Below are 144,179 nucleotides of genomic sequence, written 5' to 3'. Positions count from 1 at the left end.
TAGCACATTAGTACGGCAAAAGAGGTGCATGGTGTTTACATATAACTCCTCCAACAGTAGTTTTCACTTTGCTGGCTGTCTGAACATATATTATTGAAGGTGTGTTAACAAGGGCGGATTCAGACAGGGACGTAGCGGGCATGCGCCCCTTAAAATATTCAAAGCATGAGTTGGCCTTAGCTTGATAAAAAATATTTCGATAATTTCACCTAAAAAAAGTTTTTATCTCTCCGCTCGTCGAACATTTACGTTCTCAACACCCCTTACCTACAAATCCTGTAACCGCCTCTGGTGCTTGTGGTCAGGTTTAGATTTTTATTAATATTTGCTCTTCTGGAAGATAGTTAAACTTTTCCTCCCACAGTAAAACAAAGACCAATGTGCTGCCATGCTCAACTTTGTGAATTAAAAAAAATAAAACTTTGCAATTGCGGGTGTATCATTTGTGTCTCTATGTCACATTATATTTCAAAGAAGGTTGTTATAATACAGTTACTTCAGAGTGGAGTACGAGTGCATCACTTTGCCTAGTTTATTTTAAACAGTCTGGAGAAACCCAGTGACTTTTGCAAACCTCCATGAAATGGTACGAAATTGAACGAATCATTCTATTTTTACATTTCTGTATATAACTCATAATTAGGCTTTTTTGTTTACAATTTGTCTATATCTAAAGTGTTGAAAGCATCAACAAACCTATCTAAACTTTCGCATAGCTATCAATAAAAATGGGAATGGAAATGGGGAATGTATCAAGAGAGACAACAACCCGACCATAGAACAGACAACAGCAGAAGGTCACCAACAGGTCTTTAATGCAGCGAGAAATTCCCGCACCCGGAGGCGTCATTCAGCTGGTCCCTAAACAAATATTTATACTAGTTCAGTGATAATGAACGCCATACTAAACTCCAAATTGTACACAAGAAACTAAAATTAAAAAGTATACAAGACTAACAAAGACCAGAGGCTTCTGACTTGGGACAGGCGCAAAAATGCGGCGGAGTTCAACATGTTTATGAGATCTGAACCCTCCCCCTATACCTCTAGCCAATGTGGAAAAGTAAACGCAAGTGATTGCCAATAAGACAACTATCCGCAAAAGATGTCTTCATCTTATGAATTTCAGACACAATCCTTCCCGTTAGGGGTTTAGAATTATGCCATCATAACATATATAACTTGGTTAGTGACTATATATATAGCTTTCTCAATTGAATTTACAAAGTATACTTAGGGAGAAACCTTTTATTTTATTTTACAATTTGTCATATCACAATTTACTGCACCATTATCTTTATGTCACATGTAAACATGGTAGCCAAATCTTCCGTAACAGAAATACTAACTACGGTTTTCACTCTTGATATTTTGGTAAGTGTTACGTCATCATCGGTTGGTTTCCTGGAATTAAAATCAAATAGAGTAATTAGTATACTAGCACGTGACAAGTTGTCCGAACATTGGTTTTGTGTTAACTCGAATAATTCAGCGCCCTCTATAGGTATATATGGAAGTGTTCAACGACCTTGACTGGCTTTTCAGCCCTCGCACGGTCGGCTCGGTACCCGAAGGCGTTTGGTGAGCTTTAAATATGTTGGTGCCATGGGTCAGGAACAAGTAGTGGAGGTTGCAATATGTAGGCCGCCATCTTGGTTTTGGTGAGTAGATTTTATCGGTCAGTGTCCTCTCGAGGTTAATGTAGCGATCGATAGTGAGTCGGAATATAACGACTGGATTATTCGGGTTAGTTTTGTGTTAATTACTTACACAAAAGATATCTAAAAGGATACAGGCGGGAAGATGGATTTTGCAGACGTTTAAGTTTTTAATTTGTTGATTTACTTACTGATTGTTGTTTGCTTAACATTGCGTCATGCAAAGGCAGGTTATTATTTGTACAGCCTGCTGCTCAAGGTGGCTCATCGGTATACATTTCCTTAGATATTTTCTTATAATTTGCCAACATGTAGATTTTACTTTTTTTTCTTTTAAAAATATAACAAAAAGTATCGGTCAGGTTGCTATTTTTCAAGCTACAAGTCGTGTAAATTGTCAAATTGTGCATAGATAATTAATTTAAAAACACTTTTTTTTATGTAAATAAAAGAAATCTATGAGAAGGAATTTCGAAATAAAATCATGAAAACTGATAAATAAACACTAAACATAGAAATCACAGGCACTTGTCTCAGAAACTTTTTTCCTATATACTTTATTATAACAATGTATATTTTTTTCTGAGACAAGTGCCTGTGATAGAAATAGACAGAAAATGCACCCACATGATGATATTTTTAAGAAACTTCAATAACTGTGCTTCCACTCAATGTTATCTGCACAATATTAAAAGTTCTTCACACAATGCAAGTTTGATAGTAACAAACTTTTAATTGAAAAGTTGCGCGAAATCCATTAGATGTACAGCGTATGGTCGGATAATATGAGTATATACTCGTTTGGTTATTAATGGGCCGGACCATATGCGTATTTGGACCATATAGGTATTTTTTCTATAATATGCATAATCATTAGAAAACTTTATAAAAAACACAATGATTGAACATGCAATTGTATTATTTACAATTCAAATAACATTAATTATCTTACCTCCTATACATATCTAGGAATATGATTGGTTAAAGCGACCTCGTGGAGACCTTGTATATTCAATATTAGGTTAGTAGGGAGGCGGGGCTTATTTCAATTCACGGTTAGTAGTGGATTTACGACTTAGGCACTGTTTCATTATTTAAAAGTATTGAAAGTTCTGTTTAATATTGTTATATTAAGGTTGTTGATAATAGATATTTATCTTTTACATTAGTTTTTTAGTGCAGACCAATTGAAGAAGGTTCTTAAATTTGAACACTTGAACATTTTAATACAAAATTAAGAAGATGTGTTATGATAGCAAATAAGACAACTTAAGTCTAAATTCAACAAATAAAGATAGTCGGTAAGATAAATTCGTTACATTCTGATGTGTCTACGGTGTTTTGAAAAAGTTCTAGATCTCCAATATCGTAACATGACTGAAGTGCATCATATTACCAGACAACTGTAAAAATTAAACTAGGGTCCTTGCCGGTGACGTCATTCATTTAAAAAAAATAACAAGTATATTAGTATAAAAATTCAGAATATTGCACTGCTTATGCTAATTATATAAAGTTTCAAAAGTAAGCAAATTATTAGACTCTTTATCCTGTCGACTTTTACGTCAGTTTATAGTAAAACAGTTGACTTCTTGTATAACAGTTCATCAATATATGTTAACGTTATCTTCCCATGTCGACATTTTGTCGTTCATTCGTTATATCATATCGGTAATGAAAAAAAAATGTGTTTACTATAGTTTTGACTAGTGATGAAATTTAGTGTGTGAAACTGCTTATTTTATTTTGTTAATCTTGTTATTATTAATGTTTAATAGATCTATAATAAAATGACCTTTGGTAGTGTCTTTTTTATGTCGTGACAACTAGAAGGGTTATGTATATGAAGAGTTAAGTATTATAAAAGTAAACCTGTCAATTACCCCGACCATACGCTTACGGGTCATATGAGTATAGGTGCGAATACTCATACGGTCCGGAACAAACATAAGGGACTTGTCATTTTCTTTTATTGAAAATGAAGAACGTCATTTTCTTTCATTGAACATGAAGAACCCCCTTTAATTTCATTTCACCCCTTCAGGTTGCTAATGACCGGTCCCTGATATGTTTTTATACTGTTGTCGCGTGCTTGCTGAAGAGGCAAGTGCTTAATTCAAAGTCTTGGCTTAACCCAGCCGGGGATCGAATTCATACGCTTCCAATTGACTATTTAGGTGGCCGTGAGTTTAACGAAAAGTATAATTAGGGGTATATGAATGCTTCCAAGAAGACTATAATCAGTTTCACAATTTATGTAACATAATTTTTAATTCATCGGTACATTGATCAAAATTTCTTCGAGTGCGTTTAGTTCTAAACTAGCAGCCGGCACATGGGTTTTGCTTGTTTTCACAACGTATCTTTTAGGGTCGTCTTTTATAGCTGTTATAACCAACTAAGATGACATGGGATCGTATATGAACACTTATTTGTACCAAGGAAGTTACGTCTGTACCTAGATAAACAACTATAAAAACTAAATAAAAAAACCCATTACATACTATTATATCATGAGAATACTTACGCGTTTTCAACATGTTGCCGAGAAAGCGTCTTCCCTTTTCTACTTTGATGAGTTGAACAACTCTGTACCTCAAACGTTATTTCTTGATCGTTATCCATTAATGTGATTTCATAAACATACAATTTTTGAAATGCGTAAGGATTTTCTCCAGTCTCTTTTAACTCTCTGTCGTAGAAGAAGACCACGGAGAAGTTGAAGCCTGATTTGTTATCTATAAGACAATAGAAACAACTAATGTGACACTTTGGATACTAGTACATATATTTACTATACTGTTTAACATATTTTGTTTTTCGTTCATTATTTTGTATATATTCCAGCGCACCTACATACGGGGTATATATCTCCCAATTGATACGATATTCCCGTGATTGCATGTCCTATCATGTTTTACCGACCGTGCAAGGGCTGTATAGCCAGTCAAGGTCGTTAAAAACTTCCATTTGTATCATGTTTTCCTTAATAGAGGACTCTTGCTCACAAGGAAAGTTTTAAACCAAGAGCTCCAAATGTTGAAGTTGAAATCATCCCTTCGTAAATTTTACGGACGCCATCACGAGTTGGTTGACCGTTATGGAATAACTGTTTCACAAATGATATTGGATATGTTCCTTACGTCGTAACTACAGTCCCCTTCCCTTTCATGGATGTGACATTACCGAATTAGACTATTTACCGGATTTGATATAACATAAGCTACACAACGGGTGCAACATGTAGATCAGGATTTGCTTTCCCTTCCGGAGGACCTGAGATCACTCCTAGTTATTGGTGGGGTTTGTGTTGATTATTCTTTAGTTTTCTATGTTGTGTCATATGCACTTTTGTTTGTCTGTTTGTCTTTTTACTTTTCAGCCATGGCGTTTATATTTTTTTTCGATTTATGAGTTTGACTGTCCCTCTGGTTTCTTGTGTCCCTCTTTTGTATGAACCCCGAAAGCACTTTATACTAAAAATGAGTGCATAATGACATATAGTTTTGTTATGCTTCTCGATTCTCATTAGCCAAGTAGTGGATACTTATGAAACACACATATAATGTAGTTTTAGATTCTTGAAATAGACATCCATAGAAAGTATGTTGCTATTTGTCTGCAGTAATATTCTCCACTTGTAAGACATGCTTTGACAAATAGCTTTAATCTAACAACGTTAATGAGTTGATTTACATTTACCCCGATTCCGGAGAAAACATGATATTACATGTAGTTTTTTTTTTTTATTGAAACTCTTCCTGTGATGATCTGGGTATACATATATATATATATATGCTCACTAGAAAATCGTTAGATAAAAGGGCTCAATCATTAACTGCATCCAAGGACAAAAAAGAAAGGAAAAGATGCCCATCATGACATACTGCCCTTCCACAAAAAGGACAGAAAAAAATCCACATGGACCCTCTTTACTATCTAACTTGAAATAAACGATACAACAGATACAGTATGTTTGTGAAGTTAGCAGCCGGTTCATTATTCGATATTCGATATTCAATATCCAACCGGCTGCTAGCAGTCGGTTGGATATTCAAAATAAAGTTGAAAATAAAAAAAGAATAATTAAATAACATTAAAAGCATGATTTTTATAGTTAAAAGAACTGATAAGATACTTAGGAGATAGTTTCATGACCTCTTCAAGCTGTCGCAAATTCTCGTTGTTCTCGAATATAAACCCTTTTCTAATTTGCATATTTGTCTAAATATATTAATGTAATATAGATTGTTGTCAATAAAAAAAAAATCAAAGAGGTACAGTACATTTATACAGGATTTTTCTTAAAAACAAAAACAAAAACCGATTACTCTAGAAAACAATTAGGATTATAAATAGAAATATTTATGGAAAGCAAATAAAAGAAATATAAAGTGAAAAGCTACCTGAGACCGCTTAAATGAGGGTGAGACCCCCCCCCCTAGTGTTTCAATGTCCACAAAATTTAAGTTAATCATAGACTCTGTATATATAAAGGTTGTATCAGAAGGATTGTCCAGAATAATGTCATATTCGATATCTATGGAGGGCTTATATTGTCACTTTTCAGCTAAAAATTATCAAAATTTTAGGACAAAGGGCACAGGGCAATGGTGAGAGCCCCCTTTTTGTTCAATCTTTCTAATATTATGCAGACATTTAGTCAAAAGGTAGATACACACGTGACTAAAAGGAATTTGGGTAGACATCTTGTCTTTTATGTTTAAGGAGCGCCCTAATTGGCAGTTGGATATTCAAAATAGATAGTGAAAAGCGACCTGAGACCGGTTAAATGAGGGTGAGACCCCCCTGGTCATTCAATGTCCACCAAATTTAAGTAAATCATAGACTCTGTATATATAAAGGTGGTATCAGAAGGATTGCCCAGAATAATGTCATGTTCGATAACTATGGAGGGCTTGTATTGTCACTTTTCAGCTAAAAATTATTAAAATTTTAGGACAAAGGACACAGGGCAATGGTGAGAGCCCCCTAATTTCTCACTCTTTCTAATATTTTGCAGACATTTAGTCAATAGGTAGATACACACGTGACTAAAAGGAATTTGGATTGACTTCCTGTCTTTAATGTTTACGGAGCGCCCAAAGTGCCAGTTGGATATTCTAAATAGATAGTGAAAAGCTACCTGAGACCGCTTAAATGAGGGTGAGACCCCCCTGGTCTTTCAATGTCAACAAAATTTAAGTAAATCATAGACTCTGTATATATAAAGATTGTAATAGAAGGATTGCCCAGAAAAATGTCATATTCGATATCTATGGAGGGCTTGTATTGTCACTTTTCAGCTAAAAATTATCAAAATTTTAGGACAAAGGGCACAATGAAATGGTGAGAGCCCCCTTATTGCTCAATCTTTCTAATATTATGCAGACATTTAGTCAATAGGTAGATACACACGTGACTTAAAGGAATTTGGGTAGACCTCCTGTCTTTAATGTTCACGGAGCGCCCAAAGTGCCAGTTGAATATTCAAAATAGATAGTGAAAAGCTACCTGAGACCGGTTAAATGAGGGTGAGACCCCCCTGGTCTTTCAATGTCCACAACATTTAAGTAAATCATAGATTTTGTATACATAAAGGTTGTATCAGAAGGATTGCCCAGAATAAAGTCATATTCGATATCTATGGAGGGCTTGTATTGTCATTTTTCAGCTAAAAATGATCAAAATTCTAGGACAAAAGGCACCGGGCAATGGTGAGAGCCCCGTAATTGCTCAATCTTTCTTATATTATGCAGCCATTTAGTCAATAGGTAGATACACACGTGACTAAAAGTAATTTGGATAAACTTCCTGTCTTTAATGTTTACGGAGCGCCCAAAGTGCCAGTTGGATATTCAATATAGATAGTGAAAAGCTACCTAAGACCGCTTAAATGAGGGTGAGACCCCCCTGGTCTTTCAATGTCCACAAAATTTAAGTAAATCATAGACTCTGTATATATAAAGGTTGTATCAGAAGGATTGCCCAGAATAATGTCATATTCGATATCTATGGAGGACTTGTTTTGTTACTTTTCAGCTAAAAATTATCAAAATTTTAGGACAAAGGGCACAGGACCATGTTGAGAGCCCCCTTATTGCTCAATCTTTCTAATATTATGCAGACATTTAGTCAATAGGTAGATACACACGTGACTAAAAGGAATTTAGATATACTTCCTGTCTTTAATGTTTACGGAGCGCCCAAAGTGCCAGTTGGATATTCAAAATAAATAGTGAAAAGCTACCTGAGACCGCTTAAATGAGGGTGAGACCCCCCCCCCCCCCCTGATCTTTCAATGTCCACAAAATTTAAGTAAATCATAGACTCTGTATATATAAAGGTTGTATCAGAAGGATTACCCAGAATAATGTCATATTCGATATCTATGGAGGGCTTGTATAATCACTTTTCAGCTAAAAATTATCAAAATTTTAGGACAAAGGGCACTGGGCAAAGGTGAGAGCCCCCTTATTGCTCAATCTTTCTAATATTATGCAGACATTTAGTCAATAGGTAGATACACACGTGACTAAAAGGAATTTGGATATACTTCCTGTCTTTAATGTTTACGGAGTGCCCAAAGTGCCAGTTGGATATTCAAAATAAATAGTGAAAAGCTACCTGAGACCGCTTAAATGAGGGTGAGACCCCCCCCTGATCTTTCAATGTCCACAAAATTTAAGTAAATCATAGACTCTGTATATATAAAGGTTGTATCAGAAGGACTACCCAGAATAATGTCATATTCGATATCTATGGAGGGCATGTATTGTCACTTTTCAGCTAAAAATTATCAAAATTTTAGGACAAAGGGCACAGGGCAATGGTGAGAGCCCCCTAATTGCTCAATCTTTCTAATATTATGCAGACATTTAGTCAATAGGTCGATACACACGTGACTAAAAGGAATTTGGGTAGACTTTTTGTCTTTTATGTTTACGGAGCGCCAAAAATGCCAGTTGGATATTCAAAATAGACAGTGAAAAGCTACCTGAGACCGCTTAAATGAGGGTGAGACCCCCCCTGGTCTTTCAATGTCCACAAAATTTAAGTAAATCATAGACTCTGTATATATAAAGGTTGTATCAGAAGTTTTGTCCAGAATAAAGTCATATTCCAAATCTATGGAGGGCTTGTATTGTCACTTTTCAGCTAAAAAATATCAAAATTTAAGGACAAAGGGCACAGGGCAATGGTGAGAGCCCCCTAATTGCTCAATCTTTCTAATATTATGTAGACATTTAGTCAATAGGTAGATACACACGTGACTTAAAGGAATTTGGATAGAATTCCTGTCTTTAATGTTTACGGAGCACCCACAGTGCCAATTGGATATTCAAAATAGATAGTGAAAAGCTACCTGAGACCGGTTAAATGAAGGTGAGACCCCCCTGGTTTTTCAATGTCCACAAAATTTAAGTAAATCATAGACTCTGTATATATAAAGGTTGTATCAGAAGGATTGCCCAGAATAATGCCATATTCGATATCTATGGAGGGCTTGTATTGTCACTTTTCAGCTAAAAATTATCAAAATTTTAGGACAAAGGGCACAGGGCAATGGTGAGAGCCCCCTAATTGCTGACTCTTTCTAATATTATGCAGACATTTAGTCAATAGGTAGATACACACGTGACTAAAAGGAATTTGGATATACTTCCTGTCTTTAATGTTTACGGAGCGCCCAAAGTGCCAGTTGGATATTCAAAATAAATAGTGAAAAGCTACCTGAGACCGCTTAAATGAGGGTGAGACCCCCCTGGTCTTTCAATGTCCACAAAATTTAAGTAAATCATAGACTCTGTATATATAAAGTTTATATCAGAAGGATTACCCAGAATAATGTCATATTCGATATCGATGGAGGGCTTGTATTGTCACTTTTCAGCTAAAGATTATCAAAATTTTAGGACAAAGTGCACAGGGCAATGGTGAGAGCCCCCGAATTGCTCAATCTTTCTAATATTATGCAGACATTTAGTCAATAGGTAGATACACACGTGACGAAAAGTAATTTGGATATACTTCCTGTCTTTAATGTTTACGGAGCGCCCAAAGTGCCAGTTGGATATTCAAAATAGATAGTGAAAAGCTACCTGAGACCGCTTAAATGAGGATGAGACCCCCCTGGTCTTTCAATTTCCATTAAATTCAACCAAATCATAGATTTTATATATATATAAAGATTGTACCAAAAGTGGAATGTTCTTGAACGGACTGTTTGCTGCAGATCAGATCAGACCAGAACCCTAGGCCTAGTAGAATCGATAACCTAGTTTAAAATACAAACCGTCACTATAGGTTGAAGGGAAAATATACAGACCTTTTATCACACACCTTCACACAGCTCTCACAACCACCCCTTTTTGATGTAAAATCCAGGTCCAAATGCATTGTTGATCGCTATTTCACACAGACAACTAAGGGCTCCAACACCTCATGCTGACATGAATTGTGTTCGCCAACATAGGAAAGGCTCGCATTGCCCTTTCCGCTAACATGGATAGGAATCCACTTTCTTTTTTAATGTTTTTCTTCAATTGGTTAGTGCTTTTTTCCACTAGAACCATTTTGTAGAAGCTTGGTGATCTTTTCAATCTGTCGCGGGGTAAGCAACATCTTGTGTTCACCATGCAGGTTTGTGTGGGATAAACGAATGGTGACCTGGAAACCTTTTTTGTCTGCTCTCTGTAATATTTAGATTGACCTTTTATAAAGTTCAAACCGTATTTCGATAAACTATTTATTCATGCCTCGTGAAGATGGAAGCGGATGGTGAGATGTTCTCTGCGGAGATTGTGGAGGATCGCCGTCTGGATTGGTGAGGTAGGTCTGTATGCGATTGATGGTTCTCAAGATCACGGGTAAGTACACCATATTTTTGGGGGGGTTGAATGATCTTTACCCCGGGATCGATTGTGGGGGAGAGGGGAAGCTTCAGATAGTGGACTGTTGGGAGCCGTGTATGTAGCTGCTATTGCTGATGCCACTGTTCATTAGGATGTTGTTGATGCTTTTGATGCTAACAATGTATTCACCCTCTTTGTAACATTTGTTGCCCGATCAAATGTGTAGAGCTGTCGCTTAAATCCCAATGTGGTGTTCGATTCCTTAAATTGTAGTTGGGGGAGGGGGTTGAACCGAGTAAAAATGCGACTGTCGTTTCTAGAGACAAGGATGGAAGACCCTTGTTTTTGGTCCGTGTTGTGGACGATTTGCTGCAACAGTGTGGTGTCCATTTATTTATTAAAACACGACGTTCAACTACTGACCGACCGATTCGAACTGGAGGCCTAGGACTCCTACGGAGATTGGAAGTGCAAATGCTTCGGTGTTGGCGGGAACATAACGCTCGAATTCCTCTCGAATCTGGATGTCCGCTCGGACTGATGACTTACATCGATGACCAACAGCGGCTATATGTCAATGAAATCAGAGGGGTTGACATCACCGTTACTAAGGAGGGTGTCAATGTTGTAGAATTTCTTTCTGAAGTCTACATCCTCCTTGAACACTGTGGCAACCTTGTTTTGTGAAAAAAACCGGCATTAAAGTCGACGGCTGAATAGCGTTCAGCTTTGAGGGTGACATGGTTATTTTGCAATCGACAGCGATTGAACACGGAAGAATTATGGGTTTTGTCATTATCTCTGTCGGTTTGAAAGGCAACGATAATATTTCTTGGCTTTTCGCGACCACTATTGGCAGCTAGGCGGCAGTTATACTGTGAGGCTTGGGGAACGACTATGATATCACACTGTCTCATGCGAAATCCACAGAGGATCGTAGATTTTTTCTGGATGGTTTTGTACAGTTGCATCTTGTTTTCGTCTGCAGGAGTGACGCTCCAGAGTTTGTAAATTGGGAACCGGCTTAAGGTTTGAATTCGTGAACCTAGTATTAATATGAAGACTTTCATCGAAGGTCAACCCTTCTGTGATTGTAAGAATGTCAGACATTATGTATTTATTTATAGCATTGAAGGAAGTTGGGGTGGTACCGATGCCACGACCAGAGATGAAATTGTTTAACTGGGTTTGGTTGTTGGGCTTTATGCGTTTAACACTGAGCTGTTTATTGGGCTTGCTGCGTTGGTCAATGGGTTTTCGAGTGCGGGTCACTTTGTCAACGACATGGTTGACGACTACCAACTACCACTCCTATCATGGCTGCATTATTGGCAGTGCTCATATGCCTACTTTTCAATGTCTTGGCAGCAGAGGAGGTCAACATGCGACCAGCGATTCTGGCGATAGTGTCAAAAAAACTTCTACCACCGTATGCATACTTTCAAACAAAACCTTTCTTAATTGAGGATATTACGATGGAGTTGCTTATATTCCTTGATGCTGATGTGTTCACCTTTCTTTATGGCATCGATGATCGCCATAATCGCGTTGCGCACACCATTGTTTCCAGCACGGTATGCAGTGTTGCACACATCCAAGCAATAAAGGAGCTGATCAAAGTCGGAGGGGAGAAACACGGTTTGAAGTCTGCTACAATGCTTATCTTGCTTTAGATGTGAGACACAATCTTCGTCCCCTTAGATCTTTATCGCCTTAGGGCTCTCAAGAGGGTAAATTGCCTTGATACATGGCACCGGAACTGTTCAGGATCTCTGCATAGTCGACAAGGTCTTAAAAACTTCGGACTCGAGATATTCTGATTTCTTTTTCACCATGAGTTCCCAGAGGTTAAGGGTTCCTTTGTACCTCACACCATCCACGAAAATATCATTTTTTGACTGAAAAGTGACAATCTTAGCCCTCCGTAGATATTGAAGATGACGTTTTTTTCTGGAAAATTCATCTAATACAATCTTTATATTTACAGAGTCAATGATTTGGTTGAATTTTATGGACATTGAAAGACCAGGGGGGTCTCAGCCTCATTTAAGCGGTCTCGGGTAGGTTTTCGCTATATATTTTGAATATCCAACTGGCACTTTGGGCGCTCTGTACACATAGAAGACAGGAAGTGTACACAAAGTCCTTTTAGTCACGTTTGTATCTACCTATTGACTAAATGTCTGTTAAATATTAGAAAGATTGAGAGATCAGGGGGCTCTCACCATCACCCTGTGCCCTTTGTCCTAAAATTTGGACATTTTTTGACTGAAAAGTGACAATCTTAGCCCTCCGTAGATATTGAAGATGACGTTTTATTCTGGAAAATTCATCTAATACAATCTTTATATTTACAGAGTCAATGATTTGGTTGAATTTTATGGACATTGAAAGACCAGGGGGGTCTCAGCCTCATTTAAGCGGTCTCGGGTAGGTTTTCGCTATATATTTTGAATATCCAACTGGCACTTTGGGCGCTCTGTAAACATAGAAGACAGGAAGTGTACACAAAGTCCTTTTAGTCACGTTTGTATCTACCTATTGACTAAATGTCTGTTAAATATTAGAAAGATTGAGAGATCAGGGGGCTCTCACCATCACCCTGTGCCCTTTGTCCTAAAATTTGGACATTTTTTGACTGAAAAGTGACAATCTTAGCCCTCCGTAGATATTGAAGATGACGTTTTTTTCTGGAAAATTCATCTAATACAATCTTTATATTTACAGAGTCGATGATTTGGTTGAATTTTATGGACATTGAAAGACCAGGGGGGTCTCAGCCTCATTTAAGCGGTCTCGGGTAGGTTTTCGCTATATACTTTGAATATCCAACTGGCACTTTGGGCGCTCTGTAAACATAGAAGACAGGAAGTGTACCCAAAGTCCTTTCAGTTACGTTTGTATCTACCTATTGACTAAATGTCTGTTAAATATTAGAAAGATTGAGAGATCAGGGGGCTCTCACCATCACCCTGTGCCCTTTGTCCTAAAATTTGGACATTTTTTGACTGAAAAGTGACAATCTTAGCCCTCCGTAGATATTGAAGATGACGTTTTATTCTGGAAAATTCATCTAATACAATCTTTATATTTACAGAGTCAATGATTTGGTTGAATTTTATGGACATTGAAAGACCAGGGGGGTCTCAGCCTCATTTAAGCGGTCTCGGGTAGGTTTTCGCTATATATTTTGAATATCCAACTGGCACTTTGGGCGCTCTGTAAACATAGAAGACAGGAAGTGTACACAAAGTCCTTTTAGTCACGTTTGTATCTACCTATTGACTAAATGTCTGTTAAATATTAGAAAGATTGAGAGATCAGGGGGCTCTCACCATCACCCTGTGCCCTTTGTCCTAAAATTTGGACATTTTTTGACTGAAAAGTGACAATCTTAGCCCTCCGTAGATATTGAAGATGACGTTTTTTTTCTGGAAAATTCATCTAATACAATCTTTATATTTACAGAGTCGATGATTTGGTTGAATTTTATGGACATTGAAAGACCAGGGGGGTCTCAGCCTCATTTAAGCGGTCTCGGGTAGGTTTTCGCTATATATTTTGAATATCCAACTGGCACTTTGGGCGCTCTGTAAACATAGAAGACAGGAAGTGTACCCAAAGTCCTTTTAGTTACGTTTGTATCTACCTATTGACTAAATGTCTGTTAAATATTAGAAAGATTGAGAGATCAGGGGGCTCTCACCATCACCCTGTGCCCTTTGTCCTAAAATTTGGACATTTTTTGACTGAAAAGTGACAATCTTAGCCCTCCGTAGATATTGAAGATGACGTTTTATTCTGGAAAATTCATCTAATACAATCTTTATATTTACAGAGTCAATGATTTGGTTGAATTTTATGGACATTGAAAGACCAGGGGGGTCTCAGCCTCATTTAAGCGGTCTCGGGTAGGTTTTCGCTATATATTTTGAATATCCAACTGGCACTTTGGGCGCTCTGTAAACATAGAAGACAGGAAGTGTACACAAAGTCCTTTTAGTCACGTTTGTATCTACCTATTGACTAAATGTCTGTTAAATATTAGAAAGATTGAGAGATCAGGGGGCTCTCACCATCACCCTGTGCCCTTTGTCCTAAAATTTGGACATTTTTTGACTGAAAAGTGACAATCTTAGCCCTCCGTAGATATTGAAGATGACGTTTTTTTCTGGAAAATTCATCTAATACAATCTTTATATTTACAGAGTCGATGATTTGGTTGAATTTTATGGACATTGAAAGACCAGGGGGGTCTCAGCCTCATTTAAGCGGTCTCGGGTAGGTTTTCGCTATATATTTTGAATATCCAACTGGCACTTTGGGCGCTCTGTAAACATAGAAGACAGGAAGTGTACCCAAAGTCCTTTTAGTTACGTTTGTATCTACCTATTGACTAAATGTCTGTTAAATATTAGAAAGATTGAGAGATCAGGGGGCTCTCACCATCACCCTGTGCCCTTTGTCCTAAAATTTGGACATTTTTTGACTGAAAAGTGACAATCTTAGCCCTCCGTAGATATTGAAGATGACGTTTTATTCTGGAAAATTCATCTAATACAATCTTTATATTTACAGAGTCAATGATTTGGTTGAATTTTATGGACATTGAAAGACCAGGGGGGTCTCAGCCTCATTTAAGCGGTCTCGGGTAGGTTTTCGCTATATATTTTGAATATCCAACTGGCACTTTGGGCGCTCTGTAAACATAGAAGACAGGAAGTGTACCCAAAGTCCTTTTAGTCACGTTTGTATCTACCTATTGACTAAATGTCTGTTAAATATTAGAAAGATTGAGAGATCAGGGGGCTCTAACCATCACCCCGTGCCCTTAATTTGTCCTAAAAAAAATTTGACTGAAATCTTTTTTTAGGCTTTCCATATATATTTCTATTTATAGTTAAAAATATTTCTAGAGTTATTGGTTTTTCTTTTTGTCGTAAGAAACATTATACACAAAAGTACATCTTTGAAGTCATTTTTATGACAAAACTCTTTATTACATACAGACAAATAAGTCGCATGGAAAAGGGTTTATATTCGAGGACAACGAGAAATTGCGACAGCTTGAAAAGGTCATTTAATGATTCCTACGTATCATATCAGTCCTTTTGACTATGAAAATCGTGCTTTTTATGATTTCTAGTATTTAATTTTCTTATGTTTTTTCACTAAATTTTGAATATCAAACTGGCTGCTGGCAGTCGGTTGGATATTGAATATCGAATAACGAATAACGAACCGGCTGCTAACTTCACATACATAGATACAGTTACGTTTTTTTTTTGTTACTCTAGAAATTGAAAATGTGGTCGGTTGAGAACAAAGCTTTACGACAATATAGATGATCTCAGCTTCCCGATTGGTAACTTTCCATTTCTATGTAGCAAAATTACAGCAGCTCCTGAATACGGAGTATACATCTCCCAGTTCATATAGTATTGCGGAGCTTGTATTTCCTATCAATATTTTCTTATTGGAGGATTGCTGCTTACACGGAAACTATGAAACTGAGTTTGTTGACAGTGGTGGAATATTTGTTTCATAGAGGATGACGGATATTTTCCAATTGAGGGAACCATAACCCCGCCCCCACCCTCGTATGTGACATCACCGAATTAAACTTATCACAAGTGTACACTTACATAGTTATTTCTTTTACATTTAATAAATTATTAGTAAACTATGAGGTGTACTGTCCAATAAAGTAACAAGAGTAACACACAATGGGTCATATCATATTATATATTTACTTTTTTACCAATTACTTACTTTATTTGCTTTGATATTTTATACTTATCAATTCAATCAAAATCAATCATATTATGTACTTTATGTATGTTTAACCAATTTTTAATTTACTTTACATTATCTTTGAAAATTATATTGTAATTATTCCGCTCATTTTGGGCGCCATGATTGGCAAATAAAATATTTGTTTGTTTGTTTGTTTGTTTGTTTGTGAAACACGACGGGTACAACACATAGACCAGAATCGGCTTACACTTCTTGAGCATATGAAATCACCCCATGAGTTGCTATATATAGGCACTAATATATACATTTATATACCATTCGTTTGCTCATATAAGGGTTTCATTTTCAATAGTTAAATTATGATACTTACCTAAACTTACTGCTCTTTTGTTTGAATATAAATGAAAGTTAGCGATTCTTGTTGTCCGTTGTTTCTTACACTCTAATGGCACAGTCCATTTAGTTATTCCATGGTCAAGATAAACTAATTTATTTCTATAAATGACAAAACTATTCTCAATCTGCAAAATTATATAAATTTAAATCATCATTGTTTGTTTGTAGTGCAAAACTAACACAACATTTGAAATTTACAGATACATTTCGATCAGTCGAGAAAGGCTCATATTTTTGTCAAATCATGAAAACTGTGACAACTCAACTGATAAATAACTCGATATGTCCTGTTCTGGCGTCAAAATGAAATAAGGTTTGACAACACCAAAATTTGCAGGTAAAACATATGAGTGTTTTGTATATTATTGAGGAAATCACATTTGTCCGTTACCCCAGACGTAATGTACATCGTTATAACCTTTAAAAGTCATTAATGATCTAACGATTAGCAAATGGAAATGTCGTTATATTGTCTCATAGTGCTTGAACTGCAAATCAAATTAACGCAATTTTTATATCATACTTCGTGCAGTGTGTGTGTACGGTTTGGGGTGGGGTATGATTGATAATTACTCTTTTTCATTGTTCCTGTGAAATGTAACAGTCGTAACGCGATTCTAATAGACGATATAAAACTTTCCATGTGTATATATATAGATTTTACCACTGCATCGAGTGTAAAACGATATTTATCCACAGTCGAGACAGTTAAATATTCAAATTCAAAACGCGAGGCTTGGCCGAACGTTTTAAATATTTAAAATTTAACTGTCGAGAGTGGATAAATATCGTATTACACGAGATTTAGTGGTGGAATCTGTTTCTCTAATGATTTTCTAACATTATGCAGGCAAACTTATTCCTTCTTTTCTAATGATCTGCAAAAAGATGTGTTCTTTCTATGCGACGTCATCAGACATGGTCGCCTTTTTTCATGCCGTCACAATAGGAATTTCAGAGGAAAGCAAGACAATTCGACGTCATAATCGGATTTTAACCAATGAAGTACTGAGATCACACGAACCACACGTTGATATTTTTTTTTTATACAATGGATGCAGAAAGGGATAAATTGACGAAGAATTAGAGAAATATATGTATATAAACATGTACAAAAATTGTATTATCACAAGTATTTGTTGGGGATGTTTATTTTTTTCGGACGTTGCATCTAAACGTCGCCCCATCTACAATCGTTTTGAGTCTGTGTAATTTAGCTCTACGTAATTTAGGGAATCCGATTATTGAATGTTGCCTATTTTTTATCTCCAAATTTTGCGCCAAGGCTCCGAAACCCACATTTTTGATGACATGTTTTATTCTGTTATCTGCTATGTTTACGGAACGTGTTATGGTATACCGTCCGTCCGTCGTCAACTTGTTGGACTAAAACTTCACCACTTGGAACTCTTGGTTTAATAGCGTCATAATATTTGATTGAGGCAAAGTAAAGTTAGCGAACGGAAACGAAAAAAGGGAAATAACTTTAGAAAGGTAAAAGTGACGATTAGTTGAGGCAAACTTAAGTTAGAGAACGGAAACAAAAAAATCAGCAATTTTTCCATCTGTAACGGGGCTTAACATACTATATTTTTCACAGAAGATACATTTTTATATAAACACAACATACAATGTAAAGCCATTAAAATATGATATCATGAGGTTTGCATACAACAAAGATATTTCAAAACAAAAAGTTCAGAACATTCAATATAACAACCCCATTTGAAACAGGCATGTACCTGAATATAATCATTCTAAAATGTCAGATGAGATTGATTTTTTTTTTTTTTTATTTACGGAGGTGACATATTTTGGCAAGATACACTTCTTTTTGAAAGCAATACAATATGGTGGCTTCCTTGGTAATTTATTTTTTTGGGTTAATCAAACCACTAGAATTACATGTATTATTTTTTTTTATTATCATATCTCTTAAACAAGTTGTCAAAATTATGAAAAGTCGAAGATATTTAGAAATGTTCGATAGATCAGTATAACAAGGACCTTGATGTTTGTTAACATTTTTGAGTAGACTTACCGTTCGATTAGAAGAGCATGTTGTATAGTTCTGCCTGAAAATGACCAAATCGCTAAATATGGAACCATAGCAATTTGGTAAATTTATAACAATCTTGTCCGGTTGAATTGTATCTGGATGTACGTATTTTAGTGATGTCAAATTTACTAAAGCTAACCATCCACTGCTTGCACAGGAAACTCTGACTGTATCCATTACGGTAGCAACTTTCATAATAAAGATTCATAAGTCAAAACTACACTTGCGCATTGATGAAAAGGCATGTACAAAAAAGGATTATAAAATAGTATCAAAGAATGAAAGAAAATCAAATCATTAACGATTAACGATAAGCGATACTAGTGTTTGATATTAAGAACATGTTATTTGCCTTTTTATGTATTCAAAATTTCGAATTTTTTATTTACACATTATCCATTCGGATATCCTTGACACTTTAAAAATAGAGTTAATCAGCAACTATTATCGTAATTCCAATTGTACTATTTGATATTGTGATAACAAATATATACAGATTTATGGCGATTTTAGTGTAAATGTTCGAGTAAGGACACAACTATATATGAGCACTTATATTTATTCATGTGGAGGTATCTTACAAAATCTCATACATAAGATACCAGGGTTAAAATCAAGTTCGCCAGACGCGTGTTCTGTTCACATTTTCTCAGAAGATCTCAAAATTATGACAGGTGGAAACCCGAATCATTTACGATGTTGAAACAAAAATAATGAAAAAAAAAAGAAATGACAAACCTGTCAAAGGATATCGGCTAATAATGCCAAGGAAAGACAGACTATAGTGTTTCGAATGATTTTAGAATTTTATGAGAATACTATATCAACGAGTTTTTATTCTAAACGTTTATGAAGAACCTTATAGAAATAGATATAATTGCGTATTTCCTTACTTGACCATGTTAGATTAAAGCCTTTTGATTCCTCCTGTTCGTTGGTTTTGTACCTTATGTAAAATTTATCGGAAAATAACAAGAACGACGTTCCTGAAAATCCCGAGAAATGTCCAAGAACTTGACCATTAGGTTCATCATTTACCTTTTAAAAACACACAAAGAAAAAAGAAAACAAAAAACACTAAATAAATTCATCAACAAATATTCTTACTCGAAAAAAAGAAGCCTTATGGCTTATATCATATAATTTAAACATGAAATCCGCTGCCCTCTTAATCTTGTTAACATGTGTATAGTAAAGTAAGATATCAAACATAGAACCTTTAACGGTAAAATCAAGATTATATGATAACAATACATATCAGTTTCGTGTAAAAGGAAAATTCAGGTAGACAATGTTTTTACATGAAACGTTTTAAATCTCTTTTGTTTTCTATTTTGCTGAGATTGCTGCATTTATTTTTGTCATTTGTCTGAATGATATCGTCAGTTTTAATTATCTTCGAATTATGAGTTCACTTTGAATATCCATTTGGTGCCTTGAGCCTTTCTCATATATCAAAAACCTGATAATTTACATATAGGATCATGAAAGTAGTATTTCTGATACAACCAATGCTGTTATCAACCATCCTGATTTTTCCATTATAGATATGTCTTGAGAGTCATCTCAATATAGTTATCTTTAAACCCGAGTTTTATTTACATGTGAATGTAATTGTAGAAAATAAGACCTAAGTTTGAAATACAGAATACCTGCAGAACATAGTTTTAAATAGATGTAATTGATAGGCGAGTGACTTTAACCATAAAATTAAATTTTTAATGCACCTACCTAACACACGGCTAATTTATACATCATTTGAAAGCTACACATCTGTACTATCTGTTTTGCCCGGTCGTAAAAAAATCGTACGGTGCAATTTCCGTCAAATCAAGAGCAAAGGTCAAGGACGTATAAGTGCATATTTTCTAAGATTTCAGCTTGATTGCATTATATACTAAATTCATATATGCAAACAATTTAAAAAAAAATAGCAGAGATATTAACAGTCATTAATCAAATGCATTTTTTAATATTTTTTGTTATAATAAAACATTTTGTTATAATAAAACACCCATGCAACCACGCATCCCATATTGCTGATAGGACCCGACACAAATATCAAGCGGTTTTTTTTGCTAGAAAGCACATGTTTCCAGAAATTTGAGTAAAATTTAACAAAATGTGTGAAAATCCAAATTTTTCGTTCTGATGCAAATGCTAATCACTCAAAACTAAGTAAAACCTTGTAATAATTATCAAAGAAGTTTTTGAAATCATAAATTTCCTAAAATAATGCTTACTTCTAATAAAATAGCAAAATATAACAACTCATACAGTTGCCCAAAATACCACCATCTGCGAAAGAAACAGTTTAAAAGCATTCTTTCTATTTAAACATTGTATGTGGTCAATATATGATTTAATAAACAAAGCCTAAAGAATCTGTAAACTTTAGGACAAAAATATATGTGCAAAAATTGTACTTTTCCTTGAAATAAAGGGGGAGGCGAAACTAAGAGATTACAATCTGCATTGTAACTACCAATCTGAAATAAACATCTTTCGACTTTTCTAATTGTTTGATTTGTAGCTTCATTATAAATATTGATGTAGTGAAAAGACCTTTCATTTATTTAATGTGAACAATTAAAAATCAATTGACAAAAATAAATACAAAATAAATTGACGAAAATTGAAATTTCAAAGTCTTAAAAAACCTGTTAATACATTATTAAACTTGACTTGTAATTGCTTAAATTGCGTTGTTCATTGTTTAAATGTATGATTTCATAAAAAAAGAATAACTTTGAAGAAAAAATCAATTAATACACAACGATTCTAGTTGCAACTAGACTTCCTGGATAACTTGGATGACTAGTTCCTTTTTCATTCTTGGATGACTTCATGTAAGAACAACTTTTGACGACTGAAAAAAAGCTAACATTATCTTGAAACTTCACTTCCACTATATAGATGATGTTATCTCACTGAAAGTGCCAAATTTGTGACAATGCAGGACTCGTATTTTCTTTTGAAATTGAAAAAAACTCAACAGCCTGAACAGATATTACTCCATCACGTAACTATATGGAAATCGACGATAAGCTTTTGTTAAGAACAAGTTACGACAAAAGAGATGAGAGCACAAATCAAACCATAAAACACTTTTTACTTCTCAGTTATAAACTTTTCATTACTATGTAGCAACACTATAGTCACGCCTGCATATCTATACTACTAAAGGAGGAGACCGATTTCATTTAGCCTCATCTTCTCCAAAACAATAAAAAGTCAAAAATATTTATGATATGACATATAAATGTAGGGTTTTGTATTTCCTAAATTTGTCTTTGCATTCTCAGTTGACGAACTGCCCGCAAAATTAAATAAATCTAACTATTTAAACACTTGCCCAATTGTAACGGAATTTCGCGGCATCTTCTTATTGAGTATATATCTCTAAGTTGAAACAATATTACAGAGGTTGCATTTACTTCACGATTGTCGTGGTAGTGTGTAACTGCTCACAATGAAGATATAACTTATAAGATAAAGGCATCTATAGTATACCACTTTTCAATAATCATCAATCGATTTACTAGTAACTAAAACAAATCCAGGTCACAAACAAAAACCGAGGGAAAGGCATCAACTATAAGAGGAACACAAAGGAATAACAGAAACACTGAACTGCTACAAAAACAAACGCCAACATACAAAGACACAGATTATTCAATACCAACTGCCATATGTCTGAATTGGTACAGAACATTTGAAGAACAATAACGTTTGAACATGGCTTCAAACCAGAGTTCAAATACAAAAGTTGAAATTACCATTTGAAAATTTAATTGACGTCACTACGAGTTGGTTGACAATTATGAAATATCTGTTTCACCAGATGACGACTGATAAGTTCCAATCGACGTAACCAATATACCGTCATCACACCCTTGAAATGTCACCTACCGAATAAGCCTTTGCACCGACGTAGGAATCACATGAGCCACAAGAGGGTGTCAGGTGTGGAACATGATCTTTTACCCATTGAGAGCCCCTGAGTTCACCCCAAATATTGTTTTGGGGCTTGTGTTACTCAATCTTTTTGTATACTGTTGCTTGTCTTGTTCGTTTTTTTCTGGCTTTGTCAGTTCGTTTTCAATTATGAGTTTGATGTCCCTTTGACATGTTTCGTCACTCTTCAAGTAGTAAAAGTTTTAAAAATTGAGATCATTGTAGTTAAATCTATCATTGGTTCTATATATATATATATATATAAACGCCTAAAAAAGTGTATCCCTCAATAAAATTCACATATGAAATCTGTGACTCTAAGATCACATTTCTTGACACTACAACGCAATTGAGGGATGGAAACATATTAACAGATCTGTATTGCAAGCCCACAGACAAACATCAATATCTATCTCCTTTGAGTTGTCATCCCAAACACTGCACCAAGAGCATTCCCTACAGCCAGGCCATACGAATAAAAAGGATTTGCTCCACCAACGATATTGCAAAAAAACGTCTACAAGAACTTCGCGGTCACCTTAAACATCGGGGCTACAAAAGAAAAGACATTGATAAAGGTTTTTCTCGTGCTAACAACATCAGCCGAGATGAGCTTTTACAATATAAAGAAAAAAAGGTCAACAAGAGGGTGCCTTTTGTGTTGAATTACCATCCAAAATTTGACAACTTATCTCACCTAATCCGCGAAAATTGGAAAGAGATCGAAAAACATTCAAAACTATCCAAGATCTTTCCCGAGCCACCTGTACTGGCATTCCGTAGGCCCAAAAGCCTTAAAGACTTGCTGGTGAGAGCTGATTTATCCTCTCAAGCAGGCTTATCATCTATGGGATCTTGCAAGGGTTGCGGAAACAAACGATGTCTGACTTGCAAACAAATACTGGATACCCAGACTTTTAACAGTCACTCCACTGGCACAGAATACACCATATTTTGCAATGTTAATTGCAAGACTTCAAATGTTGTGTATCTCTTACAGTGTAAATGTGGTAAACAGTATGTTGGCGAGTCAGAACAGCCGTTTCACAAACGAATGAACGGCCATCGTAGCGACTACCAATGCAAGCCAGACCTCCCTCTCAGTCGACATTTGAGATCCCCTGGCCACACTAAGGCAGATCTCAATCGACTGACCATTAAAATCATTGACCACAACTCTGCTTGGTCTAAGGAGGATAGGCTCGCTCGGGAAAGATTTTGGATACGAAAATTAACAACTTTGGCACCAAATGGGATAAATGAAAAGATGTAGTTCGACTCCGTGTAGTGCTTCACATTCAGGTTATATTACTTATTATTACAGTCTCTGTTTCTTTTTCTTAACCTTTTTCATTTGTTAAATACATTTGTTGAAGATACCAATTTAAATTGCTTAATTTTTTGAGGGATAAATAAGTACCTAGCCACGTTCTTCTAGTTATACTTAGTAAACAATATTATTACATTTTTACGGCCGTTTGTTCACGATGTTTATATATTCAGACTCTGTTGTTACTACTTTACTCTCAATTTCAAATATTTAGATCGTTCAGCAGTGCTGTCTTTTTGGTAATTTTACAGACGTTATCATGCGTATACATGTCATACCATCATAATTGTCGTTCCCGATACAGTTTTAGAATTGTGCTAGTTCAAATCGCACATTATTATTTGTATTTAAAGCATATATATGAGCTCTCTGTTGTAATAAACCATATAACCTATGTCATGTTAACATTTTTTTAGAATGGTGCAAGCGTCTTTACTGATGTTCGGTTTGACTTTTTTTATTGTATAAAATTCAAGATTTAGTAAAAGTTTAATCTAACGAGACTCAAAGATGATTCATTTCACATCAGAATCTGACTGACGAAGGATATCTGTTATCCGAAATATTTATAAATAATTACATTTATAGTTACCTTTTTTTGTATTTGGAGTTGTTGTGTACACTTTTTTAGGCGTTTATATAATTTATTTATTGTGTACATGTATCGTTACTCGTAACGATCCAGCGCCCTCGTGGGGAAAATCGTTGACTACTATACAGACGTTTTATATATATTTTTATTCTTAGTCTGTATCGAGTGATTTATTACGCGATCCGATTTTTCTTACAGCCTTAACATCAGGCAAACTATGTCATTTTTTAAAAAGCTTAGAGCTTTGAGTCTAAAAATAGTTAAAACCGAACATCATGTATCAAATTTAAAAACTTATTTGTCTCAGGGTATTGTTCCGATGGGGCTTATTTTGAAAGCTTCACCCCTTACCACCGGTGCAAAATCTATCAGATTTATGGATAGATGGAATAATATTCTCCACAGTAGTTCCGTGAAATTGATGGATCTATTACACGCTGAAGCGTCTCATAAACATTTAAATTTACAACGTAGTTATAACAACATTTACAACAAATCATGTCAAGAACTTTCCGGTCCTGAATTGCTCAACATCAACGAGCGCCTCCATGACATCTTACGCATTGAATCCCGGAAATTACACAAAAAACAAATTAATAAATTTACACGAGACGGCGTACTTTTGGACACTGTTGCAAGAGAGCAGACCACCTTAACTCTCAATCGTAACATCACAACCGGTAAAAAAACCCGGAATCGCCGATTCAAGAGAAAAAAACAAAGTTGCATGAACTCCACAAACACTGTAGTCAATTTGTCTACAGTTGTTTTGTCGGAGACTGAGACTAAGGTACTGTCAAAAGGTCTTAATTTTTGTCCCACGCCGGGCAAAATAGATTCTTTACTTTTGGAAGATGACCTAGACAAGCTAGCAAGATCCCTCAGAATCAAGGAATATTTTTATAAGAACACCACAAATGGTACCACTGAAAGTGACACAAGTGATCTCGACTCAGATGACGACCAAGCAGATGTCGATATTCCCAGATTCAGGAAAAAAAGTTCATGGATTCCGAAACCCAGTAAATGTGCAACTTTGGAACACATCATTGACAAAATTAAATCCGACGTAACACATCTGTCCACTGCCACTTCCCAAACATTCAGCAATCTATCGTCTGAAGAAAATGAAGCTGTGCGGAAACTTAAGAACAGAGACGACATTATAATTAAACCAGCTGATAAAGGTAGCGCTGTTGTCGTCATGGACAAATGTGATTACATTCAAGAGGCAGAACGTCAACTCTCTGATGAGAGATTTTATAAGAAATTAGACACTGACCCCACCCCTCAGTTCAACAAAGAGATCACAACAAACCTGAAAAAACATGTGTGAACAGGGGCATATTGATGAAGACACATTTAAATACCTAAAACCTGAAAAATCAAAGCCCGGGCGTTTCTATCTTCTGCCTAAAATTCATAAAGTTAATAATCCCGGTAGACCAATTGTTTCCGCCAATGACCACCCTACAGAGAAAATATCAGAATTTATTGACTTTCATCTGAGACCACATGTAGAAAATTTACCATCCTATATACAAGACACAACACACTATCTTAAGAAAATGGAATCTCTGAACCCTCTCCCACCTGAAACGACCCTTGTTTCGCTTGATTGTACCTCCCTCTATACTAACATCCCCCATGACGATGGTATTGAAGCCTGTAGGGGAGTCTGGAACTCTCGTAACACCTTACATCCACCAACTGAATGTCTCATCCAGCTTCTAACTTTGGTATTGAAATGCAATAACTTCGTATTTAATGGCGAACACTTCCTCCAAGTTAATGGAACAGCAATGGGAACAAAGATGGCCCCGTCTTATGCCAATATTTTTATGGGGAAATTAGAACAAAGAATTCTCAATGCATCTCTTCATCAACCCCTCTCTTGGTTCCGATTTATCGACGATATTGACATGAAGTGGGACAATACTGAACAAGAACTAAATCTGTTCATTCATCATGCCAACAATGCCCATCCCTCAATAAAATTCACATATGAAATCTCTGACTCTAAGATCACATTTCTTGACACTACAACGCAATTGAGGGATGGAAACATATTAACAGATCTGTATTGCAAGCCCACAGACAAACATCAATATCTATCTCCTTTGAGTTGTCATCCCAAACACTGCACCAAGAGCATTCCCTACAGCCAGGCCATACGAATAAAAAGGATTTGCTCCACCAACGATATTGCAAAAAAACGTCTACAAGAACTTCGCGGTCACTTTAAACATCGGGGCTACAAAAGAAAAGACATTGATAAAGGTTTTTCTCGTGCTAACAACATCAGCCGAGATGAGCTTTTACAATATAAAGAAAAAAAGGTCAACAAGAGGGTGCCTTTTGTGTTGAATTACCATCCAAAATTTGACAACTTATCTCACCTAATCCGCGAAAATTGGAAAGAGATCGAAAAACATTCAAAACTATCCAAGATCTTTCCCGAGCCACCTGTACTGGCATTCCGTAGGCCCAAAAGCCTTAAAGACTTGCTGGTGAGAGCTGATTTATCCTCTCAAGCAGGCTTATCATCTATGGGATCTTGCAAGGGTTGCGGAAACAAACGATGTCTGACTTGCAAACAAATACTGGATACCCAGACTTTTAACAGTCACTCCACTGGCACAGAATACACCATATTTTGCAATGTTAATTGCAAGACTTCAAATGTTGTGTATCTCTTACAGTGTAAATGTGGTAAACAGTATGTTGGCGAGTCAGAACAGCCGTTTCACAAACGAATGAACGGCCATCGTAGCGACTACCAATGCAAGCCAGACCTCCCTCTCAGTCGACATTTGAGATCCCCTGGCCACACTAAGGCAGATCTCAATCGACTGACCATTAAAATCATTGACCACAACTCTGCTTGGTCTAAGGAGGATAGGCTCGCTCGGGAAAGATTTTGGATACGAAAATTAACAACTTTGGCACCAAATGGGATAAATGAAAAGATGTAGTTCGACTCCGTGTAGTGCTTCACATTCAGGTTATATTACTTATTATTACAGTCTCTGTTTCTTTTTCTTAACCTTTTTCATTTGTTAAATACATTTGTTGAAGATACCAATTTAAATTGCTTAATTTTTTGAGGGATAAATAAGTACCTAGCCACGTTCTTCTAGTTATACTTAGTAAACAATATTATTACATTTTTACGGCCGTTTGTTCACGATGTTTATATATTCAGACTCTGTTGTTACTACTTTACTCTCAATTTCAAATATTTAGATCGTTCAGCAGTGCTGTCTTTTTGGTAATTTTACAGACGTTATCATGCGTATACATGTCATACCATCATAATTGTCGTTCCCGATACAGTTTTAGAATTGTGCTAGTTCAAATCGCACATTATTATTTGTATTTAAAGCATATATATGAGCTCTCTGTTGTAATAAACCATATAACCTATGTCATGTTAACATTTTTTTAGAATGGTGCAAGCGTCTTTACTGATGTTCGGTTTGACTTTTTTTATTGTATAAAATTCAAGATTTAGTAAAAGTTTAATCTAACAAGACTCAAAGATGATTCATTTCACATCAGAATCTGACTGACGAAGGATATCTGTTATCCGAAATATTTATAAATAATTACATTTATAGTTACCTTTTTTTTGTATTTGGAGTTGTTGTGTACACTTTTTTAGGCGTTTATATAATTTATTTATTGTGTACATGTATCGTTACTCGTAACGATCCAGCGCCCTCGTGGGGAAAATCGTTGACTACTATACAGACGTTTTATATATATATATATATATAAACGCCTAAAAAAGTGTACACAACAACTCCAAATACAAAAAAAGGTAACTATAAATGTAATTATTTATAAATATTTCGGATAACAGATATCCTTCGTCAGTCAGATTCTGATGTGAAATGAATCATCTTTGAGTCTCGTTAGATTAAACTTTTACTAAATCTTGAATTTTATTCAATAAAAAAAGTCAAACCGAACATCAGTAAAGACGCTTGCACCATTCTAAAAAATGTTAACATGACATAGGTTATATGGTTTATTACAACAGAGAGCTCATATATATGCTTTAAATACAAATAATAATCACAATTCTAAAACTGTATCGGGAACGACAATTATGATGGTATAACATGTATACGCATGATAACGTCTGTAAAATTACCAAATAGACAGCACTGCTGGACGATCTAAATATTTGAAATTGAGAGTAAAGTAGTTACAACAGAGTCTGAATATATAAACATCGTGAACAAACGGCCGTAAAAATGTAATAATATTTTTTACTAAGTATAACTAGAAAAACGTGGCTAGGTACTTATTTATCCCTCAAAAAATTAAGCAATTTAAATTGGTATCTTCAACAAATGTATTTAACAAATGAAAAAGGTACCTTTTTCATTTGTTAAATACATTTGTTGAAGATACCAATTTAAATTGCTTAATTTTTTGAGGGATAAATAAGTACCTAGCCACGTTTTTCTAGTTATACTTAGTAAAAAATATTATTACATTTTTACGGCCGTTTGTTCACGATGTTTATATATTCAGACTCTGTTGTAACTACTTTACTCTCAATTTCAAATATTTAGATCGTCCAGCAGTGCTGTCTATTTGGTAATTTTACAGACGTTATCATGCGTATACATGTTATACCATCATAATTGTCGTTCCCGATACAGTTTTAGAATTGTGATTATTATTTGTATTTAAAGCATATATATGAGCTCTCTGTTGTAATAAACCATATAACCTATGTCATGTTAACATTTTTTAGAATGGTGCAAGCGTCTTTACTGATGTTCGGTTTGACTTTTTTTATTGAATAAAATTCAAGATTTAGTAAAAGTTTAATCTAACGAGACTCAAAGATGATTCATTTCACATCAGAATCTGACTGACGAAGGATATCTGTTATCCGAAATATTTATAAATAATTACATTTATAGTTACCTTTTTTTGTATTTGGAGTTGTTGTGTACACTTTTTTAGGCGTTTATATAATTTATTTATTGTGTACATGTATCGTTACTCGTAACGATCCAGCGCCCACGTGGGGAAAATCGTTGACTACTATACAGACGTTTTATATATATATATATATATATATAACAAGTCAAAAAGGGTACAACATCACCATAAAATAACTATAAAATATACAAATATTAGATATTTCGGATAACAGATTTCGGATTCTGTTATCCGAAATATCTAATATTTGTATATTTTATAGTTATTTTATGGTGATGTTGTACCCTTTTTGACTTGTAATATATTATATTTTGTAGTGTACAGAATCATATTACATGATCCATCGCCTTGTAAGATTGATCGTTGACTATTTATTCAGTCATTTTATATATATATATATATATATCACCGTGAGCACATTAAGTTATGTAAAATAATACCTAAGGGACAATCAATATCCCAAACCATGAATCAAATAAACTTAATCAAAACCATGAACAAAATAAACTAAAAGTCCAAGAGACAAACAACTGTCCGTAAAACACAGCACAGCACGAAAACGATCACCATGATCACTGCCTAAAACAGCGAATGATCTTATGAGGTCAGGAAGGGTATTCAACTTTCTCATTATTTTATTTCACAACTGCTTATAGTATTGTACATACACAATGACATGCATTTGCATTTTAAAAGGATATGTTGAAAAAACTTAAAGCATCTTTTATTCAAATAATTAAAGATATTGAGCATCTAAACACATTTAACATGTCCATCACGATTTTAAACAGAATTAGAAGCAGCAGCATTATTTTTAGTTCGTTTACATCCTGCTTTCGACAACCAAGTGTTTTTATACAAGGTAACTTATTTCAAAGCTGCCTACGATTTAGTCGCATTTTGTTCAACAGACAAATATCATTCCCCCAAGATATGTTTTGCTTTTTAAACAATTTTTTATTTTTTTTAGGATTTAGGATGAATTTCAATTTTCGGGAAATATTGCGCATTTTACCTCTTATTTTTTGTTTAATTTGGAAAGAATGTATCTTGTATAAAATTCATATGATCTTTTGAAAAATTTAATGGTATAAGAAAATGGCTTTTTGTTAAGTAATCGGAAAAATTGGAATGTTTTTTCATGACCTTTGACCTTGATTTAACAGAAAAAACACCGTAGGATTTTTTTACGACCGGGCAAAACAGAAAGTACAGATTATTAGCTTTCGAATGATATATAATACAGCCGTGTGTTTGGTGGGTGCATAAAAGTCGTTAACTAAGCGTCTTTTGGAAATAAGTCACACGCCTATGCATCCTAATTAATTCTACCGGCCTTTTATTTTGGGTTTTTGGGCATCGTATGGCCATATAAAAGTCCTATCAATTGTTCACATCTTAATTGTTCACCACTGCTGTTAACGTTCACATACATGCACGAAATGAATCGAAGTAAAATAATCAACAAAAATTGACCAGAAGGTTATAAAAAAACTATTGATACATTAAGGTACCTGAATAAAGTCGCCAGCATCTGCCATCTGTAGATCCACGATTTCAATTTTATATATAGCCTTTGGAGGTTTTATTATGTATATACAGTCTATTCCAGGTTTGTAAAACTGACTTCCATAATTTTCAGAAGTTATACTACCGGACCGTTCGAAATAAAAGTGAACACAATCTGTAAAACAATGTGTAAACTATAATTATTTAATGAAGAACCATGGGAAAAGGGTGAAATCCTGACAAAAGCTGTCGAATCTTTCCTCCAATTGGAATACATAAATTTTGATATACAGCAGCAAACGACATCGACTGAATTACAAGCGTTTGACTTTGAACCGTTACAGACAGGATTTGGCGGGCTCGAACTAGTTTACTGGCGTCAAATCGGCTTCTTACTTCGGACAGTGGTTTAACAGTACAACATAAGAACAAAATATAAAAATTAGTTGAAAAGCTAAAATGCTATGATATGATCGTTTATCTTACCATAAATAGCATACAAATGCTACAAATATGTGTCTCAGACTTGTAATATTAAAATATAATCAATTTGTTTACCACTTATTAGATCATATACAATAGAATCGGTAATCATTCTTTAGGACACGATAAAAGTAGTTTGAGACACAGTTTTGGAGGATTTATACGTGCTTTTCTACAAAAACAATTTAACTACCTGGTTGCTGCAACGCGTACTCAGCTATTTTAAAAAGAAACTAGAAAATAACCATAAATATTCAAAAGACTTTAGACTGTTGGATCGTGTCTCCTTTCTCGACTGTGCTCAAATTTATAACAAATGTGTCTTCACCTTAACGCTCTGTGCGGAAAAGTTCAGAAATGCTTACCTTTAAAAGTTATAGATTATTGAATATGCAGGATTTTTGATAAATGATCTAAACTTTCTTACCAACTTTTAAAAGTATCGTATGGTAACAAACATAGCATCTGAACTTATGATTTTATAACATTCAGTTGTCATTTCTCAGGACTGACTTTGAACAGGAAATTTGAAATAAAAAATTAAAAGCCATTTTTTTAACTGGCTATCAAATATCAAATCTTTTAAACGGTAAAAACTTTTTGAAAAGAAGGAACTCGTTTGTTTAAAGCTCCTGGTCAACATTTCTAATTCCCTCGTCACAGTTGACTTTGGATGAATTAAGATAATTTTTTTATGTCACTTTTGGTCATGTAGCTCTTTATGTGTTTTGGTCTTTAAATGTATATCCATGGCTTTAAATATTTATATTTGAGCGTGCCCGATGAAGGTAAATCCAGAAAAGCGTTCTTAAACTTATTTTTCGTAGTTCAACAATTAAAGTGTTCCTTCCCTCAGTGTTTGTTGTTGTCTTGGTTTGTCCCTTCCTATTCGAGTTGCGAGCTTTGAACACATACCTTTATGATAGATAAAAACAATTCAGTGCTGGGGTCAATGAGATGAGCGCAACATTTGTTTGAGCAAATTTTCTGTTGATGTGATGTTTCATGCTAGAATAATTGATCATTAAGCGAATTGATTGGACAACACAATGTACGTGAATGACGCGCATGGCTTACTTGCCTCCAAAACATTTTACACGCGTAAACTGTACGTTACAAACACCGGAATCTATTTTGGAAAATGTACACTGTGCAATATGCTCTTCCCATCCACCGCATGTCAGCCCGTTTACTAAAAAGTCGGGTGGGTCGAAATCAAAAGGTTCATGACTAAAGACTGGTTTAGTGTCCCTACAAAAATAAATATATGTTTAGAAAAAAATAAAATTACTTTATGACGGTGCTGTTGGTTAATCCCTTAAAGTTATTTTGGGGATGAAAAGGATCACCATGGTTCTTAAAGACAGCTGTATTATTAGGTTCTACGACGTATTGTTTTCCTAATCTACAAAAAATATCTTACAAAGTTTGTAAAATGAAATGAATTTTGTGGTTTTTTTTATGAATACTCATAATAGGTGACATATATAAGTTACTTAAAACTCTCGTGATTTTATATCAATTCGCCATGCGCAAATTTATCACCGTCTTATAAGTTCGGCCTTTAAGTTTTTTGTTTTATTAAGTAATTTCCCTATAATTCAATATTAAGTTGGTATGTGTTCTCCATGTATGTGCAGGAGCTCAAATTGAGTTTACGTTTAAGTAAATCTGGCTAATTTTTTTCGCTGGTATTTATAATATTTTTATTGACATTCATACCTCTTTGTCTTGAATACTAGTATAAACAAATTGTAAATAAAGGACATAGATGTGAGACAATACAGGACATAGATTTGAGACAATAAAGGACATAGATTTGAGACAATAAAGGACATAGATTTAGAACGTCTATAAAAGGAGATAGATTTGAGGTCGGATATATATTTGAGGCTTTCATATTAGTAAGACTATGATCGACACCTGGTCCCTTAGCGACGTCAATGTCTCAAATCGACGACTGAATCTGATGTCACAATGAGATAAGATCCAAATCAATGTCCCTCTACTCGACGTCTTTCTTTTTATTGTCCTCTAATCTACGTCAAATTTTGGACTTCTTTAATAGTCCGTTTTTTTCTCAATCGATTGATGATTTTCGAACAGCGGTATACTACTGTTGCCTTTATTCATGAAATTGCCGCAATGTCGTCATAAATTTATAAAATGACTTTACGACTTTTAACATATTGGTGCCAACAAATGAAATTTTAAGTTATCTTATAAAGAAATGTTTTTCTAAATTTATTATCGATGTAAAAAGGTTGTGCTATTAATTCTAAAATTCGTGAGAATATATATATATATATACATATATAAATGAGGTGATGTATCATGGTTGACAAAGCGACAACTATCCATCACAGTTCATTTGAAGTGTATGTAAACAATTATAGGCAAATGTACGGACTTCAACAATAATATAAACTCAAACCGTAAGATTAACTATGATAGACCCCGCAATGTAAAATGTAAAACAAATCAAACTTGAAATATAACGGCTTTATTCATAACAAAACAATTCCGAAAAAGCCAAAATATTCTAGAAATAAGCAAACGACAACCACTTGTCACTTGTGAGCGCTCAAATACCGCCTTACCTCGAATAGTGGTGTAACAGCATAACATAGAACATAATTCCCATTTAATCTGTATTGTTTCACTCCATGTGTAAAACCCAAAAGTTGTTTATAAAATATCTAACAGAGTCCAAATTGTAATACTCTCACGATATTGGCTGTATATCTTTGTTTTTTCGTCTTTTGTCAAGACTGTTACGTAGATCGATTGGATTACTTCTAACAAGATAAATATTAATATGCACGTTTATATGATTTCCTCGGTTGTGGTTTGCGACCCAGATTTGTTTCAGTTAAATTGATTTATGACTATTATTGAACAGTAGTATACTACTGTTGCCTTTCGGCCTAGCCACAATCAGATGTTCATTCTGTGTTTCACATGAAGTCAAAAATGAGTGTCACCTCAGGAAAAAACTCTTTTAATATTTTGATACAAAAATGGTTTATATAATAACATGCAGGTTTTGGGAGAAATATTGATTTCTTTTGTTAAATAAATTGTGTTTAATTAGTTAGCAAAGGTACCGGGATTATAATTTAGTACGCCAGACGCTCGTTTCGTCTTCATAAGACTCACCAGTGACGCTCAAATCAAAATATTTACAAAGCCAAACAAGTACAAAGTTGAAGAGCATTGAGGATCCAAAATTCCTAAAAGTTGTGCCAAATACAGCTAAGGTAATCTATGCCTGGGATAAGAAAATCCGATTTTTTTCGAAAAATTCAAAGTTTTGTAAACAGGAAATTTATAAAAATGACCACATTATTGATATTCATGTCAACATCGAAGTGTTGACTACTGGGCTGGTGATACCCTTGGGGACGAAACGTCCACCAGCAGTGACATCTCGACCCAGTGGTGTAAGTAGTTATCAAAGGTACCAGGATTATAATTTGGTACGCCAGACGCGCGTTTCGTCTACATAAGACTCATCAGTGACGCTCAAATCAAAATATTTACAAAGCCAAACAAGTTCAAAGTTGAAGAACATTGAGGATCCAAAATTCCAAAAAGTTGTGCCGAATACGGCTAAGGTAATCTATGCCTGGGATAAGAAAATCCTTAGTTTTTCGAAAAATTCAAAGTTTTGTAAACAGGAAATTTATAAAAATGACCACATTATTGATATTCATGTCAACACCGAAGTGTTGACTACTGGGCTGGTGATACCCTTGGGGACGAAAAGTCCACCAGCTTAAAAGCTGTTTAATTTTCTTTAATGGTTGCTCTCAAGACATGGTCACCAGTTTCAGATGTTTGGTCATTGACAAAGACAATAGAATATATTTAGAATTATTGAATATCAATCATTTTAATTGGGGAAAAAATTACAAGAACATGTTTAACTCACAGTTATTTCAAACAACAGTAGCTTTCTTTGATCATTAATCTTATCTGGTAAAACTATACCTAAACTAATCTATAAATAACAAAACTTTTTTGGTGTATAGAACATTAAAATAACTTTATGCATATTCGTACAATAAACAATTAAACTTAGCAATACAATTTATATGTTTTGTCTAAGGACAAGACATTGTATTGATATTTAATTATATTCATTATCAAAACCTAATTTTGACATAGTTGAAATGTGTTCTCTTGAAAAAAAACCATACATTTTATAATTCTTATCTATCAAATGATGCTGAACTTCGAGGAAAATGGAACAAATACATTGTGATTATGTCTACGGACAAGACATTTTTTTTATATTTAATCAAATGCTTAAAAAATTGATTGTGAAAGTTAATATTTAAAGTTACCAATAAATTTTAAGCTGTGTCCTTTTAATTTTGGAAAATATAAAAATGTTACTATTTCGATATGAGCGTCACTGATGAGTCTTATGAAGACGAAACGCGCGTCTGGCGTTCTAAATTATAATCCTGGTACCTTTGATAACTATTACCATAATTCTTTACATATCTCAAGAAGTTATTGATTGGGCCAATTTGAAGACACATTCTTTTAACTGAAATCCATAAATCTGACTGTTTAAAATATTCAAACTCAATTTTGACATAGTTGAATGTGTTCTCTTGAAAAAATAACATATATTTTATCTATAAAATCAGACTGAACACGTGGAAATTGGAAACGAATACGTTTCGGTAATGTCTACGGACAAGACAATTTCAGTTGAATAAATAATTTATTAGAATTAATTGTTACTATATTTATGTTGAAAATACTGCGTCTTAATGTGTACAAATAACTCTCATCGCCTATAAATAAGATTTAAGTTGAATAGCCGACAACTAATTGAATTTAATACTTGTTATGTGCAAGTGTCTTGTCCGTAGACACTTCCTCATCTGCTGGAACTGGAAATCACTAATTTTCTACATTTATGCGTTGTTTTGTCGTACTTTAAAAGGAAGTGTTTTAAACGTTTTATCATAACTTACATTGGATCATACCTATAACACATCTTCCAAAGTTTACATCCCTTGTGAAGTTACTTGAAAGTATAAAATTTGAAATTTTTTGCCTTTTTTGCCGGCATTTTGAAATCGGAAGTCACCTTTCGTTTCATTAATGTATTGTCTAGTCGTAATTTAAGAACTGTCATTTACTTTTTATCAATTCTAACATTGGATTTTACATATAGCACACCTTTAAAGGATTAACGATTTATTGCCAATTTGTGATGACGCCATTTCCCAAATGTGTGGTGGCCATCTTGAAAAATGATTTTTTTTTCTGGCCAGCAGCGGGTTTTTTATAAGTATCATTTAGTTAACCTTTATACCAAATTGCATGCTTGTATCACGATTTGCACAATTATGTCCATAATATCTCCCACTATAATACTGAAATGCAAGAGATAAAGTCAAAGAGAGAGGAATACTTTATCTTCATTTGATTAAGTCAAACTTTTAAGGTAAGCAGCACCTGGAATAAACATATTGAAATAATGATTATATTATACCCAAAGGTTTGCTCCGGACACAAACACAAGCTCAAACCGAGTGATTCAGGTTGTGAAGATGAACGGCTAAAATCTTTACTACAACTGTTCCATCACAAAAGAAAAGTCTGAAAATTTACATTAACATTATGACTGAGTGAAATCAAAAAAACACATTCTCTGTCGAGGCATCTGATCTCTTTTCTTTGAAGTTGATGTAGAACTCTAAGGCTTGGTTTGAACAGTGATTTGTAAATTCTAATGGATCTGTTAGATTTGACAACTGGCTAGTTATTTAGCCTCTAAAAATATGTATGATAAGGTCTCTTTTTTGATTCCCTCTGAATTCGAAAATCAAAGAAAGACACAAAAAAAAAACCATACACATTGGAACAGAGAGATAAAGTTTTGTCTACACATTGCCACGAAATTCTTGTTTACAAAAATTCCAATGACGTATATTCTGCAATATAATGTTTCTTCACACTCAGGAACAGCATTTTATATTCTTTACAAAGTAAATAAAGGCAACAGTAGTATACCGCTGTTCCAAACTCATAAATCCATGGACAAAAAACAAAATCGGGGTAACAAACTAAACCTGAGGGAAACGCGTTAAATATAAGAAGAGAACAACGAAAACCAAAGTTAGGTCATTATCTTTTACAATTGGACGACAGAAAGGATTTTAAGAAGAAGAAAAAGGGAAAATAAAAAATAAATAGACAGTTTAATGAATATAAGATGGTTATACAATCCACAAATTTTATATGGAAATAGTTTAGACCTACAAAGTTGATGTTTTCGATTCATGACAAAATTGAAAAAAGAGGATGGTACCAAACAACCAAAAGAGTAATTTAAACTCACAAGTAGAATCTTTCAGCACCATTGCAAAAACCGTAAAATAAAGATTAAACAGCAGTTTACAAAATTCCCTTGCCTGGTGTGATTCAAGGTGTGACTCATCATTTGAGCATGCCAAATTTATAAATGAAACCTCGTTTTCATACTGTTATTTTGTTTCAAAATAAAAAAATAAATTAAAATTAGAAATACTATACAGTTACAAGAGAGTGAAATAGAGCAAAAACGACGAAATAATTTGCTAAAATAAAAACTGTAACATATTTTGATTTATAATTCGTTGATTCCTTCACTCATCAAAAGATAATATGTTTTTTAAATCTCGAAAAGTATTAAATGATAGACATAAAAACCTTGCCGACCTCCTATGGCATTGCAACATTTTTTTGGCCATCTTGTGTGATTTTGTGTTTTTGTTTTATACACATCTTGCACTTACAATTTCGTTAGAACATCATACCTATACCCAGTAGCTGTGCTGCAAATAACCTTTGCTGCATCTTCTGTAATTGTATTATCACACATGCTACCCCAACTATTTCCGTCACCTATATAAACTCGTCCTTCTAAAATATGTTGTCCTTTTTCCAGTTTTACTTTCCAATCACCTGAAAGTTATCATATATAATCAATTAGATCTTTGTACAGTAAACTAGTGTCGACTTAATTCATAAGTATACATGCATACAAAAAGTGCACATGCATGTATGTATGATATTAGTATTCTTAACAGTTAACTTTACCAATTCCTTACGTTTACAAACGACAGTAAACAAAAATGAACTAAACTCAAACTAAACATATACAATTGGGCGACAGAAAGGATTTTAAGAAGAAGAAAAAGGGAAAATAAAAAATATCGCGGATTCAGAAATTCATTTACCGAATCCGAAAACAAGAAATTTCTAAATACTTTTAAATCAGGTATGAATGACAGTTTTACAAATTGTCGTATCAACAATTGCGACGTCCTCTTTTCCTCGAGTGTTATATCATTTAATGAAAATTATCAGTATGTTGTCTTACTACACGGACAAAATGACGAGCGCCACTACAGTAGCAGGATCTAATTATCCTACCAAGGAGCATGAAATCACCAGCAGTGTTGCTCAGTCTTAAGTTAAAATGGGTTGTTTTGTAGCCTTATTTTCAATTTATCGTCTATATTTTTTTGACATGGCGTTATCATATTTTCATTGACGTATCTCATGTTTATGACCGATTGAATTGGTATAAATTTTTTTAATCTAAATTTGAAATAAACAGGGAAGAGAATAAACTTGGAGCAATACTTCATAGCACAAACCCGACACGCTTTTGTGGGGAAAAAACTCATTTAGGGACACTGTAATTGGCAGTTTTTCATTTTAAAGTTAACATAATGCCTTCATCAAGGAACACATAATTATTCCTAACTCCATGTGCAAACGTTACTTGCATATAACGGAATTAAAGCGCAAATATGCAAGATGATCACAGAAAATTAGTGACTTGAACAATCAAGGACATTTTAAAAAACATAATCTTTTTAGATAATTTCACAGTAAAGTAAAACACAATAAAAACAGCTCAACAACGAGAGTGCTTATATATTATGTATCTAATGTTAAAGATTACAGAAAAATAAATGTTTGGATAATGCTTATGAATGGATCGATGAAAGACATTTATTCATACCAACTTTACAACTTTTAAGTCAAAATCAGTATTTACCTGTACAATCTATACCAACTACTTTTTCTGTACACGTTGATTTATCGAGTTGTGCTTTGCAATAACCAATATCAGTTTCATGTCCGTTGCATTGCAAATCTCCAATAAGAACAGCTGATCCGTTTCTTTCTGTGAAAAATGTTTTGCTCGAAGCACTAAAAACAATAAACGAGCTTAGATATAATTTTAGAGAACATCACAACCCGAATATACACGTACACACCCACACTCTAGAAGAGACCGAGAAATAACAGATATGCCTTTGAACAATGTTTTCCGTTATTGCTTTTGCATTACCTTTATAAATTTAGACTGAATCTTGCATGACTTATGGAAATATATAACATGTATTGCTATAAAAGGGTTATTTTCATTTTTATTCGTCGATAATAATGCTATTGGATAATGAATCATCGAGCGTATCATCAGATCAGTTGACATAGCTTCGGTGTACACATGATTTATAACATACCTTTTTCTAATTGTCCGTTTATAAGTTGATCAATTTTGGAAGTTCAGATTCGAAATCTTCCAGGCAGGGTTGACTTAAAGATGGATTTTGATATCATTTTTAGATCCATTTTTTCAGTACTTATAAATACATGGTATTCCAGTATTTGGTTCTGGACGTTTGAGTTATAGGCAAAATTTTCTTCTTACGCATTAAAGTTATTTCTCATCTTTTATAATCTTAAAATATGTCTATAAGTGGTAATTAATCTGGGTCTCATTTTTAACCATTGAGTTTTTAAAATATTGCCTTTTTGAGACATTTCTAAATTTGCATATTCATGTCGGCTTGGTATGTTTGAGATTACCGACAGATGCAAAGATGTCCACCATCCTTTTGTAGAGATCGCAAAAAAGTATTTCAACAAACTATAGCTTGGTTACCATAAATAGGATTGTTTATCTGTGAGTTGTCGACATAACATTTTGATACTAAGTGCACTTTTATGTGAGGGATTTGACTTTGTTGTCATTTGTCATTTTAAAGTCAGTGCTGTTATCAATGAAACAAGTAATGAACATAATTTACTAGTTATATGATTACTTACGTATACTTAAGCATCCTGCAGACAACGCCTGTATTGTGGTCTTGCCAATGTCGATAACAAAATGAACCCCAATTGTTATTGTATTTAACCTCTACTCTCCCCTTTCCTGGTTGATCTCCATTCACAAGTCTTATGTTTTCGATACCTTGAAAACACATATTAATGACTAGGTCATTCCAGATACTTTTGATTGTCAAACCGTTTAAATTTTTCATAAAACATTTTGTTTGAGAAGAACATTGGAATCCAGCTAAAATGCAAAACAATTTTTCAATGTACGATTCAACGATGGTTATCTTTTTTTTTCATCGTCCGACGTTGTTAATCTGAAGTTATTTTTCAAGTTAGTGCGAAAGATACCAAATGGGGCATGTACACCACAATTGGAAAAATACGACAATCGCATGGCATAAGGAATAAAACGATGAGACCAAACAACAGTAAACAACTAAAGAATTATCAACACGAATCCCACAAATAAAGGCAACAGTAGTACACCACAAAAAGTGATATTATTTTTAATCTGTGTTATACTTATATGCATATTCCATTTAACAGCATTCTCGGTTTTTTGGTTCTATGAACTTATTTGATAACGGGTTCAATATAGTTTTGCTGCTTAAAATATTTCGAAATGTTTTGAATGAATGACATTGTCGGCTTTGAGGCATACAACTTCTATTCTTCGTATTTTTCGTACAAAATCCGCCATCAGTTCATTAGACTGATACTGATCTGTAGGTCTGAGGCTTTTATGTTTTATTTTTTCTCACATTCAGTGCAAAATGCCGAAATAAATTCATTTTCTGATCCTGTCATTGATCTTCAAATATGAGACGATGTTTGACCCCCCCCCCCCCAAAAAAAAAAAAGAATTTACAAAATGTAAATGTCCGTTTAATATATATGTTAGACCTGTTTTATATATATCCTGTACAAAAACCTGCTGTAAAATTACAATGTTTGTTAAAATACGGCATTGATGACATGTGTATGACGTTATAGTGACATCATAAGTGATAAAGATAATATCAATAAATGGCCCTTTTAATTATCAATAAAATAAGAATACCATATTTTTACAATGAAAGGGGACAAATAATACAGTTTTCTTATATGGCTGCTTTTGTATTGGTCCTGATATAAATTAAAGATTGCTATTGATCTCTGAGCTAGAACAGTCGCGGTTCAATCCAGCTGATCGATAATTTGAACCAGAAACTATGAAGCTATAAAGAAACAGCCAAATCATAACACTTTGATTAAATGCAACAAATGTGTCGATTAACATAAGAAAATACTGTGTACAGAAATAATATTTGAAGTTACCTTTTCCTGATCATGATACATTTTTTTGTCAATATTGATTCTGATGTCTTGTCCAAGTACCTTACCTATGCTTATGGAACTAATTATATCTTGTAAATATAAAGTAGCTTGGAAGAATACTTCAACCATTCTTATTCTTAGAAATCGTCTGCATTCTGATAATTGATCGATGAAAATAAAGTTGTGATATAAATTGAAAGTTATAACATAAGGCTGTGGAATACTTCCGCAACATAAAAAAGGCGATTGCAATTTACCAATTTCCTATCTCGTAAATCGATAGGAATAGCCAATTCATGGTAAAAACTTTAACATTGATATGGTTACTTTATCAGGAACTTAAATCTGTATTTCAAGGAAAGATGATAGATGTTTTTCGCGGTATATAATCTATAGAAGACAGAGTAGTCGTCTGATTTATTATTTGATTGAATGTTTAGTACTCTTCAATCATGTTCATTATGTACTTTTGATTGCAATGAGAAAAAATGCTACCATTTATAGAATCTAGAATAAGACATTAACAGATGTCCTTTTTCATATCGCCTGTATTATTGATCCTAGACCCATTGCAAAGTTCTTATAGCACCGCGGACTGATATTGAAGTCATCGGGTAATAATCGGATTAGCATGAGAAAAATGCCATGCATTAATGTGAATTTAAGTAGACATATCTACCAATTGGACTTGGAATGCATTGTACGCCAGCGTCTTTGTTATGGGAACAGTGCTGAACATTCCACATTCTCTCCATGGGACAAAATGCAATCTTTGTTTCTACCCCAGAACACTTTGGCTTTACATCTTGAGAGGTACCGTTGCCACTTCCGAACCAGGAATGTCCATATGCTTTGGAAGATGAACTCCTAATGTGTTTAAATGAAAAAGTGTTTGTGTATAATCGTCTATTTCATAAACAGTATTTATACAAAATTCCTAGTTCTCGACATGCAAGATGTGGTTATGAATACTCAGTGCATATTTTACATAGTTTTGAATATTTCACAGCACTGTAAGTATCATGATGAATAAAGTATCAATATAATTTAATGAATATGAATGAAACCAAAAATGTCGCTGATTTATTAAATCTTTAATCAATACCAAATATTAATCAGCTGTTCATCTAAACTTAATTTCTTATATCTTTTACGATTAAAGATTCATTTTATTTCCGGTAGAAATCTGTTTTAAATATGTATCCGAGTTGCATAAATAATATTTATACAATATATATACTTATATATAGGCCTCATTTATTAACTAAATCTGACATAAAATGGTATTTAAAATTATAGGTGTTATAAATAGGATTGACAGCTACCACTAGAAATAAAACTGAAATCATATTGAAAGTTCAAAAAATAAAACTTTATGCAGAAGACAAGCGCACCCCTTCGACAATTGGAGATAAATTCAGGTTCCATGCATATCTAATCAATTCTAACAACGCAAGTAGCATCCATTGGGTAGCTCAAAGAATTCAAAATCTAGCGATTAATCACATTCTTAACGATGTACTCAGGAAATGAAACATTTCACCTACCAATACCCAAGTTCCCTGCAAATGACTCTAGCTTCTTCCTGACCAAATTCATCCTCACATAGATTGTTCCAAATGCTGTTCACGTTGACCGAAACAGTTCCCTCAGTTGCTGACCTTGACAGCCTCACTTTTTCCTCGACTATAAATTCAGTTTGAAGGTAAAATAGAGTATGTGTGTGTATTGAGAAGGGAAAGTCATTAACAAAAAGGAATATCAAACCAAGGTTTGCATAAACTTCTAGAATTTGCATTTAGTGCATATTACCTATAAACCTCAATCTAATATTCATCATCAGTGTCAGGTTGAATATCTTGATCTGTAGAAAAGTATCTAATCTTATATAATTCAAAACTAGAAATATTATTTCTTTCATGCATTGAATTTGGATACGTCACAACGTTGCTTTATTACAAATTGTTAGAAAGTAATCAGCTGATCGATCTGTTGAATTTGATTGTGAGTGATCTTGTTTTCACAGCCGTGTTAAGAAAATTTGATTTCACAAAACTTGGGTGGAACACACTTTTTCAGCACATCCCCATTTACAATTGTTATCTTTTAACGAGCACAGAGCATAACAAAATCATATGTCCATGAATACTTTTTATAACATATTTGTTTTGTACGAAGAGTGTTGCTAATATTTTCAAAAACACATAGTTCCTTTGAAATGCATTAACATAAAGCGCTATTCCTTTAACATATACTTTTTTTAATCTAAGTAGTACATTACGATCTTTCAACAACAGCAAACATATCATCTGTGTGTAGTTATCACCACGATATCAAGCAATGTTGCAAAATGTTTTTTTATCTGAACTTATATATTTTAGAAAATATATTCATATTTGGTATAACATAGTTTTACGGATAAATGATAGCTTACATAGTCCACATTATTTTAAACAAACAAACTATCATAATATATTTTAGTCATCAGTTATTGGAAACATTCTCTCGTGTAAATATTTACTTTTTTAATAAAATGCTGCTGAGGTATGCGTTAGAAAGCCCAGTTGATAACTGTTTTGTTCAATTTTTTTTAAATTTACTATCGGTTTCCTTCTTTTGTTACAAATGAAAAGTTTGCTGCTATCGTGATTTGGATTGATATTTGTGCCGCACCTGTTACAGTTTAAATAACCATTCACTACTGGCCTCTTCTTTTCAATTTTTTGACAACGTATTTTCCAAGATCTACTTATGAATTAAGAAGGTTAATTCAAAATGGTGGTAGTCCATAAAAACAGACAGAATCAAATGTTCTAACCAAAGAAAAGAACGAGAAACCACTGTCGTATTTCTGACTTGCTACAGGCATTATCAAGAAAATAGGGGTTGAAGTCTGGTGTTATGGGTTGCGTAACCGCCCATTTTATGACAGTTATTTATAGTTCATTTATATGATAGATCGTCCTTAAAAAATAGGTTTTGATGAAGATAATTTCGGTTTAGACATAACACACTCAGCTTTGTCGAATAGTCAGTAAAAATTGCCATATCAAGCTTGTGTGCCTTTGATTCTGTTAAATAAACTCATCATAGATACCAGGACTAAATTATCCTAGTAAAACTTCATCCTACAATGCTCATCACAAAAGGTTAAATTTCGTATGCATGGAAGTTTTGACGTAGATTATTTAGTGTATTTTACCTAACATTTTAGTAGAAATTTTGTCATTTTTTATTTCATGATACCTGCCATTGACTATAAATTGGATAAAAATATTAAGGTCAAATAAATGATTCTAAAAACTATCAGTTTAATGCACATTTATTTTACATGGACACACATTAAAATGACATAAACAATAAATGAAATGTATAACAGGTATATCAGATTCAGAATTGAGAATAAGAACGCAAATTATGAACAATTTTTGCACTAAGAGTTTTATATAATCACCCCCAAAAAACTGAAACTTACATGAACATGCCACACCTGCTTCCCGTGAATGATCACATATTGGAGCTTTTATATCTTGCAGTTTACAATGCATCAGATCTATTTCAGATCCATTGCATTTTACCCGGTTATAACCAATCAACCCTCGTCCGGGTCCAAAAAAACTACCTTTCAATGCCTTCCCTCTGACTAGCCTGGAAATATATACAATATCAAAACGTGATGTCATCTAGGGTAAGTGGAGAAGTTTACCTTACATATTCTATGTATGAATAACGTAAACTTTGTATGGAACAACACAATAATGATTAAAATTAAAATGTAACATATTGAGTGAAAGATTGTTGGTAGTAGACACCACCTTTTATTATTGCTGTCAGCAAAGTTGTAAATTTACTGTTTATAAACGTTTTAAATTGAATTGTTCATGCACTATTATGAGTAAGTTGGCATTGTTAATTCCAAAGTAACATAATAGTAGGTACGTAGCTAAACTTTTCCGTAAAAAATCATCTTTAGACAAAGATTTCCACTCTTTTATTTTTGATTATTTTAGGAATATTTTTTGAGGAGAGATGTTATTTTTTTTAGCTATTTACTGCAAACATATATACATCATTGGTTATTAAGTGATCATGTTAATAATTTCGAAACTAAAAGATATAACAAGTGTTCTATATTCATGTTTTTTTCTGAAATCAATCATTTTATTTCATCAGAATCGAATCAAATATGTTTCATGATTGGTATTTATGAATCAAGCTTTAAGATGATTGGCTTTTTACATTCCTGATGAGGGTTGGTCTATACGTGTGATGTGAACGTTTGCATTTGCGTGTGTGTGTTATTTTCAATTTGTATCTTATTCTATTTGTTACTTTATTTGTACTTATTAGGAATGGGTGTATATGTCATTATGTTTTAATGACTATACTTTCAATAATTAACACTGCATTTATTTGCGTCTATGTTAGATGCCTAATTTGATTTGTCTTATCTAGACGAAACATGCATCTTGCAAACAAAACATTTTCGAAATATTCGCCTTGTATATTTGATGAGTTAACAGGTTTATTTTCATTTTTTTTATATATTGTTTTGTTATGTCAGTTATGTTGTATATCTATGACGTCTATTCACAAATCGTTGTTGCTGGACCTGTGTATCAACTGTATCAATAACGTAATTATAAACAACTGTCATACAAATGAGAGATTCAGAAAGGTCTTACCCACAATTATGTCTTCGAAAAATGCCTGTACAAAGTCGGGAACATGACAGTTGGTTGCTAATCGTTCTTCTTGGTTGATATAATTGAGTTGTCTGAATTATAGCCATCCACATTTTTGAATTTACTTTGTATATCTTTGATCATACATATTTTGAAAGTATTGTATTTTTATTTTAAATAGTTTTACAGTGAGTCGAATAATTGTGTATGTACAGGTAAGGACAAATGTTTTATGGTACCATATTCATTTTTTAATTCAGTAAAGCATATAAATAAATGCACGTTTACTTTTAAGTGGACATTTATAAATGATTTTGACGTATCTGCTGTAAACACCTGTAGTTTCTGGTAAACAATGTCAACGCGGATTGACCCGAGTTTGCATTAATAATGTCCTTTTTCGACAGTGTCAAGAACATCAGCTTTAGTGTTTGCATATTTATAGTTAGTGCACATATTAGATCGAGGTATACAATCTCTTTGGACTATTATTTGGACAACACTAACACAGGCCATTTAACTCGCTAATCGTGACATTTTTTTTTATTATGGAAGGACCCGATCGTTACCTATCGAATGGAAACGATGCGAGTGTTTTGCAAACCATGGTTGCTTCCACATCATCCCAGTCGTCATCACATACTGCCGCCCAAATACCTTTTGGCTTGATTTCGACTCTACCCTCCATATTATGACTTCCACCAGAAAGACGAAGATTTGTTTCTCCTGTGTAATATAAAATGTCATAATGCACAAAACACATAATTTTTGTTTGAACAGTTCATTATGAAAACTTTCTTTTGTTAAGATTCAACTGTATGCTTGTTAAGACTATTTAATTTTATATGTACTATGTATGTCTAAACAATTTTGGCCGCTTGGTCAACTTATTGTTACTTTTATCATTTATATCTGTTTGGGGTGTCCAACACATTGTTTTAATATAAAAGAACTATTTACTTCTGTCAAACATGTGTGAGATTTAATCTAACTTTGAAAATGTCTGTACTAAGTAAGGAATATGACAGCTGTTAGCCTGTAGTACAGTTGGTTGATATAGGCGACCATTAATTTTGTAATAGGTTGGTTATTTTCCGTGAATATACCTTCGATAGAGGTTGTTATACAATTTTATTTTCGTCACACATTTTGCATATACGGTATGAATAATCTTTTTATTATAAATATTACTGATTAAAATACTTAAAATGTTTACCTGTCTTATGTTTGAAAAAATTAACATCATAAATTATCTGAATTTTTGCCTTTATATTTGCTCGAAGTATTTTAACTCTAAGCGGTTTACTCCTCAATCTCTAATGATGTATTATTTTGATAATTCGATCAACAATTAGATGGTGCTAATAATTCTGCACTAAAGGCAAATATAAAATACCAACACAATCTACATTGATAGCATAATTACTGTGTCGTATATTTTTTTTGCTGTTTTTGGTTGCTGAGATGATTTTGGTATACACCGTCGATATTGAGTCCTAGGTTAATAAAAGTTAAGACAATAGGAAACGGGAATTCTTGAAATTGTGAAGCCAAGTATGTTATTGGTATATCAAATGAAACGCGAATAGTGATCTCTGCTTTAATTGCACATATTTAAATATTTTATCCATATGCAGGACAATTGCATGTATGTACTACACGAATGTATTTCTTCTTAGTAATGTAACAACGAGATTAATTGCAAAGACACGGATCACAGATGGACATCTCAACCAACTGCATACATTATTCTGTCTCGGAGCCGACCATGCTTTGGTAGTATCAAATATTTGTTTAAAAGCTTTTGCTTTAAACTAGGTGAATATCGAAGCTCTGATAACACGCAATGGAGAGGTTCCAATGTATTTGTTTGTCTATGTAAATATTAATCTACTTCAATGACTTCGATTTTGAAAGCAGACAAACACACGTAATTTTTCCGAGAAAGATATAGTCATAAATATCGATGTAAGTATTACTCATTTCCCAATTTTGAAAATAATGTAAATGATACATACTACAATCGACTCCAGCCTCTTGTAAATTGCTACACGTGTTCGTTCCCCAAATACCCTGAATGCAGGCGTTTACATCTAACTCGGTTCCCGAACATGAAATCATACTTAAATGCGATGGTAGGCTGCTTGGACCAAAATATGATGATTTCAATGCTTTAGGCATGGTAAATCTGTGCAATTTAAATATAAAAGTTGAATAGTGTAGTAAATATTATGCAAATAAACATGGTAACAAACCATAAGGAAAGGATGTAGAACTTGGTACCGTTCATTATTTTCAACTGACTATCCAGGCAATTTGTAAATGGCACATACAAAAGCAGAGTTTGGCGTCTGGCGTACTAAATTATAACCCTGGTACTTTTGATAACTATTTATCATATTTATTGTCTAAATCATATGTATATCTGTCAATTTCCAATTCTCAGCAGTAACAATCCTCTGTCACAACGTATGGCGTTTGTGTTATAACTACGTTAGACTCGTGTATATTCATAATATACGGACTTCACTTACAATTTACAAGGTTGTGCTTTTCCCCCTACTTTTTCCCAGGTTTTGAATCTGTATAAGTAGAATAGTCGTAGGATCTGAAATTAATTCTATTTCGGTTTATGTCTTTAAGATTTAGTGTGTATTTGCATATATGGTGATTCATGCATCGCTTACAACGCGTACCATACAACAGGTGGCACTTTTGAATTCATGTGATGCCCTCCGTTTTGATTTGAAACTTCTGAATTGACTTACGAGATTTAAACCTCCATTAACGACGCTTGACTTAATACACTCGACAGAACTTTTTAAATAAAACAACTACTCCTGTTACATCGAAGAACATGACATGGAAGCTACTGTTATTTGATATAAGAAAGCCCTGTATACTACTATAGTACATATATATATAACTGATCTGTATCGATGTGTGACCTGTATTACCTTTTGTTTTATTCTCTTAAAACTTAAATATATATATCGCCGGTTTAATTGAAACATTGATGATTTAAGATATTTAATCAAGCTTTTTAAGAACAGACTTTATCAATTATTTTATTATAATTAACTTATATTCCTTGTTCCCTTAATCTTATCTTGTCGACTTCAAAACGGGGATTTTCGAAACAACTTAAAAGAAGATATCAATAAGATTTATCCCTGAAATATAGCTACTTTCAGTTCGGTACCTTTGTTTCAACAATGTATTATTATAATTAATGTACTTACGCCTCCGTAAATCCAATCATCCGGCATATAACTGATGCTTCATTCAGTCCGAATGATAAGTCACAAATAGTGCCCCATTGTCCTTTTCTCTTGACCTCAACACGGCCCTCCCACGGTCCAGCTCCATTCACAAGTCGCACCTTTGTTTCAGCTACGATTAAAATGTGCATGGAAGATGATTTACATGCTATATGAATTTTTTCATTTTTTTTTACGCATACTTTTGAACAAGTTCTTATGAGCAGGAAACGTTTACCTCGCTTAGACTATGCACGAAACACTTAGACATTAACGACCATCATTAACAAAAAGTAAGAATGTTACCAATTGGGATCCAGATCTACTCAGAGTATAGTATTTATTAAAACGCAAATAGTTGTTAGCAATTGTTATATTTTGATGTACTGTATATGCTGTGTTTATCAACGTTCCGAAGATAATAAAAATAGATTAGAACATTTCACCAACTCTCAATTGATATATCAACATTTCGTCTCTTTTCATAATTATTACTTTAAACGCAAAACTGGTAAACAATATGGCGATTCAACGGCAATAACTAGTCAAATGAGTCTATGTCCGACCTAGGCTATGTTGACTTATTTGTAGAAATTAATTAGCTGTGCATTTATGCTGCTTGGTAATATTTTATTTAATACGGTTTTTGCCATTGATAAAGGATTGCTGCTTACAATATAGCTATGTAATCAAAATATTCAACTGATGAATAGGAAGTTATACCTTCGAGTATTTTACGGATGTCATATAGAGATTTTTAACCGTTATTGAAGATCTGTTTCACAGATTACGACAGATATATTCCAGTTATCTTAACAACAATACCGGCCTCATTTCCATGGTATTCCAACTACCAAATAAGACCTAATACCAGGTGTGTATTTACACAAGCAACATGGCGGGTGCCACATGTGGAGTTGGATCTTCAATTCCTTACAGAGCACATGAGATAATTCAAAGTGTTTTGTGGGGTCATGTATCTCAGTCTTTTTTTTTTCTTTTTTTTGTTTTGTAAACTGTTGTTTATCTTTTGATCATGTTTCGTGGCATTGCCAGTTTGATTTCTACTTTTGCCTTGGATCAATTTGAGATCATCACCCAGTTTTTGGTGGAGTTTGCGTTGCCCAGTCTTTAGTTTTCTATGTTTGTTTTTTTTTTAGTTTATTGGTCTTTGTATTTTCGAGCCATTTCGTTGTCTGTTTATTTTCAACATATGAGTTTGAGTGTCCCTCTTGTATTTTTTTACCCTCTTTTTCGAATAGTGTGAAAAAAACTCTATAAACTAAAAAAATAAGAAACAGTGTCAACAAGCATCAAACTTTTAAAATCATATATCGAAAGACATTAGCGCATTTCCGACTACAGACTTAAAAAAAATAAGGAAAATCATTCTTGGTGAGTATGTTTCATGCTAGTGCGAGTAGTTGTATACTTGTCGTAAATATTTTACAAGACAAAACATATTCAACATTTTGTTAATATACATTTTCTGATGGGAAAAATATAATTCGTTGCTTTTTATTTGGATATTTTATTACGCTTATTCAATCGGAGGAATATTATTGATATAAAGTATAATAATTACATATTTAAAGAATACTCTGAAACATTAGTAAGAAACATAAAGATACATATTTAATTTCAGTGTAATTTCTGAAAAAGAAACCCGAATATTTATAATTTTCTTGCTACCATGTGTAATTGTATGCATATTTTAAAGCGGAAAATGTGTAGAATTTCAGAATCAAAATCCTCAATTTATGGGTTAAAAGGAGTTTTAGCTTGCTATAAAACCAAACTGCCTGTACCAAGTCAGGAATATGACACTTGTTATCCATTCGTTTGATGTGTTTTGGCTTTGCCTTTATTTTGTTTGTGGACATTCCGTTTAGAATTTTCCACGGAGTTCAATATTCTTATTTTTCTAACTTTTTACATATCATTTTATGTTTAATGAACCAACAAACTGACTTTCCTTTTTTTCCTTTTATATTGTTCTGAAAAGTAATGAATTATCACAAAAACAGTGAAAACGGTATTGAAAAACGATCAATAACTAAACAACGGAAAATAGTTCATGCAAAATGAATTATATCTAGCAATCATCTTAATGAACTATTTTTTGAAGTTTTATATAGTTTATACATGGAAACTAAAGATTTGTGTGATTAAATTTTAAAAACTGAGTTTTAAGAAATCCCACTGCTGAAAAACGGGAAACAATATAAGAGCTTCAACTCAGATTGGTTTCCTATGTATTTACCACATGATACTGCAACATTCTCGTATTCACTACATGAGTCTCTTGTCCAATTCAGATGACATGATGATATGTCTTTTTCAAATCCGCTGCATAGTAGGTTGTCAATCCATGGCATATATTTCGATGTTCCAAATCTATTTCCTGTATAATATTTGGCTCCACTGCAAAAGTAATGATAAATTAAATTTTAACGATTCTTTTTTGTCTTAACATTTCAGATATGTATAATGTATATCACCTTTATTTAACTACAAACAAAACCATTGTGAAAATCTGCACAATGAAGAAGGAATAATTAACTTAGTTTGAAAGATTTTACCTTTATAAATATATATGTATCTATCAATAACTATTTCGGTGATTGCATCTTTTTTTGGATCCTTTACAGTAGATAAAATTGCTTATCTGCAATCAATTCCATCTTCATGTCTATAAAACTCTAGATTCTACTGACGAGTTAAGGTAACACTAGGCCACTTTATGATGAATATATAGTTCAGTCTAGGTGTCCAAGTGGTCTAGAGCGCTGGACATAGTACAGGCGGTGTTGTCTCGATATCTTATTGGCATGAGTTATTAATCCCGACAATTAAAGAACATAAAACTGTCATCCAGAGTTTAAATTATGTGTTTTAAAAACACTGATAAACCTTTAAATTTATATGCTCTAAAATAGCTCTTAAAGTAAGAGATAGGGAAAATGAAAAAGAACGACAAAAGAAATCAAGATATTAAGAGTGTTTTTTTCAAACATGTGAAAAACTAAATTCTTTTAGGAACATTTTTAATTGATAAATATGAGGAGATTGTGTACGTGTTCAAAAAAGCAAATATCAACCAAGGACAAAAGTAGGTGATAAATAAATAATATATTGATGTATAGCATGCAACGATGGGTACACATTCTCACCGTCTGTTTTTAGGTTATTTTCGCTTTAAACACCTCAAAATAATGCTTTCTATGTTTTCATTTGAAGAAACGTTACAATTAATCTTTTCTACTTTAACAGTTAATAACTAATTATAATTCTTACTCAGGTTCAAATCCTAACATGCGACAGATAACTCTTGCATCTCTCTCGTCAAATGAATGACCGCAAATAGACCCCCATTTTCCCTTACGGGATACTTCAACTCTGCCTACTGACGGCGATAAATCATAAATAAGACGCAATTCTGTCCTCGCTGCCAACAAAAAAACACACATGCGTATCTATAAAAAACTTCAAACTTTTTTTTGTATAACACACATCGAACTAATACTCTTGAAAGATGGCTCCTATGCAATTTACAAATGTATGATTGTTATGCAGAAAATTACGAAAAAACAAAAGTGAAAAACTGAGAATGTTAAATAATATGTTTGTCTCTTTGGTATCATTTTTTTCTTTGATTGCTGGCTTCTTGTGATAAACACCACATTATATTCTATCTAGCAATTGGTGTAGATGTTTGTAACCTGGGGTTATCTTCATTTGTTTATATCTATAACGGATACGCTTTAAGTTATATCTGCACCATGCCAATGTTCTGTATAACTTTCGAATATTTCTTTCTTCCAATTAATCGATCATTCCTGACATTGTTTCAGATAATAGACCTAATACTCTTGAAAGATGGCTCCTATGCAATTTACAAATGTATGATTGTTATGCAGAAAATTACGAAAAAACAAAAGTGAAAAACTGAGAATGTTAAATAATATGTTTGTCTCTTTGGTATCATTTTTTTCTTTGATTGCTGGCTTCTTGTGATAAACATCACATTATATTCTATCTAGCAATTGGTGTAGATGTTTGTAACCTGGGGTTATCATCATTTGTTTATATCTATAACGGATACGCTTTAAGTTATATCTGCACCATGCCAATGTTCTGTATAACTTTCGAATATTTCTTTCTTCCAATTAATCGATCATTCCTGACATTGTTTCAGATAATAGACCTAATACTCTTGAAAGATGGCTCCTATGCAATTTACAAATGTATGATTGTTATGCAGAAAATTACGAAAAAACAAAAGTGAAAAACTGAGAATGTTAAATAATATGTTTGTCTCTTTGGTATCATTTTTTTCTTTGATTGCTGGCTTCTTGTGATAAACACCACATTATATTCTATCTAGCAATTGGTGTAGATGTTTGTAACCTGGGGTTATCTTCATTTGTTTATATCTACAACGGATACGCTTTAAGTTATATCTGCACCATGCCAATGTTCTGTATAACTTTCGAATATTTCTTTCTTCCAATTAATCGATCATTCCTGACATTGTTTCAGATAATAGACCTAGTGGAGTAGTTTTTTGGTTTATCCAGCCAAAACTATTGGTGATATTAATTAAGATTGGTTTGCAATCAATTGTCAATTAACCTGTCTTGGTATATTTCCCGTTACCGTACTTATCTCTGAAATATATACATAATTAAAAGACACTTACGGCATCGTACAGCAACATACTCGTCATTTGGACAATGGCGTTGAAAAGTGACATTACACACAGCTACATCCAGCTCCCCACCTGTGCATTGAACCTGGTATGCATGTGCCGTAATGTTATATTCTCCAAATTCGTTTAATTCCATCACAGTTGGATCAACTTCGCTGGTATATTAATAAACAAAAATCAGTTTCACATAAATTTTCAAAATAAAATCATGCGAGTGTCATATGTGGAGCATGATCTAAGATATTCCTGGTTCAATAGTGTTTGTTTTTTTCAAGTGCTTAGTATTTATAATAAGTGTTTTTAGACCGTTTTTTTTTTGCTATGATTTTCTTGGTTTTAGTTTAAGTTATTCATTATGTTTGTCCTTCAAATATTTACGCCTCATTTTATAATGATAATGCACAATTAAAGCTTGAGACAAATGAAATAAATCATATGCTTGTATACTGATCATATTGTGGTATTGCACAAGTTCGTGTGTTTCTTGGACTGTTTATGTTTAAGAAATAATTTCTTCATGTCATACTCTATGCTCATTTTAACATGGGTAGACATTATATTTGTCGATATTTTACACTGAGCGTAAGCGAGGTGTACAATGTGGTCAAATATAATGCCTACCCATGTAAAAATGAGCATAGAGCATGACACGAAGGAATTATTTCGATTCTAATAGGACAAATACAGTAATTTAAAGGTCGGAGCGTACGAAAATACTGCAAAAATGTTTGGCTTTTCCTGTTTCCTCCCCGGGGAGTTTGTGCATTACATTTCATATTTGATAAGTTTAAAAACTATGAGCAGGGTAAATATATGTTGTTTTATAAAATTATATAATAAAAATTTATGCTAGCTGCTTAAATGTTATAAATGTAATCATTTTAAAGGATAGCGATGAAAATAACGTTAATATACACAGTAAGTTCGTGCGCATGTGTCAAACATATTTTTTATGCTCATTAGAACACGGCTTTGTTTACAAAGCGTAATAAAGACGTCATATTAGAACTTTACACTAAAACCGTTGTGTATAGCGCACATTGATAATTTAGTCAGGGAGAGCATGATTTATTAATTAGTTTTAATTGGCTTTGAACTGCATTTCAGTAACTTTGAATACTTTATATCAGTGATTTGTGTCTATTTATTTTATTTTAATTGTTTTTGAGCGACGTACCGATCTTTTAAGTTGAGTAAATTGTAACTAATATTTTTTGTTCATTTTTATGTTGTACTATTTCACTAATGTCCCAGATAAGGGGGATGGTTAAGCGAGCTCTGAAAAAAAATATTACGCTCTCCAAGCTCGTAATGTTTCAGTCCAAAGTCAGGATCCTGTATTTCATTAGTTGTCGATGGTTCATGTCTGTCATTTTTGTTTTGTTATGAATTAGGCCGTCAATATTCTCGTTTGAATATTTTCTCATTGTGTTATGTCAAAACCTTTTATAGCCAACAATACGGCATGGCTTTTTTCATTGTTGAAGGCCAAAGAGTGACATATAAATGCTTATATCAACTTTTGTGAACTCTAGTGAAAATATATCTCATCAGACATCATACGACATTCCCTTCTTTTTATATTAAAATTAAAATCTAGGGTAAGGGCGCTCACCTTTGAAAACAAGATTTGAATTCAAATATATTTGACCAGATTTGTTCTTAATGTTTTTGTTTCAGAGATATAAGCCAAAAACACCTGCCCCCCCCCCCCCCCCCCCCCCCCCCCCACCCATCCATGTTTTTTTTCAGCCAAAGCGACCGCATGGTTTGAAGAGCGGGGTCGTTGGGTACATTTTTAAGACTCGATACACTAAGAATGATATTTTTATTATTGTTTTTTTTGGCCTAGCATTTTTTTTTTAAGAAGCAGATTTTTGTAAAAGTTAACGGACGACAACGACGGATGACGGACACCAAGTGATGAGAAAAGCTTGGCGCTTTTGATCCATGTGAGCTAAAAAGCTGCAGCAAAACATTTTGTATCTGTTTTTTCTTGCTCTGTCAAATCAGACTTCTTGTGGCTATAATTTGTCCTTTTCACTCTCTCTTTCTAATAGATACTTTTCCACATATTCACTTGAAGGTTAATTTTTAACTTTTGTAAGTTCTTTTCTCATACACAATAAATAAAACAGCGTTTGTTCGCTGTGGAAATTATTCAATGGGACCTTTAAATTTTTTCAAAGAGAAACCATTACTCACTGATTTTGCATTCATCATTTTACGAAACAGTAAGTAGCAGGACAATTTCACTTCTTTGCTCTTATGTTTTATTTTTTCAGATCCTATAACAATGTATAAGTAATATGGATCCGCACAAACGTTGCTAGATATTCTCACTATAAAACCAATAAAGTTTACCTTGCAGGATACCCAAAATGCAGACAAACAACCTTTGCTGTGCTCATTGTAAAATCTGTTTTACATACTGGAAACCAGTCCGTGTCATTTGTTATTTCTATTTCTCCTTCAAAATCGCCTTTTCCTCCATTGATTTTAACCTTAATATCTGCTCCTAAATTACAAAAATAATTTCGTGGTGTTATAAAAACTATAGATTAAATCGTAAGAAAACAATAGACGTTAGACTTTAAAATGAAATTTCATGACAAACGGTAAGTATATTTTATAAAGTCATTGCAAGAGAAAGACTTATATGATATTTGAAAGTCCTATAAATTTAGAGATACGCTAAATGAATGAAACATCATTCGATAAAAAAAACTTCAGAATTTCAATGAGATTAAATAATTAGTACCGCATGTTAAAGCAATGTCCTCTGTATGATTACATTGACCAACTTGTCCCCATCCTCTGAATTTGCACAAAGCTATATCAACCTCTTTTCCAGTACACATTACGTTTTCCATCCAGATCGGTCCAAATCCTGATTTGAATTTTGATATCGGTAATACCGTAGGGATACTGGAACAAAAACAAATTTAATTATTGATTACAACAATTATCCTATTTATTATTTGGCTTATCCATCTAAATGTAGTTCAGAGAGTAGAGGAAGAGTCCCTACTCTCCATCCCAATCAACTGGAATCTTTATTAATTTACATATCGTTTTGGATGAAATGAAGCACCGTACGGCACATTTGAAAGGTTTTATTGAAAGTGATGACGAACATAATTTATATTTCAGGAAAAGTATGTATCTCCATCGTGCATTGTGCTGATTTACCGACAACTTTGTGCGATTTAGTGTAACTGCTGTACACATATTGTCATTTTATTATCAAATACAATTCAAGTGCATATTTGATTAAGATAGGGGTGACAGATAGAATTTAAGAGATATTAAACAGGTGAACGATCTGAAATTTCATAATCCATTATCACGTTTAAACACCCCAAATTCACATCTTAGTGATCATACTTTTTTGGTAAAACATTTATATCAGGAGTTTTAATGAAATTGGGGATCTTTTTCTCCAGATTAATGAATTCTTTATTGAGTTTCATTTAAGTTGGTTAATATCTGATCAAAAACTGATTCTAACTGTAGATAATGAATATTATGTGCAGGGTTTCCCCTGGGTCAATTAATTTTTTCGCCACCTCTTTCGCCAAAACAATATATTTTTCGCCACTTTATTATTTGTTCTTTTTTTCCAGCCCCCCCCCCCCCCCCCCTAAATAAGAAGTGGTTTTTACAACAAAACGAAGCATTTTATCACTTGGAATTGATCCCTTGTGTAAGGTGTAGTCATTACATTTAAGGGTTACTGTCATGCCAACCTTTTGAATAGATTTCTTTATAACGAAAGTTTTCTAGACCATCGTAAATAAGTAAAACTTTATGTTTGTAACACGTGAGTCAATGAAGTACCCACGCAAATTGATGATCTATATGAAAGTTAAATGATTGAGTTTCTTGCTTTTGAATATTTTTCGTCATAACAATTTTTCTTTTCTGGACTATTTTTTTGAAAGAAGGAGAGGAAAATTTTGCTTCAAACACGTGCGTCGCAAAGTGGTAAATAAATCCCTTTTGTGACATGTGACAGAAGCCATTTAACCATATCATTTTGTTATATCATACAATCAACACCTTTATTAATTAGTTCTTTGATGTCGATAGCTAAGAATGCAATCAGCTGATTATTGATTTTCTGTCAAAATCTTATCGAGTTCAAGGTGAATTCCTAGTATTGTCTCATCGGTAAAGTCAGAGAAACCCCAAAAAAGTTAATAAACAAGATGGCTGTTAATAAATCGTTATATATATTTCTTTCGACAAATTCTTTCGCCAATGACGAATTTTAATCGCAACAATTATTATTTTTTCGCAAATTGCGAAAATGGCCACCGCCAGCGGAAACCTGATTATGTTACAGAACATACCGAATAAACAATGAATTTACACATTATTGTCAATATAATTGAATTTCATCATGAAATGTTACGTGACTGTCATGCAAGTGAGAGGTTTAGCTAGCTATAAAACAGGTTTAATCCACCAACTTTTAAATTCTGAAATATACCAAGTAGGGATTATGACAGTTGTTTCCACTCGATTGATGTGTTTGAGCTCTTGATTTTGCTATTGCATTTGGGACTTTCTGTTTTAAATTTTCATTAGAATTCGGTGTTTTCGTTATTTCACTTTTAATTTGTGTTTTATAATGTAAACACAAAATACCTCTCCTTGTAGCCTAAAGCTTTACAAATAACCGTAGCACCATTTACATCGAATCCATGTTTACAAATTGTTCCCCAATTGCCATCATGGTACACCTCTACTAAGCCTTCGAATGGACCATCTCCACCTGTTAATCGTATATTGGTTGCTGAAATAACACGAAAAGGAGAAAGTATGAAAAAGTATTAAACATCTACAAGATTATCCGTCGTCAGATTTTCATAAAATATACGTCTTTTCGACATCAGTATTTACGTTGTGGAATTTTGTTTTCATATTGGCACAAGGGTTTCAATATTGCATAAGATTTATTCGGACGTATAGCAACCGTAACGCATCCGATAGCAGAGTGTTGGGCAAAAGGTTTATGTCAACATAAGCACTTTAACCAACAGTTAAGTTACATTTTTGTTACGGCATAATGAACAGGTAATGAATTTCCTAAGTCTATAGAAACAAGCATTCGAGCCTGATTAGCTAAGAGTCGACATATATTTAATGAATTCAGCTATGCATTGTGACGACATATATATGTGTCTGGAATGTGTTTGGTAGCATCGGAAGATAATAATTACAGAAAAAAAAGTTTAAATCATAGTGTAAAATAATAAAATCACTACTGGACGAAATAACAACTGTCCATACCAGTAACAGTCGTTCTAAGACTGATAGTGTTTGTTAAAATTGTAACAGTTGTAAAATTTCACTGTTTCAGTTATTTTGTGACTGTTACAACTTTTAAAGTGTTCCTCTCCAACATAAATTGACTGCGCCAACGCTAGAAATAGATGTTACAGACATTAAAGGATTGATACAACTTTTTTCAAGTTGTAACAGTTGGATTACAACTGTCCCAACCCGAAAAACATTGTAACAGTCATAAATAAACTGTATAAACGCCGAAAATGTTGTCACAGCTATAATACGACTGTTGCAACCTTTTGAAAGTTGTTACAGTTGTATTACAACTGTCCCAACGCGCAAAACGTTGAAACGGTCGTAAATAAACTGTTTAAACGTTTAAAAGGTTGTAACAGTTAAAATTGCTACAACCATTATACAACCATAATTAATTTATAAGTGTCGCAACTTTCAAATATTGGCAGTCATTTTATACAACTACAAGTCACGGATACCAAATTTTGATCTGACACTCCGGGATAGGTTACACTATTTTTAATAATATTACATCGTCTGCAATCTAAAAAGGTTGTGATAAAAAGACACAACTGTCACACCCCTTTAATCCATTAATTTAAATAGAAACTGATTGTGCAATTCCCCGCTTATCTGGAAAATTTGGTAAATTAATAACGCATCTAACACTCCTTTGTCTCGCATCTCTTCGAGAAAAAAATCAGACCACCGGTAGATACCGTCAATTTCACACGGGACTGGTTCATACGTATTTTTAAAATACTTTAAAAACACATACATCCACATTTCAGATAAATCGAACAAGGTGTCTCAATTTATGTGTAAACAAATGTTTCTTTATATATAATTAACTGTAACAGTTGATACTTTTCGAAATTATCATGACAAGGTTTTAATTTTTATAACCTAGTTGACAAATTATTCATGCATGCAAGGCTTTACTTCCGATACTCGTAGTTTTACGAATCACATTACTTCATAATAACGGTAAATATACTGTAAACCCAGCGGTAATATACACACTTGTCAAACTTATCCCCGTAAAAAAACGTAGTCTTCCCATTTATCCAACTTAAAAAAAAAAAGGTATTCTCATTTAGCCAACTTTTTATTTTTGTTAATTATTGGGTTGCTTGTTTAGTAATTCTAAAATTTAACTTTGGAATGTATTGGATATATAGATGTTCGTATGAAGTATATCAAACCTTATTATTGGAGAATTCAATCAGTGATCATCAGTACTTAAACTTATACAATTGTTATATGTTCATAATATAAAAGAACTTAATAATTTTGGGTAGTATTTATGTATTGCCGAAAAAAATTGTATTCGTTGAATGTGTATCATTCTTTAATTAAGATTAAATAAGTTGGTTAAACGTTCGTCTAGCGTATGAATAAAAGTGCAACTGATATTTTCAATCCAATTCACATTTTAATTAACGGTTACAAAACTTAACAATACTTTCAAAGGATTTACATTTCATGAACTTAAGGTCAGTTGCACATTTTAACATGTTATAATAACATGACTAAATAATACTACAGAAAATGTACTCCAGTATAATTTTCAGTCTTATTTTTCACCTGTCATTCAACCCAAACTCTAATTGAAAAACCCTTTGTTCTTCATTACCTTTGATCTCATCTGTTCAACTTTATTTAACCTGTACTACCTATAATTTTAAAAAGTTGGATTCATGAAAATGAACCTATAAAACTGCTTATTCTCGAGGGCTTAATTTATACCACATGGACACTTATACATGTAAAATTCATTTGATTGTTTTAAGCTCTTTGGACTATTAGAAAATTATAAAAATTACCGTACTAACGATTTATATATACAAAAATCTAAGTTCTGACGGTTATGCTAAACATTCAACGCATCTTTTGTAGCTATGGAAAACACTAAAATATTCGTAAACGTCTCGTATGTATAAAATTCAATTTATATTATTTTTCCGTTTTTTGTTGTTTTGAGTGTAGTTAGATTCACTCGACTTTGTCCTGTTTATTGTACCGAGTGGTGTCTTTTTGAAGTGCAAAAGTCATAATTGATAGCTCTCCAAATGGCATTATTGAGGCAATAATTTCAACCCACGAGGTAATTTATATTTCACCCGTTTAATTTACCATTTGAATAGAGTTATATTTTTTTTCTGAAACAAGTTCTTGGGTGGATGATGAATAGATGAAATGACAGGGAACTTCCTCACCCTTCTAACTATTTTAATATCAGTATACTCTGGTTTGTTGTTATTTACATATTTGTATGTATATGTAACAATTACATGCATGTTTACATATATTTTAATTAAGGCCGTTAGTTTTCTCGTTTGTATTGTTTTACATTGTCAGTTCGGGGCCTTTTATAGCAGACTATCAGTAGGGGCTTTGCTCATTCTTGAGGGTCATACAGTGACCTTAAGTTGTTAATATATGTGTCATTTTGGTCTATTGTAGAGAGTTGTCTCATTTGCAATCATACCTCATCATCTATTTGTATATGTATATGATTTTCATCTATTCAAATATATTCTAATTACATGTTATCATACTATTCTTGTATAAGTGTAGTGCAAATGCATGGTAGACACTCTTTTGTAATAATTCAATATTCTAATAGATTGGATTTGTGTAGGAATTCATCAAGTCCTGCAAAACATTCTTCAGATATTCTTCTGCACGGGTTTACATTATTTACCACTGATCTAATATTGATTGAATTGCTTTAGTAGTCATATATATATATTTGATATTTTGGTGTCCCCATTTTTTTTGTATACACTGTATACAAATGGTATATCAGTTTTTTTATATATATTTTACTTTAATGCTAGAATGGTACATGGTTGGACAACCCTAACACATGTTTATTTCTAAATGTGTGTAGTGTGTATGGTTGCTTGCTGTTTATCATATTTGTTTGTTTGTACCTTTTGAAATGTTTTGTACACAAATCAAAATGTCATCACTGTTGGGTTTCTGATTTGATTTGTTTACGTTGACTATGTTGCATGCATCATGAATCATGGCTGAGCCCTTATAGTGTGCTCATTATGAAGTATTAGTTTTGGTCATTGTTGAAGGGTGAACAGTAACTTATCATATACATGTTGCTACTTACAAGTACATCACTTGGTCTACATGGTCTATGGTTGTTGGTTGTCGCATTGATATTCATACCACATCTCCTTATTTAAGTTAATTTACATTATATAAGCCTACAGTCATGACAGTACAATATTAGCAAATAAGTGTTGTCTAATTGTTGATAGTTGTCGGACTATTGTTAAAATAAGCAGTTATGATCGACAAGATGGTGACGAAATAAAATTGCCAATACTGAAATGTCACGTCTGCTCTACCTACATGTACATGATGTATAATTTAATTTTTATTGAACTGAGTTAAACTGAAGTAAAATCAGGAAATCCTTACAATTTGAGATGTTTATGACTCCAACAAAGTCTCTTTAAAAATGTCCCAATAAGTTGCATTTCATAAGTTTAATTGCACATTGCTATTAGCCGTTCGATAATGATTTATCTATACAACTTTCATGAGAATAGACAGCTGCAATAAACAAGTATAAGGCTGTGAAGGTCCATACAGGAAACAAAATATAAAGATATGAAAGATAAAACAAATGCATGCAGAATTCCAAAATATTATGCAAACTGAGTGCATAAATATTGCGATTGGTTTGTGCAATGTGCATAAGTCATCAGGTTGTAGAAATTGGGATTCGCAAAAGGGTTACCATTGGGAAAGTAGTGTACCGTCCTAAATACTTGATAAAAAAAGTCCAGCTTAAAAGTGTATATTCAAATAGAACATGAAAATATACACTTTTAACCAACTTCTAATCACAGTTAATTCTTTCTATCCAAAACAACACAAATGCAGCAACAATCTTATGGTGATCTGGCAGTCAGCGGTCTTAGGTTCAGGTATTGCTTTTCTTTTTTTTTTTTTTTTTACAGAAAGCAACTTGTTTTATTTATGTGACTTTTGTGGCAGACGAAACAATAAAATGATACTTGTACATGTATTGTTTAATATGCTTGACTAGTATAAAATGCCAGATTCAGAATGAACAGTTACTCAGAAGGTTATCAGTATATACATGTACATGTTTTTTTTTGTACATGTAAACTGTATATAGATTTAGACTCTTATAAGTACAACAAGCAGTCATCATTTGACACTAATCAACGGCAATGCCAGGGCTATAAAGCCAGTTAAGGTCGTCAAAAACTTCAATATGACATCATGCCAATAGTGACGGACTGCGACAAATACTCATAAGGTGGTTTAAAGCCTCCTGGTAAAACATGACATGTAGCTAACTGTAAACAATAGCAATGCCAGCATAGGAATTCTCATTAAATCCAAATTCTTGTTTTAAATGAATAATAATCCAAGATATTAATGAATTCAGATATGATGCACTATTAACATGATTAATATTGACTGAAACTAGGAATTTTCCTTAATCCAATTTGCTATTCAAAATGAATTATAACTATCCAAAGTATTTCATGGAATTCAGATACATGTATGATGCACTATTAATATTTCCAGAAGATTATAAATTCTTTATTTCAAATGAATCGTTATCAAATGTATTCACTGTCATCAAATAAGGTAGTCTTTCTTACACATGTTACAAATTGCAAGTTTACTGTTTGTTCAATGCACAATTTTCTTCTTGTCCAATCCAATCTGAACATCTCATCAGCTTACATCATGGCATAATGTTGTTCACAAGCCCTTAGTATGTCATTTCCAAACGGAAAAGCAAATATTTATTGACACCAAACTATGACTTAATCCACTGTTTCACAATTTGCAGCTATGAGAGTTCCGTAGTAACATCCTATATCATTCCCTTTAGTCTAGGCTGGCTTCGTAATATTGAAGATTTATATTGATTTGAACCATCTAATAATTACAAATATTCACTTTCATTGCTTAATTTTATAAAATATATTCATGTTTTGTTGTCCATGACTCATTAATTATTTGAAAAAATATTTAAAAATGCATTCTTGATTAATAAGTCAATGCATCTTTTACAACATTTTTTATATGAGTATTAGTCCAAATATTATGACGTCTATTTTTTATCTTTGACACCGTCGATGTAAGGCGTCAAAGAAAAAAAAATATAATAGCCTATCAAGACGTCATTTTTATTTGGACTATATTAATATTTGCTTTGTAGTAAAATCATAGTCCAAATAATTATGACACTTGCAAGGCTATTTTAAAAAAAAATCTGGGACGCCTTGCTGCGACAAAAACAGAAACAAAATTGACGTAGGAAGGTGTCCTAGAATCTTTTAAAAAAATAGCCTTTCAAGACGTCATAATTATTTGGAGTAGTAAAGAAAGTAAAGTCATGAAAGTTTAACTTCAATTTAATAAAATTCTATTTAATATTTTATATAAATAATATAAAGCAATTATTGTACACCCCCTACAAGGGTATGCGGCACAACTAAACCACTGCCTGACATGTTAGGGTTAACACTAAGACAATGAGCAGGGGTGGATTCATCCATTTAAAAAAAAAGGGGGGAAGGGGGCTCCCAACCCAGCATATAAAATAAGGGTATGTCAGTATATATATAAGAAGGGGGGTCCAATCTCAGGATATTTTTTTTGGCAAGCCCAAATTCTAACTTTGCATTATGCACGAGTGAGATGATATAGAAAGTCGAGTTATAATTCTGTAGGAACAAATAATGTAATATTTGTGTATATTTTTAGTTCTGATAGTCATGCTTTAAAATAATTTTCATTTCTACTCACCGATTGCAATTTTAAGCTCAGCTTATATTGTACTGTAGATTTCCTTCTAATATGCTTACGATTTTATGTAAAATACAGTTTGTCCTGAGTGCAACAAAAATAAGGAGGGTACGGTCACGTAAAATCGTTCACGGGTGAAGAATCATTTTCCGTTTTTAATAAAACTTGACGCATTTGAATAATTATCATTGGAAAATGTCTGTAATGGTTAGTTATTAAAATTAAACCAGCTTTATTATGCTGAATACATGTAATATACGTAACTTAGTAACATTCTTTAAATTTACTTCATGTACACCGATGTAACATTTTCATAATAATTTATCAAACCTATAAATTAAAAATGTAGTTGAATGAATTCAACATCATTAGCTATCACCTGCATTACTATTTCAACTTTATTTTTTAACGAAGGCTTCTGATAAGGGAAAGAAGTTATAGGCTCTTAAATAGACAGTGTCATACAATAAAAAATAAAGAAGGAAAGTCAAACGCACAAGACACAGTCACTTGAAGTCCGGCAAAAATGAACGGACAATGCCATGACAATAACTGAACGGAAACGAAAAAAGACATATATATATATACAGGTACAGGTACGATATACAACAATATATACAGGTACGATATACAACAATCGCAAAATAATTAAAAAAAAAAACAACAACAAAAGATGATAATTAATTTAATTAAGGGTAATTTCACAGCTGTATCATCAATACGTGACATTTTAATCAAATAAATTTATACATTTATCTTGTATAAAATCTTTGTAAAGAAAGTGCACGGGAGACTTGTTATTTTTTTTTACATTCGCAACCGTCACTCTATTTTTTTTTGTATTAAAAATATTTACCGACTGTATCAACCTATGAAATGTTTGTTTAAATCATTTAACGACTGTGTCAACCTTTTATAAGTTGTAATAAACATTAAATGACTGTGTCAACCTTTTATAAGTTGTAATAAACATTAAATGACTGTGTCAACCTTTTATAAGTTGTAATAAACATTAAATGACTGTGTCAACCTTTTATAAGTTGTAATAAACATTAAATGACTGTGACAACCTTTTATAAGTTGTAATAAACATTAAATGACTGTGACAACCTTTTATAAGTTGTAATAAACATTAAATAATTGGGACAACCTTTTATAAGTTGTAATAAACATTAAATAACTGGGACAACCTTTAGAAAGTTGTAACAAACATTTAACGACTATCCCAACTCTAAGAACGTTGTGGCAAACAATTTTTGATTGCATCAACTTCTGAAAAGTTGACACAAACAAATTTTAATTGTCCAAACTTTTAAAAGGTTGGGACAGACATTCTACAACTGTCACAACTATTGGAAAGGCTGTAATGAATAGATTTTGACTGTGACAACACCGTTAACTACTGTGACAGTTCTTAAATGACTGTTGGTAGCATTCTATGTCTTTCACAACCCGTAAAAAAGTTTGGGCAGACATAAATGAACTGTTGCAACAAAATATTACAGATCATCAGTCATCAGTCTTTAACAGATAAAAACAGTCGTACAACTACTGTTACTGGTATGGACAGTTGTTTTTTCGTCCAGTATAAGCTACTGATATTTTTGTATTCGTTAAACACTTAGATATTAGAGATGATAATTGATTGTATTAAACATGTTAACAGAAAAGTGTTTTAACGCAATAGCAAAAGCGAACAAACTCACAACAATCAATAGCAACGTCCTCGGAATGCACACATCCACTAATTTCCCATCCCTTGTAATTACAGTCTGTTATGTCATGTTCTTTTCCTTTACATTCTACATCCTTCAGGAAAATATCTCCACTCCCACTCCCAAATTCAGGTGCGGACAGAATATTTGGGTACCTGGAATATAAGAGATCACAACGATTTTTCAATTATGCCTTAATGTTCGTTCGTTAAGAAACATACAGTACAAACAAACATATTAATTTTGAGTTATCATATCAGGAGTGACAAACACACAGAACGAACAAACAAGCAACCAAAGTAAACCTTCCAATTAGCCATGCGACTTATCATTACACATTATCTTGCAATGTGTTATATCCGTAGCCTTTTCTTTGAAAAACAGTTATTACTGGAACGGGTCGTTATATGTTATATGGATTTTATATACGTAGAAAACATTTGCAAAAAATGAGAATGAAAATGAAAAACGTGTCAAATAGACAACAACACGATCAAAGAGCAGTTGGAATCCGTACAAAATTATAGGACATTGAAAATGTTGACATTTCTACGAGTATGGAAACTTGTCTCTCAATTACAAATGATAATACTTATTAGCTTCATGTTTAACTTTTGTCCTCAGGCTTTGGTTTTCTATATTGTGTTTTGTGTGCTGTTGTTTGTCTGTTTTTTTTTCTTTTTTAGCTATGGTTTTGTTAGTTTATTATCGACTTATGAGTTTAAATGTCCCATCGGTATCTTTCGCATTTTATTCATGACTTCAGTAAACAAAGAAACGATTTTAGACTGCTTGATGATTAGTCTGATTCGTATGTTTCGGGAAACATTTTAATCTGATTGAAGTATCACACAATTAAATCATAATTATTTTAAATGTAATCGGAGAGGAAGGACACGACGGCATATGCTTTATATTATCTCCATTAATTCGAGATTTTTAATTGTTTCATATCTTCTAATATCTTCTGCTGAAACACCATTTACGACTTCTTTTAATTGAACTTAACCATAATATTCGACTTCTTTCATAGGAAACTTCTTCCTCATATTTAGTTAATTATCCGATGTACCAAACCGTATTCCTCTTTTTGGTGTTCTAAACAAAATTCCGGAAAGAAGTCATGCACTTATGCGGGAGGCTGGAAAAAACCCAACGATTTTAAATTCATTATCACATATGTATTGAGTTTTATTATGCTACCTCATTCTTCAATTCATGTAGTTCGTTGAATTATGTTCTTAATCTGTTTATGTGTTCTTGACCTGGTTTTATTATTCATCTTTGAACCGTATAAGAACTTCAAAATATCGTTATCGTCGTTACATCTTCATTTTCTTACACGTATCGCGAGCTGCACTGCAAGGGCATAACAGAACTGGAGAACATTTAAGGACAAAATTCATCTTGAACACAATTAGTGGTTAACCGCAGAATGAGTTACATGAGATTTGTAGTTGGTGCATTCAATCAGTGCATCACATAATTGAACTTTTTATCCTTGATATACTGGAAATTTTACCTATATAATTGCAGCTTATTTCGCGTTGAATGGACTGTGCTATTATCGAAATTTATCATTTCATACATTAAAACAATTAATTTAACACATTGTAAAAATGTATTTCGTTTTGCATTTTCAGCTTGTTCACATTGTTACAATGAATCTTGATTAAAGTATCATTACTTGGAAGTCATTTCTGTTTGAGCCCAATCGTCGGTTTTACGTAATGGTCAGGCCATTACAAGTTTTGTTTTTGTCGATTTTTGTTTTTGAATGTTATATTGACTTTTATTGATTTTCGTTTTAATTGATGTTTGTACTGTGAGTAAGAACTGTTCCAAAAGCTTTTACTGAAACATACTTAGTTCAGATATGTCAATTCAGAAGTTATAGACAGGGTAATATAGTTATTTCGATGCTTAAAGAATGAATAAAAACTGCGAGATTAGTCATTTAGATTTCTGGAAACACTACATACACGCGTATCAGATATCTGAATGCAAGTTCTTATCATTACGATACTAATATTATCATTCTAATACATTTTAAGGGAAAAAAATACTTACGAATTATTAAACCCAAGCATCGTGCAAATGACTGCAGCATCATCTATATCAAATCCGTCATTACAAATTGTTCCCCAGTTGCCTTTGTGAAACAATTCTACTCGTCCTTGAGATTCGTCTTTTCCACCCACCAGTCTCACCATAGTACCTGAACAATGAAGTAAGCTTATTAATTTATTACATTTTGAATATTTTAAAAACATGATCTAATCGTTAGATCATATTTGTTCTATATATATTTTAATTCAATGAATATCTTTTTATACCCTAATATGGAATAATAATCGGTTGATAAGGAAGGATGGTACAGCTTTTAAATATTGTCAATATTTGATAAAATAAACTCATCATAGATACCAGGATCTCATAAAAAGAATAGTATGGTGAAACAGAAAATCCTGTGTGATGCTTTCGATTTGAAGTCTTATAGAAAATTGTGTATAGTGTGTTTAGAATTGTTAATATTACAGGTAAGAATGGTATATGGCGGCATTTTATACAGTAAACAATGAGATTGGGACACATGAATATACTTTAAATCTTCATTTTGTATTCCATTTGTTTTAGTCTAACAAATATTGTAATCAATAAATGTGAAATTTTCTTTTAAGAATTAGCATACTTAATTGCACGCCTCTGGTGGAAATAGGGATGACAAATATTTGTCGTCAGTAACGCGATTTATCTCTACTACATGTCCCGTTTTTGATGCAACTGAAAATTTTAGAATGATTTATATATGTATGTAAAAAGTATAAAAGATGCTGCATAACTGATGAGTATCGACCATAGCGCAACATTTTGTAATATTTTAAGTCGAAGAACAAAGCCAACATCGAAAAAAATAAACATTACACAGAAACTAAGAGTTGAGCACTCTAACATTTATCTCAGAATAAGTGAAATCTATGTAATCCTAATCTCAGTTCTCAATGTGTAGAAAAATAAAGATGTATCATCTATTCCGTTCGCAATATTTGCAGAAATCTAAATTAAACACCATGGTTGAAACAAAAACAACACTTCCAATTTCGAACGGATTACGAAAATTGTATTCTTTTGTTGTGGTTTTGTATATCATTAGAAGTAACGTATACCATTTTGAAGTAAATTGTGTCTTCTCAAGTCTCAATTGAAGACTGGGATATATAAATAAAGGCAACAGTAGTATACCGATGTTCAAAACTCAGAAATCATGATAGAGTATAAGAGTATAAGGTAGGGGGAGAAGGGGAATGAGTAACAAAATAATGATACAATGTCGGGGCCTTGTATTACCGGGTATACGGTATTAATTTTTCTCATTGTTGAAGGCCGCATTGCTCGCATATAATAATTGCTTAAATCCAATTCATTTTGTAAGGTAGTTTGGGTATCTAAATGTTTGACGGTAGATCATATTTGTAAACTTCTTAAAAGACTTATCGGTCAATTTAGTTAAAAATTTCAACATAAAAGCTTGATAACACAAACCTGGTTTTTTCGTAAACATACTTTGAAACTAACGAAATTTTGGGTAATATATTTTTTTTTTATAGGGGAAGCTTACTGAGGAAATATTAAACAATACAATTGGCTACAACTCAATGTAAGAATATTTTTTCATTAATACTTCTAAACTGTAAAAAATAATATGGGTCACAGGTCTTTATTTCTTTAAAAAAATCATACAACATTTTAAATATACTTTAAGACACTTAATTTATTGATAGTTCAATCTTTAAAGTGTAAAATTTAGGTATTTTTTGGTTTATTAACCATAACTAGGTAAACAAAATTTAAAACATTTTTGTTGGGAAAAGTGACCAGAACGGACACTCATAATAAAACCCTACCTCAGACTGTGGCAGATAGTTATCTCACATGCAATCAAACCACCTGTACATTTGAAGCATACTACTATATACACGAAAGCTTTAAAATTACACTATACAATGCTATAATCTTTTGATTTACACAATGCTAAGGCATAATGTTGGGAATGATATGTGCGAAGGTATAGAACAAAATGTAGTCTATTTTATATTGCTGAAATTTATATGCGGATTATTTCTTTGACCTTAGTACAGCCATAAAAATTCTCATGATAATATGCAGATGCATTTTTTTTTTATTTTGGGGACTCGTACATGTGGTTATTTAACAAATAATTATTTCCTTTGTTACTGAAATTCAAGTAAATATTATATCATGATTTGTTGAATAGTTAAAGAAAAGGTTATTAAGCGATCGAGACTGGAAATTTCCAAATTTAGTGATGTTGTATGAACCTGTCAAATAGAATTGTTTTATATACAATACAACGAATAGTAAATGGTGAAAATATAAAGAAACAGAAAATTATATTTACTTATTTTAAATAGATAACCATATTTTGGCAGCAGAAATATTCTTAAAGATAAGTCAGTGTATTTTCTTATCAATCAATCACGCTTGATCATTTGCTATTATCAAATAAATGGGTTATACACACTCACGATTTTTGAAACGACATTGTACGGTATAATACGGTTATATGGTAGCATTTGGGGTGACGTTACAGTAGACATTAAAAACCTCGCCGAGTATTTCTTATTTTGTTTTTTGCTAAAAATCAGGCTTTCAGAGGATATAGCTTGAAAAAATACACGTTTGCTGATGACTTTCTTTACACCACGTATTTGGCGTTCATTTTTAAATGGCATTCTCGATTTGTTTTTAAATTCTGTGGACCACCGAATTAGTATAGATATCTGCCATTTTTTTTTATTTTCCCTATATATCTTTTGTTTTTTTTTGGCGTATCATGCTGTTAATTTCAATAGCTTGTAAACGGAAAAACGGTTGCCCCCTTTTTTCTGATGTATTTTTGCTTGCATAATCCACACATATATATATATATCTATATATCTATATCTGCGGAGTAGTTTATTACACCGCCTTAACGCAGATGCATTATAAAATTGAAATGTACAATATCGGTAATGAATCAATAGGGGATCGGGAATAATGTATGTTGGAATGCTTTGTGAAATAAGAAATGATATAGAAAAGAAGTTTAGTCATGAAAGCTCATCTTGACCTAAACATCAATTATAGAGTCGGAACAATATATCGTTAAGTCAAATCTAATTTTAATGCATTTTCATAAATTTCCTGTTTACAAAACTTTAATTTTTTAGAAAAACTAAGGATTTTCGTTTCCCTGTTATAGATTACCTTAGACGTATTGAGCACAACTTTATGGAATTTTGTATCCTCAATGCTCTTCAACATTGTACTTGTTTGGCTTTATCAATATTTTGATATGAGCGTCACTGATTAGTCTTAAGTAGACGAAACGCGCGTCTGGCGTACTAAATTTTATTCCTGGTACCTTTGATAACCACTTCTGTACATCACATTATTTGACGTATAACCGACATTTTCTACGAGTGGCTTTGGTTAAGCAAGATCTGTTTGTACTTCCGCGGCGGTTGAATTTTACCCCTGATTTTAGTTGGGTCAGTATATGCAGTTTTTAGTTTTTTAGTATTGTTGTATAGATTTACTTGTCTTCTCGCTGTTTTTTCCCCCGGTTTTTCAATGGCGTTGGTAGTTTTTCATGACTTATAATATATATATGAGTTTTGAAAACCCACTGAAAATAAGATAAAATTAATGATGAAATAATTTGCCCTACAAAAACATTTGAATACGAACCACATAATACAGATACATCGTGATCATGAGTACAATCTGAATGTCCCCAACCATACGATTTACAGGTAGCAATGTCACTTTCCGTACCGTTGCAATCTAAATTGTCTAACATGACCATTCCATTTGACCGCCCAAAATATGCATTTGGTACTGCATATGGAAACCTTGTAATAAATAATTTGAATCAGAAGAAAACGTTTTGAATAGTGTGAGTATATATTAACGGTAGACAATTACCTTAGCTTATAGTAGCCTTTTAAGCTGCCAATATTATTATTACAATGTCAAAACAAAGACACTGAAAGAAGATTGAAATACAATTCCAAGGTTAAAGAATGTTAAAATATATATAATTTAGATAGTACAGATTGATAATAGTTATTAAAGAGTGACGAAAGATACCAGAGGGACAGTCAAACTCATCAATCGAAAATGAACTGGCAATGCCTGCCTTAAAATGAAAGAAGACAAACAAACAATAGAACACATGACACAACATAGAAAATTAAAGAATAATCAACACGAACCCCATCAAAAACTAGGGGTAATCTCAGGTGATCCGGAAGGGTAAGCATATCCTGCGCCACATGTGGCACCGTCGTGTTGCGTATGTTATAACAAATCCGGTAAATAATATAATTCGGTAAGTAAATGACCACAAGAAGATTAAAAAAAAACTTTTCACAGAGAAATCGTTAGACAAAAAATTGTAAAAAATGTGACAGAATTTTAGACGACAGTGCAACCTAATGATACGATGTGCAGTTTATACACTTTCAAAACATTTTATCTTATTGATATTAAGTTATTATCATTTAAATGCAACTTAAATACTCATACTTCGTTTTCAAACCAAGACTTCTGCATACTGCTTCGGCGTCATTCTGGTCGAAATTCCTATCACACACACTACCCCAAATATTGTTATGATACACTTCTAATCTTCCCAATGACTTGCGAGTGCCATTAACGAGTCGTACAGGAGTTTTACCTGCAAAAACGGGAACATATGTGAATAAATAACTGTATTGTTTTTGGTCACTTCAGGCTCAATTTCTTTTTTAATGTCGTGATGCTGTAGCACGTTACGTTTTTTGCAGAATGGAATTTGATTTTAAACATATTTTATTTATAAAGATATGAAAAGGATTTAGCAACCAGCACATCCTATAACAGCTCTCTCCATATTACATGTGCAAGAAATAAATCAAATAGTAACAGCTGTATTTTAAATAATACAATACACTCTAGTGAAGAGAGTATGTGCATGCAAATATATATTTTCATTGTTAATTACATAATGTAGAGTAGATAAGATAAACTCATCATCTGAAAGTGTTCAGTGGACAGTCGTTGTCTACCTGTAAACATTGACAAGGTTGCAATCAGTCCGAAAAAGCGTTTTCAGGTTCGTACTTTTCGGATGATTTTTCTGTGTGTGTTACATTTTAATGTTGTTTCGTTGTTCTCTTCTTATATTTAACGCGTTTCCCTCAGGTTTAGTTTGTTACCCAGATTTTGTTTTTTGTCCATGAATTTATGAGTTTTGAACAGCGGTATACTACTGTTGCTTTTATTCATGATCAAACTTGCCGTTTGATACCATCATATGAATTTAATGATGAGAGGTACGGAAGCAATAACTCTAAAAAAAAATTCATTATTGAACCTAAAATTTTAAATATTTTCAAATTTTGATAAAATTTTTAAGCCATAAAAACACCTAGTATCTTGAAATTGAAAAGTTAGTCATCTGAAGCGTTGTTCGATTAATTATTCGAACGTCATTGATGAGTCTTTCGAAGGCGAAACGCGCGTCTGGCGTAAATAAAAATTCTCCATCCTGGGATCTATGATGAATTTATTTAGTATAGGTGTTGACATATTCAAAATATGTTGTTGCCTTGTTTAAGGATTTTTTTAAATAAAATTATTGAAAATAAAAAAGAAAAAAAATAGATGTATATCTAATTCTTAACACAAGAGTGATATCATTTAATGAGGAATACAAAACATGGCATATTTTAATCAAATCAAATTAACAATACGTGTTACTTTTAATAAGTACTTATAAGTGTAGGGTCAAATTAAATTAAACTTACCACATGAAATACTAACATCCTGAGTGTGCTGACAAACATGATTTTCCCATCCGCTATATTTGCATGCTGAAATATGACGTTCAGTACCCAGACATCGAAGGTTTTCCATCATAATGGTAGCCGAACCACTACCAAACACAGGACTTTCATGAACAGTAATTTGTCTAGAAATATAGCTATACTTATCGAAAAGGTCTTTAACTGAACGGAACATCGACAAATGCAAACGATTGCCTTACATATTCAAATGATCATGCATCTAAGGTAGCACAATACAAAGATTTTATTACCTCCAATCACAAACCTTTGAAATGCTGTAACTTTCTTATGAATTCATAGAAAATAATAAAAAAGGTATATATAGATAGATAAAAGATTTATCTTTGAAATGAATGCAATAGTTTTATTATGCAATCATTATGTAATCAATTATTATGTAATTAGTGGCAAAATCTAGGTAAGTTCACTTGCATGAATTTAGCTCTATCATCTCTTAAACTATACAGAAAATGTTAACGAAATCTTAATCAACACATCATGGGCTTCAAAAGGGTGTTTCAGATTGTCTCTATGGTATTCCATTCTCTCATAAATCTCTAATTAGTGTAAACATCCTAACCACATAACAGAAGATAATTTAAATTAGGTGTAAAATTTGTTCTATACATTATATCTAAAATCTGACACACACTTTTGAAGATAATGGCCATAAGAACAACATATAATAAAATCAACCCTCTAGGGATAACTTTGCAGAAGCTAATTTCATTTGAAAGTGGAAGTTTGGTGAAAAATATTTTAAAGACAGTTAACATTATAACTGATTATATTATTGTTGCATAATACTAACACTACATTAATTTGAAAGAACAACCTGTTAGCTATTCAAAACTACACTTTATATAAATTTTCAAGCATTATTAAGAAAGTTACAGCATTTTAAAACTTTGGTTGGAGTTATAGAATCTTTGCATTGTGCTACCTAAATAGATAATCTTGTTTCTACAAGTTTACCTGTAAAGGTAATTATGAAGTGAAACGGTTATGATTTCACCTTTCTACAGGACTATTTAACGATAAAATTGAGAATAAGAATGAAGACTATGACAAAGAGACAACAACCCTACCAAAGAGCAGACGATGAGCATGAATGCTCCTCAGTTATGAGTAAAATTAGATACATATCCATTGCAGATAATTCAGTGCTGCTAATACACTCACTTGTTAATTGAAATATATATTCAAGAAATATGAACATTTCTTTATCACCTGTAAATATTTTAAAAAGAATTGGGAAGCCATTAGATTAATTCTTTAGAATTAATCTTATGGTTTCCCAATTGGATTTTTTTTTTAGAAATATCCATTTGATTTTAAAAGCGTTTTGAATGTTGACAATTATGGTCTTTTATAGTAAAAAGTGAGATATTTTGTACACGTTATTTAATGTCAGTGTTTTCACCTTTCATACGATACTGAGTGGTTGCATTAATCAGCAAAGCGCTTAATGTTTGAAAAAATACTAAACGAAAAAAAAATATAATTAACTCACAATGAACAACGACACAAATCACCTTCTATATCCTTAATTTGAAAAATCACAGCAGGAATGTGGCATACTTACGGGTGAACGTGTTGGGGGACACCCTACCCCGTAATAAAATCAACGGTACCAATTTTATTGCACCAATTGCGCATTTTGACAATACATATCTCTTCAGCGATGGCCGTAACCTTTAACAAAAGTGTTACCTCACAACAAAAGAACCAACTGGAATCACTTGACTTATCAGAATGTCACGGAGCACAAATATAGTAAATAACACTAAGACAAAAGACACACAATACCTATCTTAATGTATCACCGTTACTTCAAGCTGATTTAAAATTAAGAACTTAATATTCAATTTTTTTTCCATATTGATTACCACTCTGTACAAATTCAAATGTAATGTAAAAAAGCCCGTTTAATGTGTGATTGTGTTTGAAATTTAGCCATACTAATATACATACTGCGTTTCATAACCTAGCATCCTGCAAATTACATGTGCATCGTTTAAAGTAAACCCAAAACCACATAGTGTGCCCCATTGACCTTCATGGTAAACTTCAACTCTGCCTTCGTATGGCTTTTTACCATTTACCAGACGTACACCAATTTCTATAATATCAATAAATTACATCTGCGCTTTAAAATGCATATATTACTGTGACAACACTAAAAGTTCTTAATGCATTTGTATAAGAAGCTAAAGAATGAGTGGCACTGGATCAACTATCAACTAAGAAAACAGGAAAAAATGCGAACAGCAATGATGAAGTTAAATCTAGGAACGTGCAACAGGTGCACCAATAGAGGAGGTATGGTAAGAGTCATTATTTAGCCCTTACACAAGTATTAAATATTCAATACTTTCAAATGTAATGAAAAGGTCAATATGATCTGGAACCTTTATGTTCTGAAAGTTCACTTGCGCTGTGCGGACATGAACATATTGATGTCGGCAAATTCAGCTGAAATATGATATTTTTAAACATTGACGTTTGGACAAAATCAAAAGCGGCAAAAATATTATTTATCTTCTCATGTCATTCAACACATTTGTTTATGTAAAGCTTGTGCTCAAATTTTATAAACAAGTCAAGCTATGAAGTGACGTTTTCTACTATTTTTCATGGTGTCCACTTATCTCAGATGTTTAAAACCTTTTTGCAAACATGAGAGACAAAATTTGAAACTATCAATATTGATATCTTTCTTTGTGAATTTAGTGACAGAAATTCAAATCTAATTAATTGATAAGAAGACGAAAAAGCAAGGCATGAATTAAAAAAAAAAAGCAAAACTTGCTGCATCGAATAAGTCTCTATTACAATCCCTCATCGCCTGCAATGCGAATTAACACTAAGTCAAAATGTCACAATCGGAAATATGAATGCTATTATTTGGTAAATTTATTGATTTTGGATGTTATCGGATCTCTAATTCAACCTCATCATACCTTCTCCCGTGTAAGTATTTTATCTCTAAAGTTCAATAATGAATAATAACGCCTTTGTGAGCCGCAAATGCTCATATAAAGTGGAACATTGATATGATAACTCAACATAAAAAACTAACGGAAGCAGAATGACTCATCAGATCGTAATTGAGCACAAAAGCATATGTAAAACAAGAAGTAATTGTAACAGGATGCTATTACAAAGTCTCCCAAACAAAGCTCCCATATTAATTTGACTTGTTTAATTGTCCCATACAATAATATATAAGGTTTAGGGGTGGGGATCTTTACTGTTTACAAGTTTTCAAACAAGAGGGAATGGGGTGACCCCCTAGGGACTTCCCTTTTATTTTATTTTATTTCATTTATTTTATTGTCCCCTACATGAATATATATGTTTAAGGGGTGGGGATCTGGACCGTTTTCAAGATAATAGAACATTCTCAAATTGAACGGGGATGGGGTAACTATATATTTCAGTTGATGTGTTTTATTGTTCCATACAAGAATATACATGGTTTAGGGGTGAGGATATGGACCGTTTACAAGTTTTCAAACATTAGGGGGTGGGGTGACCCCCTAATGTTTCACATTCTCAAATTGAATGGGGTGGGGGTGACCCTCTAATGTTTTACATTCTCAAATTGAATGGGGTAGGGGTGACCCCCAAGGAATTTTCTTCAAATTTCATTCGATTTGTTTAGTGTCCCCTACAAGAATAAATATGGTTTAGAGGTGGGGATCTGGACCGTTTACAAGATAATAGCACATTCTAAAATTGAACGGGGTGAAGGTGACCCCCAGGGATTTTTCTTTTACATCATTAAATTTGTTTTATCGTCCCATTTAAGAATATAATATGGTTTAGTGGTGGGCATTTGTACCGTTTACAAGATAATAGCATATTCTCAAATTTGAGGGGGTAGGGATGACCCCCAAGAGATTCACCCTTTATTTCAGGTGATTTGTTTTATTGTCACTTGATCATTTCCGAAAACTTTGTGTGTTTATCACTTAAAGTTTCCAAGTTATATTCATTTGAAAATTTTCGAAAATAAAATCCCATAGGGTTCTATAGTAAACCCCTCCCTTCTTACAGTCCCTCCAAAAAAATACCCTTTAATAGACACCTACGCAAAAACGAACGATTGATTGCTCACCTAGACATGTTAGACTAACATTTTATGAAATCCTAAGTAAATCTGACAAGTGGGTTTGGAGAAACGCTGCAGACAAGTTCATGTTTGAAAGTGGCGGAAAAAGAAAAAGAAAACGAAGAATAATAAAAATAATAAGAACTGAGCAAAAACAATAAGTCTCCAAACTTTGTTTGGGAGACTTAAAAATCAAATACACAAAATATCGATCAAAGATTAGTCGCAGTGACTTCATGCTAATTCAAAACACCGTTCAGCTTTCTCTTATGAACAAAACATCTTGTATAAAGACGACACATGCATTATTTTTTAATACTACAGTCATCCGGGGTTTTCTTGTTTGTATTATTTCGGTGTTTTAACGGTTTGCTCATTGTTTAAAAACCGTGCAATGATCCTTATTTGCTTAAACGTACGACATATGGTTTTTGGACATTAGTTATGACATAAGTAATCATACATCCTAATTTCTATATTTGTTAACACCATATGTATAACAGCTTTGAACAAGAATGGGTCCAAAGAACACGAATGACCCACTCGCACTATCATTTTCAATGATGAATAGACCGTGAACTTGGGTAAAAAATCTAATTTGGCATGAAAATTAGAATGATTATACCATAGGGAACATATGTACTAAGTTTCATGTTGATTGGACTCCAACGTCACCAAAAACTACCTTGACAAAAAACTTAAACCTGAAACTCGCACTTTCAATTTTTATGTTCAGTGAACCGTGAAATTGTGGTCAAAGGATTAATTTGGCTTTTAAATTAGAAAGATCATATCATAAGCAACATGTGTACTGAGTTTCATGTTGATTGGAGTTTAGCGTCATTAAAAACTACCTTGACCAAAAACTTTAACCCGAAGCGGACGAACGGTACAACAGACAGACAGACGCACAGACCAGAAAACATAATGCACCTCTACTATCGTAGTTGGGGCATAAAAAATGCAAGTGGTCCTGAGTTTTAAACCTTTGTTGCATTACAATTTAAAACTTACCACATGTGAGGCTGACATACATGGACGTCGAACATACATTTTCCCTCCAGCCTGGGAAAGAACATGCAGCTAGGTCGTCCTCGATCCCAAAGCAATTTACTTGGCTCATCCAAATGTTTGGAATACTATTTGTTTTCAAATGTTTTGATACATTCGGGTTTCTAAAATATATATGACAGGAACTTTATTTTTTCTGCTGAACAATATGTGTTCATTGCACGTTCATTGCACATCTAAAACGGATTTTAAAAGTGGTTGATTATGAAAATAAAGGTCATTATAAAATGTATAGATGGTGCATTGTTTTATGGAAAGGAGTAGGTCCGGCATCTAACTAAAGATTTTGGACATTTTTTAAACACTTAAGTGTCCATTTCAATTGATTCAATTAGTTTATGGTAAAGATTTTAACAGTTAAAGTCATTAAAAACGCTCCGATTCAAGCTTACATATGATAAATCTATCAAATATGTAAACAAACGTCACTTTTCAGATGGTTTTGTAAAAATTGATAGTGTCCGCATCCGTTTTTATCCTCAACCTTTATAAGTTATGTTATATCATCAAATACAACATGTACAACTTACATTTCAATATTATGGATGAACACGAATACGGCCACTTTCATTTAAGACGGAAATCCTCTAAAATTTAACTAAAATGCTAAAATTGTGAAGATTTCAGTAATTGAGCATGACTTAATTATGCTAGTACCCGATATATGTTTATTGTATTGTCAAAAATAGCCCATGTTTATGTAGCAGAAGCATTGCACTTTTTAGTAAATAGCTAAAATATTACATTTTCACAATTTTGTAAAACTGCTATATTTTAGGGGCCAAAAAGGAGTCTTACTGAACCTACTCCTTTGTATGATAAGGAGATGTGTTATAATGGCAAATGACACAAATATCCACCAGGGACCAAAGTAACGTAGATAAGTAACTACTAGTAGTAGTGTGTAACTATAGACCATCACAAAGGCTTCAGCGATAAGCAAATCCCATACTTAGCAAGTTATAAAAAACCTCGATATATCAATAAGTTCAACCACATACAAAATCAAAATATAATATACAGTGTCAAATGACAATCACTAACCAAACTACAGATTCCTATCTTGGGATAGGCACACGACGTTCATTTCAAACACTCTTTGATTATGTCTCCGTTGATCTACACCAAACATCCCGCTTTAATGGCAATGTTCAAAACACCGTTAAAATGACAACACTACGTAACAGGAATACAGTACAAATGTATGCAAGTACACTCAGGACAGAGACATACACCTCCCATAAATTTACGACGGTACACAAGGACACCACAAACGAAGTTCAAACTGCGCGTCACATGAATGGTTCAACGTCAAAAAAGGTTACGTATTTATAGTGACGTTTATCTTATCAAAAGTAAATTTCTAAAAATGAATTTGGTCAAGTATTTTTGGTATGTGCACTCTGTCTCTTTGTATTGATCCAATTCTATTTTAAGAGACGATTATAAGAGATAAAAAAAGTATAGCCTCTTTATTCATTTCTATATAAGAAAATGCCTGTACCAAGTTAGGAATATGACAGTTACTATTCATTCGTTTGATGTATTTGAGCTTTTGATTTTGCAATTTGATAAGGGACTTTCCCATTTGAATTTTTCTTGGAGTTCAATATTTTTGTGATTTTACTTTTTCTTACAGGCTATATTTTTGAATCCACCATGCCCCTTGTTTTCCTTGTCAGTACAATGTAAACTTCTGAAATCTAATTTAATACGATGTTTGAACTGGTAAAATTCTATGCTTTGCATTACAAGCAGTAAAAGGGATCTTCTGATTGTTATGCAGCATAAGCTTTTGAATAAATCCTGTTAACATGCTACAAAAAAACACGGAGAGACCGTTAATGATCTCAATTGTATTCTTTCACGCCTTCCATGTCGGGCCTTTTATATCCAACTAAACGGTTGCCAACTTTCTAATTATTGCACGCCGAACGGTTGCCTATCATTGCATACATCAGCTTAATATATTCTTTTATTACTTTGGTGAGTAATTGTCTTCATGGTAATCATACCACATCTCCTTTTTCTATATATGAAAAGACATACGTTGTATTATATCCAAGCATACTGCAGACTACCTTGCCATCCGTCTGATCAAAATCCTCACTGCATATTGTCCCCCATTGTTTGTTATGATATACCTCTATACGTCCAGATGAAGGATTATTTCCACCGCTTAGACGCACTCGTGTTTCTAAAGTCGTAAAATCAAAATATATTTAGTCCTTTAAAACATCGAAGATAAAGTATTACAAATCTTTCGTATGCCTTATATTAACTTCAAGACATACATTATTCAGACTGTACACGTGTATTGAAATACAACTATGAATTATAAAAGGGATATCGACAAAGGATTTTTACACAAGTATAAGATCAACTTCTGTAAAAATAAGTCAATCAGTAGCACCAGTTAGATAACAACAATGAATAAAAGAAAAATCATAAAAGTACTACAATTCGTGTGTAGATAAAGAAAGAATTCTGCGTTATTATTGGTACCGTGAAATTAGTAATAAAAAAAACTACTCATTTCTAAACGTTTACGCTTTTGCACCTTTTCCAAAACTTGTTGATCATTTTTGCATCTAAACAAACTGCTTTTAAAAAACGTCAAAGATTTCCAAAACAGAAACAAAGCCATTATATTTAAAATAGTTTAATTTAACGTATTTGGTTATGTGCTGTAAAATATTGTAAGATTTCAATACTAATTTAAGAAATGGATTGTCTTCTATGTTACAACGTAGGTACTCAAATTAAAATCATTCTCAATAACACAACATTAACAACCAACAGAAATAGTGTTGCTCCCCAAACAAAATCGAAACTGCGTTTAATAACTTTAAGTACAAATTTATATCCTTAAGAACGATATTTTACAAAAAAAAATGTATCAAGCAAATGAATAAAAAAAACTTCCTCAAAACCTTACATATATCCTTAAAAGAAATTGAAAACCCTCATTTAAAAGGTAGGTAACACAAAAGAATTTACTGGTCAACTTACTACAAATAACACCAATGTCTCCACCGCTTACACATGTTCCAATCTGCCAGTGAGATGACGAACAAGAACCAATGTCTATTTCTCCACCTGTGCAAGTTACGTTTGCAAGATGACTTCTGTTTGACGAACCAAAGCATGAATCACAAACTTCAGGATATCTTTAATATTTAACATTTATAAATTTAACATATTTAAAAAAAAAAACATACTTTCTAAATTTTATATCCATTTATCCAATGAACAGAACATCACAATACGTTAAATATTTAATAACTAATAAGTACTAAAATATATACTAATTATGTTCTACTGAATAACGTTATATATTTCTGTTTTCTCTTTAAATGCATTGATAAAAAGACTTTTGTGTCCATAATAAACTCATCATAGATACCAGGACTAAATTTAGTATATACGCTACAAAAGACTCATCAGAACCAAAATGCCTAAAAGTTTTGCCAAATACAGCTAAGGTAATCTATGTCCGAGGTAGAAAAGCCTTAATATTTCAAAACGTTCAAAATGTTGTCAACAGTAAAGGAGTAGGTCCGGTAAGGACCGATTTTGGCCTCAAATTTCAGGTTCATCTGACGAAAGATTTTGACCACTTTTTAAACAACTTAGTGTCTATTTCATTTGATTCAATTAGTTTATGCGAAGATTTTTACTGATGTAATCATTAAAAACGCTCCGATTTAAGGAGGCTCGAGGGTATAAAAATTTCAGAAAAAAAGTAAACATTTGTTTTTCATTACAAATTTTATTTATTACCTTTTGTAGTTGTTACTTTATCATATGGTACAAAAAAACATTCAAAACAATTAATTCGTGTTGGCCCCAGATGACTTTTAAAATGTAAACATCATTGAAAAAGTTCCAAATTATCTCCCTTTGGTGGAAAAATGCCATTTTATGGCTTTAAAATTGAAATATCTCTTTTAACTCATCGGTGACCTATATTTTTTAATATCATTTCGATATATGCTGTACTTAAACTAAATTATTGTAAAATTTGAGCGATTTCTGTAATAAATTTCTTTTTTTATTTCGATATTACCTTTATTTCTCCTATTAGTTCAACTAAAAAAAAACACTTTTACAAAGATGTTTGCTTCTTTCGAAGGCAGATTGTGAGCGCAAATGAACGGTGACCCCATTTTCTTATTTTATTTTTCTCTTAACTATAAGATAAAGTTCATTTATAGAAAAATATAGAGAAATCCTATATAAATGATTTAGACCCGCGAACCTCCTTAATCTCAAATATGAAAAATCTACCAAATATGCCGAAAATATCACTTTCAGATGGTTTTTGTCCAAAATAAAAGTGGCCGCATCCATGTTCATCCTCAACCTTTATATAGGTTATGTATTATCATCAAATACAACTTACATTTCAATATTAAGGATGAACACGAATGCGGCCACTTTCGTTTTACACGGGAACCGTCTAGAATTGTGAAGAATTTAGTCATTTAGCATGATTTAATTGTGCTAGTACCCGATATATCTGCATTGTATTGTCAAAACCAGCCCATATCTATGTAGGAGAAGCATTATACTGTCCAATAAATAACTTATAGTTTTCATGTTAACAATTTTGTAAAACTGCTATATTTTTGGCCAAAAAGGGGTCATACCGAACCTACTCCTTTATAAATATAATCATATCAATGACAATTCATGTCAGCACAGAAAGTGCTGACTACTGGGCTTGTGATACCCTCGGGGAAATAAATCTCAACCGGCAGTGGCATCGACCCAGTGGGTGTAAATAAACTCATTATAGATACCAGGACTAAATTTAGTATATACGCCAGACGCGCGTTTCGTCTACAAAAGACTCATCAGTGATGCTCGAATTCAAAACAGTTTAAAAGGCCAAATAAAGAACGAAGAGCATTGATTAACGGCTTTCAAGATTCATGAGTTAAAATAAAGTTATTTCCGGTAATAATAAGTAGGAAAGAAAAAAGTGAAAAGTGCAATGTTTTTAAAACTTCAAAACGATTGAAATAAGAAAAGAAATGAGAAATGTGTCAAAGAGGCAACAACCCGGAATAAATATCTTAGCTAATATTAAGTTGTCAATGTTTTAATTTAGAAGTGTACCATCGAGTTCTTTCAAAAAAACATAATAATTTTAAGACATAAACAGTTTTCATTAGACGATGTCGACATATTGGCACTTAGGTATAAGACGGATATAATTCTTAAATGTGTTGATATTATTTTGATAAAGAATATAACACAATGTTGACTGCTGTATCCCTACTTTTGACATTTATGCCTATTATGTCTGTTTGTTTTGTTCACACATCGTTGTCAATATAATGAAATTGTATGCGACTGTCATAAAAGTAAGAGGTTAAGCTAGCTTTATAACCCGATTTTATCCATCATTGTTTACATAAGAACATGCCTGTACTAGTCAGGAATATGACAGTTGTTATCCATTCGTTTGGTGTGTTTGAACTTTTAATTTTCCATTTGCTTATGGACTGTCCGTATAGAATATTCATCAGAGTTCGGAATTTAGTTTTTTTACTTTTATTTTCAAACAAAACTAGAGGCTCGAAAGAGCCTGTGTCGCTCACCTTATTCTATGCACATACTATATATGAAGGACACAGATAAGTTCAGGACAAAATTGTGTTTTGGTGATGGTCATGTGTTTGTAAATCTTACCTTACTGAACATTTTTACTGCTTACAATTATCTCTATCCCATGAACCTATGAATCTATCCCGGAAGTTAAAATCTTTTGTAAAAATTTACAAAATTTATGAAAATTGTTACAATTTGCCTATAAAAGGCAATAACTCCTTAAAAAGTCAATTGACCATTTTGATTATGTTGATTTATTTGTAGGTTTAACTTTCTGTACATTATCGCTGTTTTCAGTTTAATTCTATCTTTACTAATATTCAAGATAATAACCAAAAGCTGTACATTTTTTCTTAAAATCATCAATTCAGGGCCAGCAACCCAACAACATGTTTCCTGATTTGTCTGTTTTCAGAGCAGATAGACCTCGATCAAACGAACACATTTTTCTTGTCAGATTTGCTCTTAACTCCTTGCTTCCTGCGGTTTTAGACAAAAACTACATTTTACCGTATGTACTATTTTTAACTTGATACCCTGATGATGATTGTGGACAAGTTTGGTTAAATTTGTCTCAGTAGTTTCAGAGGAGAAGATTTTTGTAAAAGATTACAAAAATTGACGAAAAATTGACAAAAATTGACTATAAAAGGCAATAACTTTTTAAGGGGTCAACTGACCATTTTGACCATTTAAATTTTTTGTAGATCTAACTTTGCTGAACATTATTGCTGTTTACAATTTATCTGTATCTATAATGATATTCAGGATAATAACCAAAACGTCAAAATTTCCTTAAAATTACCAAATCAGGGGCATCAAACCATCGAAGGGTTTTCAGATTCATCTGAAAATTTAAGGGCAAATAGATCTTGACCTGATTAACAATTTGAACCCGCCATATTTGCTCTAAATGCTACAGAGATATAATCCAAAATCTACACTTTACATCTATGTTCTATTTTTAATCATGGCGGCCATCATGGTTGGTTGGCCGTATCACCGGATACATTTTTTAAACTAGATACCCCAATATTGATTGTAGCTAAGTATGGTTAAATTTGGTCTAGTAATTTCAGAGGAGAAGATTTTTGTGAACGATTACAAAAATTTACGAAAAATTGACAAAAATTGACTACAAAGGGCAATAACTCGTTAAGGGATCAACTGATCATTTTGATCATGTTGACTTTTTGTAAATCTTACTTTGCTGAACATTATTGCTGTATACAGTTTATCTCTATTTATAATATTATTCAAGATAATAACCAAAAATTACCAATTCAGGGGCAGCATCCCATCAACGGGTTGTCAAATTCATCTGAAAAGTTCAGGGCAGATAGATCTTGACCTGATAAACAATTTTACCCCTGTCAGGTTTGCATAAAATGCTTTGGTTTCAGAGATATAAGCCAAAATCTACATTTTACGCCTATGTTCTATTTTTAGCAATGGCGGCCATCTTGATTAGTTGGCCGGGTCACAGGATACATTTTTTAAACTAGATACTCTAATGATGACTGTGAAGAAGTATTGTTAAATATGGCCCAGTAGTTTCAGAGTAGAAGATCTTTGTAAAAGTTAACGACGACGACGACAACGACGACGACAACGACGACGACCTCGACGACGACGACGACGGACGACGGACGACAAGTGATGAGAAAAGCTCAATTGGCCATTCGGGCCAGGTGAGCTAAAAATGACATATTTAATCAAAGATTTATGATTTAAAGGATACATACGGATTATTGAAACCCAACAATGAACAAACAACCATTCCACCAATGACATTAAAATCCGATGCGCAAACAGCAGAAAAATCGCCATTGTGTTTAATCTCCAGTCGTCCTTCATTAGGGTTACTCCCATTTACTAATCGTATTTCAGTAGCTAATTTATATATAAAAAACACATTATTGACGATTTATATATAGAGAATAATACATGGCAAAATCCGTATCATATGTCGTATCATCCCGAGACATCAATATCAGCCCAAGGGCCTTTAGGCCCGAGGGATGATATTGGTCGAGGGTGATACGGCATGTGATACGGATTTTGCCATGTATTATACGCTTTATCATATATTTCAACAGAAGAGTATAATATTTTATGAACTGTTTTCTGATCCATAGCACTGGGTTACCTTCAGTTCTACTTGTTTCAAAGGCCTAAAATAACTGCTCAATTATTCGAAGAACCATAGTTACCTTACAATTTGCGTGCTGCTGTTTTAAAAAATATTTTGTTTATTATTGTATTAATTGTGTGTTTTGTATTTTTTATAGTTGCATTTAGTGTGCCAAAAAATATGAAAACTTGACGTTCGTGACGTCACATACAATATAAAGAACTTGACGTTCGTGTCGTCACATACAAAACAATGACGTCATTCAAAAAAATGACCTATTATGAGGAAAATTTTTCTTGAGCAAAAAAAAAATAAAACTGACTTTATGTAAAAAAAAAAAAAAAAAAAAAGTAGGGGTGTGATAAAGGGCAGGGGTGCGATAAAGGGCATGCGATAAAGGGTAGGGGTGTGATAAAGGGTATGCGATAAAGGGTGTGCATCAAAGTTGCGCGATATGGATTAAACAGCTGGCTATTTATCACATATTCAATACTACTGTATTTACTACTAAACATATGATAAAAAAAATTAATACCACGTCGGGCCTTATAATAGTAGATGATAATATATCATAATTAGGAAATTATTTATCATATCTGGAAATTGGTTACCTGGCAGAGTCATATTGGAATGACGAATTAGGTATGAAAATGTCATATTACATAAGACTTGTTTCTAGTTTAAGTACAGTTTTTCTAGTAGGATTCTCTTTTCATTGTTTCAGTTTGAGGAACTTTTTTCCACTATCTCTTTTAAAAAGTAAATTCGGAGCCATCAATTGGTCTCTGAGCATTTGTATGTATACCTTGCAATTTGTTTAATTTACAGATCACATGCGAGCATGTATTAATAACGTATTGTTTTTAACAGATTTCAATGAAGATTGTTTTTTCTTGTAAAATATTATTTCCAAGAGGAAGGATTGTATCAAAGAAGAAATTTGCTGAGTTTAATCTATATTTTATTTCTTGTTCCGTATTTGTTTATTTTCGTTGAACATGTTGAAGTTGTCCAGGTATTGGTACTTGAATATTTGTCTTTTCGTATGTTTCTGTTAACCATAGTATGATGGTGATCTTTCTCAGACTTGTCAGTTTGCATTTCCATGATTTTGTTTTCTTCAACTTACGTTTTCATATTCGATTTTCATGTTGAAGTTGCATTGTGTAATTACATATTTTTGAAAATCGAACAAAACGCTTTTCAAGCAACATTATCTGTGAATCGTATTCTATTATCTGATAAGTTGCATTTTTGTGTTCCCACGTTTAAAATGGTTATTTCATAATCTTTAAATATAAATGTACAATGTACATATTACTCGAACAGAATCAGTTAATCTCTTTCATAATTATATATTAATAGATAAATCAAAGAAAAATCGACTTTAGCTAATACGATGTACGTTTATGAAATATTATATTGCTTACTGCAGATGACTTCCACATGACTCTTGCAAGTATGTGTTCCAATCCAATCAAAAGGACAGTCACTAAATGATGTCTCGGCACCGGTACATCTTAAATTAGTTATAAAGACATTGCTGTCTCCTTTTTCAAATTTGGTTACAATCTGTGGTTGTCTGTTAAAATATTCAAAAACACAATTACTTGATTATGGGTTAAGTATTGACATCATTTTTGAATACAGAAGCTGAATTTATTAAAGTTATCGAATTTTGTTAAAACACCATTTATTATAATTTCATGGTTATATAATTGAGAATGGAAATATGGAACGTGTTAATGTGACAACAACCTGACCAAAGTGCAGAAAACAGCATTAATTCACCAATGGTGCTTTAACACAGCACAAATCCCACACCTGGATATTCAGCTGGTCCCTGAACAAAAATTGTACTAGTTCAGTGAAAATGGGCGTCACATTAAACTCCAAAACGTATAAATGAACTTAAATTAAGAAACATACAAGATTAACACACAAAAAACCCCAGAGGCTCCTGATTTTGGACAGGCGCAACAATGCGGCGGGGTTAAACATGTTTTGTGAGATTTCAACTCTTTCCTTATACATAGCCAATGTAATATTAACAGACTTAAAGCAATACGCACAGGTAAACTCAGTTTGAATGAAGTCCGAGCCTGATGTCAGAAAAGGTAACAAAAGAAATTTAGCAAAATGATAATGAGACATCAATAAGGGCTACTAGCAATTACTGACATGCCATATCCAGAACTCAATTTCACTGATGGAAAGATTAGTACTTCATCATATGAAAATTAAGGCCCAATCCCTCCCTTTAGCGGTTTAGTATCATACCATTATAAAATATATATCATATATCATACCAACAACTGTTTTGAAGATAAATATGTTAATTTATAATCCGCACTATCCTACTACCTGTCGATACATTTATTTTTGGCATTGCACATGTCATGTCTTCTCTGACTGTTCATGACGTAAACATACTAAATCCCTGGGATGTGTACTTATATGTTCCGACCATATGCGTATAGTCCGACCGTACACGTATGGTCGGACTATATGCATATAATACTTGTTTGGTTATTAACGGGCCGGACCATATGAGTTTTTTTACCATTTAGATATTTTTTCAAATTACATTATATACGTTTCAATAATACAAAAACTGTATTTAAAAAAAACAATGATGGTTACATGACAGTTTGTTAATTTCATAATTCGAAAACTACGTAAACATTAAATATTCATGTCATAGTTAGTTTTCATCGCTAGTTACTTTTTTTGCATGTAGGCTCTGGTGACATTTACAACCACACGGTATCATGGCATTATTGCATTTGCCAGTCTTGGCAGTGCACGATCCTTTTCAGTGGCACCTTTTGTTTGCGAGTGAAAAGCTAGCCTTTTTGCAACTGCGTACAGTGATACCGAGGACTTTGGCCAGTCTGATCTCTATGGTATTTTTAAGACGCTCTTACTAGATCTCAAATATCGCAAAAGAAGTGCAATACACCATGTTTACAAGACATAACTTCTTCTGTAACAGTTCATTTAGAAATTTTTGGAATTTAATTATTTAACTCGATATATTGCCATTTACCCGTAATGACAAATCGGCAATGGTCATCGGTAATGACCATCGGTATAAAATGTGTTTATTCTAGTTTTGACAAGAAAGTGAGATTAACTTTGTGAAACTTCTAATTTTTATTTAGCAAATCTTTTTATCATAATAAAATAATGAAATTACCTTTATGATAGCGTCTTATTAATGAACGGTCATACCATTTGAAGAGTTTAGAAGTATTAAAAGTAAGCTGTAACAGAATGTTAATTACCCCGACCGTACGCGTACGGTTGGACCATACGCATATGTTCGGACCATATGAGTATATACCCATATGGTCATGTCCATACGCATATGGTTCAAATACTCATATGGTCCGGAACATCTCTATACCAGGTTTGACTATTTGGAATATCTAAAATTTTCACGTCTTCTTACTCACTTCGTATAAACTTCAAGATTTACCTGTTTTATTAAAACCGGTTGTTTTTCTAAAGTGAATATTTTCGAAGGGCTTAATATTTCGCAGTGGTGTCTTGCCGTGGCTTTGTTTGGACTTTGTTGATTTGATTTTTGCAATTAATGTTTGTCCCTAATATTTTATTAACTGTGCATTTGCATTCAAATATCGCAGATCAAATTTATTCGTTCATAGTGTATTAATTTACGTTTTTTGATTGAGTTAGGCCTGACAATTGATATGTTGTGATGTTATGCTATTGTTTCAGTAAAAGGTAGAAGGGATCCATTAAAACGTTTAATACCGCTGCAAATGTTTGCACCTGTCCTAATTCATGGATCTGATGTACAGTAGTTGTCGTTTGTTTATGTAATTTATACGTGTTTCTCGTTTCTCGTTTTTTTTATATAGATTAGACCGTTGGTTTTCCCGTTTGCATGGTTTTACACTATCAACTTTATAGCTTGTTGTTCGGTGTGAGCCAAAGCTCCGTGTTGAAGACCTATAATGGTTTACTTTTTTTAAATTGTTATTTGGATGGAGAGTTGTCTCATTGGCACTCATACCACATCTTCCTATCTAAAGAGTATATTATCTAATCAATACTAATACCAATATATACCAACTTTATTGACTTTGAAAACAGTATCGTAAATATATCCCTTCTATATAAGTCTGTTCAAAGGTTTGGTTAGTTTATAATATACCTTGCCTTCAAACAAGGATTTTGAATGCCATGAGTAACACTAGACTATTTTCACATTACCGTATTGACTCCGGATTATATAATTTGTCGACTGGATACCTTGGACATCATGGTACTCTATCAAGTAAGAGCAACCAAAATAAGTAATATCCAACATATAATCGATGTAATTTGAGAGGAAAGTTTTCTGTTTTCCGGTAATTTTTCTCTGAGTTCAGTATTTTTGTAATTTTACTTTTTTTTGTAGTGAACAAAAATGTTAAGCAGATAATTTCCCCCAAAAATTGTACCGATTAAAAGCTAGGTTTTACTTCTTCAGCCAGCTTTTACCAGACTTTGTACCATGTTGTCCAATGTAAACAGTCGACATTTTATATAATCCACGGTCAAAAGTCGGAAATATGAAAAAAGTTTATTTGAATTGGTAAATACTAATAAAAAGTTATCAATTCCGTGTTTGAACTTACTATACTTACGAAATGTTGTATCCGAAAGTTCTACATATTACACGAGCATCATCTAAGTCAAAACTGTCAGAACAAATGGTGCCCCACTCATCATTAAAACGAACTTCGATTGTGCCTTCGGTTAATGATGTACCACCGGATAGACGAATTGGAATGTCTATTAAGTAAACAGAAAATGATTTTGTTTTTCATTTCAGTTCCAAATTGGAAACGTCTGTTTCGACCTGCAGAGCTATGACATATTTTTGACAAATGATAATTATTTGTGGAGACAGACTGGTCAATGCTCTAAGAAAATGAGTTGCCATGATGTTATGCTTTTTCATGCTTTTTGTCTTTCATTCATACCCATATGTTTATTTAAACCTTTACTTTTGATAATTGGTTTAGTTTTTGTTTAAACGATATTAAGTATTGAACTTTTGAAAATGCCATGATCGTCATTAAATAAACGCATTAAGAACACATTTAAAATATAATTACGGCATGCAACACCTGCATCCTGTCCATGGGTACAATAGCGTTTCCCCCATCCTCGGAAACTGCAGTCTGATAAATCGGTCTCTGTCCCAAAACACAGAAGGTCATCCATGATAACTGGATAAGATCCCTGTCCAAAATGAGCACCAGTATAGACTTTAACATTTCTGGAAGGAATTGTTTGAATAATATGTTATTGCATTTTATATAAGTAGGTGACATGAACAAATTTTCATTTAAAATTTTGATAATTTTAAATTAGCATTAGATATTTTACTATTCATTATTTAAATATACATGATGTTTTAAAAATTTAATGGTCAACAAACCATTTCCAAACTACATAGTTATGTTATTCATGTCAAAACATGATTCAAAGTGATTGCAAATGAGAACTAGTCAAATATTATCCGGATTTGTTTCTGCTCAATCGAATAACGTATTTCGAGATTTGAACATTGAGTAAATATTCAAAATGTCTATTGTCTTAATTGATGCTAATAATCCCGTTGAGACAAAGATCTAGATTCTATATGTTTTAAACTTTCAATTATAGTTCATATCACAGCATGAGTGCGCTCTGCTTGGTTTAAAATATCCACATAGACGAAATGACCATGAGAATAGGAATCGTCCCAATTTTTTTACTAATAAATAACAGGCTTTTAATGTTGCTACGCTTAATGCATTTTACTAATATTTTTATATTTAATATGTTAATATTGTTTCTTCATCATTTTTATTTCTATTATTATTTCTACTACTATTATTATTAATAGTTTTATTGTTTTATATATTGTTTTAATTATAATTAAGAAGTAAAGGATATCCCGGTGTGTATATTTGATTGTTTTCTCTGTGGAATGTAAAACTGATATTCAGATGCATTTTGCTGATAAAAAAAGAACCCATCGTTAAGCAGGGTGCATATTTGCTGTAAACATTTCCCAAGTTTACAGCTTTTAACTCAGTATCCCTCATGTAAGTTTACCTTATAGTAAAAGGAAACACTATTTGATAAGATATTACTTCTTAATATATAAGTATTTATAGTATAATTCATTCCAGATTATTTTGTTAAATCATTAGAATTACACATATATATATATCTTTCTTATTTATTGTTATTTTTATAAATATATATATATATATTGTGTTAGTGTACCGGAATCAACTCCCTTATCAAGGTGATCCATTTGATTTGGGTACAGTTCTGATTTTGCAACATATGCGCTATCGGGTATAGATTAGATATGTGCCATACTTACAAAATATCAAAACCTAGCACTTTACATATAACTTTTCCTGCCATGACGTCAAATGTATCATCACAAATCGTTCCCCAATTACCGCCATGGTAAATTTCTACCCTTCCTTGTGCATCGTTTTTTCCATTTACAAGTCTTATCTTGGCACCTAAAGGAAAAATGCAAGCAGTTTATGGTATAAATGTATAACAAATATCGTGCGTGACAAACGTAGAAGAATAATTAAATAATAATTAAAAAAAATGTATAATGTATTCACTGCTGTTACCATTTCAAATGGAATGGTGATTTATCTGTCTATCTGCCATTATTTCATAATTCTTTCATTTACCTAGATAATGAACTTCTTAAGGGATTAAGTTTCAAACACGTCTTCAAATAATAGGTCGTAATAGCAGGTCAAATCCCAATTGAGTAAAATATTTAATTTGTAATATAATCCCTTTTGTCATTTAAAATCGCCATGTTAAATCGGGCCACTGGTACAGACAGATTTTATTGCCATTCTAATTATTGATTGATTGTTTTTACTTAATTTGGTATCAATAGTTATCAAAGGTACCAGGATTGTAATTTAGTACGCCAGACGCGCGTTTCGTATCAACATTAATTGACATACATTTTATTTACACTGGCCAACACAAACGAGCTTTTACGTAAAAGTTATCGGAACTTATTTCACATGAGTTTCAGGTGAATTTCATGTCAAACTTTCATGAATTTCAAGTTAAAATATTTCCAAAATGAAATTATTCTATTTATGTCTCGAAATAACCAAATCAAATTAAAATCATGAAATATACTATTTTTGTTTTTGGTTTAACATGGCGACTTTAAATGACAAAAGGGATTATATTACAAATTAAATATCACGTGAAAATTAAATTGTAAAATTCATGTGAATCTCAACTTACCTGGATGGCATTTTTGCATCAGTTTCATGTATAAGGTAAATTTTACGTGAATTTTACGTCAGCAAAGTTTGTCTATGAATATGTAAATCATTTTTATACGTATGAATACGGCGATACCTTCGCAATATTTGTCGTGGAGTTTTAAATAGACTTCAGTATGCAACGTTATGAGGCTGATATCTTTGATGAGTGTGCAATCGCAGAAGTTTTGGTAATTTTGATAATATTTGCCTAATGGTTATTTTCCAAATTGAGCAAGAATATATCGAATTTTTAATAGACCTTTTAATTTGGTAACTTGAATTGTTTTTGTACATATATTTTATTGTCTGTGTCATACTGATTTTTCCATCATGTAATTAAAACTGTCTTAACTTTTGTTGATAATTCATTTGTGTTAAGAATAATATGAAAAATGTTGTGTGTGATTTTTTCATTATCATCCTTTTTTTCCTAAACGTTTCGTTTTGAGCTTTTGGTGTAATAATTTACCTCTTTTTCTAGTCGAGTAGAAAGAGAACGTATGAAGTCATGAGCCTATGTCATTGACGTTGCTTAGGAAAACAGTGCTCAACATATAACCAATAATGGTCTTTTAAACGCTATGATTTATATCATGGATACATCTCATATCAATGCTGAAGCCCTTTTAAGGAGAGGGTAGCTTATAAAACCCCTTTGCTTGAAATACCATCGAAAATTCATATTTATCTTAAATTTACTAATATTGTTGACTTGGGCTCTTTAAAACCAATGTATTGTATAATCATTATCTTCATATCGTTTTGCGTAAGGTATGAAGTCTTGGTAGGAATGATCTTTGATAGTAACAATATAATTCCGAATAACCTCGTTCTTAATAATAATGGTAGAATTTGGGATATATACCTACTACTTAAAGTGTTTGGATCGAAAAATAGATGTCGTGATGTCTTGCCTTTCTCTAAAGACTGCACTATGACATTAAATTTTGCCTTCCATATATGCTTACTGAAGTCTATATGAATATCCAAGACAAATCGTTCGAAGGTATCGGCATATTCATACGTATAAAAATGATTTATACATTTTTAGGCAAACTTTGCTGACGTGAAACTTACTTGAACAATTCTATGTCAAATTCACCTTATACCAACGTTTACTGACGCGAAAAACATCCACGTAAATCGAGATTCACGTAAAGCTTATGTAAAACTTAACAAGTTAATAGATCTTACCAAAAAGCAAAATGGTATATTTCATGATTTTAATTTGATTTGGTTATTTAGAGATATCAACAAAATAATTGTATTTTAAAAATATTTTCACTTGAAATTCATGCGGGTTGAACATGAAATTCAGGTGAAACTCATGTGAAATAAATTTAGACAACTTTTACGTTAAAGCTCGCTTGAGTAAATAGTTTTATTAGATTGAACAGAGTGTAACGAAATGTATGGTATAAAACTTTTTAGAGCATCTTTATCAGTATAAACGACTGAAATAAATAATTGGCAATAGTTCCACGAAACCATTTTCAGGGTAATAACAAATTTGCTATGATTTGTTTAATCTAGTGATTTCTTTTTTAACTTCATTTTTATATGTTTAAACCAGATGCGAAAATAAAAAAGTGTCTTTTTAAAATGAATTAAATTAGAATGTTTGAATAATCTGTATTTGCTTGGTGGCTTATGCATGTACGTATGCATATCGAGAAACGCTCGCTATGTTGACCAATGCTTTATGTGATTTGTTTTTTCGGAATGAGATTAAATATCTTTTTCGTACGACTGACTTTTTCGAGTTGACAATTTTGGACAACAGAAATTGATAACACTTGCAACTGTTCAAAATACATTTCCTTATCGATTTTCTGTTTACCAGACATTCTGGCATGTTGTTTTGCCTAAATATCCGCCTTTAAGACAGATATTTCCACAGAAGCATGTACAAAAACCAAAAGACTGTACCAATGTTTTTTTATGTTACTATTGAATACAACGCTGCCAATGGTTTACGCATGATCTTGGTGTCGTTATAATGATTATCAAAGGTACCAGGATTGTAATTTAGTACGCCAGACGCGCGTTTCGTCTACATAAGACTTATCAGTGAAGCTCATATCAAAATATTTATAAAGCCAAATAAGGTCAAATTTGAAGAGCATTTTGGATCCAAAATTCCAAAAAGTTGTGTATAAAATATATGTTCTATGAATACAGTCCCTTTTGTCGGTTTAGTTTCTCCCAGTATGTCTTACATAAAGCAACTTACTCTATATGTTTGACTGGTTTTTAGGAACTAAATGAGAATAATATGCTTACATAATATGCTTACATATATGCTTACATATTTGCTTACATATTTGTTTTTCGTTCATTTTTTTACATAAATAAGGCCGTTAGTTTTCTCGTTTGAAATGTTTTACATTGTCCTATCGGGGCCTTTTATAGCTGACTATGCGGCATGGGCTTTCCTCATTGTTGAAGGTCGCACCGTGACCAAAAGTTGTTAAGGTTTGTGTCATTTTGGTGTTTTGTGGATAGTTGTCTCATTGGCAATGATACCACATCTTCTTTTTTTATATTTACTCTTCGAATAAAATGCATATTACGGTAAGTTTTTAATAAATTTTGTGTAAATTGATATGTAGTTTTTGTAAAGTGTTTTACAAAACTTTATTTAACATTTTGTTTTCATAAAATTAGAATAAAAACAATATAAACAATGAATTGAAACAGTGTTAACGTTCTAATGTGCAACATGAATGTATGTATTGATAAGAATTTATGCAAAATAAGAATATGCAAATAATCGGTACCAAACAAAGCTATTGTGCCACTTTCAGAATAATCCGAATGAAACACATATTCCAAAAGTGAAAATGGGATTATTCCACCATATCAAGAGCGTTTTACTTGATTTATACTTCTTCTGTCCTATGTTTTGTATAGATTGATAGCCCTGTTGACTTTGCTTTTGATATCTGTTTTTCATCTTGATACATCAATCTCACTCACCACAAGACACACCAACATCATTTGAATGCGAACAAACACTTGTCCTCCATCCACTGAAATTACAGTCTCCGATATCTTTTTCATCGCCTGTACAAGCAACATTGTCCATCATAATTCTACCAGTTCCCTGGCCATAAACAGAACCACCAAACGCTTCTGTAAAACTTTCATTGAAATCAGAAATTTGTTGAATAACTTACAATGTTATCAATTAAATGTCTGAAACATGTATAGTCACACTGGATTACAGTAATATCACAACTCCAAAAGTTAGTATTTAGTCAACAACATCATTCTCTTTCCAATTTTTTCGTTAAAAAAACATCAAATACATTGCCAATTATGCTGACAATGTTGCTATAGTCTTGAAAACATGCATAGAAAATTCCTATTTAATACGCGTATTCTTTTTCTTCAAAAAAACAACTTCATTTGACTTTTCCTCTCATCCAGTGCCTGTTATTTCTATTGCGTTGAATGTTGAATGGAACTTGAAAAAGTACTTTCTTTAAAGAAAGAGAGAAAAAACGAGAATCTAATATGGAGAGGAAACAAACAGGGAAGCAAAAGTAGCAAAAAATGATATATAAATAGGTAAAGAGGTTTTTAGTGCATTCATTTTTTAAAACTAACTAGTTATTGATGCACTTATTAACCATGGAAGGATTCGATTTACGATACATACTTGTTCCATTGAAGTCCATTTACTGTTACTGTTTCTTGGAGAGTATGTATACACAACATAATTGATGTGTAAAATTACTGATGTTTGGTAATACTGTTCTACATCAGTCATGTAGATGATCTTAAATTCCGCGAATCTTTCCTGATTATTTCCATAAATATATATGTATTTGATGGCCAGGATTCGTATCTTGTAACGTCAAATTGAAATTGTCTTTTGAAAAATGTAAACACAGAATTAAAAAAAAAATAAGAGCTAAACTCACTTATACTGTTTAATATGAACTTACGAAGTGTCATATCCAAGCATTCTACAAACAACTTTCGCATCATCGGAATCAAATGAGGTATCACAAATGGTCCCCCATTCGTTGTTGTGATAAACCTCGACTCTTCCTTCAGTAGCCTTTTTGCCATTAGCAAGTCTTATTGGTGTTTCTGTTTCGAATAAAAGGGAATAAGTATCAATATTGACTACATTCGCCCTCACGTAGAATTGGCACCATGATGTTTTTCAAAATTTCCTAAAATATCAACCGCGTTTATCAGAGATCATGTTTTTCAATTAACGGAAGAAAAATCCTATCCAAATATATACTACTGTCCTACATTTTATTGTGTTTGCCCAGTAGAATCCTGACATTAACATAATTTAAGATTAGTTTGTATGGTGGAATCCGACATTGTTATTACCGGAAGTGTTGCCGTGGAGTTCGACGTGCTCTCCATTTTCTTGTGTCTCGCGTAGCTTTTCATCATCTTTACGTAAAAAGCGCGGGAAATTGTATCATCAATGACAATGATATTACCGGGGAGTAACGAATGCTATGTTGTAAGGGATCCTCATAGAAACCAATATTGCGGTTTTACAATGTAAACAATCTTAAAAAATGTGAAGGTCAGGATTATACAGTGCAAACACAATGGGAGGTAGGACGGTAGTGGAAATTTGGATAGAATTTTACTTCCGCTAATTGAAAAACATGATCTCGAGTAAACGCGGTCGATATTTAAGAAAATTCGGACAAAAAATCATGGTGCCAATTTTACGTGACGGCGACTATACGTTATAATTTTAAGACATAATTTATCAGCGTACTGAATTCTTATAATCTGTCATCAACTGTTTGTGTCGTTTTTTCCCTCTACCACAGACCCTATTTTATTTACTACAACTCATGTGACGAAATACTGCTTAATTTATACAAATGAAAACACATTAAACATTTGAGAGAGAACAAATCCGGGTTGCAAACAAAAACTGAGGGAAATACATCAACAAAAAAGTACAGGAAAACAAAGGAACAACAGAAACATTGAGATGCACAATTCAAACGAAAACACATATAGAAATGAACTATTTTGGTAACAACTGCCATATTCGTGACTTGATATAGAACATTTTAAGAAAAAATGGTGTAAGACGAGATTTGGTAATTTGAACACATTTGAATTTCACTTCTTTTTTATTCGAACGTTCCTGATGAAGGTTACTTATGCAAATCGATTCAGACATCACGTACTACAATGTATTCTAATTTAAAAGCGAACGGTCCATGCCATTGCTGATGGACTGTTAGTACCTTGTGTATTATGAACGGTTGTCCTTGCATTGGTACTGAAATGATTTTAACATTCTTTTCTAAAAAGTCTACGTTAATTAATTTAAAAAAAAGACAAAAAAAAGAATAAGAAAATCAACTCCCTCAAACAAAAAAAGATCTTTGGTAAACTGTAATGGTTTTTGTTTTCATTTTGTCTTGCATGACGGAGTCAAAAAGCGACGGCGACGATGCTGGCGGCGTCAACAATGCATTAGTTTGTGATTAGGTCTAATATATGGCGACCCACTCGTGGTAAGTCAATGATATTTGGTATGCAGTTGTATTAATATTGTCACATCTCAAAAACGAAGAGATTATTTGGCTCTGCCCATTCATTTGTGATTAGGTCAGTTTCGGGGTATCAACTTGTAGTAAGTTAATGACAATTGGTATACAATTGTATAACCATTGGCATATGTCATTTCCATGGATATAATTTTACCCCGCTCCCTCAGTCATAGCCTATTGACTATGAAACTTTTGCTTAGTTTGCATGTATAAGTTTGGGATTAGGTCAGTTGATGGGGAACTACCTGTGGTAAGTTGATGATAATTGGTATGCGATTGTATAAGCATTGGCATATCTTATTTCCATGAAGAATATTTTACCCCGCCTCCTTAGTCATGGTCTAATGACTTTGATACTTTTGCTTAATTTTCATGTATGAGTTTGTGATTAGGTCAGTTGATGGGGAACGACTCATGGTAAGTTAAGGATAATTGGTATGTAGTTGTATAAGCATTTGCATATCTCATTTCCAAGGAGACTATTTAGCCCCGTTCCCTCAGTCATAACCCATTGACTCTGACACTTTTGCTTAGTTTTCATATATTAGTTTGTGATTAGGTTGGTTATAGGGAACCAGTAGTTGTAGGTTAATGATATTTCGTACGCAGTTGTATTAGCATTGGCACATCAAATTACTATGGAGATTACTTGACCCAGCGCCCTCAGATGTGGTTTATTGACTTTGAAATTTGCTTGGTTAACAGGTTTTAGTTAGTGTTCAGGTTTGTTTAGGGAACGTCTTATGCTAGGTAAATGGTGTTTGGTATGCAGTGTTTAGCATAAGCACATATCATTTCCATGAATATTGTTTTTTCATGTACCTTCAGTGATGGTTCATTGACTTTGAATGTTTGCAAAACTTACATAAGTTGACAATGAGGGTCGTTTGAAAACAAAACCTTACGACAAAAGAGATGATTTCAGCTTTCCAATTGTGAACTTTCCACATTTCTAAGTAGCAACATTCCAGCAGCACCTCCATACGGGGTATATATCTCCCAATTGATACGATATTCTCGTGCTAGCATTTTCTATTGTGATTTTCTTGAAAGAGGGTTGCTGCTCACAAGGAAGACATTAAACCTAGTGTTCCAAATGGTGAAGTTGAAATCATCCCTTCGTAAATTTTACGGACGCCATCACGAGTTGGTTGACCGTTATGGAATCGCCGTTTCACATATGATATCGGATATGTTCCTTACGTCGTAACTACAATCCCCTTCCCTTTTATAAATGAGACCTACCGAATTAGACTACGTACCGGATTTTTTATCACATACGCAACACGACGGGTGCCACATATGGAGTAGGATCTGCTTACCCTTCCGGAGCACCTGAGATCACCCCTAGTTTTTGGTGGGGTTCGTGTTGTTTATTCTTTAGTTTTCTTTGTTGTGTCATGTGTACTCTTTTTGTATGTTAGTCTTTTTCATTTTTAGCCATGGCGTTGTCAGTTTGTTTTAGATTTATGAGTTTGACTGTCCCTTTGGTATCTTTCGTCCCTCTTTTACATGTCAAAGTATTGCTATTTTAATTTCAACATTACTAAATTACTTAAAAGCGAGACATATCAACCGTTTATTAAGAAGTAAAGCTCCGTTCGTATTTATTTATTTATACATCATTGAATTATAAATGTTCCTTATAAAAATGTTTTTAAAAAAACTATTCGGAAGCACGAAATCAAACGTGTGCATGTACCGTGTATACTGAATGATAATATTGTATATGTCTTTATTCTTTTATTTTACCGGACGGCTAAAATTGGCATAATCATGCTAAATCTTTTGCTTTCTTGGTTTGGTAGTTACTTAAACTTATAAAGTTTGGTTTTCTTGAAGAGAATGGAATTGATGATTACTCACTACATGATATCGAAACGTCTTCATTGTGCCCGCAATTATGATGTCCCCATGCACTGTGTCGATGAAAACTTTGGCGATAGTTTGTTCGTCTCCACCATCCAAATAAACCAGATTCCGCTGAATAACGTGTAGCATAGTATGTATTGTATGTTCCTACACAATGTTCAAAATTTGTCTCGCTTCCACCACAGTTGACACTTTCAACTAAAATTGCACCTGATCCAGGCCCAAAGTAGGCATTGCCATACACAAGTGGTGATCTTTTAAAAAAATTAAACCAACACTCCTTAAAAATAGTAACTCAAGAAACTGTTTTGAATTGAGGGAATCATAAACTCCAAAGGGAGTCTAGCCCATGCGTATTATTTTTCGTTTCTAATCACAGCAATATACAGAGTTGACCCAAAAATTTGAAACATATATGAAAAATATGATTCAAACAAGTTTCAAAATGATCAATATAGAAAAAAAATGAAACTGTCAGCTGGGGCATTAGATGTTGCTATTTCGAGATAGTTCAGAACGAATGTGAAAGAGCATAATTGCAGTTTCATTTACGAGTTACAAACACCTCATTTAATATTTTCAATTAATTTTCATTTGCCAAGAGTGAAGTATTTATATATAACAATTTTATTATTTGTAAATAGAGTTTTCGCATAATTTGTGAAAATATTGGATTCTAATTCAGTCATACTGATTTGTAAAAGAACCATATTCAGTTAACATGGTATACATGGTATAGATGAGGATGCAAATGATTTCTTTAAAAACAGCCGCAGTATTTATTCCATAGAATGCATGATGATTTCTACGTTCAAATATAAATTTTAACTGTGTCATTCGGATTGCTTTACTTTATTATCTTTTTTCCGTTTATCAATTATTGAAACCCTTCCCGAAAATGGGCAATTAGTACAAGTTTTTTTTTTTATCAAAATCATATGTAGTTCCTTTAGTCGAAAGACTGTACTATGTAATGACAATACTTCTTTTAAAATTTTAAACAATTTGAACACTCAGGACATATTTATGTAAAAACAAACTACATGGCCATTATATATACCACATCTCCTTATTCTTATATACGTAAAACAGATACGAAGGATAAGTACAATCACGGTATAAATATACAATAATTCGTTATAAGCATACGTAAGAATATTCTGACTTTCGCTTGCTTCAATTACATGTATTTCAAATCCAACTATTGTTGGGAGCGTAGGGTATAACTAAAGAGATGCTAACTGTCTAAATGTCTATATGAAAAATGAATTGTTGTTCCTTCTTTCGTGTGGAATATTTTAACGCATATGAGGAGATCTTATATGATTACCAATGAGAAACTTTACATGATTAATGTTTTGCCTAATATGTAAATACTCTCTTACCGGCGTTCGTATCCTAAAATTCTGCAAACAACTCTTGCCTCTTCTACATCAAATTCGTTATCACAGATAGTCCCCCAATTGCCATTGTGAAATACTTCTACTCTACCTTCAAAGGCATGGTTTCCGTTTTTAAGTCTGAAGGCAGTTCCTATTATAAACACATTCATATTAATCTATTATATTAGAATATGCGTATAAGAAAATCACATCACTATAGGATGATCCATTGGTTTAAAAACCTTAATATCGATTATTAAATGGATTATTAGAAATCACATTTACAGATGTATCAATTTAACAAACTTTTTCAGGAATTCCGTATATAATTCAGTGGTTGTCGTTTGTTTATGTGTTACATATTTGTTTTTCGTTAAAATCATTTATATATAAATAAGGCCGTCAGTTTTGTCGTTTGAAATGTTTCACATTATCATATCGGGGCTTTTTATAGCTGACTATGCGGTATGGGCTTTTCTCATTGTTGAAGGCCGTACGATGACCTATAGTTGTTAATGTCTGTGTCATTTTGGTCTCGTGTGGACAGTTGTCTCATTGGCAATCATACCACATCTTCTTTTTTTATAATATCTTAATCTTTCAAAATGTGCACATCCCCTTTTAATGATAAAGATCGCATATAATTTTATGTATGTTGTATAACTGCAGAAGTTTGACTTTTAATTATATATCAGTTACATAAAACGTCAGAGAAGACAAAAAAAACTATAAGATGTGTGAAACATCGAAGTTAAGATATGAGCTTTACGTCTTTTATATTTACATCTTTTCTGAAGCTATCATACCATCTGCAATTATCTATTTGATCATTCTAGTAACATCCTTTTGAAACTAGTTATAAAACAGAAGATGTGGCATGATTTTCAATGAGACAACTCTCCGCATTAGACCAAATTTTAGGGTTTTTTTTTTAACTTTTAAATAAATCTTTAAATTTGACAGCCATATACCAAATGACCAACAACCTAGCATTCTGTAAGATCAATGTATAATTGAGATACCTGTAGAGTTTAATCAAATCCAAGTTTTTTGGAAAAAGTACCAAAAAAATGTAAGGTGACTTCCTATCGTTTTTAGCTATTAATAAAATCCTATCTGAATTTAAAAAAAATGAAAATTCTAGCTGTTATTACCTATTGGATAAATCCTTTAATTTGCCAGCAATGAACCAAACTATCAAATAACCTTGCAATTGTAAGATCAATATATGATTTGATTAGATAGGCTGACCTATATAAACAAAATTAAAAGATAAAGATGTAAAGACCATTTTCGAATATACCAGGATTATCAAATACTGAATCAGAATTTTTAAGTAAATTCAAGACCAAATTCGAGTACAGTTAAGTACAGTTAACTACTGTCGAGATTTTGTCAAGTCTTATTAAGTAATACTGTGCTAAAAACATATGGTCTGTTCAGACTTTGAGCAGTTTGTAGTGTATATGTAGAGTAGTTGTTAAAAATCATAAGTATTATTCTTTTTTTATGTTCTACCTATTCGTGATGCCTGCTTAAAGTGTTACATCAAACTTTTAACAAACATTAATTAAAATGCACGTCCATGCATTCTTACCACAGTTAACACCAACATCCTCCGCATGACCGCAGTTGTGTCTGCCCAATCCGCTGTTTGAACACGATCCAATGTCACTTTCCATTCCACTACATTTAACATCATCCATCCAGATAGGCCCGCTAAGACTCCCGAAATGAGCCCCTGTGAATACTGTAGGGTTCCTAAATATAAAGTGCAAGGTTATGAAACGAAATGGCGTTCAACATTTTAATATAAGTATATATTATAAGTTTATTCTGAAAGGTTTATAGGTATCATTTTAAAATGGTTGTCCAAACATTATTATATTATTGGTACCAAGGTGTTTATATATTTCAACTTATTTGATTCGCTCGTGTATTTAACGAAAACATTTCTGAACAAATACTTAAAAATTATTACACCTGGTGTTTGCGATATCACAACAAGTCAAAACATTTACTAAATTTCATAATCGGTGAAAGGACTTCGTTCATAAATATAAATCAACATGCAAATGTCTGTTACGTTCAGGTATTTTACATCCAATCTTTTATAGTAATATGCTATACAAAGCACAAAAATGTCGTCATTCACCTAAAAAGCTAACCAAACCTTTAAACAGACTTATTGAGAAGGGATATATTTACGATACTGTAACGTAAAATCATTAAAGATAAAGCATATTTTGGAATTACTTTTGATTCACCTATAGAATCTTTGCATTTTAAATAAAAAACATTTATTCTAAAACTAGTTGTTGCATGAAATGGGTTTTATTTTTAATTATAATTGTTATTTATAAGGTTTTAACGTTTTTACTAATTGGGCTCCCCTTTTTGTACAAAAAGCATATTTTAATGTGATACTCAACACCTGAACTAAAATTAATCTTAATAAAGTTAATTTGGCTCGTTTAATTTTCTTAAAATTTTGACAAAGTATTAATTTTGACACTTTGACAAAATATTAAAATTTCAAAAAATTTGAACCAACCGCTTAATCAGAAAAATTAAACTGGTGATATTTCAGTTTGACAAACACTTATTTTGATCACTGAGAAGCTAAATATTCCTTTATCAACAAAACGTAATTAAAACGTTTTCCTGATTTTACAGAGTTATCTCCCTGTATTGTAAGGTACCACCTTAATAAGTCGATTCTTTTTCGAATTTAGTGATTATTTATTTACTTTTGTGTAAGTTTTGAAAACGCTATCAATAGATAATAAAAGTCTGTCATTTTACCAACAAAATTCACGAAAATAATTGATGGTCAAACAAATTCATCAAAACTACAAAGGTTTATGAATCTCGGCCCAATAGGCTATTATATGTACTAAAAATCATCATTTGTCTCCCAACACATAAATTCAAAATATAAAATGAGCCTGGATGGCACGTATGAATGGAGATGTCGGATAAATTCTTTCAACTTTAAATATAATTTAATATCTTGAGTTATTCAAACTTGTCATTGTTTTCATTACAACATTCGAAATTATAATTGTTGAACGTACTTAATATAATATACTTACAGGGTATGGTGGCCTATCGTAGCACAAATAACTTGTGCGTTTTCTGTAGTAAAACCATCATCACATACTGAACCCCATATGCTTTCGTGATAAATAGATACTGTACCCTGTCCTTCGATACTATTCATCAAATTCACTCTGGTATCTGTCATACGAAAAATTAAGGCAAAATGAAACTGGAAAACTGTCAGTATGTCACAGACAAGGACTACTTCTATGCTTACCGAAAAAAGGAAAAGAAGACAAATATTAACTTTAAATTTACCTCTACTTGCAAAAATATTGTAATAGGGGTATTTTTTTAATACAAGACCTAATTCCAGGAAAAGAAACAACAGATTGACATATACAGTTGCAAATTATATATATGAATAGTGAATTTTCGTTGAAACAGAAGCATGCAAGCGATAATTCTTATATTTTGTTGAATTTGTTTTATCCATACAGTTCAATATATATGTTAATTTTTCAATATTATATTTTATACCGTAACAATTTAGGAGAACCTCTTCAGTAAAAAATTAAACCAAATTGCTTAACAAATTCATTCGAAGAGAACGAACTGTTATTTATTTATATGGACAAATATAATAGCAAAATTACTTAATTCAAAGGCAAATTCAAAACGGGCAAGTCCAGAAAAACTGATATATCAAACGTAATCAATAAATGGAACGAATGGAAAACAATTGACAGATCTGACTTGGTACAGGCATTTTACGAAAACAAATAGTGGGTTAAACCTGGTTGTATAGCTAACTAAACTTCCAACTTGATCGACAGTAGATAATAGTTCTGTTGTATTGACAAAATTGGTTGAGAAATCCAAACAGACATAATAGGTTAATGATAATGATAACTCTCCACCAGAGACCAAATTACGTTTTAGATTGTAGCTTTAGGTCACCGTAACGCCTAGGTCTTTTAAGACTGATAATATTCACAATTCAATGCATGTTTTAAATCTTCAATTGTTTTACTGCTTTACAAAATATTGATTTGAATTCAGGTCAGTGCAAATATGATTAGTACGGGGTTTAATCGCACTGAATATAAAGGAAACAAAAGAATCCAAAGGACCATCATAAATCCTTCAAAAAAGCAGAAAATCCATGACTTTGGAACTCGTGTGTTTTTGGAAAAGTCAGCTGTCCAAGTTCCACTAGGAATACCTAAACCGTTAAAAACAATTGTGGTCATATACTGTGATTCAGCATCACAAACCAACCGAATGGTACGTGTCTCTTATACTATCCTAAGACAGCATCACATTAATATACCCTCATATTTGTGATTATTTAACCACATTTTACAAAAATTAACTCGAACTAATATGAAAATTTGATATGATTACATGATTTTTCATAACAAAGGATGACGAGAAATCAACCATGATAAACAAAAAAGCAAACACAGATTGCACAAAGACAACATACAACACTGAACCTGAATACAAAATCAACAGAAACCTCTTAAAACATACTAGGGGTGAATGCCGGTACTTGGAAAACATAAATCGGTCCATCTCAACTAGTGCCACCCATAGTGTCGCTCATTGCAAGTAATGCATTCTGTAATGTCATTTACCAACTTACCACAGTCCACGGAAACGTCTGCATGATGTCCACAGTCATGTTGACCCCAACCTGCAAATTTGCACTCAACTATATCTTTTTCAGAGCCATCACACGATACGTCATCCATCCATATTTTGCCAACACCTTCATTGTAATGAGCAGATCCATATACACGATAATTCCTTTGAGGAGAATACTTCACGATTATAATTGTCAAAGTTATCTTAAAAACACAAAATGAGTGGAAATTGCCATGTTTGAGGAAAAGAGGACGGTATTTTGGGCATTGGGCTGATGGATTTTGTATTGTTATGTATTTGTTAATCTTGTATAGTGAATCACGACTCAAATCAACGCTTCATAGGTTTTATTGTCACCATCATGTAATCAGGTTTTGACATTTCTCACAGGTACAACCTTGAAAAAAGTTAAACAACAAAACTACCGAACTCAAAGGAAAATTCCAAAACGTAAAAAAAGTCTCTAATCTAATCAGATTTTCCTCGAGACAAATGTTTTGGAAAAAGAAATTTTATATTCATTTGTAATATATCCGGAATACGAAGGTTACATTTTTTTAACTTACGTATTATGATAACCAAGCATGCGACAAACAACTGTGGCTTCTTCATCTCCAAATGAGTCGTCACAAATTGTGCCCCATTCACCACGGTACTTTATTTCAACTCTACCTCTAGAAAGCGTTGGCCCATCGACTAATCTTATTCTTGTTTCTGTTCGAATAATGAATACGAAACTATCTACATTTGGAACAACAATTAGTTCTTGGATATTCATGCAAATCAAGTACGAATATAAAAAGGGGAATATGAAAATAATTAAAACAAAGGGCAGGTTTCTCCGTTAGGGAAAGCAGAATTATATTGATTCAAAACGAAAACAAGATGATTTAGATTTAATGATAGAGAAATACAAATGACATAAATGAAATATACAAATGTATGTACAAAATTATATCTCTATTATTCATTGTCTGTGCTGTTTTGATATTATTGCAGTTTGCACATTTCGTAATTGACAGGCCACAGAAAGGGTCATAAACCATACACGAAAAGATGAAATATTGATCTAAGTACTTAATTTGCATATCTGAACCCCATCCGGCTTGTTTTTTTAGGAGGATGTCTAAACATGGTCGATTACAGACAGCCGAGTACGCATTTTACTTTCCAGGCGTGTTTGATATATCTGGCTTTAAATTCAGTTTTTTTTTAAATATAAATTAAAGCAACATTTTAATATAAAAATAATAAGAATTCACAATAAAAAAAATGCAGAAAAAAATGGATGAAGTGAAATATCTTAGTAAGGAGTCATTACTACAGAGATGGCGTGTTTGACACACAAAACTTAAAAGCTTAGTGATATTACCAATATTAAAATATATTCAATTATAATTAAGGCACATTTGATTTTTATTCATTAAAATATTTAAATATAGAAAATTAGGACACATTGTTCACCTCCTTCCCCGTAATTCTTTATCAAAAATATTTATTTATTTTTGAATTTTGAAATAAAAAAGCTAAGAAATCTTAGTTTTGTTAGTGTTCTCTAGGTTATCTCGTCTTCATTCTCTGACATATTCTAGTCTGCCCTTTCATAAGTGATTCTTAATATACAAGCTTAAAACTTTCACTGTAACCTCGCTCGAACTTATCCCCCATCCCCCCCCCCCCAAAAAAAACCAAACAAACAAACCCGCAATACTATTGTCATTCTTATAGTCATCACTCAATCGTTCACAAACAAATGTGTTTTAGGCTGCTAAAGACATATGACTCAAACGCTCAGAAAGTCCTTTTCTCTATATTTTTGCTCTCCATTTTTTGATGCAAAGCCTTTTACATTTTATTATGGGTTATTGATGAAGGTCGTACGATGAGGTATGGTTGTTAACACATACTTCCTTTGGTATCGTATGGAAATTAGTCCATTGACAACAAACATACCACATCATCTTCTTTATATAAGTATTGTATAAATTACAACGTATTTTGGTGATCTTGCAAAATGATCGCAATCCAGAAAATCGTAAACACATTTTCTTATCTTAAAAGGGGCAAGAAGGGTTCCATTAGCAGGCCAATAAATAAGATAACAGTTCATTTACAACAAAACAAAAACATATGGGTATTTTTCTCTCATAATAACCATGATAACAGTAAACAGATTCACAACAATGTCAATTTCAAGAAAGCAGACAACAGTTAATAAGTCAATAACAGTACAGCATCAATGATCTTGAATATATACCACTTTTAACTAAACTAAAATATAAAGGCACAGAACCAGGACATAGGAGCATAAAACCAGGACCGTTTTTCTTATCACCAGCACAGCGTCAGGACAATTTCGTTTAACGAACTTGCACGAATTTTGCAATATAATATTGTTGTAATATACTTTGCATGGTACTTTTGACGCATCAGAGAAAAATTAAGCAACAAAACAGTCATTTTATTGCCGTTCTGATACAATGTTAACAAAACCACCAGCACAGAATCAGGATCCACCAGCACCTGACAGGACCAAATCACCAGCACAGAACGTTCTCTCGCAGGACAACCATACCCACCGAGATATTCCTGACTTGGTACAGGACATTTTTAAAGGCAAAACAGTAAAATCAAATATCCAGGAAAACACATTTTTCCTCAATCAACGAAAATTGGTACTCATGAAAATAAAATAATCCATAGTACAATCAATTATTATATATACTTACGGCATTGGATACCAACATCTTTCGAATGATTACAGTCATTTTTATCCCAGCCTTTAAATCTGCATGCAGATATGTCATTTTCTGTGCCATAACAATTTAAATCGTCCATTTTAATTGGAAGATTACTCTTTCCAAAGTGTGCTCCAGGATAAACGATCGGTTGGCTTAAAAAAAATATGAAAAACATCAGCTTAAATTGTTAATTAAACTTTATTTTATGTTATACTTCAAAACATGCCACCATGAAGTATTGTGTCTATATAAGATGGTGATTTTTTAAAAGATCATGTAGTCGACATAAACTGTAAATAAAAGTTAAGAAAAAGGTTAAGAAAAATACTTGAATAACATGCTTAATAAATAAACTCAGCATAACTACTAGGATTAAAATTTTATATTTTATACGTGCGTTTCGATTACAAAAGAATCACCAGGACGCTCGAAGAAAAAGATGTTTAAAAGGCTAAAAAAGTACGAAGTTGGAAAGCATTGAGGACCAAAATTGTTTTACGTATAAAGCAGTTTTTGCCATTAAATTGACAAATACCTGCGTAAAATTCCCCATATTGTAACCATTTTACCATGATTTAGAGTGGTGTTCTTGTTTGATCATCATGTTGATTTATTTTAACACTAAACAAATTTGAAGGTTTGAAGGGTTTACTTTTTCAGTGGTCAATAATCATACGCTAATATCAGACCTCATGTCACAGGTTCCAGTTGTTAACCGATTTTCAATACAAATCAAGTTACAATGGGAAATTGCATGCACTACGAAAGAACATTGACCTTACTGAATCGACACAAAAAGTATTTTATCGACTTTCAAATTTATTAATCGATAAGGATATAGATCAAGGCAACACACAAAAAAAGGCTGAAACCGAATCAACTCCGAAGAGGGCGAAACTGGATCGTCAACAAGGATAGCATTTTCTGTTATTCGTGCATAACCTACCATGTGATTCCACAGTGAATCGAAATGATAAATTAATGAATGGGACACTCTATCGGTAAAAAGGTTCAGACTGGAATTCTGTTATCTTTTGATCTTAGATCGTGAGATTAGATATTCACAAATCGTATCTTTCAACATATTTGTGATGACGCGAAATAAGATATCAGTTATCGGTACCTTGTCAAAAATCCAAGAGTCCTACATACAACTATAGCATCTTTCTGGTCAAAACTGTTATCACAAACTGATCCCCACCCGTTTTCATGATACACTTCCAATCTGCCTTGCGATGGAATATGTCCACCGACAAGTCTCACCGGTGTTGCTAAAAATTCAAAGTATGATTTATCATGATTAACAAAATTATACTGTAAGTGCAGAATAAAATTGTACGATCCATATAACAATACTTTCGAGTCTTGTATACTACTCTGTAACTATGAAGAAATACAAAAAAAAGTTATGTGTTTTACATCGATAGCATTAACGTTAATATGAGGCAGGCATTACCTGTAAATGGGAACGAAGTCTTTATGAATTATTTTTTTGTATCTTTTTTTTTAAAATATCATATTTGTTTAAAAAAAAAAAGAAACGGAAATATCGTAACGTTTCCGATTTGGTTCTGTTGTTAGGGTTTTAATTGTGACGTTATTTAAGTTATGACGTCATATAGAATGAATACAAAGAAACGCTATCATCAGGTAACGTTTTTTCATATCAAGGAACTATTAATAAAGAAAGTGGTATTGCGTTCCTTCCTATTTTATACTAGACTGATAAATATATATTTCACCCAAAGTTTCATACAAACGAGACTGGGAAAAGGAAGTAGATTTCTGCGCAGATGCGGGAATTCAAAACATGACATACAAAAAAATGAACGATTTTTGAGTTCATTAGTACAATAAATATTTCGGGAAAATTTTCACGTTTTTTTTTTTTTTTTTTTTTTTAATTTATTTTTCTACTGTTATTGGGGACTTCGTCCCCATATTGTCATCATCATAATCTTTCATTTTCGTCCACATATCAATTATTTTCCACTTATTCTTCTTCTAGTCATACTTATCATTATTATCATGCATTTAATCATTATTGTTATGATTAGTTTTCTGTTTCGAACGTGTGAAAAGAGGTACAAAAGATACCAAAGGATACCGATCTCAAAGATACCGAACTCATAGATTGAAAATAAATTGACAACGCCATGGCAAAAAAAACAGAAAAATAAAAGTACAGAAGACATAACATACAAAACTTAAGACTAAGCAACAGGAAACCCCGACAATAACTGAGGGTGATCTCAGGTGCTCGGGACGGGAAGGCAGATGCTGCTCGCAATATGGCACTCTTCGTGTTGCTTATGCTATTAAACATCGTGCATACAACCCAACTCGGTAGGTCACACTCGTGAAAAGGCAAGGGTATTGCAGTCACAACATAAGGCACACATCCGATATCATCTGTGAAACAGTTATTCCATAACAGTCAATCAACTCGTAATGTCGTCCGTAAAATTTACGAAGGGATGATTTCAACTTCACCATTCGGAATTCGGAATCATGATAGGAAATACAAACCCGGGAATCTCGTATGAATTGAGAGATATATACTCCGTATGCAGGCGCTGCTGAAAAGTGGCTAAATAGAAATGGAAAATTCACAATAGGGAAGATGAATTCATCTCTTTTGTCGTAAAGTTTTGTTCAACCGACTCTCATTGTTAAATTCTAGATGTAAGTCAAGTTATGAGGCAGACTTAACTGTATCTGTATCATCGTTTCATTCAGCCAACAAAACTTTGCGTTTAACTCATCTTACTATAAAAATGACGGTTTGTAAACGAAAGTGCATTTTTTAAATTGATGAAGCACAATTAAGACAAATGTGTTTCAAAATAGAATAGATTCTAATGTTATTCATAATTCTAGTATTGATCATATGATTCATTTACCTTTTCAGATTTGTTAAATTTTTATCTAGACTTTTAAAATATAGTAACTTTTTACACAAATTGATAGGTTGATCTGGTCGAGAAATAAAGGAAATAGTCAGCGTTTGTTTTAAATCGGAATTGTTTCACTTGGTATCCGTCTTGCGATAGAAAAAAATAAACTGTATGTATGTATCCGTATGGTTAAAATATTTTAAACACTCTTTTTCTAAGGACAGAAACAATTATTCGCTAAATTAAATAATTATATAACTGTTACTTTATGTGATAATCTTTGATTATAATTAAAAAGAAGATGAAGTCAATTCCTTCAATCTGTGAAAAAAAATTGTAAATAATCAAAATACATGTTCATTACAAGTTTTATACCAATAGTAGTACGGAATAAAGTAGTATTACATTTTCCCGTCATTTTGTATATCCAAGGCAGTTACAGGATCGAAGTCAACTAAGGAACGCTGTGATTGGATGTATGGGTACAAAATATCTTTCATTTATCTATGAATAACTGCATTGTGTATATTTGCAATATAAATATTGAAACTGTTTAGAAATCTTATCCCAGATGGAAAACCCTAGCCGTATTGGCACAACTTTTTTGAACTTTTGATTCTCAACGCTCTTCAACTTTGTACTTGTTTGGCTTCCGAAAATTTTTTCATCCAAGCGTCACTGGTAAGTCTTGTATGGACAAAACGCGCGTCTGGCGTATTAAATTAAAAACCTGGTACCTTTGTTACCTATACTCGTGTGTTTATCTGTCATATATGTTCTCCCATTGATTTGTATTGTAGTCCTATCATGTAATGTTGTCAATTTAATGTTATATTTAACATTGCAATAAAAGCGGGAGGTTTTAGCATGCCAGAAAACCAGCTTCAACCCAACATTTTTTTTTATTTAAGGAGGCTCCTGGGTACAAAAATTTTAGCAAAAATTAAACCTTTATTTTTTCATTACAAATTTTATTTATTACACTATTAATTGTTACTTTATGATATGGTACAAAAAACAACCCACAAAAATGATTTGGTTTGGCCCCAGATGACTTTAACACTTGAAAAAGCTCCAAATTATCTCCCTTTGGTGCGAATTCACATTTTTTGGCCTGAAATTTGAAATATCTTTTTTAACTCATCGGTGACCTATATTTTTTATTATTGTTTTCAAATAAGCAGTACATAAACTAAATTAATGTAAAATTTAAGCGATTTCTTATATTAGGTTATTTTTTTATTTCGATATTTCCTCTTTTTCGCCTATTAGTTCAACAGAAAAAAAGGACATTAACAAAAATGTATGCTTTTTCCAGAGGCAGATTTTAGCTTAAATAAACGGTGACCCCATTTTTTCATTTCATTTTTCTTTTAAGTATATGATAAAGTTCATTTAAGAAAACATATAGCGAAATCCTATATTAGAAAAAAAAATCATTTATACCCAGGAGCCCCCTTAAATGTCCTGTATCATGTCAGAAAAATGACCATTGTTCATGTTGTTATATTACAATTCGTTTCTATGTATGTTACATTTTAATATTTCTGTTGAGTCGTAGTTCTTTTATAATTGATGTGTTTCGCTCAGTTTTAGTTTGGAACCCGGATTTGTTTTTTCACAATCGATTTGTTAATTTTGAACAGCGGTATACTACTGTTGCCTTTATTTAGAATGATTTCTTGAGAATTGTTCGAAAAGACTTCCAAAGTGTCAGAAATTCAATTAAAAATGACGGTGTGAATGGATAACATAAACAAGCTCTGTTGGAAGATGGTCATTATTCTATTTGACATTAATATTTCTAAAACAGAATAATAAAGTGCAATATCTCACATAACCATGATAACTGTTTTATTTAGGTTTTTATTATTAAAAGTGTCAAATTTAGAAAATAAAGTATTGTCGACCACGGCAGAATGAATAGTATAGTTTTTCCTTAAGTATAACAACGCATTCGATAGATTGGTCAATGACTCAGGTAAAACAATTAGTAATAGGCAAACAACAAACAATTGTATTAGCGGGATCATTTCAAATGTCAAAATATTCATATCCGTTTACGCAATCGTATCGTTTATATAAACATGGTAATTTAGTACCGAAAGGGCACATGTGATATGTCGGCAACATGACAATGTTATACTAACAAAAATATTTCACAGACCTTTTGTAGCACAATATATAACTTTTTAAAGCAGATCTTAATACTCATAGTTACAGGCCATGTTGGCAGTTTTTGTTTACAGTTTTGCAATAAATGGAAAGGCTAATACAATATAACAGGCCTATAATTTCCTATATATTTCAAGCCCAACAATTTAGATATAGACAACAATTAGAATTTATATTTGTGATATTCAAACTTACCACACGAAACACCAACATCTTTACTATGAACACAGTTATTTTTTTCCCATCCAGGAAACGAACATTCATTCACGTCTCTTTCTCTGCCCGAACAGTCAAGATTGTTCATCATAACTTTACCAAGTCCTTTTCCGAAATAACCATTCCGATGTACAGTTGGATTGCTACAGAATATAAAAAACGAATAACGATATGTACAAAGTAATTGGGCTGAGTTTGAAATTGCTTAAAATACCGGACAATCTAAACAATTATTCCTACATAAATGTTTAGCTAAAGTATACCAGCAAAATGCGTGTACAGTAACTGAAATGATTCGCAGCACTGGTATTGAAAATCGTGAGCTTTAGTACAGGAGATCAAAAGTATTGCAAAACTTGTTAACAAAGCACGTCGCCACATTCACATTCCATCTCCTTCTATTGAAAGAAAAGTAATACATTTGGGTTTATGGTTTTGAAAAATGGTTTACACATGTATTTTAGCGGAATGCACCGATTACCACACACATCCTTCAATATTTGCTACATTGCAGATACACGAAAAAAACTTACGTATTTATGAACCCTAACATTTTGCATATAACTTTGGCATCAAAGTTGTCAAAATTGTCGTCACATATAGTACCCCATTCACCATTATGTTTAACCTCAACACGTCCCTCTCCCGCAAATGAACCATTTACGAGTCTAACAACTGTAACATCTAAAAAATGATATATGATCTATTAGTGAAAAAATCTCTTTATTCAATTGGAGTTTATGCTTCAAAGTCAGCACATATTGTATATGTTCCAGACCATATGAGTATTTGGACCGTACGTATGGTCCAACCAAACGCGTACGGTCGGACCGTATGAGTATACGCGTACGGTCCGGTACGAGCTGACCATACATTTTATTTGATCATATGGGTAATTTTGATTGCAACAAGAATTTATCACAATCTTTACTGGTGGTTTTAAGTTTAACGAATTGTTATGTTTTACAATTAGATAAAATTAACAAACGAACAATTGAAATTAAGTATTTGTTTAATTGTATATCTTAATCCTATTTTAGTACTATCGTCCAAGGTAACACAATTCAAGTAAAGTAATATTTTTTACATTTTCATGTATGCAGTTCATGCAAGTTATTTGCATTTGCATTTTGTGCTAAATTTGCTAAATATTCCAAAACAATTGACCTTCCACATGATATTTACTTCCGATATCTTCAATTTTAGTGATCATAATTTAATTAAATAAATGTTTAATTAGCGTGAATTTACAAAAAAGTTAAAATATAAAGTTTTTGTTTCAATTACAATTGAACTTTTTTTTATTTCAATTTGATAGTTAAGTTATGTTGATTTGCTACATGCATTTGTATCTAATAAACCTGACCTTTTTTTTTAATATTAGTCAGACCGTACGCTAACGGTCCGACCGTATGAGTATTTTGAAAAAGTACGCATACGGTCCAGACCGTACGGGTATGGTCCAAATACTCATTCGGTCCAAATACTCATTCGGTCTGGAACATATATATTGTCAAATAACGACGACTTTGTACTTGTTTTGGCTTTAGAACTTTTTTTTATCTTAAGAGTCACTGGTTAGTTTTATGAAGACGAAACGCGCGTCTTGCATGTAAAAATTTTAACCTGGTACCTTTTGAAAGCTATTATTCTTGTGTTTCTCTGTTCTATGTGCTCTCCCATTTTTTGGCATTGTAGTCCTGTCATGTAATTTTTTCACTTTAATATTATATTTAACATTGCCATAAAAGCGGGAGGTTTGGCATGCCACAAAACCAGGTTCAATCCCTATTTTTTTCCTTAAATATCCTATACCAAGTCAATAAATTGGTTATTGTTATACATGTATTATAGTTCGTTTCTGTGTGTGTTACATTTCCCTCAGTTTTAGTTTGTAACCCGGTTTTTTTTCTCAATCGATTTATAAATTTCTTACAGCGGTATACTTATGTTGCCTTTATTGTGCATTTTGCAGACCTAAATGCTTTAGGAAACCCTTGGCCACAACCTAGGATCCAGAACGTTATGTAACCAAAAGTTGCTAATGATAAAATTGGATCCCTACACACGAACTGTCTGGATCAGGGCTGGCAGCCATAGTAAATGATGTTAAAAATTGTGAAGAACTAATGATAGTTTAACCAAAACGGACGTTACAAACAACTTATGCATCCTTGAGGGGTCATGTCCGCGTAACTTTTAATGGAAATGCCAAAAACATGACAGTTTGCATTAATAGTCATATCACAGCTATGTTTATGTAAAATTTGTACAATTTCGGCCCAATTAATAAAACATCAAATTTGTAGGGCCAATTTTAACCCTTCATGAACTTAGTCTACCGTCTGACATCTTAAGAACATGTTTTTTTATAAATGTTCACATCAGTTAGTCAGTAAATCGCATGAAGGATGCGCAGTTGACACAGTCTTTTTTTAAATACAATAAGTTTGAAAATAACTAGCGATAAATTTGCAAAACATTGTTGATTTTATGTCCTTAAATTATACAACCACGAAAAGACATTACATAATGCAAAATGGCGAACGTGCCAAAATGTTTGTCTTTTTAACTCCACGTTAGTTAGAAATAATATAGAGCACGCGACTCCATAATGATAATGATGTTTACATTATACTTAATTTTTGTTTATCTACTTTCTGACAATAAAATCAGTATAGGCTAAGCTGGTGCTCTACAATTAGCTTATATTGGATATATATATCCGCTACAACATAACTTGAATAACATCATATATACTCGTGTTGCGTATTCAAGTTCATTTCCCTAAATGTTTAACTAATTATGTATGTTAGCTATAACTGTATATTCCAAATAAAGGCAACAGTAGTATACTCTTTCGATTGAGAGAAAAACAAATTCGGGTTGCAAACTAAAACTGAGGGAAACACATCAAATATAAGAGGACACCGTTTAACAAAATTTATCTTTGGTGAATTGAAAACAAACTCATAATAGATACCAGGATTAAAATTTACGCCAGACTCATCAGTGACGCTTGAATCAAACACTGTTAAAAGGCCATATAAAGTAGGAAGTTTAAGAGCATTGAGGACCAAAATTTCCTAAAAGTTTTTCCAAATACAGCTACGGTAATCTAGGTAATCTATTCATGAGGTAAAAAAGCCTGAGTATTTCAAAAAAAATAAATTTTGTTAACGGTAAATTTATTATTATGAGCATATCAATGATAACACAAGTCAACACAGAAGTGCTGACTACTGAAAGGGTCAATTAAGTCCGAAATCCTGCCTTGTTCTCTACCATTGTCTATAACTGCTTGATAAGTACTGTGTATACTTCTCGCTTAGCCTTGCTACTCTGTTGTATCATGTCTCGGTAAACAATTCTAAATAACGCAGAGATGATTTACCTTATTTATATTTACAAATTTATCATCTATGAAAACTATCAAATGATTTTATTTCTAATCGCGTTTTTCACTGATATATTTTTTTCCAATGTAATTTTATTCGTTTGGAGGCGCAAGAGGAGCTTTCAATCGACCGGTATTTACATTTGATTTTTTGCTTACGGAAATATATTTGTGACGTCACATTGTTTCGTTTCTGTTTTATATTCTACTAACCACAGTTTACACTAATATCTTCAGAATGTTCACAGTTATTATTATACCATCCGGGAAATATACAGCCTGATAAATCAAGTTCTTCTCCATTGCAGTCTAAGTTATTCATCCAAATTTTTCCAGTACCTGACTGACCAGCCCAAAAGACCGGATGTCTGTAATATTCAAGGTAACCATACTAATTGTGTGCGATATCCAGTTTTGATTAAAATTAAACAACAGTTTGAAAAATGTAAAAAGGTAAATAAATATGTGAATATGTGAAAGTGGTATCGTCGTTAGGCTTCCAAAATGTTGTAAATATTAAATTTTTCAAAAATAATTATCTCACTAACTTTGAAAATTTTGACAAAAATACATGTTTCCAAAATGTCGTATGTGAACTTGAACATTATTGTAAATAGCAGTGAAATAAACACTTTGACATTTCTGGATTATCCCAGAGCTTAAATTAATTTCACAGAAATATAGAAATGTACAATTCTTTTATTCCCAAAACCACTATACGATTTTCAAGTTTTCATACAACATTTTGGAGGCAAATTTAACAAACAACTGACATTGGCAATTTTGTAATATGCCTTATTTCAAACGTTTTAATTGGTCTTACTGCATGCTTTTTTGTAAAACTTAAGATTTCCTCCCGCCCAGACCATTTGTGTCAAAGTGCATTTTTAGCAAAAAAAGTCATATACGACATTTTGGAAGCCCAGCGACGATATACTGGTTGACCAGGAGGACATGCTGAAACCTTTGACTTGCGCTGAATTTCGATTTCAATTTTGGGTGATCAGATATCTAAATAGTGCATCATAAGCCGATGACCAGTTAGGGTTTTTGTTCTAAATATTAATTACATGCTGTTGAAATAGCACAGGTTTCTACGATGTATATCAAGGATTCGTGTATTGTTTTGTAATCAAATACACACTTTTTGTGTAATTTATCTATTTCTTATAGGGAAAAACGGGGATAAGGATTGAAACATTCTTTGAAAATTAATATCAAATAGCAAGATATTTTCCTATAAAATGTATTCATGCGACTTTTAATGTTTGTAAATATCCAGGTAAAGTTTATGCATATAATTATTGTGTCCAATTGTCTAAAAACTATGAATAAAATGACTCGTGTGTTATGAGATCACCTCTAGTTTTTGGTGGGGTTCGCGTTGTTTATTCCTTAGTTTTCTATGTTGTGTCATGTGTACGATTGTTTTGCCAAACTAAAGAATAAACACCATGAATCCCACCAAAAACTAGGGGTGATCTCAGGTGCTCCAGAAGGGTAAGCAGATCCTGCTCCACATGTGGCACCCGTCGTGTTGTTAATGAGATAACAAATCCGGTAAATAGTCTAATTCGGTAGGTCACATTCATGAAATGGAAGGGGATTGTAGTTACGACGTAAGGAATATATCCGATATCATTTGTGAAACGGTTATTCCATGAAAGTTGACTTTAATAATACTGGAAAAAAAAAGATACAACAAATGAGCATTGGGCTATTGTAAACAGTATGAGATTTCGGGAACGTCATGTTACACGACAGGACATTAAACATGGGTTTTAAAATTGGATGGATAAATAATTCAGGATATATATATTTAATTCAGGAGACGTGGAATGATTGCCAGTCAGACAACATTCCAAACAGGGGCGGATCCAGCCATTTTGAATAAGGGGGTTCCTTACCCAGGACAATTACATGTCCCCATTCAAATGTATTGATCGTCCAAAAAAGGGGGGTTCCAACCCCCGGACCACCCCTCTTGATCCGCGCCTGATTCCAAATAACTTCCAATGAAGTGGATGTAAGCAATAATAGTCAACCATACGCATTCAACAATGAGAAATCAATCAATACTGTTTAATTGGGTATAAAGGCCAGACATGACAAATATGAAAAAAATCAAATGAAAGAACTTGAGGCTTAATCTAGCTTAGCAAGTTACGAAAACCTAATGAACCAACGCCAACCATAGAACTATAGGATACAAGAATATACATGGTTTCTATGAAGCTAAACTGTAGATACATATTATAAGAGCTGTGAATATATAGGCATTTTAAATTGGTGCTGTGACACGTTAACTGGAGCTAGTAGTGTAAAAAACAAAGTCAGAAAACATCATCTCTTGAAATGAAGAAAGTCACAGTTTACAATATTTTATTTGTCAAAAAAGTATTTTTCAACTGATTTTTATAGTTCGTTCTTATGTTGTACTATTATACCACTGTTCCAGGTTAGGGGAAGGTTTGGGATCCCGCTAACATGTTTAACCCCGCCACATTATTTATGTATGTGTCTGTCCCAAGTCGGGAGCCTGTAATTCAGTGGTTGTCGTTTGTTTATGTGTTACATATTTGTTTTTCGTTCATTTCTTTACATAAATAAGGCCGTTAATTTTCTCGTTTGAATTGTTTTACATTGTCTTATCGGGGCCTTTTATAGATAGATATGCGATATGGGCTTTGCTCATTGTTGAAGGCCGTACGGTGACCTATAATTGTTAATGTTTGTGTCATTTTAGTCTTTTGTGGATAGTTGTCTCATTGGCAATCATACCACATCTTCTTTTTTATATGTTACTTTTAATCTGGATGTAAGCTATTTTTGCCCGAAAAGTCCCATCTTGCCAGACTGAGTTTGCGACTCTTAATCTGGGTTTGAGCTACCTAGCTATTTCCGGCCTTAGAACTTGTTCATGAAAAATCTAGAATTGTTAAATATCAATAGTATCAAGAACATACCCCTTTTTGAGTACTTATTATGCAAAATATTAAAAATTAATTGTCAATTACAATAAAAAAAAAATATCGTGAATTAGACTACATTGCCGTCGTTTTTTTATTTCTTTTACCCAAAGCAAAATTATCATATTTTCAGAATGGAAACCAACCAGACTAATTAAAATATAAAACTTTACGGGAATTTTTATTTCTGTATAATAAAAATTTATTATGAAGTAAATAAAGGCAACCGTAGTATACCGCTGTTCAAAACTCATAAATCCATGGACAAAAAACAAAATCGGGGTAACAAACTAAAACCGAGGGAAACGCATTAAATATAAGAGAACAACGACACAACACCGAAACGCAACACACACAGAAACGGACCAAACAACAGACAAAACACCACGAGAATAACAAATATTACATCAAAACCAAATACATGAATTTGGAATAGACAAGTACCGTGCCACGTCTTATCTAAATATCTCAAAAATAAGAGAAAACACAAACGACTCAACGTTAAAATGCAACACACACAGAAACGAACAATATTATAACAATATTATAACAATAAACACATTCAAACCTAGTTTTGATGAGCTGCTTTACTGGAGTACATGTTTATTCGGTTTCTGTACTAAATAAATGAGCCATTTTATTGTTTTCACATCGACAAATACGTCCCACATCTAATTGTCATGATGATTTGTTTTAACATTATATAAATAACACATACGTCATGTTACACGACAGGACATTAATAGCGGATCAGATGATGGAGCAGATTGTTTACACCAAAAAAAATTGTGAACCGAGGAGAAGGAAAGGGGTGTTGTTTAAATCATTATACTGAATGTTCTGTTATTAATGTCTATTAAATTTCAAATGTGATGACATTTTGTACATAACAATCATCCGCATTTAATAAAGCGCTAAGTTGATTAAGTGTTTCCGTGAACTGTAATAAACTATTTGCCATGCAATAGAGTAAATTACTACAATCTTATTAACCAATCAAAATGTTGCATTTTGACATGAAGTAGAATGGAGAAACTGCCTATTAGAAAACAATAAACTACTTCACTTCAGTATTAGTTCTTACATAACTTCTAGTCCAAGCATACGACAAACAACACGGGCATCATTTTCATCGAATTTATCATCGCAAATTGTTCCCCATTGTCCACTGTGAAATACTTCAACTCTTCCTTGCAGTATATTTTTACCTCCTCGTAATTGTATAACAGCTGCAATTACCAAAACAAAGCTATAATGTATTTATAAACAAGCTCTCGATTTGGAGATCATTGCAAATGTCCAAAACAAAGTATTTTACCAAAACATATGATTATCATTAATAGTGCAAAACCTAACAAAAATGAAAACAGCACATTATAATCATAGACGGATCAAGGGGAGGCGCCCCCCCTTTTTATGTCAGTTCACGGGCCCCTCCTTATGAAAAAATCTGGATCCGCCACTGATAATATTTGTTTATGCATTCGGAGCGCTTTTCTATATATACCTTCATTAGGAACGCTCAAAGTCGAATGTTCGAATGTATAATAACCTAAACAGTTGAAAAGCTAAATGACCAAAAATCACCTAAAATATAACCAAATTTATCTAAGGTCAAATATGCCTGATACAAGATACAAGGCATCAACTCAACATACCAGACGAATACATCAACATTAAAAAACTTATCAATGGCACTTGAATTGAAATGGTGGTAGGCAGATTCAAACACAAATTTGAATAGTATTGAAAAACACCAAATGAGGCCAAGGTTAGAAAAAATATAACTATTTTGAATAATTGAACATTATATAAACGGTCAAGTTCGGATAATTTACTTTATTCGTGCTTGTTTCTCTCTCTCTGAAATCATTATACTTTATATCAGAAATATATGTCTGCTTTAAAAAAAAAACAAAAAAAAAAACAAACGTCTAATGAAAAATAAGTACTGTAAAGAAATGTAGCTAATGGTAATATATCTAGAATTAAATCCTGTTTTCCTATTTACAAATGTTTCTAAAAAAATGTGAATTGGATAAATTAAATCGATTAAGAAAACAAATATGAAACAAACAAAACATGTGACATGAGAAAATAACCAGAATAATATATTTGTTAGCATTTTTAAATGTTTTAACATCAATCGATAAATTTCGTTCCATATTAAGTCCTACATTATTTCAAAATCATATCGTATGATTAAAGACGTCGTTTCAATACTTTTAAAACACTGCGAATTCCTCATTAAATAAATTCTAATAATACAAACATGTATTCAACGTAGTGGGTATTTGTATATTGTAAGACATCGTTTCGGTGATAGATACTGATTGGTGTTAAGTGAAAATAAATACGTTTTGTCAATTTCAAAATGATCAGTTAGCAATTACACCAGTTGTACATGTTGTAGTTTGAATTCTTTTAAGTTTAAGCCAATTGACACAGTTAATGTGAATAGTTTACATTCCTTACTGTGTTGATGTGTAAGTTCCAGTTTCAATATCATACAAATTATCTACAAAGAAGAAAAGAAACAGTAAATTTAGAGATTAATGTGTACAATTTTCTTGCAATCACATTGGGACATAAGAATAACGACCGTGAAAATGAGATATAGTGGAGTTTAGTGGTCCTGTGACATTTTGAACATATTGACTGCGTTTACATTTGAGTAATGAATTGACGGGCACTTTACATTAAAATAGTTGCTCAGAATGCCGCATTACAAAAGGCGGCAGATATTGAACAGCGTTATACTACTGTTGCCTTTATATACCAAGGGGACATTCACAGTCGAGAAGAAACTAAACAACAGTATGGCAAATTGAACTAGAGTCTCTAAAGAGCATGTGCCGCGCACCTTGGTTTATGTGCATATTAAACAAAGGACACGAAACAATTTTGGTTTGGTGATGGTGATGGGTTTGTAGATCGTACTGTACTGAACATTCTTTATCAATTATCTCTATTACCAATGTTATTTCAACTGATCGGGTGGAGCTTACGTTTTAATTTGCATAAGGACAGTCTATTTGAAGATGTGTGTGATAAGGATGATTGCCGTTATAATTATAACTGATTTTCTAATCACCTATCATTGTCATCAAAGGAATTTACAAAATAATGACTAGACACTTCATTGATGAGTTTATTCTTAAATACCTATCTATAGATGGACTGGTTTATTATGAGAGAACAGGTTTAACCCCGCCCAGTCGAGTGAAATAAATTGAGTAATATCTATAGATAATGAATTTTGCCCAAAAGTTTCAGAGGGAAATATTTAGTAAACATTTACAAAAATTTACAAAATTTACCAAAATTGTTAAAATAATACTACAAAGGGAAATAACTTCTCAAGGAGTCAATGGACCATTTTCGTCATGTTGACCTTTTTTGTAGATCTTAATTTGCTGTACATTATTGCTGTTTACATTTTATCTCCATGCATCTATAATAATATTGAAGATAACAACCCAAACCTGCAAAATTCCGTTAAAATTATCCATTTAGGCCTGATTTGTCTGAAATTTCAAGGGTATATAGTTCTTGACGTAGTGAACAATTTTACTCTGTCGGATTTACTCTAAATGCTTTTGTTTTAGAGATATGAGCCAAAAAAACTGCACTTTACCCCTATGTACAATTTTGAGCCATGTCGACCATCTTAGTAAGCGTGCACATTTTTTCAACTATTTACCCTTTCACAACTATTTCTTTTCATTTTACTTCAGTTACATAGGAAGAACATCAGTATAGAAAATAATATTCCTTAAACACGAGACCATGAAGCATTGAAGTTTTATTAGTATTCCTATGGCCATGTTATAACAGGGATCTAAAATTCAGTCAAAAACTTCTAGAAAAAATGTTGTCAGTTCTTAAGAGATGCTCTTTCAACCTATTGTAAAAGAGATGTCAACTTGTCCCCTTTTAAAATTGTTATACGATGATGACTGATGTACCCATATTTTGACTATTTTATTAATTGTGACTGTTTATTTAACGCATCATGTAAATATAACGGAATTTGATGAGACTGTTATTAAAGTGAGAGGGTTAGCGTTATAGAACCAGGTTCAATCCACCATTTTCTACATTTGAAAATGCCTGTACCAAGTCAGGAATATGACAGTTCTTGTCCATTCGTTTTTGATGCGTTTTGTTATTTGATTTTGCCATGTGATTATGGACTTACTTAATTGATTTTCCTCTGAGTTCAGTATTTTTGTGATTTTACTTTTTGAGTCATTAATTCGTACGTGGTACAAAAAACAACAAACAAAAACACTAAAGGTTCAAAGTACTGATCTTAGAGTACTGGCTTTACTGAAAGCTAGTTCATAGCCAGTTACGACTTTAAAAAACAAGGATATATTTCAAATTGTGAAAAAAAAAATCAACATATATTGTTACTTTAACGACGGATTGCTTGATTGTGTATGCGTGGCATATATACCATGCATATTCAGGATGAAAACAAAAAAACAATGAATACGTAGGTACGTCCTGCAGAAGAGGATGAAGGGCGGGAAACATTTACTGCCACTGGACAAGAAGGTGTTTTAGATAGGGTAAGAAATTTAGCCTTGCAACAGGTCACACAAGGGCCCATTTCAGAGTTGTTGCAAGGGTTCTTTGTGTGAAGTGATCGCGGCGTTCTGTCTACACGATATATAGAATTAAAAGCCACCATTCTGACCAGACGTTGCTACGTATGCATACATCTTGCTTAGGCAAACGGACGCCGCAATTTGGCAGGGTCTGCCGGTCAAAAGAAAATTAAGATAGACAATATTACTTTACTCTAGTCAACCATGGGTTTTGTCATCTGAGACAGTTATTTGAATTGATTAGCCAAAAGAATCTAGTATCATCCGTCAGACCACCAAAGTTAGACTTTGTTGGAAATGCAAACAAATGTTTTGGACATAAACTCATTAATGGAAAATGGTAATTTAACTGGAGGGACATCTTTAGTAAAAGCGTTGTCAGCATATCCACTTCCTACATTATCAAAGGACTAAGGAATTTTTAAACTAGGGTTTTTAGTATTTTATTCCTACAAAACATTACCGCTATTCACGCTCCTATAAACGATCTGAATAAATCAACAAGACGATTACTTTACTTTATTAAAGTCTCACCTTATAAAACCAAAAAATAAGTTAAACTGAACTAGATGTATAATTATAAAGGGCTGACTAGAAAACTCCTCTTCAGAAGCAATTATTGTTTCAACTGAAAAATTAATCTTAAAAATTCAGATATGAAAAGCAAATACTCGAATCAATTTTATCAACAATGGTTAAGTAAGTGAAAAATAATACAAGCTTATTTTTTACACTGAATTAAGTACCAAAAATCGTTTACTTACTGCACAAATTGCATTGTTTCGCCTTCGAAACATTGTAAGCGTAGATAATATCTGTTTATTCGTGCAAATTTGCACTTATTATGATTTCTTATCATTGATTTATGTCTGGTATTGCATAACTTTAATACATACGTCATTTGGTTTTGAAAACTATTGTTTTCTTTTTAAAATAAGACATTAAAAAATAAAGCTACGTATACCTGTAGCATTTGTTAAAAATCCGACGACCAAAGATGATAGTAAGTTAAACGGATAAGTTTATGACGAGTGCGGTTAATTTTTTCTTTATCGTAAGATGTTTGTATAACCTGTAGTATCTGTAATAAAAAAAAATAATGCTGCCAATGAAAGTGTTTCTTTGGAGATATTATGATGATGTATCCTCTTATACGCCTTAAAAAAATCATACTTATTTTGCTATATGTGTTTCAGCGTATATTATTAAGAATAAGGTCGTATTAAGGAGAAAATCGACATGCGTAAACATTTACTTTCATTGTCATTTTGTGCCTTTTATAGCTGACTATGCGGTAATTGTTGGAGGCCGTACGGTGACCTGTAATTATTAATGTCTATGTCATTTTGGTTTCTTGTGATGAGTTGTCTCATTGGCAATCATACCACATCTTCTTTTTTATATTACTTAGAAAATATACAAGAGGTGAATCCACAAACAGTAATGCTCTAAGGACACAGTTATCGTCCTTTGGTTTTTCGTTGTTTTTCGTTGTACGAATATAGTCCCTAGTGTAAACAGTATATAACTTTCATGTTTTATTTGATACACTTTCCAAATATATTTCTTGATATTAAATGCATGAAATATTAAGTAGCGGGAAGTTATTACATGTCAAAAAAAATTTGGGTGCTGAATCTTTATGTTGAGTAGTGATTTGGTTCAGTTAAAAAAGGTCAAATTTTATCACGTCTGAAGCTGTCAAACTGAATTTTACACCCCTTAACACAGAATTGTCAATATTTTAAGTTAAAGCTGGTAGAAGATTCTATAATTTGGATATTATTTGTCTCACTGGTATAACACTACACTGTAAAAATCTTTTTGAGAAAGAGCAGGTGCGAATTTTTTAATTTGAATTTTATTGTCTAAAAGAAATGCACTACGAAATAACTGTGCTCTCGGGCCTAATGATTAAAACGTCATATTTTGGCTTTTCAAGTTGATTGACTTGTTTACTGATAACGTAATAAACTATCATTTGGACCATTTGAAGGTTTTTGATATCGTGTGAATTTTCAACAGGTGCCCTATTGTCGTTTAAAATGATTTAAGATTATTTAACAAAGTTATTCTAATATAAATGGGTGTGACGATCTACGCTGAAGTGTGACAATCCGTTCGCTGATGTGCGATTATATATATATATATATATATATATAGCTATATGAAACGTGAACTGGTGGCTAGTTTACATTTATTACGAAAAGTATATTTTTATAGCTATAGTATATTATTTGTCAGTCATTAGTGTCTATGTATGCCATTTGTTACAGTTGTATATTTAATATTCCTCTTCAATTTATGCATATGTGGACAGAATTCTGCATTATCATTTTATTTTTACTTTGTTCCTGTCATGTGGTTTGCCGTTATATTAAGAAAAGGAAGGTATGTGACTCCGTATGTAATTATAGAATGCCACGTTCCATTGTACGTAAAAAAAGTTGAAATAAAAAAAATCGGGTGTAGAATTAAGTCTATTAGCCCGTTACTAACTTTACATCCCGAAAAACTGATACTAACTAACAAATTGACTTTTAGATCGACAAGAAAAGCATGGAAATATAGTTTATGTAGTCCATCGCACTTCAGCGTTAACACCATCGGACTTCGGCGAAGCTATCAAGAAGATAGCGCCACATTGCAACCATCGCACTGTAGCGTCTAAGCATCACATATTTTCTATTCTTCTAAATAAAAGATCTGTTAGTAAGTCTCAGTTTTTCGGGATTTTAAGTCAATAAGGGGCTAATAGACTTTTAAATATACATACGGACCCGCATCGGAGCTTTAAAGTTTTCATTTTTTTTATATTTTGTTTTGCCCACGTCTGATTGTGAGTCCAGTATTTAGAAGAATAGACGATATGTGCGTATGCACTAAGCTTACACTCTTTAAACTTCATATCTCATTTATCAAGAAAAATGAAGTACTAGAATACCGTCTGTCACGACTGTAATGCACTTTGACATAACTGATTGTATTATACTGTGAAATCTTAACTGTGTATACATAACCGTTACAGCTGAAAAGGAAGATCGTAGTTTTGTCTGAAATAAGCATACTTGCAAATGATATGCAAGAATCTATACATTTCGATTTGCAGTTTACAAAACAACTACCCAGATACTCGCAGTTAAATTAACAAATTAATTGGATAAACAGTGACTTACTGTAATTAATAGTTCTTATTAAGTTCCAAGATCGAGTTGTTCTGTAATAATTCTGTTATACGGGCTTATCTCATTTTAGCGTCTTCGTATACCTATATATTTTTCTTGAACATGATCCCTTCTATAAGCTTTGGCCATTAAGGTCGTTCATGAATCTTTATAATGATTTTCTTGTGCAAGTCCACATCGTTTTGTACCCATGCAAATATTAAGAAATTAGTTTTATTATTTTTCGAGGTGGGGGTATTTTTGTCAGGTTTTTGTTTGAGGATGCATTTTCTTTGCAGCTAGAACATTTTAAATTCTATTTTATGAAATACATCCAGATTTATTTTACGTAACGCATTTCTTAATCATAATAATGCAAATTAAACACGAGAAATGTTTCAATAAGATGTAAACAGTGCTATTTTCTTATTTAAAGAAAGGTATGAAAATATTTGGAAAACATTTATAAATCAATAGTAAACATGTACATTGTATATATATATATGAAGGGGGGTTTATTTCACTACTACAAAGGCCCCACTTGACAAATGGGAAACAAAACAAAACGAGAAAACCAATTCTGCCTAATTTTTTTTACAAAAGAATAAACTCTAAAATAAAAATAACATACAGCAATCAACAACCAGGCTCTTGACTTAGGACAGACACAAATAGAATGTGGCCTGGTTTACAATGTTTGTAAGCGGTTAAGCCTGTCCTTTACCTAGGGACAGTGGCGCAACAGCAAAAATTAAGAACTAACAAGAGTGCAAACAAAAGGCTGTATTTCTCAAGACATCATTTTAAATAAACTAAAAAATAAATCAAACTGGATAGCTGAAATTAATTCAGTTAAGAAATCAATACAAAAAAAATAGCTCTTGTAATATTTATACACACTTCTTTATACTGTGTCCGTATCTAAAACTTTTTTTGGAAAACAAAAGTGAGAGTTGTTTTAAAGAACAGTAAAATAACTTTTAAGATAAAACTGAGACACTTAGCATTTGGATATAAAACTATTTTTGAACAATTCTGGGTTTTTCATTTTACAAAGCCTATAACATATCTGATTAAAAGACAAAAAGAGTATGTTTGAAAACTAAAAGTAAGGTTTTAGCAACTATTAGAAAACATATAAATAGTCATATTAAGTAATTTAGTGGTATTTTTAAAATATATTTGATGTACAATTGTACTATGTACTTATAACTAATCAATACCCTGAGTGATTACTGGATTGTAACAGGGAACATCAGGAGGAGCTTTGAGCTTAGTAGTATATCAGAAGAAATTGAAAATGAGATGAATATTTATATTAAACTGTTGCTTTATTATATGCAGATGATACAGTTCTGTTTGCTGAATCAGCTCAATCTCTTCAATCTCAACTTAATACATTTTGTGAATATTGTAAACTTTGGAAACTTAGTGTAAATTCTAGTAAAACGAAAATTATTATTAATTCTGGTGGACGTTTATCTCACAATCCTCATTTTTATTTTGATATTATTGAGTTAGATGTTGTCAAAGAAATACCATATTTGGGATTGACTTTTTCAAGGACAGGTAGCTTTGCAAATACTAAAAAGATATTAGTTACTAAGGCATACCGTGCCATGTACGATGAACTTAAGAAGGGGAGAGTTCATAACCTTTCGGTGAGATGTCAGTATGATTTGTTTGATAAGATAGTGAAGCCGATTTTACTTTATGGGTGTGAAATTTGGGGGTTCAGTAATATGGATAGAGAGTGTACATTTGAAATTTTGCAAGCTACTACTGAACTTGAAAAAGTCAACTCCAAACTTTATGGTATATGGTGAACTTGGTGTGTATCCCATGGTAGTCTATGTTAAACTACGTATGGTAAATCATTGGTGTAGAATTGTCCACGGCAAAGAAAATAAGTTGATGTATGTGAAGTTAGCAGCCGGTTCGTTATTCGTTATTCGATATTCAATATCCAACCGGCTGCTAGCAGCCAGTTTGATATTCAAAATTTAGTGAAAAATCATAAGAAAATTAAATACTTGATATCATAAAACGCATGATTTTCATAGTCAAAAGGACTGATTAGATACGTAGGAATCATAAAATGACCTTTTCAAGCTGTCGTAATTTCTCGTTGTCCTCGAATATAATTAGAAATAAGACGGAAAATAAAAAGGCTTTGCTTATTTCACAAAGCTTTACATAAAAAGATAAAGATAGCCATAAATATACCAGATTATGTAGAACAACAAGGCAGGACAACACGGCAATACCACCGAAGCAAATTTAGAAACCTTCAAACCTCATCAAACACCTACAAATACAGCTTCTTTCCACGTACCATCAAAGACTGGAATACTCTACCAATACTCTACTGTTAAATATAGAAGATGCAGAGGCATTCAAGAACAGCCTCACAACTTAAATATTTAACAGAGTAGTCAACTCAACAAACATTTGATTTTAATTTCACATGTAAAATACGTTTTTAATGAGCACCATATTGAATGACCAAATTAGTACTTGCGTGATGGTCTTAGACCCTTTGCATTTCAACGATATAGATGTAGACGTAGATGTATAAACCCTTTAAATTTTCCGTGCGACTTATTTGTCTGTATGTAACATAGAGTTTTGTCATAAAAACGACTTCAAAGATGTACTTTTGTGTATAGTATTTCTTACGATAAAAAGAAAAACCAATAACTCTTGAAATATTTATAACTATAAATAGAAATATATATGGAAAGCCAAAACAAAAATTTCAGTCGAAAAATGTCAAAATTTTAGGACAAAGGGCACAGGGTGATGGTGAGAGCCCCCTGATCTCTTAATCTTTCTAATATTTAACAGACATTTAGTCAATAGGTAGATACAAACGTGACTAAAAGGACTTTGGGTATACTTCCGGTCTTCTATGTTTACGGAGCGCCCAAAGTGCCAGTTTGATATTCAAAATATATAGCGAAAACCTACCTGAGACCGCTAAAATAAGGTTGAGACCCCCCTGGTCTTTCAAGGTCCATAAAACTCAACCAAATCATTGACCCTGTATATATAAAGATTGTATTAGATGGATTTTTCAGAAAAATGTCATCTTCAATATCTACGGAGGGCTAAGATTGTCACTTTTCAGTCGAAAAATGTCAAAACTTTAGGACAAAGGGCACAGGGTGATGGTGAGAGCCCCCTGATCTCTTAATCTTTCTAACATTTTACAGACATTTGGTCAATAGGTAGATACAAACGTGACTAAAAGGACTTTGGGTATACTTCTGGTCTTCTATGTTTACGGAGCGCCCAAAGTGCCAGTTGGATATTCAAAATATATAGCGAAAACCTACCTGAGACCGCTAAAATAAGGTTGAGACCCCCCTGGTCTTTCAAGGTCCATAAAACTCAACCAAATCACTGAACCTGTATATATAAAGATTGTATTAGATGGATTTTTCAGAAAAATGTCATCTTCAATATCTACGGAGGGCTAAGATTGTCACTTTTCAGTCGAAAAATGTCAAAATTTTAGGACAAAGGGCACAGGGTGATGGTGAGAGCCCCCTGATCTCTTAATCTTTCTAATATTTAAGAGAAATTTAGTCAATAGGTAGATACAAACGTGACTAAAAGGACTTTGGGTATACTTCCGGTCTTCTATGTTTACGGAGCGCCCAAAGTGCAAAATATATAGCGAAAACCTACCTGAGACCGCTAAAATAAGGTTGAGACCCCCCTGGTCTTTCAAGGTCCATAAAACTCAACCAAATCATTGACCCTGTATATATAAAGATTGTATTAGATGGATTTTTCAGAAAAATGTCATCTTCAATATCTACGGAGGGCTAAGATTGTCACTTTTCAGTCGAAAAATGTCAAAATTTTAGGACAAAGGGCACAGGGTGATGGTGAGAGCCCCCTGATCTCTTAATCTTTCTAATATTTAAGAGACATTTAGTCAATAGGTAGATACAAACGTGACTAAAAGGACTTTGGGTATACTTCCGGTCTTCTATGTTTACGGAGCGCCCAAAGTGCAAAATATATAGCGAAAACCTACCTGAGACCGCTAAAATAAGGTTGAGACCCCCCTGGTCTTTCAAGGTCCATAAAACTCAACCAAATCATTGACCCTGTATATATAAAGATTGTATTAGATGGATTTTTCAGAAAAATGTCATCTTCAATATCTACGGAGGGCTAAGATTGTCACTTTTCAGTCGAAAAATGTCAAAATTTTAGGACAAAGGGCACAGGGTGATGGTTAGAGCCCCCTGATCTCTTTATCTTTCTAATATTTAACAGACATTTAGTCAATAGGTAGATACAAACGTGACTAAAAGGACTTTGGGTATACTTCCGGTCTTCTATGTTTACGGAGCGCCCAAAGTGCCAGTTGGATATTCAAAATATATAGCGAAAACCTACCTGAGACCGCTAAAATAAGGTTGAGACCCCCCTGGTCTTTCAAGGTCCATAAAACTCAACCAAATCATTGACCCTGTATATATAAAGATTGTATTAGATGGATTTTTCAGAAAAATGTCATCTTCAATATCTACGGAGGGCTAAGATTGTCACTTTTCAGTCGAAAAATGTCAAAATTTTAGGACAAAGGGCACAGGGTGATGGTGAGAGCCCCCTGATCTCTTAATCTTTCTAATATTTTACAGACATTTAGTCAATAGGTAGATACAAACGTGACTAAAAGGACTTTGGGTATACTTCCGGTCTTCTATGTTTACGGAGCGCCCAAAGTGCCAGTTGGATATTCAAAATATATAGCGAAAACCTACCTGAGACCGCTAAAATAAGGTTGAGACCCCCCTGGTCTTTCAAGGTCCATAAAACTCAACCAAATCATTGACCCTGTATATATAAAGATTGTATTAGATGGATTTTTCAGAAAAATGTCATCTTCAATATCTACGGAGGGCTAAGATTGTCACTTTTCAGTCGAAAAATGTCAAAATTTTAGGACAAAGGGCACAGGGTGATGGTGAGAGCCCCCTGATCTCTTAATCTTTCTAATATTTTACAGACATTTAGTCAATAGGTAGATACAAACGTGACTAAAAGGACTTTGGGTATACTTCCGGTCTTCTATGTTTACGGAGCGCCCAAAGTGCCAGTTGGATATTCAAAATATATAGCGAAAACCTACCTGAGACCGTTAAAATAAGGTTGAGACCCCCCTGGTCTTTCAAGGTCCATAAAACTCAACCAAATCATTGACCCTGTATATATAAAGATTGTTTTAGATGGATTTTTCAGAAAAATGTCATCTTCAATATCTACGGAGGGCTAAGATTGTCACTTTTCAGTCGAAAAATGTCAAAATTTTAGGACAAAGGGCACAGGGTGATGGTGAGAGCCCCCTGATCTCTTAATCTTTCTAATATTTAACAGACATTTAGTCAATAGGTAGATACAAACGTGAATAAAAGGACTTTGGGTATACTTTCGGTCTTCTATGTTTACGGAGCGCCCAAAGTGCCAGTTGGATATTCAAAATATATAGCGAAAACCTACCTGAGACCGCTAAAATAAGGTTGAGACCCCCCTGGTCTTTCAAGGTCCATAAAACTCAACCAAATCATTGACCCTGTATATATAAAGATTGTATTAGATGGATTTTTCAGAAAAAAACGTCATATTCATTATCTACGGAGGGCTTAGATTGTCACTTTTCAGCTAAAAAAAAGTTAAAATGTTAGAACAAAGGGCACAGGGTAATGAAGAGAGCCCACTGATCTCTCAATCTTTCTAATACATGTATTTTGCAGATATTTAGTCAGTAGGTAGACACAAACGTGACAAAAATAAATTCGGGTACACTTCCTGTCTTCCATGTTTACGGGGCGCCGAAAGTGCAAGTTGGATATTCAAAATATATAGCGAAAACCTACCGCTTAAATGGGGTTGAGACCCCCTGGTCTTTCAATGTCCATAAATTTAATCAAACCATAGATTCTATATTGTAGGAGCTTGGTGATCTTTTCAATCTGTCGCGTGTTCACCTTGCAGGTTTGTGTGGGATAAATGAGTGGTGACAGGGCTGCTCTCTGTTATTTATTAGCTTGACCTTTTATCAAGTTCAAACCGTATTTTGATAGACTATTCATTCATACCTCACGAAGATGAAAGCGGATGGTGAGATGTTCACTGCAGAGATTGATATGATCGCCGTCTTGATCGGTGAGGTATGTCTGCATGTGATTGATGGTTGTCAAGGTCACGGGTAAGTACGCCATGTTTTTGTTGTGTTTGAATGATCTTTACCCCGGGATCGTTTGCGAGGGAAAAGCTGTAGATAGTGGACTGTTGGGTGCCGTTTACGTAGCTTCCATTGGTGATGCCACTGTTCACCAGGACGCTGTTGATGTTTTGGATGCTAACAATGCATTAACCCTCTTTGTAACCGTTTGTTGCCCGATCAAATGTGTTGAGCTGTCGCTTCAATCCCAATATGGTGTTCTATTCCATAAATTGTAGTTGGGGGAGGGGTGAACCGGGTAAGAATGCGACTATCGTTTCCAGAGACGAGGATGAAAACCATCTTTTTGGTCTGTGTTGTCGATGATTATTAAAACACGACGTTCAACTTATGACCGTCCGATTCGAACAGGAGGACTCCTACGGAGATTGCAAGTGCAAATGCTTTGGTGGTGGCGGGAACATTACGCTTGAATTCCGCTCGAATCTCGATGTCCACTCGGACTGATGACATACATCGATGACGAACAGCGGCTATAGGTCAATGAAATCAGAGGGGTTGACACCTCCGTTACTGAGGATGTTGTCAATATTGTAGAATTTCTGTTTGAAGTCTACAGCCTCCTTGAACACTCTGTCGACCTTGTTTTGTGAAAAACCGGCATTCAAGTCGACGACTGAGCAGCGTTCAGCTTTGAGGGTGACATGAATATTTTGCAATCGACAGTGATTGAACACGGTAGCATTGTGGGTTTTATCATTATCTCTGTCGGTTTAATTTGGAAGGCAACGATGATATATCTAGGCTTTTCGTGAACACTATTGGCAGCTAGGCGCCAGTTAAACTGTGAGGCTTGGGGAATGGCTATGAAAATCGCACTGTCTCATGCGAAATCCAAAGTGGATCTTGAATTTATTCTGGATGGTTTTGTACAGTTGCATCTTGTTTTCGTCTACAAGAGTGATGTGAGGGAGGAACCAAGAGATCTTAATCAGGATTATGTTTGCCACGTTATTGACGGCGGCTGCCCTAGGAATGGTATTTTCATCTGAATTGCGAACGCGTGGGATTTCGTGCCTGAACCCGTACACTGTTTTGTTGTAATCCTCCCAAAATCCGTTTCAGGGGGATGGCAAACGAGAACGATCCTTTGTTGGTGGGCTTGGTGATAATGTATCCATGGCAGGCTGCAAATCCAGTGTTCCCAGCCTCGGCATTGGTGGAAGAATCCTTATGCCGTAGTTGGTTGAGCCCTCACGATTTAGAGAAGTCGTCGGGATAGGTTAACATTCCCAGCATAGTAGTGGCGATGCCGGGGTCGTTAATTTGTTCAATCTGCTGGCCGGAAAGTCGATAACAGATAGTTTTGAAGAGATACATGATACCATTGTGAATGAGATTAACGTCTGCATATGCAGTGCCGTCGTGCTTTTGAAGTCGCCCTTTCTACCAAGAGATAACGCTCGGTTACGTGGAGGAACAGGTCCAGCAATGTTGATTCGGATCTCCGCTCCAGAGTTGATAAGTTGGGCGCCGGGTTAAGGTTCGAATTCGTGAACCTGGTATTAATATTTTTTGAAGACTTTCATCGAAGGTCAACCCTTCTGTGATTGTAAGGATGTCAGACATTATGTATTTATTTATAGCTTTGGAGGAAGTCGTGAATGGTAGCGATTCCTCGACCAGAGATGAGATTGTTTAACTGGGTTTTGTTGTGGGGCTTACTGCGTTTAACACTGAGCTGTTGATTGGGCTTGCTGCGTTGGACACTGGGTTTTCGAGGGCTGTTCACTTTGTCAACGTCATGGTCGACGACTTTGGCTACCACCTTTTCAACTCCTATCATGGCTGCATAGGTGGCAGCGTTCATAGCCTTACTTTCCAAGGTCTTGGCAATAGAGGAGATGAACATGCGAACAGCGATAACGGCGATAGTGTCAAACAAACTTCTACCGGCAAAACCTTTCTTAATTCTTAACATTTATTTAAAGAATATTACGATGGAGTTGCTTATATTCTTTGATGCTGATGTGTTCACCTTTCTTCATGGCATCGAGGATCGCCACAGTCTCGTTGCGCACACCATTGTTTCCAGCACAGTAGGCAGCGTTGCAGCGATATAGGAGCTGATCAAAGTCGGAGGGTAGAGATACGGTTTAAAGTCCGCTGCAATGCTTATCTTGCTTTAGATGTGCGACACAATGTTCGTCCACTTGTAACTTTTTATCGCCTTCGGGTTCTCGAGAGGGTTAATTACCATGATGCATGGCACCGGAACTGTTCAGGATCTCTGCATAGTCGACAAGGTCTTTAAAACTTCGGGCTCGAACGATTCTGGTTTCTTTTTCACCATGAGTTCCCAGAGGTCAAGGGTTCCTTTGTACCTCACACCATCCACAAAAATATCATCGCCGTCAAAAGTAACTGGTTAGCTTCCGATGAAGATACCATCGTTTTCAGTTCGCGATCCAAAGGTGTGGTATGCGGAAGGATTTTTACTGAGCTGGAAACACTGCTGTGCTCGAGGTCCGAGGGTGGTGTCTGTAGGTGGTGCAGTGAGTAGTGGGTAGTCAAACGGTGGAAGAGGGAGGGCTGTCACTGCTGCAGGAAGGTTTTAGATCGTTTTGGTGATCGTTGAAGCTGCCTCTCGTTGAGCCTCAACCACAGGCTTAACACATTGGAAAGGTCCCGGTTGAGTCTAATCTTCGGGAGGCGATGCTGTATGTTACTGGCTTTAATCTCCCGCTTGGTCTCTTGCAACTACCTTGCGAGCGCCTCACACTGTTTAGGGTCTGTAATCTTTATAAACGTCATTTATTTATAGCGTTGTCGTTAACTCCAATAAGCGATGGTTTGAACACCTTTTGATAATTTTTAACTGAAAAGTGACAATATAAGCCCTGCATAGATATCGAATACCGTATAGCGGGTTATTTTCGCGGGGTGTAAATTTTCGCTTATTTTCGCGTATAGAACAAAATCGCCAAAATAAATTCCGCCAATTTAAAAGTGTACATGCAAAGGTAATGTTAAATATGTTGAAACCGCCAAAATAATAACCGCCAAAATTTTTCGTATACCTTAATCAATGAAAATCGCGAAATTTTACACCCGCGAAAATAACCCGCTATACGGTATGACAATATTCTGTGAAATCCTTCTGATACAACCTTTATATATACAGAGTCTATGATTTTATTAAATTTTATGGACATTGAAAGACCAGGGGGGTCTCACACTCATTTAAGCGGTCTCAGGTAGGTTTTCACTGTATATTTTGAATATCCAACTGGCACTTTGGGCGCTCCGTAAACATGAAAGACAGGAAGTGTACCCAAATTCCTTTTAGTCACGTTTGTATCCACCTATTGGCTGAATGTCTGTTTAATATTAGGCAGATTGAAAGATCAGGGGGCTATCACCATTGCCATGTGCCCTTTGTCCTAAAATTTTGATAATTTTTAATTGAAAAATGACAATATAAGCCCTCCATAGATATCGAATATGACAATATTCTGTGAAATCCTACTGAAACAACCTTTATATATACAGAGTCTATGATTTTATTTTATTTTATGGACATTGAAAGACCAGGGGGGTCTCACACTCATTTAAGCGGTCTCAGGTAGGGTTTCGCTGTATATTTTGAATATCCAACTGGCACTTTGGGCGCTCCGTAAACATGAAAGACAGGAAGTGTACCCAAATTCCTTTTAGTCACGTGTGTATCCACCTATTGGCTGAATGTCTGTTTAATATTAGGCAGATTGAAAGATCAGTAGGCTTTCACCATTGCCCTGTGCCCTTTGTCCTAAAATTTTGATATTTTTTATCTGAAAAGTGACAATATAAGCCCTCCATAGATATCGAATATGACAATATTCTGTGAAATCCTTCTGATACAACCTTTATATATACAGAGTCTATGATCTTATTAAATTTTATGGACATTGAGAGACCAGGGGGGGTTTCACACTCATTTAAGCGGTCTCAGGTAGGTTTTCACTGTATATTTTGAATATCCAACTGGCACTTTGGGCGCTCAGTAAACATGAAAGACAGGAAGTGTACCCAAATTCCTTTTAGTCACGTTTGTATCTACCTATTGGCTAAATGTCTATTTAATATTAGGCAGATTGAAAGATCAGGGGGCTATCACCATTGCCATGTGCCCTTTGTCCTAAAATTTTGAAAAATTTTAACTGAAAAGTGACAATATAAGCCCTGCATAGATATCGAATATGACAATATTCTTTGAAATCCTTCTGATACAACCTTTATATATACAGAGTCTATGATTTTATTAAATTTTATGGACATTGAAAGACCAGGGGGGTCTCACACTCATTTAAGCGGTCTCAGGTAGGTTTTCACTGTATATTTTGAATATCCAACTGGCACTTTGGGCGCTCCGTAAACATGAAAGACAGGAAGTGTAGCCAAATTCCTTTTAGTCACGTTTGTATCTACCTATTGGCTAAATGTCTGTTTAATATTAGGCAGATTGAAAGATCAGGGGGCTATCACCATTGCCCTGTGCCCTTTGTCCTAAAATTTTGATAATTTTTAACTGAAAAGTGACAATATAAGCCCTCCATAGATATCGAATATGACAATATTCTTTGAAATCCTTCTGATACAACCTTTATATAAACAGAGTCTATGATTTTATTAAATTTTATGGACATTGAAAGACCAGGGGGGTCTCACACTCATTTAAGCGGTCTCAGGTAGGTTTTCACTGTATATTTTGAATATCCAACTGGCACTTTGGGCGCTCCGTAAACATGAAAGACAGGAAGTGTAGCCAAATTCCTTTTAGTCACGTTTGTATCTACCTATTGGCTAAATGTCTATTTAATATTACGCAGATTGAAAGATCAGGGGGCTATCACCATTGCCCTGTGCCCTTTGTCCTAAAATTTTGATAATTTTTAACAGAAAAGTGACAATATAAGCCCTCCATAGATATCGAATATGACAATATTCTGTAAAATCCTTCTGATACAACCTTTATATATACAGAGTCTATGATTTTATTAAATTTTATGGACATTGAAAGACCAAGGGGGTCTCACACTCATTTAAGCGGTCTCAGGTAGGTTTTCACTGTATATTTTGAATATCCAACTGGCACTTTGGGCGCTCCGTAAACATGAAAGACAGGAAGTGTAGCCAAATTCCTTTTAGTCACGTTTGTATCTACCTATTGGCTAAATGTCTGTTTAATATTAGGCAGATTGAAAGATCAGGGGGCTATCACCATTGCCCTGTGCCCTTTGTCCTAAAATTTTGATAATTTTTAACTGAAAAATGACAATATAAGCCCTCCATAGATATCGAATATGACAATATTCTGTGAAATCCTACTGAAACAACCTTTATATATACAGAGTCTATGATTTTATTTTATTTTATGGACATTGAAAGACCAGGGGGGTCTCACACTCATTTAAGCGGTCTCAGGTAGGGTTTCACTGTATATTTTGAATATCCAACTGGCACTTTGGGCGCTCCGTAAACATGAAAGACAGGAAGTGTACCCAAATTCCTTTTAGTCACGTGTGTATCCACCTATTGGCTGAATGTCTGTTTAATATTAGGCAGATTGAAAGATCAGGGGGCTTTCACCATTGCCCTGTGCCCTTTGTCCTAAAATTTTGATATTTTTTATCTGAAAAGTGACAATATAAGCCCTCCATAGATATCGAATATGACAATATTCTGTGAAATCCTTCTGATACAACCTTTATATATACAGAGTCTATGATTTTATTAAATTTTATGGACATTGAAAGACCAGGGGGGTCTCACACTCATTTAAGCGGTCTCAGGTAGGTTTTCACTGTATATTTTGAATATCCAACTGGCACTTTGGGCGCTCCGTAAACATGAAAGACAGGAAGTGTACCCAAATTCCTTTTAGTCACGTTTGTATCTACCTATTGGCTAATTGACTGTTCAATATTAGGCAGATTGAAAGATCAGGGGGCTATCACCATTGCCCTGTGCCCTTTGTCCTAAAATTTTGATAATTTTTAACTGAAAAGTGACAAAATTTAATTTTATGGACATTGAAAGACCAGGGGGGGGGGGGGTTCACACTCATTTAAGCGGTCTCAGGTAGGTTTTCACTATATATTTCTTTTTTGGGCATTCCATAAATATTTCTATTCATATTGCATAATGTTTTCTAGAGTTAGTAGTTTTTCTATTTGTTTAAAGAAATATCATGTATAAAAGTAAATCTTTGAAGTTGTTTTATTGACAACAATCTATGTTATATAAAGACAAATATGCAACATAGAAAAGGGTTTATATTCGAGGACAACGAGAACTGACAACAGCTTAAAGAGGTCATTTTACGATTTCCTGCGTATCTTATCAGTCATCTCAACTTTGAAAATCATGTTTTTAATGTTATCAAGAATTTCCTTTTTTTTAAGATTTTCAACAAAATTTTTAATATCCAACCGACTGCTAGCAGCCGGTTGGATATTGAATATCGAATATCGAATAACGAACCGGCTGCTAACTTCACATACATAATAAGTTGTCACATATTTTGTATAACTTTATGTTTTTAAAATATTCACAGAATA

At 33.1% G+C, this 144,179-nt stretch overlaps 1 protein-coding gene across 1 annotated transcript; it reads right to left on the bottom strand.

Annotated features, from left to right (window-relative positions):
* Positions 1–31,074: 31,074 nt before the first annotated feature.
* LOC134689710 (deleted in malignant brain tumors 1 protein-like) lies at positions 31,075–139,558 on the bottom strand. The gene is made up of 41 exons (XM_063549675.1): positions 139,303–139,558; positions 124,677–124,821; positions 120,837–120,991; positions 117,760–117,910; positions 117,206–117,369; positions 113,062–113,209; positions 111,927–112,090; positions 109,764–109,911; positions 109,196–109,359; positions 107,601–107,745; positions 106,103–106,266; positions 104,509–104,656; positions 103,274–103,377; positions 103,118–103,177; positions 99,650–99,797; positions 98,676–98,839; positions 94,760–94,907; positions 93,495–93,658; positions 93,021–93,168; positions 83,622–83,779; positions 82,659–82,806; positions 75,383–75,546; positions 74,121–74,271; positions 73,281–73,444; positions 69,600–69,747; positions 67,521–67,684; positions 59,335–59,482; positions 57,443–57,609; positions 57,046–57,199; positions 54,673–54,836; positions 53,268–53,418; positions 52,234–52,394; positions 49,953–50,103; positions 48,729–48,898; positions 47,280–47,436; positions 45,501–45,673; positions 43,573–43,711; positions 39,639–39,793; positions 38,386–38,533; positions 32,643–32,812; positions 31,075–31,253 (listed from the first exon to the last, which is right to left on the bottom strand). The coding sequence occupies exons 1-41, from the start codon at positions 139,556–139,558 to the stop codon at positions 31,075–31,077; spliced, it is 6,372 nt and encodes a 2,123-aa protein (XP_063405745.1).
* Between the last annotated feature and the right edge of the window lie 4,621 nt (positions 139,559–144,179).

This window comes from Mytilus trossulus, chromosome 11 (genome assembly GCF_036588685.1).
Source record: "Mytilus trossulus isolate FHL-02 chromosome 11, PNRI_Mtr1.1.1.hap1, whole genome shotgun sequence".
NCBI lineage: Eukaryota > Metazoa > Mollusca > Bivalvia > Mytilida > Mytilidae > Mytilus > Mytilus trossulus.
The sequence above is the reverse complement of the archived record's forward strand: the minus strand, read 5'-3'. Positions and strand labels throughout refer to the sequence as shown.

Coding starts and splice junctions, on each gene's coding strand:
- LOC134689710 (XM_063549675.1), bottom strand. CDS start 139,558: ATGTTAAGAATTAAGAAAGGTTTTGCCGGTAGAAGTTTGTTTGACACT. Junction 57,610..59,334: donor GCTTTAGGCTACAAGGAGAG/GTATTTTGTGTT, acceptor TTTTTGTTCCAG/TATCCCTACGGTATTACCGA. Junction 47,437..48,728: donor AGAGGCTGGAGTCGATTGTA/GTATGTATCATT, acceptor TATATTACACAG/GAGAAACAAATCTTCGTCTT.